General features: G+C 46.3%; 1 protein-coding gene across 1 annotated transcript; it reads left to right on the top strand.

The window, feature by feature from the left end:
• Positions 1 to 62,637: 62,637 nt before the first annotated feature.
• LOC143934389 (indolethylamine N-methyltransferase-like) lies at positions 62,638 to 130,954 on the top strand. The gene is made up of 3 exons (XM_077457957.1): positions 62,638 to 62,788; positions 74,177 to 74,384; positions 130,531 to 130,954. Exons 1-3 carry the CDS (start codon positions 62,638 to 62,640, stop codon positions 130,952 to 130,954), a joined length of 783 nt encoding a protein of 260 aa, XP_077314083.1.
• Positions 130,955 to 144,179: the final 13,225 nt, after the last annotated feature.

The raw sequence follows: 144,179 nt of genomic DNA, 5'->3' as shown, positions 1-144,179 counted from the left end.
ATTGTCAGAAAATCCGATTGTGTGTGGGCTCTATCAGACTTTTTCCATTGGAAATTCTGACGGAAAAAATTTGAAAGCAGGATCTAAAATTTTCCACCCAAAAAAATCCAATCAGGGGGGCGTGGCCTGACACGAGTTCCGGATGGACGCATAATCCCGGAGCTCCGGTGACAGGGGACTGTAGTGGCCGAAAGCAGCCTCATCCGTGCCAGCCACTAGCAGCGTTCTGCAGCGGAAAGCCTCCACATCCTCCGGGACCATGCCCGGTAAACGGCGGGGAGCAGAGAAACCGCAGCGACTCACGGATTTCTACTCCAGGATACTGGACAGGGAGTCCCAAGATGGCGCCCGGGCCTACTCACCGCAGAGAGCCTCACCGCACACGAGGGGCGCTGAGCCAGGTAAACTGCAGAAAAATACAGCCTCCACTACAAGCCGCCACTCCTACCCCCCCTCCCCATCGACCAGCAGCCCAGCCAAGTCGAAACCCAGGCTGGATGAGTGGATTGAGTGGGAAGGGCAGTCCAGCTACGGACTCAGGGGATGACACCGGGAGTTACCAGAGCCCATCGAGTCGTTTCCCACTCAAAATCAGCCGGTTTTAGATACAGTGCTGAAAGACATGTTGTTATCGCTCCGCAGCACCATCCAGTCGGATTTGGCTGCTTGTATGCACAGCTTCAATAAGGATCTCAATGCCATAGGTGACAGAGTGGATCATATTGAAACAAAGATGGGGGAATACGCTGGGACTATAAATGACCTGGTAGACGCCAATGAGGAAAAAGAAGGGGAGGTGGAGAGGCTCAAAGAGAAACTGGCGGACCTGGAGGACAGATCACGAAGAAACAATATTAAAGTTAGGGGGATACCCGAAACTGTCCTACAGGCCGACCTAAATGCACACATGGTGACTGTATTTATCCTCCCGGCGTTATCTGACCTTGATATGACGATTGACAGGATCCATTGTCTCCCCAAGCCGACGCACTTATCTGATCAGATCCCGAGGGATGTGTTGCTCCGGCTGCACTTTTTCCATGTGAAAGAGGACCTTATGGCAGCTATGCGACAAAAAGAACGCATCCCGCCACAACATCAACATTTGCAGTTTTTCACAGACCTTTCACAACACACTCTCCAGAAAAGGAGAAACCTGAATACTATTACCAAAGCCTTGAGGAACCATAAAATTGTTTATAGGTGGGCATACCCCACAAAACTGTCTGTGACCAAGGACAACCGTACATACATAATCACCTCTTTGGAGAAAGGCATTGCATTGCTACGGGAGTGGGGCATGCTCTCGGAGCAGGAAATAGACAAAGCTTTGTCTAGTGCCCTGAAGCTGACTGATCGTGAGTGTAAAACTGTTACAACGCGGAACGCCAAGTCACATACATAAAGCTGGATGGATGTACTTGTCTTATTATGAGGTCCCACTGTCACTGTTCTTAGGGAACCTCAGGCTGAACTTTCCCCCCAGTTAAATTTGAAGCGTATGCTGCCCACTGTTCTCATTGGTTGACGCTCTAATTTAATGGGAGCGAATGCTAATGCAAGGTTTACCACCTGTTGTGTTTTACTTTTCTCTTCTTTTTCTTCTCTTTTTTGTTTGGATGCTGAAACATACTGGAAATGCAGACCGCATAACACATGATGATCAGCAGCGACTACTCATCGCTTCTATTGTTCCACAGCGAGGGTCGGTGAGACTGCATGGGGCCAAAACCGGGTATATCATTCACGCAAGAGTGAGTACTGCTTTGCACACAGTTTCTGGGGTAACCTCTGAGTTATGGGGGGACCACCATAGATGAGGATGGTCCTCTCCAGATGGGCCGGATATCACGCTCCTCTGCACTGACCCCACATAATATTTCTATGGCTTTGAATATCTTATCAATCAATGCTAAGGGGCTCAACCACCCCATGAAGCATCACTCGCTCTGGAGAGAAGCGGACATACACAAATGTGACATTGTTTGCACCCAGGAGACCCTATTTATGACTGCCAAGGCACCTAAGTGCTCGCACAAAAGTTTCTCGCATATATTCACAGCCAATGCGGACACCAAAAGGAAAGGAGTTCTAACGGCCATAAAAGATTCAGTGGCATTCCATCTTCACGAGTCTATAAGTGATCCCCATGGTAGATTCCTCATATTAATATGCGATCTGAACTTGACTACTTATACAATTGTGAATGTGTACTCCACCAACACCCACCAAGTAAGATTTTTTTAATGGACTGATGCGGAGAGTGAGAAAAATCCAAAAGGGTTTGCTGATAGTGTGTGGAGATTTCAATCTAACTCCAGACCCTATCCTGGACTCTACATCACGATCCAATAGGCTACGCTCAGCCTTACTGCCCACCATTCATCAGCAAAACCTCTATGATGCATGGAGATGTTTGCACGCCAACGAGAGGGACTTTACATATTTTTCACCTCCGCACCAGGTTTATACTAGAATTGATCTGTTTTTGGTGGATCAACAGACCCTGCTGAGGACATCTTCTGTGTCCATTAATCCGATCACATGGTCTGATCACGCGTCGGTGATGCTCTCCGTAGCGGGCTCGACGTCAGTGGACGCGAGGCCGGTATGGAGGGTCAACACCTATGTATTACAGCGGGGGGGAGAGCAGGAAGGTTTTTCAGGAACTATTAACTGAATTTTTCGCTACTAATGTTGATTCTGTTAAGGACCCCTTTGTGTTATGGAATGCGCATAAGGCGTATATGCGTGGTATATGCATTCAGATGGGTGCGCGGTTAAAGAGGCAGAGGCAAAGTAAACTAACAGACTTGGTGACGGCTATTGAGGATTTGGAGCTGATCAACAAGTCTAATCCGACAGAACATATATCCCAAAAACTTGCCCAGCATAGACACGACTTACGCTTACTGTTAATTGAAAATTTTGAGAAATATAGTAAAAGAAGAAAAATTACGTTTTATGCTTATGGCAATAAGGCGGGTAAGCTTCTGGCCCACACGATCAAAGGTCACAGATACAAAACCAAAATTCCTTATATCGGGCGTGGCTTGCCGCTAGAGAAGATGGCAGCATAACTCCTGAGCTCCATCACACCCTAACCTCTATTTAGCAATATCTGAGGAGACGGATAAGCTTTCATACATCGGATGATGGGGACGGCATCCAGAGGAACTTCACACTCTAGATCGCGATCCCCCAGAGAAAATCCTAATCGAGGAACACAGAATATCCCCGATCTCTTCAGAGCACAGAGGGCCAACATGGTGGCCTCTTCCACAGCCTCCTCACAAGACGGGATAATTTTGCTACCGACCCCCTCGCCTCCCGCACTGACAGATCCCCCACCAGCAGCTCTTCAACAACCGAGCCTATTGGACCTACGCACCATTGCGGCTGACATTAAGGATACCCTCTTCGCCGCCATCACGGACCTCAGGAACGAGATCCACGCTATAGCGGGAAGAGTCCATGATGTGGAGAAAAAGACCGCCATTCAGCAAACTACAATCTCACGGATGCATCGCTCCATTGACACACAAAATGCCCAACTAAGAGACATCCAGAGACATGTCGAGGATTTGGACAATAGGGGCAGAAGACACAACCTTCGGGTGAGAGGACTCCCCGAAAGCGTGGATACCGACCAATTGCTCCCAGTGATATCATCACTCTTCAACGAACTGCTCAACAAGCCCAGCCAATCTACCATATCAATGGAGAGAATACACAGAGCGCTCAGACCCCGCGGTCGGGACACAGACCCACCGCGAGATGTAGTGTGCTGTCTGTGCGACTATCAACTTAAGGAAGCCATTCTCAAACAAGCCAGAATGCAGAGACGACTAGAATTCAACGGGCACCACATCACCATCTACCAGGATCTCTCAGCTATCACGCTAAGGAACAGACGGGCCCTCCGCCCTTTGTTGGAGACACTGAAAAACAAAGGGATCCCTTACCGTTGGAGGTTTCCGTTCGGTCTTTCAGCCTCTAACAAGGGAAGAATGGCGCTCCTTAGGGTTCCTGAGGATCTAGATGCTTTCTGCTACACCTTGGACATTCCTCTAGTGTCCCTTCCCGATTGGTATGCAGAATTTGTCATCCTGAATCCCCGCTTCAATCAACACATTGAGGATCAGATGGAGACCCAACAGTCCCACTTCAGACGACAACACCAACAGGCACACTTGCGCAGCCCCATGGCCGCCCTGACCTCCCGCAGAGCTCGCCGTGACCGTTAACAGAGGATTACGCAATACAGTAGATAAGTAACAGCCACACTTTTTTTTCATTTAGTCATGTTTAACTGTTACTGTTACCCTGGTTTTAGTTAGCATATCTGTTATGGCGACAGACTGCATCAACGAGCTTCTGCGTAAGCCCTTCAATCTCATCTGCCATCTATTTGAGATATCCTTTCCTCTCCGTCTGTCGAAACACCTGTTATATTGCAATCACCCTGCTACAAGTGAAAACGGTCTCTCTGCCTCCTACCCGCTGACCTGCTAGCCATAAGTCCCTCAGCTGCACCTGTAACAACCTGTCTCAGAACTTACCAGTCGTAAGCTCTCAGTCATTGGCAGATAAAACGTGTGCTGCGACAAGCCCCCGCCGAATACGAGTGACAGTCTATTTCGTCTCTAGCCTGTACCAAAACTGCCTTACACACAACAGCGCAGGTTTCCCACTCGGGCTTGCATTCCGCTTCATCAAAATGTACCGTAATCGTGCAGAATATAGTTACACACCTCAAGACAGGTTGCGATGGTCAAGAAGCTATCACAAGCGGGAGACAGATTCCACCATACCCCACATTGTCAGTTCTATGGCTGCATCGGAAGAGACACTAAATTATATCTGATTTAAGAAAAGACAAAGGATACTCTAAGCAATGACTATAGTTTCCGACCCGGTACCTGTTTCCACATACAGGCTTTACGTTCAATGCCTATGATGGACTATCAGAAGATTTCCCAGTCAAGTGGTTAGTTTTATGATACCATATGCGCCAGGGCCCTAAAAGCTAAAGCATGATCCATTGATAAGCCTAAATGTTATTGATCGCTTAATGGTGGCGGGACGTACTGGCATGTCGGTCGAGTCCTATCACCCACATCGAGATTGCCTCATACGGATTTATATTAACCTTACCCAAGGGGTTTTATTACCTAGGCTTACTTAGTGACCTTCGATTTCACGTTTGATCGGACCCCTCACTAATTTACTACCCCCCAAAAGGACTCAAATGATTTGCCAGAATAGACTGCCTCCAGTATGCCGAATGTTATGATTGTTCCTATCTTGCTAATTGTTCCTGACTAATACATATAAGCATTTGGAGTTATACAGATCACTAGCCTGCCCCCCGCTTCTATATATATACACCACAACCTAGATCTCGGTTGTTTTTCCAGGGCTGTGTTGCTTGATTTTTAATGATGTAGACAAGAACACTTAGTCTATGCCCAGACATTCCACAAATCCGGTTAGGGAATACAATAAATGGTTCCTCTATCCTTTGGTATTGCACAGATCATCCTGGACACACACTCTTATTAACAATTGTCCCTCGTCCAAACCACATCCCTCAAAACAGGCTATGGGTGTGAGGGACTCACCCCTACGTTTTCGTACTCCTAGGCAATCACCTCCCACTCAGTGGCTTGGAGATCTACTCTGTATCTCAACGTACGGAGCTTGGTCTACAGGTCCCTACCTACTCCCGGCTTCCTCGTACCTTAAGTGAACAGGTGAGTAGGTACTCACCTGTTGCCGGATAACCTTCTCCTCACCCAACCTAACCCCTATCCTCTTACAAGTAAGTGCCCCAACACTTGCTTCCCCCTCCCTTTATTTGTACTCCATCCCCCCTCCCCCCCTTTTTTTTTCTCCTTTTTTTTTATCTATTTTTCTGAACCACCAGGTACCACAAATAATAAAACCAACATGACTAATAATGCAAATGTAACTAACCTTGACCATCTCAAGCTCATTTCCCTGAACGCAAAGGGGCTTAACATCCCAGAAAAGAGATCGCAACTCCTCCTTTCCATGCACAAACACAAAGCAGACATTATTTTTCTCCAAGAAACCCATTTCCGCACCACATCGATTCCGAAATTATATAGCAGTTTTTATCCCACCGCTTACTACTCTACAACGCCTAACGCGAAGACAAAAGGTGTCTCCATTCTTCTCGCGAAACACTTTCCCTTCCTGCTCACTGACACTCTGGTCGATGACAATGGCAGATTCTTATTTCTTAAAGGCACATACCAAAACAAGACCATAACGCTTGCAAACATATCTGCGCCAAACACCCATCAAGTAGCATTCATCAGAGACATAGTCCACAAACTGACCGTCTTCCAGGAAGGAATACTTTTGCTAGGGGGTGATTTTAATGTTCACCTAGACCCTCTACTCGATACGTCCTCTGGCACCTCATCACTCACGTACGCTGCCCTGAAAGCAATAAAATCTCAACTACAAACCCTCCTTTTACATGATTCTTGGCGTACCCTTCACCCAGATACGAAAGATTACACCTTCTATTCGACTCCACATAACAAATACTCTAGAATTGATTTTCTTTTTTTATCACAGCATGCTCTGCCCTCACTTAAAAAAGCGTCCATTGACCCAATGTTTATCTCGGACCACAACCCAATATCGATCACGCTCTCCTTCCCATCAAATCAATCAAGATCACACTCGTGGAAATTAGACCCTTCCCTTCTAACAGATCCTGCTGTAGCAACAGAAATTGAACGCAGTATCTCACATTTCTTTTTGGACAATAATGCCACAGACACTTCTCCTTTTATTAATTGGGAAGCACACAAATGTGTGGTACGGGGTCTTCTCATTGCAGCGGCCGCTAGAAAGAAAAAGGAATCCAAACAACAGTTCCTCGAATTAGCCTCCAAAATTAAACAATTAGAAAATACACATAAACTCACCAGAGCAACAACACTTCCCGCCACCCTAACCCAGGCCAGAAAAGACATGCTAGACTTGCTAGGGAGACAAACGGGACGCAAATACATTCTCACCCAAAAAACCTATTACGAATATGGCAATAAATCGAGTAAAATGCTAGCGAGAACACTCCAAAGAAAGCGCATAATTCGATCCATTACATTAATGACCCTTCGGGACGAAAATTACACTCAACACTTGACATAGCCGCTCAGTTTGTAAATTACTACTCCAAACTGTACAACCTATCTCACCCACCCGCTAATAACACGTCTTCGGAACGGAATAGGGAAAAGATTATCTCTGACTTCCTAGGCCATTTCAGTCCATCCCCAATTTCCGAAGAGTCTTTCCAACAGCTTGATGTTCCCTTATCTACTGAAGAAGCTAGGGTAGCACTTAAATCTATGCAGACAGGTAAGAGCTTGGGCCCGGACGGCTTCACGGTTGGATATTATAAAACTTACGAACACTTGTTGCTCCCACATTTTCTCTCTTCTTTCAACACTTGTGCATCCCGCATCGACCCCCCCGTGACCTATTGACGGCCCATATAGCCGTCATTCCCAAACCAGGTAAAGACACTACAATAGTAAATAACTAGAGACCTATAATCGCTCTTAAATGTCGACATTAAATGGTATGAAAAAATCCTAGCTAATAGACTTCTTCCCCTGATCCCGAATCTCGTCCACCCCGACCAGGTGGGTTTCATACCTGGGAGGAAGGCGAGAGATAACACCCTTAAGGCTCTCAATATACATCATTGGCTCACGTCCCAACAACAAAAAGGATTCTTTCTATCTTTAGACGCGGAGAAGACATTCGATAGGGTGGCATGGGACTACATGAACGCCATGTTAAAAGCTATTGGCTTGCCGGACAGAATGCTAAACTTCATTCGTGTGCTCTATTCTGGTCCCACAGCTAGGGTGCGTGTCAATGGCCACCTATCGGATGCCTTCTCCATCACAAACAGCACTCACCAGGGATGCCCACTTTCCCCGTTAATCTTTTCTACTCTCACTTGAACCACTTCTAAGGCAAATAAGAGCCAACCCAGACATAAAAGGGATAGATGTCAGAGGCCGTGCCTTCAAGATTGCTGCCTTTGCGGACGATATCCTTCTGTTCCTAACAGAACCTCTGACATCTATTCCTAACCTGTTGAAAACACTAGACTATTTCAAATCTTTATCTAACCTCCAAATTAATTTTTCGAAGTCGATGGCACTAAACATATCACTACCTGAAGAGCGACGCACCCAGTGCATATCTAATTTCCCTTTTCGATGGAGTTCTAAGAGCTTGACGTATCTAGGGATACAACTACCAAAATCACTGACTGGCCTATACTCACTCAACTTTTTAACACTCCTACAAACCTTGACAACTGATATAACGAAATGGTCAAAGGGAATCTTCTCCTGGTTTGGCAGAGCAGCCATCATTAAAATGAACGTACTGCCTAGAATTTTATATTTACTACAGACACTCCCGATTAAACTCCCAAAGGCCTTTTTCACTTCCATCCGTAAACTATTCACAAGTTTTATTTGGAACTCACTACGACCTAGGTTAAGTCTTGAGCGTCTCACAGCCCCGAAAATGCATGGAGGTATAGGCTTACCCGACATACACAAATACTTCCTAGCCAGCCACTTAACTAGGATCATTGATTGGAATGTCCACCACCATACAAAAGACTGGGTCCAACTTGAGACGTCTCTGGATCTGATCCCTCTAGCCCAAACCCCTTGGTTGCACCCTAAATTTGTCCCTCTAGTCTACTCCTCCCACCCGATAATTGCTCCAACACTTGCAGCGTTTCATCATGCGTGCACTCAATACAGTATCTCTACGCCTTTAGGACCTATGACACCAGTTAAATTTAATCCTGATTTCCCCCCTGGCATGAACTCTTCGTTTTTAACCAGATTCTGGCCTCATTCTTTAGTCCTGACCAAACACTTTTATGAAAATAACCAACTCCTGTCCTACCGAGATCTTACAAAAAAACGAAAAACTGACCACCTATCCTTGTGGACATACAACCAAATCAGACATTTCCTCATGACCACAGCCCACAAAGTAGAAGGGTCTAGAAATCTGACTCCATATGAAGATATATGTACTCGTAATGAACCACAAAGACACTTAGTCTCATTTTCATACAACCTGCTTTTCCCTCACCATTCCAAATTCGACCACTGGACCAATAAGAAGTGGCAAAAAAACATACACGCTGACTTAACGGACGAAGACTGGGAAAAAGTCTATACTATAGCTCACAAGGGCTCATTAAATGTGAGTGCCCAAGAAAACATGTACAAGTTAATATCTAGATGGTACAAAACACCATCCATATTACACCGTACATTCCCGTCCACCTCTCCTTTATGCTGGAGATGCAAAACCGACCTAGGTACTCTTGAACACATCTGGTGGTCTTGCCCCACTCTTCAACTCTTCTGGAAGGAGGTGCATCGCCTTACTGAAGTGATTACCACCTTACCACTAGACTTTACCCCTGTGCAACTATTGCTACACGCCTCAACACGATCCAAACGATCCTACTTGGGATCTTTAACCATGCATCTACTCATGGCAGCCAACTTATGCATACCTGCCAAATGGAAATTTTCAGATCCACCGACGCTACGAGACTGGTTCCGTAGAATAAATAAAACAGCAGAAATGGAGGAACTAATCCACCAATCGAAAGATACCCCCTCTAAATACACTAACACTTGGTCATGTTGGTTACACTTCCGCAACTCTACTGAATATCGGTCAGTGATCCCTTAAATCGACAAGCTGGGATACCGTTCTATCCCCTATATTTACCCCCCCCCCTTTTTTTTTTCAATTGTATATATACTAGTCATACCTTATACTTCTTACAACCTAACCACCATGGTTGGATACTACCCCTCTTACTGGAGGCCCTTCAATACTATTTAAACATAATCTGCTGAATCAATACTCACACTATGGCCTTACGAGCTATTCAGCCATAAGATTTCATTCCATCATTAACAATGCTCATTATTTGTGCAAATATTATTGCTTTCCTGATAACTTGTGGAAACAGAGAGTTTTTCTGTGAACTGTTTACCCCTATGATTCCTATTTTGCTCAATAGGTAAATAGTTGCTCTAAGTGTGCTGTTAATCATCTCTGTATTACATGCAGCGGTTGCATCCGCTCTTCTTGTCCTATTTTTTCTTACATTTTCTGTATTGTTATGTTTTGTTTTTGAGAAATACTCAATAAAAATTACTTAAAATAAACAAAATTCCTTATATCATTCATCCGGTCACTAAGCTGAAGGAATCCCACCCTAAGAAGATTGCTGACGCTTTTAGCTCCTACTATAGTTCGCTATATAACCTCAAAGACGACCTCACGACTCACCAACCTACTATGGAACAAATTGTTGACTTCCTTTCTCGACTATCAATTCCACAACTGACTCAGGAGCAATTGGATTCTCTAAATGCTCCATTCACTGAGGTTGAAGTCCAGAAAACAATAGATTCCTTACCATCTAACAAATCTCCAGGACTGGACGGTTTTAGTGGCAAATATTATAAGTCGTTTAAGACCACTCTGGGGCGTGGCTTGGTGCTGGGACGAGATGGCCGCACTCTAGAACAGCTCCATCCACGGGAGTCCTCAAGCTTTGCTTTTTAGAGCCTACCTACAGCAGAACATGGGGAAATCCAGGGGACAAGGCTCCCAGTCCCGCTCTCGATCCCCGAGAGGATCTGACGCTCCGATCGGCCGCGGTATCCCGGAGCTATTCCGGCCCCGCTCACGCGAGGCCGAGGCCTCACTTCAGGCCTATGCAGAGGAGCCTTCTCCCAGCAGGAGCCCACCGTGCGCTCCCACACAGCGGATAGCCCACCGGGAAGGAACACTCTCACCATGGCTGACCTTAGGGATGTGGCGGCGGATATTAAAAATTCACTGACAGCGGTGATCACGGATCTCAGAAGGGACATCCATGCCATGCATGCACGAGTGTCGGAAGTGGAGGAAACAGCGGCCCGCCATGACACCGCCATCCTGCAGCTCCAGCAATCCTCCCTGTCATACAACACGCAGTTGAGGGATGTCAACCGGTATATGGAGGATCTGGACAACAGAGGACGCCGCCACAACATCAGGGTAAGAGGCATCCCTGAATCCGTTGAGCAGGCACAACTGGCTCAGGTCACCATTAGTGATGGACGAACTTCCGACGGGACGTTTCGAGAACGCAGACCGCAAAAGCGGCTGATAGTTCGCGAACCGGAACGTTCGCGGCGGGCCCCATTGACTTCAATGGGAGGCGAACTTCGCAAACCTATAGGTCAAATTTGCAGCCACAAAATAATTATTAGCTGTGCAAACATAGTCCCACCACATGGCCAATGACATAACACATGTATGAGGTGAATCTGGGATCGACAACTACAAGCATTCTTTTTTTATATGGGAAATTGTTGTGACAATTCAGGACTGTGGAGCGCATGAAGGCAATGGAGGAGAGGGAAGGTCAGGGACCAGGGTAGGCAAAGAAGAGGGTGCAGGAGATGATCACCAGCAGCATGACATACAGCAATGACACCTGCACCGTTATAGAGTCATCTGACAGCAGCACCGTGATACAGAGCACTGACATCAGCAGCGTGACATAAAGCAATGACACCTGCACCGTGATAGAGTCATCTGACAACAGCACCGTGATAGAGAGCACTGACATCAGCAGCGTGACATAAAGCACTCACACCAGCACCGTGATATACAGCACTGACAGCAGCACCGTGATAGAGAGCACTGACATTAGCAGCGTGACATAAAGCACTCACACCAGCACCGTGATATACAGCACTGACAGCAGCACCGTTATAGAGAGCACTGACATCAGCACCGTGACATAAAGCACTCACACCAGCACCGTGATATACAGCACTGACAGCAGCACCGTGATAGAGAGTACTGACATCAGCACTGTGATATACATCACTGACACCTGCACCGTAAGCAGCCCCAGGAGGAAGTCAGCATAGCACAGGGATGGTGGGAGCCCCTCATAATGAGCCTAGCACAGGGATGGTGTGAGCCCCTCATAATAAGCAGCCCCAGGAAGATGTCAGCATAGCACAGGGATGGTGTGAGCCCCTCATAATAAGCAGCCCCAGGAGGATGTCAGCATAGCACAGGGATGGTGTGAGCCCCTCATAATAAGCAGCCCCAGGAGGACGTCAGCATAGCACAGGGATGGTGTGAGCCCCTCATAATAAGCAGGCCCAGGAGGAAGTCAGCACAGCACAGGGATGGTGTGAGCCCCTCATAATAAGTAGTCCCAGTAGAAATATGACTCACCCCTGTATACCACCCCTGCGGAAGGGCCTGCCTCTTCCTCTGCCTGTCATTTTTTAAATGACCCTGTGACAAAGCTCTCAGTCCCTATACCGATGAAAGACTGCTGCAGTATAGGGCAGCGGTCAGCAGTAGTGCACCTCAACCCTATGTATTGTGGACCGATACCAGTCCTTACAGAATAGCAGACTGTACCTCACTCAACCCTATGTACTGTAGCACCCTATATACCTTACCAGTCCTTATAAGGACCTTTGTGGACCAAGTAGGTTGTGTGTGACTGATTAGCAGACTGTACGTCAGTCCCTATACTGATGAAGGACTGCTGCAGTATAGGGCAGCGGTCAGCAGTAGTGCACCTCAACCCTATGTATTGTGGACCGATACCAGTCCTTACAGAATAGCAGACTGTACCTCACTCAACCCTATGTACTGTAGCACCCTACACCAAGTTACCAGTCCTTATAAGGACCTTTGTGGACCAAGTAGGTTGTGTGTGACTGATTAGCAGACTGTACGTCAGTCCCTATACCGATGAAGGACTGCTGCAGTATAGGGCAGCGGTCAGCAGTAGTGCACCTCAACCCTATGTATTGTGGACCGATACCAGTCCTTACAGAATAGCAGACTGTACCTCACTCAACCCTATGTACTGTAGCACCCTACACCAAGTTACCAGTCCTTATAAGGACCTTTGTGGACCAAGTAGGTTGTGTGTGACTGATTAGCAGACTGTACGTCAGTCCCTATACTGATGAAGGACTGCTGCAGTATAGGGCAGCGGTCAGCGGTAGTGCACCTCAACCCAATGTATTGTGGACCGATACCAGTCCTTATAGAATAGCAGACTGTACCTCACTCAACCCTATGCACTGTAGCACCCTAGACAGACCAAGTTACCAGTCCTGATAAAGAGCTTTGTGGAACAAGTGAGTTGTGACTGATTAGCAGACTGCAGCAGAAGGACAGCAGTCAAATATAATATTCTTTCTATATTTGGAAGAAAGAATATTATACGTGTACAAGCCTATTACCATACCACTGATACCAGTCCTGAAAAGAACCTTTGTGGAACTAATAGTAACAGCTACTGTTTAAACTGACCCTCACTGCCTGACACACTGCTTCCTGCCTGTCCCTATATAAAATGGCAAAACAGAGGCTACTAGAACAATAACTGGTTACTGGGATAGCACTTTTGTGGACCTGATAGTAACAGCTAATGATGATGATGACTAATCTGGCTGTCCCTACAACAGCAGCACACAGCGCCCTGTCTCTTTCTCTAAACTGACAAAAGACACTCAGGCTGCTGCAACAATCAGTAGCACAGCAAACGTATATACACCTAACACCTATACCAGTCCTGAAAAGAACTTTTGTGTACCAAATAGCTAGCGATTTATCTCTCCCTACTCCACACAGCAACCTCTCCCTATAGTGACAGAAGAAAGAATGTAAAATGGCCGCCGGATCGGGTGTATTTATAAGTTAGGGGGAATGTCCAAGTGTCCATGTGCTGTAATGTCTCCATTGGCTGTCCTGTACCCCATGATGAATGTGTCATCAGGTCAAAGTTCTTTTACACAGTAAAAACACTGAAGTCCGCCGGGCGAACGGCGCCAATAGTCCGCCGAACGGGCGGACCGCGAACAGCCGAAATTCTCCGCGAAACGACCACCGGGCGAACTGTTTGGCCATCACTAGTCACCATACAAATATTCAATGATCTGCTAGGCAGACCTTTAGAGTCACCCCTAGAGTATGAGAGACTGCACAGGGCCTTGAGACCTAGAGGCAGGGACACTGATCCTCCCAGAGATGTTGTATGTTGCCTTGTAAACTACAAAGTCAAGGAAGACATTCTGAAGAAAGCCAGAGACAGACGTCACCTACTATACCAGGGATCTGAAATAAACATTTTTCAGGACTTATCACCCGTAACCCTCCAGAACAGAAGGGACCTACGCCCCCTGCTTGAAATCCTTCGCCGTAGGGGTATCCAATATAAATGGAGGTTTCCGTTTGGCTTATCTGCTACAGCGGCGGGTCGCACCGCAATCCTGAGGGTCCCAGAGGAGCTGGCAAGGTTCTGCGACACGCTTCAGATTCCTCTTGTTGAACTTCCAGACTGGTACAAGGCTTTCCGTCCTACCCAGCTTCAGAGAGCCTCCTCAATGGATACCATTCCGGAAAGAGAGGACTTTCACATCAGGAGACACAGATCTTCATCACCAAGGCCACCACCGCAAAGGAACCGAGGTGACAGATCGTATGCCAGCCCCACTGCCTCTCCTGCCCATAGGCGAGCTAGACCAGACTGTCCTTAAAGTGGAGGGCCACCCTGAAAACAAAAAAATGTTAAAAATTACAAAAAAATCTAAAAAAAAAAAAATGAAAAAATTATTTTTTTTTACTTACCAGAAATGCCTGTTGCTAGGCACTTTATCCTAATCTTCCTCTTCCTCCTCCGCGGAGATCTTCTGTCTTCTCTCTTCGTCGCGGCGTCTTCTGGGTAATGGGTCGCGCTGTGTTCTGGGAACTGTGTGTTCCAGAACACAGCGCGTCCCATTCAGAAAGCGCTGTGGGACTCGCGCATGCGCAGTAGCTGCGGGACTCGCGCATGCGCAGTAGGAAACGGGCAGTGAAGCCATAAGGCTCCACTGCCTGTTTCCCTTAGAGGGAATGGCGGCGCCGGGACCCGAGAGCCGAGGGACGGGTCGGCCTCGGGCGGCCGACATCGCGGGCACCCTGGACAGGTAAGTGTGTTTATTAAGTCAGCAGCTGCAGTGTTTGCAGCTGCTGACTTTTTTTTTTTTTTTTTAAACGGCCCTCCTCTTTAATTAGTCTCATTTGACTTTAATTTTTCTCAATAGTCCATACAAGAGCTTATACCTGTTCGGTTCCTGCTCCCCCCCCCCCCCTTCTTTATTTTTTATTTTTTTTTGCCTCTCCTGGCCCCCTCACCTATTTTTGTCCCCTCCCCCACCGCATCCCTCTGAACTTTTGCCCACGCAGACGTACTCATCTGCCTTTGGTGGAGGACGGTTGAGAAACTTACAAACTTACATACCCTAGCGGTCTTCTGAACTCTAAACTCCCATGCTCAGTTGATTGAGACTGTATTCATATATGGCTGCCCTACATATATCAGCTAAGTGGGGTCGTATCTTTACTTTTCAGTTCTGACCTGTTCTGCCCCCTCCCCCCCCCCTTTTTTTTTGTGTCGTAACCTACTCGGCCTCTTGAGTTCTGAACGGCCGGCCCCTACTGACTAACGCCAGCCCAGGCCCATGTTTTTGCTCGTAAAACGCAGGGAGCGGCTCAAGCTGCTGACTCTGCCGGAGAAGCCTTCCCCTCTTCCTACTACTTCTTCTTAGGGCTGTTTAGTTTTCTGTGTTTGAATAACCTTTTGAAGTAGAAAAATTTTGTATGGTCTTATAAGAAGGGTGGGCTTAAGGGTCAGGTTGTCTTAATGATAAGATAGGCAAGATTATTATTATGGGGACTCCCCCTGATAGACGTTTGCTGTATACCACTATACTTCTATCTCACATGTTATGTCTAATGATGGTTAATCACCTTGACCTGTTTTTGTTTTTGCATTTGGGTTATCCTTCCCCTTTGCCTTTCTTTCTTTGCCTCATGTTAATTGCATACGCTGTGTTTCTCTTGTGCCTAACTCTTTTTGTTCCCATTGTCCTACTTATTTTAGCAGGCTCCCACGTGCCTCCTTGAATATATTTGAGGACTCCCGTTGGACTGACCCCTGCTAGGACTTGACCCGGACTACCCTCTACACCCCCGCACAACAGAAGGTATCCCCGACCGTTGACCACATCCGGAACTCCCGACTCAAGTTAGGGTAAGGTAGCTGGCTACCCACCCCTCCGGTATTTACTGTTCCCTATCTTCCCCACCCCCTCCTTCCTTGCCTTCCCACCTTCCCTGACCTCCCCCCTCCCCTTCCCCATAGGCCTCTCCCACCTACTGCATATTTCCCATTCCCTTAACTTTGTTCTCTCCGGTCTTCTCCACACCACACATAGGCTCATAAGCCTATACCCCCGCTCTCTTGTCAGCTATTTACCTTGTTCCCTTACGGTGACGGTATAACTGAGGTTGGGGATCCAACTCTGACCACTCCGTGCTACGTTACCTACCATCCCTTTTAGCACCATGCACACTTTGACCACAGATAATCGCCCTGCTACCCTGAAAATAATATCCCAAAACGCGAAAGGCCTTAATGTGCCTGAAAAGCGCAGCCAAATCTTGAGCCTGATGTCACAGCAAAAGGCAGATATTATCTTTCTCCAAGAAACCCACTTTTGCACTAAACATATACCCAACCTTGTAAGTCGCAAATATCCCACGGTCTACCACTCTACCAACCCCTTGGCAAAAACTAAGGGTGTCTCTATCCTTCTAGCGAAACATATCCCTTGGCAACTGGAGGACTCCCTAATCGACCCAGAAGGGCGATATATACTCCTGAAAGGGCGTCTTCATAACCTCCCTGTCACCTTGGCAAATATCTATAGCCCCAACACAGCTCAACTAAGCTTTTTTCGCTCAATTACAGACCTTCTAACAAACTTTGGGAAGGGGCTGATCATCCTTGGTGGGGACTTCAATATAACGCTACAACCCCTTCTAGATTCCTCGTCAGGTACTTCATCCCTCCCCTACCGAAACTTGCGGCAAATTAGAACCCTCTTACAAAACCTCACCCTGCACGATTCCTGGCGTACCTTGCACCCCAATGCCAAAGATTACACCTTCTTCTCACCTCCACACAACAGGTATTCCCGCTTAGATTACTTATTTGTTTCCCAAAGGGACCTTCCCCTTCTCAAAGCCGCCACGATTGAACCCCTTGTTCTAGCTGACCATCACCCTATTTCAATACTCCTTACACTCCCGCACCAGAGACAGGCCACCATGATCTGGCGTCTAGACGCCTCTCTACTCTCCTCGGAATCTGACATTACCCTCATTAATTCTAGTTTGACCCATTTTTTCCGAGAAAATGTAGACCCCTCGATCTCGCCGATAACAACCTGGGAAGCCCACAAGTGCACAATACGGGGGAAATTTCTAGAACTTGCTGCAATCAGGAAAAGGGCAAACCAAGCTAAAACTTTGGAGTTGATACAGAAAATCCAAAGACTCAAACGGTCCCACAAACATTCGTTAGCACAGGATACCCTTCAAGATTTGATCGATGCGAGAAAACTTCTTTTGGAGACGTTGAACTATAAAACCCGGCGTAAATTAGTCTTGAGTCAGAAGCTGTTCTATGAACAGAGTAACAAGTGCGGTAGACTTCTAGCCCGTGCCTTACGCACAAGACATGCCACCATGAATGTACACACTATAAACGACCCGTCGGGTAGAGCGCATACTTCGTCAGAGGACATAGCTGCCCAGTTCGAAAACTACTACAAAGACCTGTATAATTTACCCTGCCCTACTGCTTCTAGCTCCACCCAGCAACAAAGGGAGACCCTTATCACCCAGTTTCTTGATCAGTTTAGTCCTGATAAGTTATCCAGAGACCAGGCCTCTGAACTTGACAAATCCATCTCAGAATTGGAATTAAGACAGGCTATCAAACAATTGAAGCCGGGTAAGAGTCCAGGCCCAGATGGCCTCTCCGCCCCATACTACAAAACCTTCACTGACGCCCTAGTGACCCCCTTCCTTAGTGCCTTTAATTCCCTAAATAATACGCCCACTCCATTCCATAGGCTTTTGGAAGCTCATATAACGGTTATTCCCAAGCAAGGTAAAGATGCCTCCTCGGTCACCAGTTATAGGCCCATCTCGCTACTCAATTCGGACATAAAACTCTTCGCAAAGATTTTGGCTAATCGCTTACTCCCGCTCCTCCCTTCCCTTATAGGAAATTACCAAGTGGGCTTTGTCCCTGGTAGAGAAGCCAGGGACAATACTACCAAGGCCATCAATTTGCACCATTGGCTTACGTCCCGAAAACAGAAAGGCTTCTTCCTGTCTCTGGATGCAGAGAAGGCATTTGACAGGCTTGCCTGGGACTACCTGGAGGCAGTGCTCCGCCACCTGGGGTTACCCGATAAAATGCTTAATCTCATCATGTCTCTTTATTCGGTCCCGACTGCTAGCATAAGGGTAAACGGCCTCCTGTCAAATGCCTTCCCCATCCGAAACGGAACGAGACAGGGCTGCCCGCTGTCCCCCATCTTATTCATTTTGACGCTAGAACCACTGCTCAGACGTATTCAAACAAATGAAAATATTAGAGGAATTCAAGTGGCTGGGCGTATCCATAAATTAGCAGCATTCGCAGATGACATTCTGCTATTTCTCAGTGATCCATTAGTAACGATCCCAAACCTACTCAAAGATTTCGAAACTTTTGGCCGTATCTCTAATCTCAAAATACATTTCTCAAAATCGCCCTGAATGTCTCCTTACCTGGAGATTTGGTCTCCCAATGCCAAAGCTCATTCCCGTTCTCCTGGCAACGGGAAGCTATAACGTACTTAGGAATCCAACTCCCCACACGCCTTAGCGATCTATTCTCTAGAAATGTTCTCCCCCTCTCGCGTACCATAGCCGAAGACTTACGGAAATGGGACAAATCCCATTTCTCATGGTTTGGTCGTGCAGCCATTCTCAAAATGAATGTTCTCCCAAGAATTCTCTATCTTCTACAAACAATTCCCATTCAACTACCGCCCTCCTTCTTTCGACTTGTTAAACGCTTATCCACCCAATTTCTGTGGAAACACAGATGCCCTAGGATTAGTTACAATCAACTCACACTCCCCAAAAGCGCAGGTGGAATCGGCCTCCCAGACCTCAAAAATTATTACCTGTCCTGCCATATGGTCAGAATAGTGGACTGGTCCACCCGCAAAGGAGATAAGGACTGGATCCACATAGACAACTCGCTCTCTGCCATACCCATTAAAAACGTTCCGTCGATCCACTCCGCCAATGTTGCCAAAACACTTAAAGATCACCCCCTTGTAAACGCTAGTCTAAATAATTTCAGGGAAGCTTGCTGTAAATTCAAGCTCTCCTCTACCCCAGGACCCCTCACACCCATCCGATTTAACACAGCTTTCCCCCCGGGAATGTCTAATAATTTTCTCAAAGATTCCTGGGTACACCAGGAGGTCCAAGCCCACCACTTCTACAGCAATGAGGGACTTTTGGAATGTAGTGCTCTCCCTACCAAGGATGACAGCCCCCCCTGCCCCAAGTGGACATACTTTCAAATTCGCCACTTCCTCAGAGCGGAAAACATAGATGGCAAGCTTTCCAGACGGCTAACATCGTTTGAAAATCTCTGCTCCCAAAGCACTCCTCAACGACATTTAATTTCTATAATTTATTCCCTATTCTTTCAGTCCACCTCCCTGAAGGATTGGAAAGCATGTCGGGCTTGGAAGAGAGATTTACATATAAACCTCTCTGAGGAAGATTGGGAAAGAATTTTAATAATCACACACAAAGGCTCACTGAATGTTCACACCCAGGAGAACAATTTCAAACTTCTATCTAGATGGTATCGGTCGCCTGAGCTGCTACATAAGTATAAACTCGATGCCCCTAACAAATGTTGGAGATGCTTAAATGATGGGGGATCGCTCTAACACATTTGGTGGACTTGCCCCAAAATCCAAACCTTTTGGATACAGGCTCACAGAATATCTAGCACTATCACCAACAGCACGATAGAATATACACCAGTTCGCATGCTTCTCCACCATACCTCTGTCCCCACGCGCCTTTACCTGAATTCATTGACCCTACATCTCCTTAACGCCGCCAAGCTCTGTATCCCAATCCACTGGGGCTCCCCCACTATTCCCTCCATTAATGAATGGCTAAATAAGGTAGCGATAGTAGCGGAAATGGAGGAGCTCATTCACATTGCCCGAGACTCCCCACAGAATTATGCGCGGACCTGGGATAAGTGGACACATTTCCGAGATTATGGCTGCCTTTTCTCCTCCAACAGCTCCCATAATTAAGTACTCATCTAGTAAACCCCCGTCTGTTTTGATATACGACCTGGTATTGGCCCCGGCGGTGCAATTTATTTTTTCCCTTTTTTTTTCAAAGGAACTCGATCTCTGGTGGGGGAGCCCGGAGAGACGACACCCCTCCTCTTCCATGCCCCTACCCTATCCCCTACCCCTCCCATACCTGCCCCATCCACACCTCCTCCATCTCCTAGTGCCCCGCTGACCTCCCCCTTGTGGGGAGTTGATCCAGACACGGACAACCTAGATTTCAGCTCGGCTGACTGGCTCCGGTTAGCCGTTTACCCACTTGTTCTGCCCCATATACCATACTCTCACCCGACATTCTTCCCGTGCTTTAACTCAACTTAACAATCCCTAAGGGATTAGATAACGCCCACAACCAATGACATACTCCGGCAACTTCAATTTTGGATTGTGTACAATACACTTTCCGACTACCTGCAATGGGAACCTATCGGGCAATCTTCGCGATCCTTCCACTTACAGTCAATATTGTTTTAGGTTTAGACTGCATTGTAAAACAAGATGGGTTCATGACCACCTCTAAGTTTACACTGTTATCTGTGATCACAACATGTACTATGCCTTTCCTTTTTTTTTTAGTACATTCTGTACCGCTTGTTATTGTATTGTTTAAAACTTCAATAAATTCTTTATGGAAAAAAAAAAAAAAGACCACTCTTTCCCCGTACCTTACTAAGATCTTTAACAATGCTGCTGCCTCTGCCTCTTTCCCGCCGGAGATGTTGGAAGCGCTGATCATAACCCTACCTAAGCCAGGGAAGGATCCAGTCTCCCCGCCCAACTTTAGGCCGATTTCTCTGCTAAACAGTAATTTAAAAATATATGCCAAATTAATAACGGCTCGCATGGTGGACATCCTTCCTACAATTATACATCCCGATCAAACGGGTTTTACTAAGAATAGACAAGCCTCGGACGCGACCCGTAGATTAATTAATATAATTCACTTGGCTAAGGTGCAGGAGAGGCCTTCTCTGCTTCTAACATTGGACACAGAGAAGGCCTTCAACCGTATCCATTGGCAGTACCTAAGAGAAGTGCTAGGGGCCTTTGGGTTTGAGGGAGGCATTGTGTCAGCAATTATGGCGTTATACTCTGGCCGAGGGTTTGGAATATATCTGTCAGGGGTATTGTCCTTCCCGTTCCATATCACGAATGGTACGCGCCAGGGCTGTCCTCTATCTCCCTTGATTTTTAATTTATTGATGGAACCTCTGGCCATTCACATTAGATCACACCCACGAATCACAGGATTCACGATGGGGAAGACGAGTCATAGTGTCAGCCTATTTGCTGATGATGTGATCTTGATGTTGTCCAACGTGGAGACTTCCCTGGCTGAGGCACATGAGACCCTATCGCTGTTCAATCATGTTTCATATTATAAGGTGAATGAAGGAAAATCCCAGATATTGGGGTTGGGGATAGATACTGAAACGAAAACAAGGTTGCAAGGTATCTTTCCTTATGTTTAGAGCTCTGGGGATATTAAGTATTTGGGTATAGTGTTGTCAGATAAAACTGGTAAACTATTCAACGACAATTATTTGCCATTCCTAGATGGACTAGACTCCAAACTGCTATCTATTTCTAAAACAGAAATGACTTGGGCAGGAAGATTAGCTGCTTTTAAGATGATGGTTTTACCCCAATTCCTCTATCTATTTAGGACCCTTCCTATTTAAATCCCGAATAGCTTTTTCTCCAAAGCGCAATCCATAATTAATAAGTACTTATGGCAGGGGAGGAAGGCCAGATGCACATTCAAAAAGCTGATACAGACGAAAAGAGCGGGAGGGGTGGGACATGTTCTCTTGAGGGACTACTACTTGGCCGCTATCCTGGCCCAGGCAAAACAATGGTTTGCGCTGGGCCAGGGGCCTAGGTGGTTAGAACTAGAAAGAGCCCAATGTACTCTGCACAATACTGGAGATTTACTGCTGACCTACACACTGCACCCGCTGGAGGTAGGTACTCTATCTCCCCCCATGAAGGTTACGATAGCAGCTTGGAGGACACTTCTGAGATTTGTTCGCCCGAACCAGCCTACCAAGCCAATCCCATTGACCTTGTCGAGTCTGAGGCTCCTAATTCCTCATCTAAACATTAAAAACTGGATGGCGAATGGAATTTCCTCAGTGCAGGATATTAAGATAGGCCCATCCATTAAAACATTCAGGGCATTGCAGTTGGAGTTTGGGCTGGAGTTAAGGGACCAGTATACATATAATCAGATCTCACACCTTATAAATACAATTCCTATAACCCAGATACCACTTCCGGTCAGAGTATATTTGTATTATCAGAATAACAACACAACAATTAAAGGTATATCACTATTTTATAATTTCTTGAATCACAAGTCCGAGTTTCTGGGGTCTCCGTCTATAAGATCTTGGGAACTCGAGCTGGGGATTTCCTATTCTGTGGACCAGTGGCAGGAACCCGTAAAGATCGTTTATATAGCAACTAAGTCTGTAAACTTGTGGGAACTTTCTACTAAGATTCTCCTCAGGTGGTATTTAACTCCGGTGAGACTGGCTGGCTTTCATCCCCAGACATCACCGCTCTGCTGGAGACTTTGCGGGAATAGGGGGTCAATTGAACATATACTTTGGGCTTGCCCAAAGCTGGATAATCTTTGGTGTCGGGTCTTCAACTTGATTGACCGAATTGCTAGTTCAAACACGAGTAACGACCCGGGCCTGGCAATTCTGTCGCTGGGGATAGACAGATTCCCCAAACGATATAGACTGGTAATTTTTCATATTTTAGTGAGTACTAGATTAGCGATTATAAAAAGGTGGAGAACGGCAGAAATACCTAAGTTGACAGAGATAATAAGAATGGTGGACCTACACATAAACTATGAACTAATGTTCACTGCTTCACAAGGTACTTTAGCGCCCAAACGAGCTTTGTGGCAGCCATGGCTGGACTGGTATAGTTCTGCTCAGAATAAATGAACCCAAATGAATGTGCGTGAAGGTATTATACTGCAATCCTTGAATTTATGTTTTTCTTTTTTTATCTTTTCCCTGGCTTGCATTTATAAGAGTATTGTCTGAATAATCAGGATCGGATGTTAGAGCATACACATTAGAACTATACATGTCAATTTATAGTTTTTGCATCCAGTTATTTTATTTTTGCTGTACTTGTAATAACAGCTATGACTTGTACTGATACCATACATTGTGTATTGACAACTTCTAGAGCTGTTTTTCTAACTGTTAACGTGTATATGTTTGTGATATTTAATAAAAAACTATTGATACTAAAAAAAATCCAATCAGACTCATTTATAGTGAATTCCATTCGGATAAAGTGCCACACACGCTCAGCTCAAATTACGAGACCAAAGCTATTGGCTACTAGCCTCTACGTAGTCCTGCCGTATGCAACGAACGTCACCTCGTTCCGAACGATTGGATTTTTGGACAACTTTGTCTGACCGTGTGTATGCAACACCATTTCAATTCTTGAGACCCTAAAATGCCAGAAAAGTACAAATACCCCCAAAATGACCCCTTTTTGGAAAGAAGACATTCCAAAGTATTTAGTAAGAGGCATGATGAGTTTTTTGAAGTTGTAATTTTTTCCCACAATTCTTTGCAAAATCAAGATTTTTTTTACTTTTTTTTTTCACAAAATTGTCATATTATCAGTTTATTTCTCACACACAGCATATGCATACCACAAATCACACCCCAAAACACATTCTGCTATTACTCCCAAGTACGGTGATACCACATGTGTGAGACTTTTACACAGTGTGGCCACATACAGAGGCCCAACATGCAGGGAGCGCCATCAGGCGTTCTGGAGCACCCAGGAAAATTCTGACATTTCTCTCCTACATGTAAAAATCATCATTTATTTGCTAGAAAATTACATAGAATCCCAAAACATTATATATATGTTTTTTTTAGCAAACACCCTGGAGAATACAATGGTGGTCGTTGCAATTTTTTATCTCGCACGGTATTTGCGCAGCAATTTTTCGAATGCTTTTTTTTGGAAAAAAAAAAGTTTTGTGCTTAAAAAAAAAAAAAAACACAGTAAAGTTAGCCCAATTTTTGCATAATATGAAAGATGAAGTTACGCTGAGTAAATAGATACCTAACATCTCACTCTTCAAAATTGCACATGCTCGTGGAATGGCGCCAAACGTCGCTACTTAAAAATCCCCAAATTTTTTTTTTACTGGTTATATGTTTTGAGTTACAGAGGAGGTCTAGGGCTAGAATTATTGCTCTCGCTCTAACGTTCGCAGCGATACCTCACATGTGTGGTTTGAACACAGTTTTCATATGTGGGCGGGACTTACGTATGCGTTCGCTTCTGCATGCGAGCACATGGGGACAGGGGCGATTTAAAAAAAATTATTTTTTTTTATTGTTCATTTTACTTTATTTATTTTAGTTTGACATTTTTTTCCCCAAAAATAAATTTTTTGATCACTTTTATTCCTATTACAAGGAATGTAAACATCCCTTGTAATAGGAATATGGCATGACAGGTCCTCTTTACAGTGAGATATGGGGTCAATGAGACCCCGCATCTCACCTCTAAGCTGGGAAGCCTGAAAAAAAAAAAAAAAAAGATTCTGGCTTTGATCGTATTGGCGAGTCGGTAGAAGCACCGGATGGCGGCGGGGGGGGGGGGGGGGGATGTCTATGGCTGGGTATTGCAGGGTATCACCGACTATGGCTGGGTATGGCTGGGTATCTCCGAGTATGGCTGGGTATCTCCGAGTATGGCTGGGTATCTCAGAGTATGGCGTTGCAGAGTATTGCATTGCAGAGCATTGCAGGATATTAGCGGGTGTTGCAGAGCATTGTAGAGTGTTGCAGGGTATTGGTGGGTGTTGCAGGGTATTGGCGGGTGTTGCAGAGCATTGCAGAGTGTTGCAGGGTATTGGCGGGTGTTGCAGAGCATTGCAGAGTGTTGCAGGGTATTGGCGGGTGTTGCAGAGCATTGCAGAGTGTTGCAGGGTATTGGCAGGTGTTGCAGAGCATTGCAGAGTGTTGCAGGGTATTGGCGGGTGTTGCAGAGTGTTGCAGGGTATTGGCGGGTGTTGCAGAGCATTGCAGAGTGTTGCAGGGTATTGGCGGGTATTGCAGAGCATTGCAGAGTGTTGCAGGGTATTGGCGGGTGTTGCAGAGCATTGCAGTGTTGCAGGGTATTGGCGGTGTTGCAGAGTGTTGCAGGGTATTGGCGGGTGTTGCAGAGCATTGCAGAGGGTTGCAGGGTATTGCACAGTGTTGCAGGGTATTGCAGAGGGTTGCAGAGTGTTGCAGGGTATTGCAGAGTGTTGCAGAGTATTGCAGAGTAATGCAGAGTATTGCAGAGTAATGCAGAGTAATGCAGAGTATTGCAGAGTATTGCAGAGTAATGCAGAGTAATGCAGAGTATTGCAGAGTAATGGCAGGGAATTGAGGGGTTAAATTTCGTTGAGCAGCGATGTGGGCACTGCAGATGCAGCCCACAGCGCTGCTGACACCGATCTCTTCCCCCTCCGCTGTACCGATCGGTACAGAGAGGGGGAGGAGGAACCGGCGTCATAACATGACGCCGGTTTGTTTGCAAGTGATCACTCCGTCATTCGACGGAGCGATCACGTGGTAAACGACCGCGATGAGTGGCCGTTTACCGTGATCCGTGATGCGCCAGGTCCTGTGGACCGGGTGGTCACGGATGCTCTCGAGTGCGCGCCCCAGGGGGCGCGCGAGAGCGGAATTCTGGGAGGACGTCATATGACGGCCTCCCAGAGTTAAACAACCGCCCTGTAGCCGTCATTCGGCTATGGGCCGGTTGTTAAGTGGTTAAACATGGGGAAAAAAATTAGGCCTTGGGTGGTGGTGCCCTAAACCAAACATATTGTTTGAAGCTAGCATCATCACGATTGAGGAGGAATAGCATAGTCAGCATAGGCAATCTTCAAGGGATCCCACATCCATAGCAAATGCAATCAGTTACATCAGCATCAGGTGCCTGATAGCTGCTGATCCAAGACTGATTCATTTTTATGAATGTAAGCCTATCATCGGAGTCTGTGAACAGGTGCACTCTTTGATCCATTACAAACTCTGCAGCAGCACTGAATGTGCATTCAGAAAGCATGCTGGATGCAGGACAGGCCAGTAGCTCAATTGCATATTGAACAAGTTCTGGCCAGTGATCCATCCGTAAGACCCAGCACCCAGTGGATGCTCTGTTGGAAAGGTCTCCAAGTCTGCTCTTGCCCCTAGATATTCCTGCACCATGTAATGCAGATGCTAGCAATGGTTGCTTGAACCTTGGCTCTGAGGACTTCAAATTTGTTTACAGGCATCAGTCAGCCGGCCACCTTTCCACCACTCTTCCTCTGACTAAACGAAACCTCAGCAACAAAGCCTCCTGAAGATGTTTCATCCTCTGCTCCCTCTGCGAAGGCAAGATGAGTTCTGCAGCCTTACCCTTGTAACGTGGATCAAGAAGGGTTGCCAGTCAGTGATGATCCTTCTCCTTGATATCACGAATCCTAGGGTCCTTTCACTGGCTTTGCAGAATCAGAGAGGCCATGCAGCGTAAGTTTGCAGAGGCATTTGATTCTGAGTTCTCTGGGTCACTAAGGATCACATGATCCATAACTACCTCCTCCCGGCCACATACAACTCCTTGGGTTTCTGGGGACTGAAAACCATCCCTTAAAGACTGCTGCTGAGTGTTATCCTCTACATCCATGCTGATACAATCTTCCTCTTCCTCTTCTTCCTGTATGTTTGGCAGGCCCGTAGGAATGCTATCTGGATAAAGGGGGTCTTAAGAGGAAAGGAAGCCCTCCTCTTCCTCTCGCTTTTTGCCTCAAGTGCCCTGTCCATGATTCCATGAAGTGTATGCTCCAGCAGGAAGACTAGAGGGACAGTGTCACTGATGCATGCATTGTCACTGCTCATCATCCTTGTGGCCTCCTCCAGTAGTGACAGTGCATGCATCCTTGATCAGTAGCCATTGGCATGGCGAAAAGAAGCCAAGCTTCCCTGACCCTGTCCTGGTGCCATACCCGCACGCAGGGCCGCTGATAGAAATCATGGGGCCCCGTACAGCCTACCTGACGGGGCCCCCTTCAGCTCCACCCTGGCCCCTCCTTCAGCCCCGCCCTGCCACTGGCCCCTCCGCAGACCCTGCCTTGAAACAAAGTGCAGGTTTGTCTACAAGTGATAGGCATGGGTGGCACTGTCTGCAGCACATTATGGCATTGGCGGCATGGGTGGCACTGTCTGCAGCACATTACGGCATTGGCGGCACTGTCTGTAGCACATTATGGCATTGGCAGCACTGTCTGACACTGTCTGTAGCACATTACGGCATTGGCGGCAAGGGTGGCACTGTCTCTGCAGGCAGCACATGCGTTTTGGGCCATAATGCATGTGCTACCGGCAGACAATGCCGTAACGTGCTGCAAACAGTGCCAGCCATGACACTAATGGCATAACGCATGTGCTACTTGCTGACAGCGCCACCCATGCCACCAATGCCACCTATGCCATATTGTGCTGCAGACAGTGCCACCCATGCTGCCAATGGCATAATGCCATTGGCAGCATGGGTGGCACTGTCTCTGCAGGCATCACATGCGTTATGACATTAGCGTCATGGGTGGCACTGTCTACAGCACAATATGGCATTGGCGGCATGGGTGGCACTGTCTGCAGGCAGCACATGTCTTATGTGCCATAACGCATGTGCTACCTGCAGACAGTGCCACCATGCCACCAATGCCATATTCTGCTGCAGACAGTGCCACCCATGAAGAGGCATTCTTTTGCACCCAAAATAGAGGAAATGGTCCCTCCCCTGCCGCCACCTATTCTGCGGATAGCTATCTGCACCAAAAAAAAACAAAACTTAAAAATAACCGGGGGTGGTGGGGGCTATTTGGTTGGTAGTTGATTCTGACGGACCCTGATCGGCCATGGCTGGAGGATTTTTTTTTATATGAATTATTTATCTGCTCAGCTTGCCCGGGCCCCCCTGCTGGCCGGGCCCGGTACAACAGGGCCAGTTGTACTGGCCTATCAGCGGCCCTGCCCGCACGGGTACTCATTGATGGCTCTCTGCTGTATGTGCAGCCGCAGAAGCATTGCCAACATTGAGTTTCATCTTGTGGGCATGTCACAAATTAAGCGGTTGACGGGCAGGCTGCATTCTATTAATTCATTATATGACAGGTGGAAATGACCACAGACTTTTCTGGCCTGCCTCAGGAGATCTTATAAGACTGGGTACCTGCTCAAAAAATGCTGAACCACCAAATTCAGGACATGTGCCAAACATGGAACATGGGTCAAATGTCCTTGTCTGAGGGTGGAAAGAAGGTTGGTACCATTGTTGCATACAACCATTCCTGGCTGAAGCTGGTGTGGCGCCAACCACCTCTGAGCCTGCCCCTGCAGAGCTGACAAAATCTCTGGCCCAATGTGGTACCTGTCCCCTAGGCAGACCAACTCAAGCACCCCATGGCATTTTTTAGCCTGAATGCTTGCGAAGCCCTTGAGCGCTTAGGGAGCACTGCTGGTTCAGAGGACAAATCTACAGAAAAGGTCATAGAGGAAGAAGAAGAGGAGGTGGTGAAGGAGAGAGCTGTGGCAGAATCACCACTAGCATTTTGGAGGCGGGGTGATGGATCAAGCTCCAACAACACTGAATCCTGTCCTGCATCCTTCCCAGCTGCCAGCAGAGTCCATGCCTGCTGGACCATGAGTCAGCGGTAATCTGAACCTTACACTTGACTGCCCTGTTCAAGGAGGCCAAAACATTGCCTTCCACATGCTGGAAAAGAGCTGGAATGGCCTTCCATAAAAAGAAATGGTGTTTTGGAACCTGTCACTGAGGTACAGCACATTCTGCAAATTCATAAAACGGGCCAGAGTCTACCAGCTGAAAAGGCAGCAGTGGCAGTGCTAGCAATTTGGCCAAGCTAGCATTTAGACGCTGAGCATGTGGATGGCTGGGACCAAATTTCTTTTTATGGTTCAGCAACTGGGGTAGGAAAATTTGCCAGCTAAAATCAGATGGTGGTGTACTACTAGTAGATTGGCTGCAAGTACTTGGGACACCTATTGCTATACCTTCATTCCTCTCGGTGCAGTTTTTTGAGAGGACTCTAGGTATAGTAGGGTTGGAGATCCCAGATGAGGAGCAAGGAGAAGTCTGCCTTTTTCTTTGATGTGGGTCTTTTAAGTGCTGTTGCCAATGGACTGCATGGCAGGTTGTTATATGTCTACTCAAGCATGTGGTGCCCAAACGGCTGCTGTTCTTGCCACGATTGATCCGCTTCAAACATAGGTTGGAAACACCAACAGTGCAATCTGCTGCACAAGCCTCAAAAAAGGCCATCACCAGGGAACTATTAAAAGTCAGTGGGGATTCGGCAGCGCCCTGCACCTACGGAGCTCTGCAGTGTGATGCAATAGGGTGGCTGCCCTTAAGCTGCCCCCTAGAGGATATCTTGCCTCATTGGGGTTGTGCCTCCGGCTCTCTTCTCTCAGGCACCCAAGTACAGTCAGTGACCTCATCATCCCGTCCCTCCTTGTCACTGGAGCAAACTTGGCAGTATGCTGCAGGGAACATGACTGACAGTTTCTTGTCCTTCTGTGGCACCCTCTCTCTCTAGGATCACGTTACTCCCTTCCTCAACCCGGGAACCATCATTGGAGCCTTCAAATCGCTGTGCATCCTCCAACAGCATGTACCCGACACAGTGGTTGAATAATTCTGGGTACCCCTCCATGCATGATGGTGGGGCTACAGAAGGAGTGTCTGTAGACAAGGAGGCGTGGAATAGGCCACTTTGGCAGCTTTGTTGCAAGGCAAACTACCCTGAGCCTGGGTGACAGAAGATGAAGAGGATGAGGACAGCTTTGTTATCCACTCCACCAAATCTTCTGCATGTTGTGGCTCAAAAACATGGCCTGCAGCAGAAACAAAGGACAAGCTTGCCCCACGGCCACCTGAAGAGGATGCACCACTGTTGACTGTAGACTAGGGATGAGCTTTGAGTTCGACTCAAACTCATGTTCGACTCAAACATTGCCTGTTTGCCTGTTCGGCAAACAGTGAACAATTTGGGGTGTTCGTGGCAAATTAGAAAAGCCGCGGAACACCCTGTACAAGTCTATGGGAGAAATCTAAATTGCTTGTTTTAAAGGCTAATATGCAAGTTATTGTCCTAAAAAGTGTTTGGGGACCTGGGTCCTGCCCCAGGGGACATGTATCAATGCAAAAAAAAAGTTTTAAAAATGGCAGTTTTTTCGGGAACAGTGATTTTAATAATGCTTAAAGTGAAACAATAAAAGTGTAATATTCCTTTAAATTACCTGGGGGGTGTCTATGGTATGCCTGTGAAGGGGCGCATGTCTCCTGTGCTTAGAACTGTCACTGCACAAAGTGTCATTTCTGCAGGAAAAAAGTCATTTAAAATTACTTGTGGCTATAATGAATTTTCGGCTCCCCGTAATACAGAGAACAGTCATTGAAAGTCATTGATAAAAAATTAAAAAAAAGCGTGGGGTTCCCCCAAATTCAATTACCAGACTCTTCAGGTCTGGTATGGATATTAAGGGGAAGCCTACGTCAAATTAAAAAAAAAAATGACGTGGGGTTCCCCCAAATATCCATACCAGACCCTTTAGCCAAGCACGCAAACTGGCAGGCTGCAGGAAGAGGGGGCGACGAGAGAGCGCCCCCCCCCCTGAACCGTACCAGGCCACATGCCCTCAACATTGGGAGGATGCTTTGGGGGTCTGTGAAACCTGCGTTACATCAGAGGGGGGTGGGGTCACCCACACGTCATTGGGGAAGCCAGGCTTTCCCACTTGCGTCAGAGGGGGCGGGGTAAGGTGACAGGCGGCCCCGCCCTCCTCATATAAGAAATATAAGGCTGCTGGGATCCCCGCAGTGTCTCCACCAGTGGAGACAGAGGATAGATGTGCTGTGCTGGAGAGAGAGATATCCCGTCGCTGGATCAGATCAGCCATCGATGGACCCCAGAGAGATGATCATCTGTCGCTGGATAGCACCGCTGGGATACCACCGCTGGAATCTTTTTTTTCATTTTTAATAAAGGACTTTTGCAACGGTGTGTGTGTCTTTTTTAACATTCTTTTACACTTTCTTTGTGAAATGGTAGGGGTTCTTTTGTACCCCTTACCATTTCAAACAGGGGGGGGCAGAATCTAGGGGTCCCCTTGTTAAATGGGGCTTCCAGATTCTGATAAGCCCCCCGCCCACAGACCTGGGGATGAGGCCCTTGTCCTCATCAACATGGGGACAAGGTGCTTTGAGGGGTCTGGTATGGATTTTAGGGGGAACTCCACGTCATAAAAAAAAAATTGTTCCCCTTAAAATCCATACCAGACCTGAAGGGTCTGGTAATTGAATTTGGGGGAACCCCACACTTTTTTTTTTTTATCAATTACTTTCAATGACTGTTCTCTAGCCGACAAATCATTATAGCCTCGAGTGATTTTAAATGACTTTTTTTCCTGCAGAAATGACACTTTGTGCAGGGACAGTTCTAAGCATGGGAAACATGCGCCCCTTCACAGGCATACTATAGACACCCCCAGGTACGAAATTGAAAGGAATATTACACTTTTATTGTTTCACTTTAACCACTTTCAGACCGGACCATTTTGCTGGTCAATGACCAGAGGTCTTTTTACAATTTGGCACTGCGCTGCTTTAACTGGTAATTGCGCGGTCATGCAATGTTGTACCCAAACAAAATTTGCGTCCTTTTTTTCCCACAAATAGAGCTTTCTTTTAAAGGTATTTGGCTGACTCTGCGATTTTTATTTTTTGCGATATAAACGTAAAAAGACCGCAATTTTTTTTAAAAAAATGATATTTTCTACTTTTTGTTATTAGAAAAATCCAATAAACTCAATTTTAATCATACATTTAGGCCAAAATGTATTCAGCCACATGTCTTTGGTAAAAAAAAAGTGAATAACTGTATATTTATTGGTTTGTGCAAAAGTTGTCACATCTACAAACTAAGGTACGTTTTCTGGAATTTACGCAGCTTTTAGTTTATGACTGCCTATCTCATTTCTTGAGGTGCTAAAATGGCAGGGCAGTACAAAACCCCCCCAAATGACCCCATTTTGGAAAGTAGACACTCTAAGGAAATTGATAAGAGGCATGTTGAGCCCATTGAATATTTTATTTTTTTGCCTCAAGCGATTGAATAATGACAAAAAAATATATATATTTTTTTTTTACACAAAGTTGTCACTAAATGATATATTGCTCACACATGCCATGATTATATGTGGAATTGTACCCCAAAATACATTCTGCTGCTTCTCCTGAGTACGGGGATACCACATGTGGTCGACTTTTTGGAAGCCTATCCGCGTACGGGGCCCCCGAAAACCAAGCACCGCCTTCAGGATTTCTAAGGGCATACATTTGTAATTTCACTCCTCACTACCTATCACAGTTTTGAACGCCATTAAATGCCAAGATGGCACAAAACACCCACAAATGACCCCATTTTAAAAAGTAGACACCCCAAGCTATTTGCTGAGAGGCATGTTGAGTCCATGGAATATTTTATATTTTGCCACAAGTTGCGGGAAAATTACAAACTTTTATTTATTTTTTTTTTTTTTTCACAAAGTTGTCACTAAATGATATATTGCTCACACATGCTATGGGCATATGTGAAATGACACCCCAAAATAAATTCTGCTGCTTCTCCTGAGTACGGGGATACCACATATGTGGGACTTTTTGGGAGCCTAGCCGCGTACGGTGCCCCGAAAACCATGCACCGCCTTCAGGCTTTCTAAGGGCGTACATTTTTTACTTCACTCCTCACTACCTATTACAGTTTTGAAGGCTATAAAATGCCAAGATGGCACAAAACCCCCACAAATGACCCCATTTTAGAAAGTAGACACCCCAAGCTATTTGCTGAGAGGCATGTTGAGTCCATGGAATATTTTATATTTTGCCACAAGTTGCGGGAAAATTACTAACTTTTATTTTTATTTTATTTTTTCACAAAGTTGTCACTAAATGATATATTGCTCACACATGCTATGGGCATATGTGAAATGACACCCCAAAATAAATTGTGCTGCTTCCCCTGAGTACGGGGATACCACATGTGTGGGATTTTTTGGGAGCCTAGCCGTGTACGAGGCCCCAAAAGCCAAGAACCGGCTTCAGGCTTTCTAAGGGCGTACATTTTTGACTTCACTCCTCACTACCTATTACAGTTTTGAAGGCCATAAAATGCCAAGATGGCACAAAACCCCCACAAATGACCCCATTTTAGAAAGTAGACACCCCAAGCTATTTGCTGAGAGGCATGTTGAGTCCATGGAATATTTTATATTTTGCCACAAGTTGCGGGAATATTACAAACTTTTTTTTTTTTTTCACATAGTTGTCACTAAATGATATATTGCTCACACATGCCATGGGCATATGTGAAATGACGCCCCAAAATAAATTCTGCTGCTTCTCCTGAGTACGAGGATACCACATGTGTGGGATTTTTTGGGAGCCTAGCCACGTACGGGGCCCCGAAAACCAAGCACTGCCTTCAGGATTTCTAAGGGTGTAAATTTTTGATTTTACTCCTCACTACCTATCACAGTTTTGAAGGCCATAAAATGCCAAGATGGCACAAACCCCCCCCCAAATGACCCCATTTTGGAAAGTAGACACCCCTAAATTTAGGGGTACACTAGTGAGACTCACAGGTAAAAAAGCACCTAGGCTGTCAGCGACTGTATCAAAATGCTACAAAAAAACTGTTAGCGATCACAGGGATCAGGCCTGACTCTGCGAACGCTGCAGTTATGTGTGTTGTGTTTTGTAAGTGACAGTGATCGATCGATACTGCACTTGGGTGGGCTGGTCTGGGCTTGGCGGAGGGGCTAAACGCAGGTGCTAGCAGATATCTGGGCTGATCCCGCTAACAATGCGTTTTGGGAAACCTAAACTGCTGGCGACGCTAATATAGATCTGATCAGATACTATATTACTAAGGGAGGTGTATGCTTTGTGCGTTGGTGTTAGCGGTACTGGCACTAACCTGGCGCTGCCTGGGGCGACGCAGACCTTATCTGACTCTCAAACTTATATCACCCGCCGGGTGATCAGGGGGTTAAACCTTTATTAGGTAATAAATGGCGGGTGCCCTGAAACTATAAAAAAATAACTAACCAACCAGCGTCACCTGTAACAGTTATATGGTGATCACTGGTGAAAGGGTTAACTAGGGGGCAATCAGGGGGCTTTATGCGGTTGTATATGGGGGTCCCTGGCGCTATAAAAAGCTGCGGCGAACCTAAATACCTACCTGCCTAACTAGCGTCACCTGTGACACTAATACAGCGATCAGAAAAACGATCGCTTATTAGGCTGGGTTCACACTGCAGCGATGACACGAATCCGCGGCGGGTTCCCGCATCACACTGCCCTATGCGAACTGCTGGGAGTGTCAGTGAAATGTTAATGACACCCCCAGATCAGTTCGCATATCGCAGTGCGATCTGCAAACTCGGACAGGAATCAGATCGCATGGTGTAAACACCCATGCGATCCGATTCTGCTGCGGACCAAAAAAAGGGTCCCGTGCGAGTTTGCGGCGGGTGCGACGCAAATTCAGCCATACTATCTGTATGGCTGAACTTAAATCGCACAGAGATCGGATGTGATTTGCACTGCAGTGCGGTGCGAATCACATCCGTTCTCATAAACCGCTGCAATGTGAACCCAGCCTTAGTGACACTGGCGACGGGGGGTGATCACGGGGTTAAACCTTTATTGGGGGGTTAGGGGGGTACCTTAGAACTAAAGGGGGCTAACCCTAACTGTCCTAACAGTTATTACAGTCACAAATGACACCAATGCAAAAAAAAAAAAAAAAAATGCAATTGGTGTCACTGTGACTGGGGGTGATTGGGGGGGTGATCGGGGGGTGAAGGGGGGTGAGAGTGTGCCTGGCATGTTCTACTGTGTAGTGTAGTGTTGGTGCAACTCACCGATCCTCTCTTCTCGGTGCCGGAACGAAAAATACCGACACGGAGGAGAGATTACATCACTTCCTCTCCCTGTGTTTACATTACAGGAGAGGAAGTGATGTCATGCTGCACTTCCATTCGTCAGGAGCGATCGCAAGGGGGTGGCCATGAATGAATGGCTGCCCCCTCATCCCGGATCGCTCCTGAACGGATTCCGACCGCCGCTGGCACCGGGGGGGGCCTGATCGGGCCCCCCACCCGTGGGAAGGCAGGGACGTACATGTACGCCCATATGCCTGCCCGTGCCATTCTGTCAACGTACATCGTCGTGCGGCGGTCGGCAACTGGTTAAGCATTATTTTATCCCAAAGAATGACAAAGCAGTGGTAGTTGGAACAATCATTAATTCACGACTGGACTACGCAAATTCGCTTTACATAGGATTACCACAATATCAACTTGCGCGATTACAACTGATCCAAAACACGACGGCAAGGCTGATAACAGGAAAAAAACCCTGGGAATCCATCTCTCCTTCGCTGGGGAGCTTACATTGGCTAACCGTAAAAAATCGGATCACGTTCAAGACCGTTTGTCTCACCCACAAATGCGTGCATAGAGAAGCTCCGCAATACCTAATGGAGAAAATAAATCATTACACACCAAACCGCAGTCTTCGATCAGCCAACAAAAACCTCCTCCTTGTGCCCAAAGCCTGGTATAAATCCAAGGGGGATCGGAGATTCGCTGTCCAAGGGCCTCGGCTATGGAATGCTCTACCAATCAACATCCGCCTGGAAGAAAATCACCTGGCTTTTAGGAAAAAACTCAAGACCTTCCTCTTTTAGCAGATGATCAAAGCTCGCCACAGCGCCTAGAGGCAATTCAGTTCGCATTGTGCGCTATACAAGTATTTCATTCATTCATTCATTCATTATTAAAATCACTGCTCCCGAAAAAACGTCAATTTTTAAAACTTTTTTTTGCATTGATACATGTCCCCTGGGGCAGGACCCAGGTCCCCAAACACTTTTTAGGACAATAACTTGCATATTAGCCTTTAAAATTAGCACTTTAGATTTTGAACGTTCGAGTCCCATAGACTTTAATAGGGTTCTAAAGTTCACGCTAAGTTTAGGTCTGTTTGCAGGTTCTGGTGCGAACCGAACCGGGGGTGTTCGGCTCATCTTTACTATAGACCCAGAGGCTTCTTGCCCTCTTTTAGTGGCCTGTGAGCGTCTGCCTCTCCTTGGTGGCCTTCTGGCCTACACTGTATTTGCTACTGTGTACACTGCCTGAAGTGTAGTAGAAACTGTACACACTACATTAGATACTGTGTACACCGCTGCACTGTATTCAAAACTGTACTATGGCTGCACTGTATTGTGTACTGTTTACCCCACCAGAAGTGTAGTGGAAACTGTACACACTGTTAGATACTGTGTACACTGCCTGCACTGTATTAGAAACTGTACTACAGCTGCACTGCATTGTGTACTGTGTACACCACCAAAAGTGTAGTAGAAACTGCACACACTGTATGTCACGTACCTAATGGAAGAGCCTGACCTGCAGGGAGAGACCTCTCTTGCGGTTCTGACTCGAGGGCCCTGGTAGAGTATACAGGAAGCACAGGAGTCCGGAGTGGCACGAGTGACTGGCAGGATCAACAGCAGCGGAGGGGTCTGGAACCCAGGAAATACTGTGTAGCGGAACCTCCAGCAGGATCAGGAGACAGGCTGGGACCGGGAAGGAGCTGGGTCAGCAGGCAGGTGCAGCAGGCTGGAACAGAACAGCAGGTAGGCAACTGGAACCAGGACTCAGAAGCAGGAACTCAGGCTGAAGCTGGACTGCAGGTAGGAGCTGGACAAACAACTGGAGGCAGGACAGCAGACAGGCACCAGGAACCAGGATTCTGGAAGCGGGGAAGTCAGACAGGCCGGGTCGGAGGTCAGATGGTCAGCGGAGGTACCAAGGAGCAAGCAGCAGGATGGTCGGACAAGCTGGGTCGGTAATCAGGCAGACAGCAGAGGTACCAGAGGATTAAGCAGAAGGGTAGTCAGGCAGGCCGGAATCAGGTACAGGCGGACAGCAGGGATGGTAGGTAGACAAGCCGGGTCAAAGGTCACAGAAGGCAGGTTCTCAGGGTCAGGATACTCGCACGCTTTAGATCAGACAGCAAGATCTCAATGTGACAGACAAAGTTAAATAGCCCGTCTGGCACCAACAGGCGCACGCATGTGCACACAGGCGCGCACACGTGCGTGCAACCGGGCGTGCAACCGGGCGCATACGCGTGCGCAACCGGGCACACCCGCGCCGCGCACCCACGCACAGGCGCGCACACGCGAACGCGCGACAGAAGGCCCAGACTGTCTTTCACTGGCAAGATCTTCCTGACACTGTATTAGATACTGTGTACATCGCTTGCACTCTATTAGAAACTTTACAATGGCTGCAATGTATTGTGTACTGTGTACACCACCAGAAGTGTAGTAGAAATTGTACACACTGTATTAGATAATCACATTTTCTGTGAACGTCCCATAATGTTTGTTGTTCAGCGAATGGGCGATAACCCAATGTTCGAGTCAAACTTATGTTCGACCCGAACATCAAGCTCATCCCTATTCCTAGCCTGTAATGGGCTGTTGCTGAACTAACTAAAGACTGTTAGTTCCCCCAGGAGTGAACCAGCAGGAGCTGTACAAGGGAACCAAGTTTGTGCAGGTAGAAGGTAGAAGAGAAATCTGTAAATAGGGAGGAAGCTATCCCTGGTTTTAATTGTTGGACATTTTCAAGTTGGGTATCTCATAATCCCTTACCCAGGACCATCTTAATGCAAGGGCACTGCCCATTCCCTGGTGCGGGCTTTCATCCCGCCAGTCAAACCTCCGCCAGTAAGACCGCCAGTCAAACCTCCGGTATGCCCATGGGATCTGAATTTGGTTCTCTCGGCTTTGCAGGGGCAACCATTTGAACCTTTGCATCTGGCTTCATTAGTTCTCCTGACTAAAAAATTGTTTTTCTTAGTAGCCATATCCACGGCTAGAAGAGTATCAGAGCTAGCAGCTCTTTCCAGCAAGGAGCCGTATATAATTATTCACAAGGACCGGGTGGTCATGCGCCCCAACAGGTCCTTTCTACCTAAGGTGGTTTCGGGATTCCATTTGAATCAAGACGTAATCCTACCATCCTTTTTTCCGGACCCACAGTCCACAGAAGAAGAATCTTTGCACACTTTGGATGTGGTTAGGGCAATCAGTATATATCTTCAAGCAACTGCTCGGATAAGGAAAACTGATTGCTTGTTTATTTTGCCGGAAGGCCCTAGGAAGGGCCAGGCAGTGTCAAAATCCACTCTCTCAAGGTGGATTAGACAGGTTATTTCTCAGGCCTTTAGTGTAAAGGGGAAGATTCCTCCTTTTCAAGTGAAGGCGCACTCTACTAGGGCTGTAAGTGCTTCTTGGGCAGTGCATCACCAGGCCTCCCTGGCTCATATCTGTAAGGCTGCAACTTGGTCATCAGTCCATACATTCACCAGATTCTATCAGGTGGATGTCAGAGGGCAAGAGGATATCGCCTTCGGGCGCAGTGTACTGCAGGCTGCGTTTAGGTCCTCCGGTCCCTGGCGGTCTATAATTATGATCTGTGTCTCCCTCCCCTAAATCTGAGCATTGCTTTGGGACATCCCACTATGTAATGAGCTCCTGTGTCCCGTGATGTATGATCAAGAAAATAGGATTTTTATATACAGCTTACCTGTAAAATCCTTTACATCACGGGACACAGGGCTCCCGCCCCTCTTGGGTTTCACGTGGTTTCTTATTGCTTTGCTACAAAACTGAGTAGCCTCCCATATGGGAGGGGTTATATAGGGGAGGAATTCTCCTTAATTGGGGGTTAACCAGTGTCCAATCACCAGAGGTGCCTATATAACCCACTATGTAATGCGCTCCTGTGTCCCGTGATGTACTCTCAAGAAAAGGATTTTACAGGTAAGCTGTATATAAAAATCCCATTATTTCCTTTAATGCCCATATTATGTTTTTTGTCTTTCAGAGATCAACTTCAGGAGAAAGAAATGCGCCTAAGGTCTTCCATCAAGCAGATTTTGAAATGTGATTTTGAGCAGGAAAACATAACTTCCCCGGTGCTACTACCACTTGCTGATTGTATTATCAGTATGGTAATACTGGAAATTATCAGTAAAAATGAAGATGAATACATGAAGAATCTGGAGAAGTCAATAAAGCTGCTAAAACCCGGAGGCCAACTGTTACTTATTTCGCTAGTAGATGCAACTTACTTTGTTGCTGGAGCAGAACGGTTCCATTGTTTTAAATGTGGAGTTTGTGAAAAACACCTTTGGTAAGGTGGGTTTAATCATTAATTACTATGCAGTGAAGAGGAGACGCAATGTCAGTGATCTCACTGATTTTAAAGCTATTCTATTCATTGTAGGACGCAAAGGGGAATAGATGATTGGAGCCAAATAGAATTATGTAATGACCTACTAATGGCAGTCAGAAATCACAGCAGTTGCGCTAAAGTCAGAAATGTTATTTTGCATTAATCTGTGTTAAATTGTGTTAACAAATATCGCTATCTTAATAAAGATCATTCGGAATATAAATGTGTGTTGACTTGTCTTGGAGCAATATTTTAAAACTTTTATGTATACAATATATCTTTCTATCTATTTATTGATAACCAACGCATTTCAGGACATTTACTGTGTGCCTTTCATCAGAATATGGATACAGATTATATAAAAATACATTATCAGATGCAGTGTATGGACAATATACATAGTTTGTTATAGAATATGGCAAATGTAATTTTTCTCCTTTACTGATGGACATTATTAGGTTGCACAGATGGGGACTGATGAGGCGGCACTGATGGGAACTGATAGATGGCACTGATAGGTGGCACTGATGGGCACTAATAGGTAGCTGTCACGTACCTGATGGTTGAGTCCACGGATGCAGGGAGTGGCTTCTCGTATTCCTCTGGGTCAAGAACTTCTGGTAGAGTAGACAGATGTTCAGGAGCACAGAAGGGGCACAAGTGCCTGGCAGTAGGGATGGCCTGAATGGTTCGCCCAGCGGTCGTTTCGCGGCGAATTTCGACTGTTCGCCATCCGCCCGATCGGCGGACTATTGCCGCCGTTCGCCCGGCGGACTTCCGTGTTTACTGTGTAAAAGAACTTTGACCTATGATCACACATCCATCATGGGGTACAGGACTAGTGATGGATGAACTTCCGACGGGACGTTTCGCGAACGCGGACCGCGAACGCGGCCGATAGTTTGCGAACCGTAACGTTCGCGGCGGGCCCCATTGACTTCAATGGGAGGCGAACTTTGCAAACCTACAGGTCAAATTTGCAGCCACAAAATAATTACTAGCTGTGCAAACATAGTCCCACCACATGGCCAATGACATAACACATGTATGAGGTGAATCTGGGATCGACAACTACAAGCATTCTTTTTTTATATGTGAAATTGTTGTGACAATTCAGGACTGTGGAGCGCATGAAGGCAATGGAGGAGAGGGAAGGTCAGGGTAGGCAAAGAAGAGGGTGCAGGAGATGATCACCAGCAGCGTGACATACAGCAATGACACCTGCACCGTTATAGAGTCATCTGACACCAGCACCGTGATAGAGAGCACTGACATCAGCAGCGTGACATACAGCAATGACACCTGCACCGTGATAGAGTGATCTGACACCAGCACCGTGATAGAGAGCACTGACATCAGCAGCGTGACATAAAGCACTAACACCAGCACCATGATATACAGCACTGACAGTAGCACAGTGATAGAGAGCACTGACATCAGCAGCGTGACATACAGCAATGACACCTGCACCGTGATTGAGTGATCTGACACCAGCACCATGATAGAGAGCACTGACATCAGCAGCGTGACATAAAGCACTAACACCAGCACCGTGATATACAGCACTGACAGCGGCACCGTGATAGAGAGCACTGACATCAGCAGCGTGACATACAGCAATGACACCTGCACCGTGATAGAGTGATCTGACACCAGCACTGTGATAGAGAGCACTGACATCAGCAGCGTGACATAAAGCACTAACACCAGCACCGTGATATACAGCACTGACAGCAGCACCGTGATAGAGAGCACTGACATCAGCAGCGTGACATACAGCAATGACACCTGCACCGTGATAGAGTGATCTGACACCAGCACCGTGATAGAGAGCACTGACATCAGCAGCGTGACATAAAGCACTGACACCAGCACCGTGATATACAGCACTGACACCAGCACCGTGATAGAGAGCACTGACATCAGCAGCGTGACATAAAGCACTCACACCAGCACCGTGATATACAGCACTGACACCAGCACCGTGACATACAGCACTGACACCTGCACCGTAAGCAGCCCCAGGAGGAAGTCAGCATAGCACAGGGATGGTGGGAGCCCCTCATAATGAGCATAGCACAGGGATGGTGGGAGCCCCTCATAATATGCACAGCAGAGGTACAGCCCCAGGAGGAAGTCAGCACAGCACAGGGATGGTGGGAACCCCTTATAATAAGCAGCCCCAGGAGGAAGTCAGCACAGCACAGGGATGGTGGGAGCCCCTCATAATAAGCAGCCCCAGTAGAAATATGACACCGCTCAACCTCTTCAAACAGGAGGGTACGGGCATATAGTGCGGTGTGCTTTTTTTGGACAAGGAAGTCAGCCAAATGAAGAAAGAAGGTCTGTGTGCTCGATTAAAAAAATTGTTTATAGACATATACATGGTCTACTGGTCACATGTGTTGAATTCCTCCGAGATCCATGCCTCATTCATTTTTAGAAATGTGAGGTAGTTAACACTGTCGTGAGCAAGGCGAGTACACTTATCGGTCACGATCCCCCCTGCTGCGCTGAACGTCCTTTCGGACAGGACACTGGACGAGGGGCAAGCCAACAGTTCGATTGCAAATTGGGCAAGCTCTGGCCAGAGGTCAAGCCTGCCCACCCAGTAGTCCAGGGTTTCATCACTCCTCAGAGCGTCCACATCGGCCGTTAACCCGATGTAGTCGGACACCTGACGTTCTAGGCGTTCCCTGATGCTGGATCCGGATGACACCTGTCGATGGGTCAGCTGAAAGAATGACCTCATATCCGAAGTCACCAACACATCTTCAAACCGGCCTCTTCTTGCAGGCGCTGTTGGATTGGTACCCGCAACTCCTTCTCTGGGAGTGGGAATTGCTCCTCTGCCAGCGCACGCAAAAGCAGAATGCAGCATTTCTCGAAGCAAGGCCTGGAAGTGCTCCATTCTGACAGCCCTCTGTGACGGCGGTAACATTTCCACCATTTTGTGTTTGTACCGGGGGTCTAAGTACGTTGCCACCCAGTACTGGTCCTTGACCCTTATGCTTTCTATATGGGGGTCCCTATTAAAACACTGGAGCAGGAAGGCACCCATTTGCACTAAACTGGAAGCGGTGTGGTGGCCTGGCTCCTGCTCATCATCCAGGATAATGTCGTCCTCTTCATTCTCCTCTCCCCATCCACACACAACAGGGATCCCAGAAAGGTTTAAAGCATGCTCTTCTTGCTCCTCCTCATCCGCCCCGGCACCATCCTCCTCTGACTCCTCTTCAGACTCCTGTTGTTGACTTGTCTCAGATAGAGTAGCCCCCCCCCCTGGTAATTCATCCAGCATTGCGACTTCCTCATCTTCCCGCTCCTGCTCCTCCACAGCTTGATCAATGACACGACGCAATGCACGCTCCATAAAGAAGGCATAAGGTACCATGTAACTAATGGCGCCATGGCTGCGACTGACCAGTTTGGTGATCTCCTCAAATGGCCGCAGAAGTCTGCATGCGTCGCGCATGAGCAGCCACTGGCGCAGTGAAAAAAACCCCAGCTCCCCAGAACCTGTTCTGCCGCAGAGTTCATACAGGTAGATGTTAACTGCACGTTTCTGCTGGAGCAGCCTATCAAGCATATAGAAGGTTGAGTTCCATCGCGTCGGGCAATCGCAAATAAGACGTCTGACCGGCAGATTGTGTCGCAGCTGAATGTCAGCAAGGCGAGCCATGGCCGTGTAAGATCTTCTGAAATGGGCCGAGATTTTCCTTGCCTGCCCAAGATGTCCTGGACCCCAGGGTATTTGACAACGAATCGCTGCACGACCAAGTTTAAGACGTGTGCCATGCATGGCACGTGCGTAATTTTTCCCTGTTTCAATGCGCTAAGCAGATTGGCACCATTGTCACACACCACTTTACCAACTGTCAAATTGAGCGGTGTTAGCCACTGATCTGCCTGTGAACGCAAAGCTGAAAGGAGTGCCGGGCCAGTGTGGCTCTTGGCTTCCAGGCACAACAGATGCACCACGGCATGGCAATGTCTCACCTGGCATGTCAAATAGGTTCTGGGGAGCTTGGGCGGCGCAGCGGAAGAGACGCTAGCAGCGGAAAAGGAGGAGTCAGCCGAGGAGGAGAGGGAGGAGGATGGAGTAGGAGGAGGAGGAGAAGAAGAGCCAGGCCTGCATGCAATCCGTGGCGGTAAAACCAAATCTACACGGGTGCCACAGGTTACATGCTTGACGGCCGTCAGAAGGTTCACCCAGTGGGCAGTAAAAGTGATATACCTTCCCTGCCCGTGTTTGCTAGACCACGTGTCTGTGGTCAGATGTATCTTGGCACCGACACTGTGTGCCAGAGATACATTCACTTGCCGCTGAACATGGCCATATAGCTCTGGGATGCCCTTCTGTGAGAAATACTTCCTTCCTGGGACCTTCCATTGTGGTATTCCAATGGCCACAAATTTTCGAAAGGCCTCCGAGTCCACCAGTTTATATGGCAGTAGTTGGCGGGCTATGAGTTCTGACAAGCCAGCCGTCAACTGTTGGGCAAGAGGGTTATCCAGCGTCATCATTTTTTTACGCTCGAACATTAGGCCCACGGAAGCCTGCCTTTTTGCAGAAAAACGTGAGCTTGGCGTGATGGAAGGTGGAGTGGAGGACAATTATGAGGAGAGGAGAAGGAGAAGTAGAAGACAAGGCTGGACGGTGAGAGCCTGGAGTGTGGCTTTGTGTGTTCCGTTGCTCCCACTGGGCTCGGTGATGGCTGCTCATGTGCCTTCTTAAGGCGGTCGTCCCTAGGTGAGTGTTGGGCTTACCACGACTAATGCGTTGACTGCAAAGATTGCAGATGGCAACGCTATTGTCAGCAGCGGACACGTTAAAAAAAGCCCACACTGCAGAGACATGTGCCGGTGTCCTGGGAGCGCCAGATGTGACCGTACATGGTCATGACTCGCTCCTGATACATTTGCAGTCTGCTTTTTCCCTCCTGTGCAATGTAAGTTATTCCTGCTTCTCCTCCCTATCTGCTGTCCATATCTCCCTCTGAACTCCCCTCCTCTTCCTCTCTTGTGGGCACCCACGTGACATCACTAGACACGTCACCATCAACGTCACCTTCCCCATCGCTATAAGTAGAGATCTCGGAGTAGGCAGCAACAGTGGGGACCAACCTCATCCTTGGGCTGATCTGGGTACGGACGTCAGACTGCTGAGTGGCGGTTGTTGCTACCTCCTCTTCCTGATCCAATACCAAGAGTGGCTGCGCATCAGAAATGTCTTGATATGGATCGGAAAATAATTCCTGTGACTCAAGCGGAAGGTATGTGGTGGTGGTAGTGGTAGTGTTGTTGGTGGTAGTGTCTTTGGGGGTGCACATAGCAGAGAGTGAAGAAGAGGGTGCAGATCGAGAGGATGAGGAGGGTGCAGAAGAGTAAGGCTGAGTGAGCCACTCAACCAAGTCTGGTGCGTCCTTTAAAGTAATTGAACGCACCATCTGCAACTTCCCACTTTGGCTCAAGCCTGTTGCTCCTGCCCTACCCCTACCACCCCTGTGGAAGGGCCTGCCTCTTCCTCTGCCTGTCATTTTTTTAAATGACCCTGTGACAAAACTCTCAGTCCCTATACTGATAAAGGACTGCTGCAGTATAGAGCAGCAGTCAGCAGTAGTGCACCTCAACCCTATATATTGTGGACCTATACCAGTCCTTAAGGAATAGCAGACTGTACCTCACTCAACCCTATGTACTGTAGTACCCTAGACCTTACCAGTCCTTATAAGGACCTTTGTGGAACTAGTAGGTTGTGAATGATTAGCAGACTGTACTTCAGTCCCTATACTGATAAAGGACTGCTGCAGTATAGGGCAGCAGCAATGCACCTCAACCCTATATATTGTGGACCTATACCAGTCCTTAAGGAATAGCAGACTGTACCTCACTCAACCCTATGTACTGTAGTACCCTAGACCTTACCAGTCCGTATAAGGACCTTTGTGGAACTAGTAGGTTGTGAATGATTAGCAGACTGTACCTCAGTCCCTATACTGATAAAGGACTGCTGCAATATAGGGCAGCAGTCAGCAGTAGTGCACCTCAACCCTATATATTGTGGACCTATACCAGTCCTTAAGGAATAAAAGACTGTACCTCACTCAACCCTATGTACTGTAGTACCCTAGACCTTACCAGTCCTTATAAGGACCTTTGTGGAACTAGTAGGTTGTGAATGATTAGCAGACTGTACTTCAGTCCCTATACTGATAAAGGACTGCTGCAGTATAGGTCAGCAGTCAAGTATAATATTCTTTCTATATTTGGAAGAAAGAATATTATACGTGTACAAGTCTATTACCAAACCAGTCCTGAAAAGAACCTTTGTGGACCTAATAGTAACAGCTAATGATTAAACTGAGTGTCCCTGCTGCACACAGCATCCTGTCCCTTTATCTAAACTGACAAAAGACACTCAGGCTGCTGCAACAATCACTAGCACAGCAGTGCCTCAAACCTATATCCTGAACTACACCTAACACCTATACCATGATACCAGTCCTTAAAAGAACTTTTGTGGACCTAATAGCTAGCGAGTTGGGTCACTGAAGTCTCTCCCTGCTCCACACAGCAACCTCTCCCTATAGTGACAGTAGAAAGAATGTAAAATGGCCGCCGGATCGAGGCCAATTTATAAGTTAGGGGGAATGTTCAAGTGTCCATGTGATGTAATGTCTCAATTGGCTGTCCTGTACCCCATGATGGATGTGTCATCATAGGTCAAAGTTCTTTTACACAGTAAACACGGAAGTCCGCCGGGCGAACGGTGGCAATAGTCCGCCGATCGGGCGGACGGCGAACAGCCGAAATTCGCCGCGAAACGACCGCTGGGCGAACCGTTCGGCCATCCCTAGTACCAAGGCAGCAGGCAAAACAATAGTCAAGAAAAGCCGGGGTCGGTGGCAGGCAGCAAACAGAGGGTAGTCAGAGGCAAGCCAGGTAACAGGTATCAGGTAACAAGTAAGGTATAGCAGGGGGGGGTCTCTCAGGAATGCTGTAGACCGGACAGCAGGGAGGCAAGGTGACAGGTCCCTTTAAATAGCCCCTTTGGCGCCAAGATCTGTCATACTGCGCGTCCGTGCACACCCGTGCACGGCTTGTGCGCATACTTGTGCGCGTTCGCACGCTTATATTATCATTACCGTGCACCCGCGTGCGCTCATTAGTGCCCTCGCGCACCCGCATGTGCCCATCAGCATTAGCGCACACCCGCGTGTGCCCGACAGCATCAGCACGCACCCGTGTGCGCCCGACAGTGCTAGCACGCACCTGCATGCACCTATATGTGCCCTCGCGCACCTGCGTCAGCCCACCTGCGTTAACGTACACCAGTGTGCGCCAGTTGGCTCTTCTGCTGGGGGTTGTGCAGGTAAGATTTCTGGGAACAGCCGGGTCATCAGAATGTCCTTCTTGACAGAAGGGGAACAGAGGTCACAATCTGAGGATGTGGAGGAAGGAGAGGTGGTCGAGATTGAGACCACAACAGGTGAGTGTCTGACACCACAGATTCAGGTAATAAGAGATGTATGCCTGCATATTTAATACATGGTGTGTTTATTTATTTTTAGGTTATGTGCAGGTTGTGGAAGAACAATCTCATCATTTCACCAGTGACAGTGCCCAAAGGCTAATCCAGGACATCATGTGGTGTAGTCAGGATTTAGACTTTACAAAACAAAAAACTCTGGAGATTGAACAAAAACTTAAGAACATGATTGATGTCCTCGGAAGAATATAATTTCCCAAAAAACTGGCACCATTTTTTCACATTTTGTAAACATTTTATAAAGTCTAATTTTGAAGATGCGCAGAGGATGTCAAAATGCGCTATCTGCCATCAGGGGATATCAATGTATGCGTTTTGTGCCTGCAACCCCTTCCTCAAAACTCAAGTAGGCGAGAGAAAGGGGTTGCACCCCCAAAACACATCAATTGATCCTCAATGATGGGAGATAGCACATGTTGATATTAGGCATGGGATCAGTATGTAAATCCCCAGTTTGACTCCCAATTTGTGTGCATCTTCAAAATTAGGCTTTTACAGGGGTGACTTCACTCCATCTGTTGAAGGCAAGATCCACACATTTTGGACAATATAATGTGTGATCTTGCCTTTTAAGTTTTTGAACTTTGTAAGTTCCAGAGTTGTGTTCTGTTTTGAAACATGGCTGTTTATGTAACCTCAAATTTTTTTTTACATAACTCCAAATTTGTAAGTTTAAAAAAAAAAGGTTTTACAACGCACATGTAAATGTGTATGGAGTAAAAGGTTTTATACTCAACAATGTGTGGCTTCTTCTTTTAATGATCAATACCAGTTTTTGTGTTGAAATTGGTGCTTACAGTGACAATGGTTGTTATTTAATAATGTAAAAACCACTTGGCACTACAAGTGCACTAGAAGACAGCAAAAAGAAACACAAGCAGTAAATCTAAATCAAGATTTTAGCAGATTAAATATAAAATGTATTCAAAATGTGCTGGCAAAGCAATGGCCCCCTTCCCCGAAAAATATTCCAAATAATTTTGACGCACTTCACGGGCATTTTGGGCTGGCAAACCAGGACGGGCCGCTTCCAGGGCCGTCATTGATTCCTGAAGTCCAGCCTCAGGCCCAACTGAGACCACATAATTTGGGTTATTTAATTTCAAAAAGTTGTGCAGGATGCAACAAGATAACACAATAGTAGTAAGTTTGTATTCTGCCATATTAATGGCCTTTTGAAACAGGCGAAACCGGCTGGCCAGGATCCCAAACGCGTTCTCAACAACTCTTCTGTCTCTGGCCACCCAATAATTAAAAACTCTCTTCTCCGGGGTGAGGGTCCTCTGGGGGAATGGCCTCATGACATGGTTACCCAGACTAAATGCCTCATCTGCGACAAAGACAAATGCCAGTCCATTGTTGTTTTCCTCCGGGGGTGGCAATCCCAAGCCCCCACTCTCAAGATGTCGGTAGAACTCGGTCTGGGCAAATACTCCTCCATACTCCGGCCATTCCTCCCCACATCCACATACAGAAACTCATATGTTGCCGACACCACCACCATTAACACGATACTAAGGCCGCGTACACACGGGCGGACTGTATGGCCTACTTAGTCCGTCGAAACACATTTCAGCGGACAGTCCGCTCGTGTGTGGGCTTCAGCGGACTTTTTCAGCGTGCAGTCTGGCGTACTAAGTATTTCGGATTTTTCGAAATTCTGTCCGTCATGCTTTGGTTTCAGCGGACAATCCGCTCGTCAGTATGCTAGTCGGACGGACTAAGATTTTTCAAAATTCTGTCCGTCATACTTTGGTTTCAGCGGACAATCCGCTCGTCAGTATGCTAGTCGGACGGACTAAGAATGACGCATGCCCAGAAAGGATTTACAGGGCAGAAGCGCTCGGTCTTGTAAAACTAGTGTTCGTATTGAAGATAGCATATTCGTCATGCTGCTAATTTTTTATAGCCCATTCTTTTCTTCTTCATAATGCAAGAAAAGTGAAGTAGCTTTGCTGCTTATATTCACACAGAGTTATCACAAATGTTTTTATTCATCCTCATCCTATGATTAATATTCCAATTTGAGAATATATATATATATATATATATATATATATATAATTTTATAATTTATCTATTACTGTATATTTTTGGAACTACTATTGTTAGTTTAAAATTATTTATTTATTTTGCTTTTTTTTTTGTGGGGGGGGGGGGTTAAACAAGATGGACTTGCGTTTTTTTGGCCAAGCAGACTATGTAAGTAGAGATAGATAGATAGATAGATAGATAGATAGATAGATAGATAGATAGATACCCAAACCAGCATTTTAGCTTACACATGATTGAATGTTCAAAATCAGCAGAGCTTCCCCTCATTTAAAAAAAAAATAAAAAATTACAATATTTTTGGAAATAATAAATATTTATTTTTAGTCTGTACAAAACAAAATCAAGAGGGAGGCAACACTGGAGACAATTTTGAAGTTTGTGAAGCCTTTTGTCCCCCAGGCACACATCAAGTCAGTGGCCACCAAAATTCAGATCCTATATAATATAATAGGGAGCACAACATGGTCCTAGAATCCCACAGACCAGGAACAGCAGCAGATGACATCTATGTCCCCAGACTGTGGTACTACAACAGCCTGCGTCTTCTGTCAGAGCAGACTGAAGCCAGGCAGTCACTTCCGACTCTTCCGTCTAGTCTTCCCTCCACGCTTCGCTGGAGGCTGTGCCTCTGGTGGTGGACTTGTGGTAGGAGGAGGAGGAGGTGGAGGAGGAGGAGCAGTAGGGTCTGTGTTGTACAGTCTGGTGGTTGGTGTTAGCTCACCCTTCAGACCCCGCTGGATAGTGTAAAAAAAAATCGCTTCGCACAAGTTGCGCTGTCCCTTCTCCATTTCAAGCAACTTGCTTGCCAAATATGTAGCGTAGGCCTCCTCAGGATTGAGGGGTTTACTCAGCACTTGGCTGGCTTGGCGTATAAGCGCCAATGACTCCTCCTCTGTCTGCGTCATCCTCCTGGGCCTTTTGCTGGCTAGGCGGAGGGGAGGGACCTGACTTTCGGTTTGACTCCTGCTAGGCCCAGCTATCTCCTGCGTGTGGCTGGTCCCGGCCTCCTCCTCCATACCACTGGTCCCGGCCTCCTCCTGGGTGAGCTCATCCTGTGTAAAAAATAAAGAAATAAATAAATAAAATATGTCTATATTTTGAAATCATCAATCACTGACAATTTTACAGTTCTGACTTGCAAATACATTTGTCTTGAAATACAAAAGGCTATCATTTTGACACCATCATTTTTCCATCAGTTCACCAAGATTTGAGCCACATTTGTGGAAACTACTGTATCCTTATATCTAATTTAATTTGTGATGAAATCCTAGATTTGGAAGCAATTCAAACATTGAACTTTACATCATTAATATTTGAGCAATCCTAACTTTAGAAACTAATAAAATATACCTGGCTCCAGCTGGGCGCATCAACTTCGTCCAGCAAGGAAGGGTCTGGATCTTCCTGGGGTGGCTCACCTGAGGTGGAGGGAAGGGTGGAGGGAAGGGTAGACGGAAGAGTGGAAAATGACTGCCTGGCTTCTGACGTGTCATCCAGAAAACGCAGCCTGTCGTAATACCACAGCTTAGGTACATATATCTGATCTGCTGCTGCTCCTGATGTTTGGGACTCTAGGATCTTGTTGCGCTCCCGCCTATACATGTTACGCAGGCTCTGAATTTTGGAGCTCACAAAGTTAAGGTCTGCCTGGGGGAGTCGGGTTTTCACAAACGTCAAAATTGTCCCCAGTGTCTTCCTCCGGCCAGGACGGCTTGAATATAGTGGGTGCTTGGAATCCCACAGGCTCCTGTGCATCTCAAACATATCTATAAATGTTGAGAGGAATGCCTCCTCCTTAAAGGGGTCCGGAGTGTACTTTTGCATTTTGATTTCTGAAAAAAAACAAAAAAAAAAACATAAATACTAATGTCAGACCAAATGCACACTATTTATATTGTGACAATGTAGGCGAGACACACACTACACCCACACTACCCCCACACACACACTACCACACACACTACCCCCCACACACACACTACCCCCCCCCCCACACACACACTACCCCCCCATACACCCACCCCCACACACACTACCACACACACTACCCCCCCACACACCCACCCCCACACACACTACCACACACACTACCCCCCCCCCACACACACTACCCCCCCACACACACACTACCCCCCCATACACCCACCCCCACCCCCACACTACCACACAAAACACCAACCCCACTCAACCACCAACCCATATTAAAATCAACTAACAATCCACAAGGTGAAATCCCACTATATACATTCCTAACGCAGGCCTAAAATCCTAGAAATAAAAAGATAACCATCTTACCGTCGCGTGTATCACTCGCTGCTTCCGTTCGGACAAACGTACGGCCTCGCGGTAACGCTTTATATACAGCGCATGCGTTCAAGCTCCGCCTGCGTCGCCCACGTTGCCCGCCCCTGACGTTCCATGTGACCGTATTTCCCCGCCCCTTTTACCCTCGTTCCACTGTGGGAGATTGAATAGATGAAAATGGCGGACGGATTTTCAGTGAGCAGCGCGGAGGAAAGCCCTGAACCCCATGCTTCCGGAGCAAGGAAGAGGTATAAGGCCACAAACATGGCCTTTGAAGAGATGGTGGAGATGGTGGATATACTGAGAAGGGAGGATTACGATGGGGAAAATGGCCCGTATCCCAAACCCAATATCAGAAAAAATGGCATCATGACGATAGTTGTGAGCACTTTGGAAAGCAAATTTGGGGTCCGAAGAGCCAAAGATCAGCTCCGGAAACGATGGTCCGACATCAAATCCAGGGAGCCGGACCAATACAGGAGAATCAAAAAGGCCCTGAAAAAAAGTGAGTACTCTGCGCTTATCGTGACGGTCGGACATAATCGTTCGTATAGGTGTATACGATATATTTGTAAATCTGGCGAATTTGATCGTTCGTGTGGTTAATAGTTCATGTAATGAGCGAATATGCTCGTTTGTATATGTGGACGTAAATCGCATGAATTTGTATATGGTGTAAATTTATCTGGTGTTGGATTAGATTTTAATTAGTTAATAATTTTTTTTGTATTGTTCATGATAAACTGAATTGTCACACTCAGTTTAGGATATCTTTGTGTACATGTCTTTATAGCTGCAGCTGTTTCATAAATTTATTCAGTGTAATGTAGTCTAAATAAAAAAAAGAGATAGATAGATAGATAGATATATAGATAGATAGATAGATAGATAGATAGATAGATAGATAGATAGATAGATAAAATGCTGGTTCAACATCTGGACTGGGAATCATTTAGTGTAGTTTGGGACATCATAGAACATTTTTTGACATAATCACACACAGGTACTCCAGGGGATGATTCGAGTGTGTCCGTCTGTGAAACTTGGACAAAAGATATAAAGTATCGCAGTTTGGTTAAAGGCTAGGTTCACATTGCTGCAATGTACGAGATCGAATGTGATTTGCACCACACTGCAGTGCAAATCACATGTGATCTCTGTGTGATGCGATTTCAGCCATACATATAGTATGGCTGAATTCGCATCGCATCCGGCCCAAACTTGTACATGGCCCTTTTTTTAGTCCACAGCAGAATCGGATCACATGGGTGTTCACACCATGTGGTCCGATTCCTGTCCGAGTTTAAAGATTGCACTGTGATATGAGAAATAATTTGGAGGTGACAATAAAACTTTACACTGACACTCCCAGCAGGTCACATAGGGCAGTGTGAACTGCCTCCGGGAGGCATGCGATGCGTGAAACCACAGTAGATTTGCAGCGTTCGCACATCGCAGCAGTCTGAACACAGCCTAACTAAAAAAATGTAATTTTAATGATGTATTAAACTAGGATCTTGTAATAACCAGCTAATAATTGTACACCACTTCAAACCAATGTTTCATATTCCAATTTCTGAACTCAAATATCACTATGCTTAAAAGTATACCTTTTTTTTTGTTTTTTCATTCTCATAGGGGAACAAAGACTCAGACAAGAGGTGGAGCAGCCCAGGACCCCCCGACCTCACCAGCCTGATTGGGCAGTTAGCCCAAGCCCAGTGTCCGAGCTGGAGCAGCCCAGCCCAGTGTCAGAGCTGGAGCAGCCCAGCCCAGTGTCAGAGCTGGAGCAGCCCAGCCCAGAGCTAGATGTGGAGGAGGAAGAGGTGGTGGAGATACGCACCCCACAAAGTGAGTGTCTGACAACCCAGCTTAAGGTAAACAATTAATGGCTGTATATTTTAACAAATTTTTTTATCTACACATGTTTTTAGGTGATGATCTGGTTGTGGAAGGACAAGCCGCGGAGCCATTTTCCTCTGACAGTGCCCAGAGACTGATTAGTCAGATCATGGCCTGGAATGGCAAGATTGATCAAATGCAGAACAAGATGCAAAACATGCAACGAGAACTGGACACTATGAGGCAGGAAATGAAGAACATGATCGATGTTTTAGGGAGAATCTAAGCCCCTTTTCCCTAAAACGAAAGATCATGTTCTTCACTTCCTTGTAAAAAAGTTTTTAATGTTTTTATAACATTGTTTTTAGACGCCAAATTTTGAAGATGCACACGGTGTGTCAACATGTGCTATGTGCCATCAGAGGATCGCAATGTACGCATTTTGTGTTTGCAAACCCTTCCTCATTCTAGTATGTGAGAGGAAGGGATTGCACCCACCAAACACGTCCATTGATCACTCATGATGGTAAATAGCACATGTTGACATTACCAATTTTTGGTGTGCATCTTCAAAATTTGGCTTTACCCCTTGTTTTCTGTAAATAGTTAAAAATTCGATTTTATGTATTTTTATTTTATTTTATTATATATATCTATATATATATAGATATATATATATATTTATATGTTTACAAAAAAAAATGTTTACAAAAACAAAACAAAACAAAAAGAAAAATATCTAAAAAAGAGGCACTGGTTGGAATGTGCACTATTAAAAATTAAAAAAAAAGATGTGTGTGTGTGTGTGTGTCTACTTCTTTCAATACTCAATACCAGTTTGGGAAGTCATTTTGTGTTTTCTGTCACAAAGGGCCTTATTTACTATTGGCAAAAACCACTTTGCAATACAAATGCACTAGGACAGGAATATGCAATTAGTGGAAATCCAGCTGTTGCAGAACTACAAGTCCTATGAAGCATAGCAAGACTGACAGCCACAAGCATGAGACCCAGAGGCATGATTGACTTGTAGTTTTGCACCAGCTGGAGGTCGGCCAATTGCATATCCCTGAATTAGGAGAATGTAGGAGACAAGCACCTTGAAAAGCAAACAAGAACCAAACTTAAAAATTTGATCAGACAATACATATTTAAACAAAAAGAAATTTTTATTGGTCAGCTGGCATTGGAATAGCCCCCCTACCATTAAAATAGGTGACATACCGGTCACGCACCTCACGTGCTGTTTGGGGGGCTAAGCCAGGATGGGCATGATCCAGCCCTGTGAGTTCAGGTAATATTAGTCCGGCCTCAGGCCCAATTGGTTGCAGGTACTGGTTTCCAGAAAGTTTTCTTAAAAAGTTGTGCAAAATGCAGCAGCAAAGAATGACATAGTTCAGTTTGTACTCTGCCAAGTTTTTTGCTGTCAAAAACAGACGGAACCGGCTGGCCATAATACCAAAGGCATTCTCCACAACCCTTCTTGCTCTGGCCAGCCGGTAATTAAAAACACTCCTCTCCGGGGTGAGGGTCCTTTGGGGGAAGGGCTTCATCAAATGGTCACTCAGACCGAACGCTTCATCAGCAAGAAAAACAAAAGGTAGACCCTCCACATTATCAGCATCTGGTGGCAAGTCCAGGCCACCAGTGATGAGACGGTGGCAGAACTCGGTCTGCCTAAACACTCCTCCGTCAGACATCCGGCCGTTCTTCCCCACATCCACATACAGAAAGTCACATTGTGCTGACACCACCGCCATTAACACCACACTATGGAACCCCTTATAATTCCAATAGTAGGACCCCGAATGGGGTGGGGGCACAATCCTCACATGTTTCCCGTCGATCGCCCCTCCACAGTTGGGAAAGTCCCAACGGGCAGCGAATTGGGAAGCCACAGTCTGCCATTCCTGTGGCGTGGAAGGAAACTGGGGAGTCAAACACAGGAAAAAAAAAAAAAAAATTAGTCATTAAATCAAAACAATTCATAACAAATAAAACTCAAAAACATTTTGGAACAACAGTTAAACAGAAATATTGAAAATGTTTTTCTGCAAAAAAAAAAAAAAATAGACGGCCCAATTCACAAATTACTCAGCCCTCTGATGGACCAGGGGACATAAGTTAGGTGGGTGAGTGGGGTGGGGGCCTAATTAATGAGTATACAATCCCTGCAACCAATTTGAGTGGGGTGGGGGCCTAATTAATGAGTATACAATCCCTGCAACCAATTTGAGTGGGGTGGGGGCCTAATTAATGAGTATACAATCCCTGCAACCAATTTGAGTGGGGTGGGGGCCTAATTAATGAGTATACAATCCCTATATATATATATCTATCTATCTATATATCTATCTATCTATATATATATATATATATATATATATATACACAAATGGTGTATACAAAGAGTATACAAAGGGTGGGGGGCAGTAAAACAGTACAATGGAGCTGACAATATGAATTTGAGAAAAACAGTCTCGGCTTTGGGTGTATAGGGGCCCAGGATTGCATGCTGGGGACGTTAGTGAAAGCAAATATGCACGTGGGACACAAAAAGGTAAAAACTATAAAAAAAATTACACAAAAAAAAAAAATACATAAAAAAAAAAAAAATTGCATGCATTCATATAAAGGGGACATTCACAGCATATTCCTGTCATGGATATTAAAAGTCATGATGAAATTAATACAAACATACAATGCATATAATGCAATATTAAAAGAACAAACTTACCTTCATATATTCCTTCTGCAGGACCCGAATAATGGCAGAACAGGTCTCTGGAATAATGATCCCCAGAGCCTGGGGGGAGATGCCTGTAGAGAACTTGAGGTCCCGAAGGCTTCTCCCTGTCGCCAAGTAGCGCAACGTGGCGATGAGCCTCTGCTCCGGAGTGATGGCTTGCCGCATGCAGGTATCCTGCCTGCTGATATAAGGGGTCAGCAAAGCCAGCAGACGGTGAAAAACGGGGTCCGTCATCCTGAGATAATTCCTGAAATCATCAGGATTATTCTCACGGATCTCACGGAGTAAAGGCATATGCGAGAATTGGTCACGCTGGCGCAACCAATTCTTTGTCCATGAACTCCTCCTCACCCTGTTCACAGACTGGGCTCGGGTCAAAGTATTAACCCCAACACCAAGCCCCAATATAGCACGAACTCGTTCCCGAGTACGTCCACTCTCCATGGCTTTGAAACGGTTGGCTGGACAAACAAGCTTAACTGAACGCACTGAAGAACAGCCAGACCTATGAAGAACGACCTGAAACCCAGAAACTAGCAGACCAGAAGCGCCTAACAACAGGTACCAACTGATCCACGCGTACCGAAAGACAGATACAAACCTCACAGGTAGACTGCGCAGCAGAAAACTGACAAATTAAGCTGAAGTCTGAAAAGCGCAAATCGTCTCTAACCAAACTTCTACTAACGCAAAGTCAGCAGAAGGAGCCCAAAGGATGCTTTGCTGTGTCTTGGACTTCCTATTTCTAGTCCCGTCGTACGTGCTGTACGTCATCGCGCAAGCTTTCGTCGGACTGTTTGGCTATCCATGTGTGGTCAAGTCCATTCAGTGGAAAGTATGACGGACTGTCCGTCGGATTGTATGACGGACTAAGTAGGCCATACAGTCCGCTCGTGTGTACGCGGCCTAAGAAACCCCTTACTTATAGTTAAAATAGTATGACCCCGAATGGGGTGGTGGGACGATGTGGACGTGCTTCCCATTGATTGCCCCTCCACAGTTAGGAAAATCCCACCGCTGGGCAAACTGGGAGGCCACAGTCTGCCATTCCTGTGGTGTTGAAGGAAACTGGAGTCAAGCAAGAAAAATAAAATTTGTAATTTTGCACAGAAACACTGTTGGCCAACATCAGTATAACATTTCTTGTAAAGAGTATTTAAAGGCTAAAATATAAGGTCCACTTATCAGATTGCTCACCCCCTCTGATAGCCCCTTGGAAATATTTTAGGAGGGGAGGTATGTTTTGGACAGGTAACCATCTCCGCTATCATGACCCTACAGTAATACTTTCATGCCCTGTCTGTCTCTTACCTGGTCTGTGTATCAGCCATGAGGCTTGTACTCTCACACCTGCATGCTTAAGTAATCTTCCCTCAGTGTGGCTCCACCCTAGCCTCAACAGGAACCACTATTTAACACCGTATTCTCCAAGCCTGCCTTACCGTGCAATATTGTGTGTTTGGCTTCCTGTTTGTCGCTTGCCATGTGCTCCACGTTTGTCTCTGTTACCGATCTTGGCATGTTCCCGACTATCCCTGTCTGCTTGTGACCCTGACCTTTGGCGTGTTCTCGACTATCCCTGTTTGCCTGTGACCCTGACCTTTGGTGTGTTCCCTGTTATTCTTGTCTGCTAGTCGCCCTGACATTTGGCTACCTCCTTACTATTCCTTGCTGTCCTGTGCTGCTGTTTCCTCTCCATCTTCCTGTAGCCTACCGTGAGCGTGAGCTGGGAGACCCCTCATCACTAGAGGCTCTGGTGAACACCTGCTGGCTCTTAGACTCCACGCCCTGGGGAATCTATGCTCTAGCTCCATGTGGGATCCGTGTAGGTGCTCCAGGGGACCTGCCTTCCTGAACCACCCTGAGTTCCATCCACAGCAGTCAGCCTTAGGGTCCACTACCTTAGCGGTGCACTCCTGATCCCAACGGGGTGCATCTGTCACCTGGTCTCAGGTGACCTGACATCCACTAAGTAATGGAGTAACAAAGTAATGTGTGTTACTTTGGCCAGCCCCTCCTTAATTACACTATTGGCAGCCCACTGGACAGGTAATAAGATGTGGCATAAAAAATTGGGAACACATTTTTAGATTCTGCAATTACCTATCAAGATAATAGGAGAAGTAAAATGTAAACAGTACCATTTGAAAGTAGTGAGGAAGGCCCTTGCACTACATGCTTTGGTGAATTCATACATAAATCTGACCACAAAAGGGGTAGGTATAGTGCGTATGGGTTTGGCAAAGTCAACAGATAGAGGATTGGTATCAGCTGACTTAGCGGTTGGGGGGAGGGAGGGTTCCAAATGATTTTGGGCCCCCCCAAGAAAATACCTCTGGCACTCTGCATGAATTTAAGGACAACAATAACATTTGCAAACATTTTAGGGGGTCTTTAGGGTAAAGCACTACAATGGAGCTAACAAAATACATTGTTAAGTGTCTAGACTAGGAGTATATGGGCCCAGGAGAGCATGCTGGGGAGGTTAGTGAAGGCAAATATGCATGAATGACAAAAAAGGAGCATTGAAAAATCCAACATGCATGAGGACAAAGAGGAAATTCACAGCATATTCCAATCATGGTAATTAGGGAACGATGAAAGAAATACAATACATTAGCAAACATTAAATACATAGAATATAATGTTAAAGGAGAAAACTTACCCTAATATAGTCCTTCTGCAGGACCCGGATGATGGCAGAACAGGTCTCTGGAATAATGATCCCCAGAGCCTGGGGGGAGTTGCCTGTCGTGAACTTGAGGTCCTGCAGGCTTCTCCCTGTCGCCAAGTACCGCAACGTGGCAACTAGCCTCTGCTCCGGAGTGATGGCTTGCCTCAGGCAGGTATCCTGCCTGCTGATATAAGGGGTCAGCAAAGTCAACAGACGGTGAAAAATGGGGTCCGTCATCCTGAGATAATTCTTGAAATCGTCAGGATTATTCTCTCGGATTTCACGCAGCAAAGGGATATGAGAGAACTGGTCACACTGGAGCAACCAATTCTTGGTCCATGAACTCCTCCTCATCCTGTTCATGGACTGGGCTTGTGTCAAAGTAAGAACCCCAACACCAAGCCCCTGCACAGCACAAACTCTATGATGAGTACATACAGGCAACATGGCTTCAAAAAGGTCGTCTGGTCAGAACGGACTAACAGAAAGCACTGATAAACGGCAAGGCCCGAAAGAACAAACAGCAAATCAGCAACGAGCAGACAATAAGGACTGAAAATCAAAGAGTAATATATAAAATAGCACGCAATGACAAACAAATGTGAACTGACTACACACACTGATAAGCAGATACGCACCGACAAGCACAAACTGTAGAGCAGGAACGATCTGAAGCACAAGTCTGAAAAGCGCGAATCGTCCTTTACTCAATCTTCTACGCTCACGCAATAAACACGAGATCAGCAGAAGGAGCCCAAAGGGTGCCGCAGGTGGTGCTGAACTTCCCTTTTATAGTCCCGTCGTACGTGGTGTACGTAACCGCGTTTTTGGCGGTCGGAATTTGGTGTGACTGTGTGTAGGCAAGACAGTTTGAGCGGAATTCCGTCAGAATTCCTATGGGAAAACCATCAGAGCTTTTTCTGACGAGAATTCCAATACTGTGTATGCGGCATAACAGTTTTTTTTGCAGGCTGAACATAAAAATGAAGCGCTCGGGAGGAGCCACTTTCCTGACTATCTGATGTTAATGATCTACCCCGCTGAGCTATTGTGTTCTGACAGGGACCCCTGCCAGAACACACTGGTCAGCGTTCTCAGCCAATGGCTGAGAACGCTGATGGGGGGGGGGGGGGTGATTAGCAGACCCTTTTCAGTCATACCCCTTCAGAGGGGCCGAATGTCAGCCAATTTCTATTGAATTGGTCTATGCCACCTGCCATGCAGCCCGTGTGTGCAGCCCTTAAAGATGTTGTAAAGTCCAAAGGTTTTTTTTATCTTTATGCTTTCTATGCATTACAAAAGCCTTCTGTGTTCAGTAGCTGCCCCAGCACCCCTAATACTTACCTGAGCCCCACCTCTGACAATCAATGTCCATGAGTGCCTCAGCAGTCTGAGACTCTCCCTCCTGATTGGCTGAGACTCAGCAGCGGTACCCACTGCTGTCAATCTAAGTTAGTCAGCCAATCAGGAGAGAGGGGGGTGAGGCTGGGCCGCAGTTCCATGTCTGAATGGACACAGGGAGCTGTGACTTGGCTCGGGTGCCCCCATAGCAAGACTGTTTAGAGGAGACTATAGGATAAAACCAGAGCCACCAAGCTGGAGCGGACTGACAGCCCTGCACGGTGCACCTGAGACGAAATTAGTGACAGTGTCGTCGGGCCACTCTGAGTGGGGGCACTGGTGTAAGGGGGAGTGAATGCAATAATGTAAGGGGGCTCTGATATAAAGGTTCCACCACATATCAGTAAACCCCCCACGTTAGTTCACTATGCAGAAGGTGGTGTCAAGAAAGACGTCCTGGTAAACCAGCAGATTGTGAAAGATCTTTGCGCAGAATTCCCATCAGAAGAGCCAACTGGCACACGCAGGTGCGCGATAGCGCAAACGGGCACATGCGAATGCGCACAGGTGCATACGTGGGTGCGTGCAGACGTGCTGTGTGACAGCACTTGGCGCCAAGAAGCTTATTTAAAGGAGACTGCCACCATGCCTTCTTGCTGTCTGGTCTACAGTGTTCTCTGAGACCCTTGCTACTTGTTACCTACTTACCTCATTCCTGTTTACCCGGCCTGTTCCTGACTACTCCTGTTTGCTGCCAGTCTCCGACCCCGGGTTGTCCCGACTACTCTTCTGCCTCTCCCTTTTGTTTGATCGCTGCCAGCTTGTTACCGACCCGGCCTGCACCCCGACTACTCTCCTGCTTCCGTTTGGTACCTGCTCTGCCCGCCAGTGTTTACCCGGCCTGTCTGACCTTGCCAGTGTTCCTGCTGAACTACAGAACACCTCCTCACTATCTGCTGTTCCTGTGTCCCTGCCAAGCTACAGAGTACCACCTTGCTGCCTGCTGTTCCAGTGTTCTTACTGATCTACAGAACACCTCAGTGCGACCTGTTGCTCCGGCTGTGCTGCTGAACTCTTCCCGCCTGTTTGCTGTGTTCCAGTCCGCTGTTCCTGTCAGTCTCTCTTCAGCCACTTCAGAGGTCCAGACTAACCCCCGTACCTGCCACCTGTCAAGCACTTGTGCTCCTTTGCACTCTTGAGTCCCTGTCTCCTCTACCAGGGGCTCTCGAGCCAGAGAGACCGCTCCCTGCATTCTGGGATCCATCACCAGGTGCGTGACAGATGGACTCTGGTCTCCAGAGTGCCCCCCACATCAGAGTTCCAGGTGTTCCCCTTTCCATCAGTCTGCAGGGGGAATTCTGCAAAACTTGAAGTAAAGGGGAACTCTGATGTAAAAGGTAATGCTGCAGACCCTAATGTAAGTGGGAACTCTGATGTAAAGAAGAATGCAGTGGACTCTGATAAAAGATTTTACATCAGAGTTCCCCCTTAGATCATGATCTGCAGAATTCCCCTTTTTTACGTCAGAATTCCCTTGATGTAGAGAGGAACTCTGTGTTTTTGACTTTTGTTTAATGTAAAGACATTACTAACAGCACTAGCTACATGTTTATATTGTAAATACTGATGTTTTGCACTGTTTAGTACTGAAAACTGGCATGCTAGGTACTTTTGCAGTGGCAACACTGAATCCTGGCAACCAACTACAAGAAACGTCTTACCTCTGTGCTTGCCAACAAGTTTTTCTCCACCAAGTCGTATTTTGCATGGGGATCAAATACTTATTTTACTCACTGAACTGCAACTTTATTTTATGTGTTTTTTTCTGGATTTTTTGGTAGATATTCTGTCTCTATCATTACAAAAATACACCTATGATAAAATATTATAGACTTTTCATTTCTTTGTAAGTGTGCAAACTTACAAAATCTACAGGGGATCAAATAATTATTTTCTCCACTATATAATATTTTGGGTGTTCTAAGTAATTTTCTAGCAAAAAATACAGATTTTTACTTGAAAACAACAAATGTAAAATAAGCCAATCTTAAAGTGGTTAAACCTTTGCAAACTCAGATGGCAATCACACCTCAGTCAGCACTATCCACATGACTGCTTTATAAATATATTTATGATTATATTACAATAAAATTTAACCACTTTATATAAAAGGAATATAAATAGAACTCAAACATTAAAGCTTAGTTGAAAGCAGAAATCAAAGAGGTGAAGTTGATCATTGCAGGACGATGGATTCCACAACACATAAACTCTATCATGTACATGGAATGCATTCCAGAAGTCATCTGGATTTATATTTCTCTAATAAGGAAGACATGGTCTTTGCAGAGGATTCTTTAAAATTTCCAATGGCGATGATTCACTATAAGCTCAGCACCGGTATGTACAGCAAAGATTGATGTTTTTAACAAAACGGACTAATGTTGTTAATAAACATACACTAACATACATGGGAGTCCCCATAGCACTGACCTCACATTTTTCTTACTAAAATCAAGCTGTTTATATAAAAAAAAAAAATATTTACCTCACTATGGGCTCTTCCACATTTTGTTGTGTTACAACCTGCAATTGAAATTGATTTGATTGATATTTTATAACACTGAGGTACTTGAATTTAAATTGACTTTGTAAATAAATAACAAAGATCAACACAAAAAAAGGGTTTCCTCTGGAGCAACCAACCGCCCTCTGATTTAGTATAATTGGTTGAATGAAGTCTACATTTGGGTAATTAATGTTCCTGGAGTAAACAAGTCCAGGATAAGGGTTTAGACCAGTATCAATCAATGTTGGGTTCTGGAAATTATTTTTAGAAACTTCTCCAGTGGGTGTTAAAAAACATTTTATTGTGAAAAGCTGTGTTGGGTGCCACTTCAATGGGAGGCAAACAACAACTTCAAGATTAAGCCTCTGTCCAGTTACTCCATCCAATGGCACAATAAAGGGATGGAGATATCCAACTTGAGGTGAAGAGGTCAACAGTGGCATTCTGATCCAAAGAAGATTATTGTAAAAACAGAATCATAAACTGGTACAAGATTATGATGAGACGATAACAAATAATGATCATTTATTTCTTATGACTGTTTTATTTGGTGAATATGTCACTCTTAGCCATTATATTATCACTTTTTATGTATTTGCTTGCAAAAGGTCAATTCACAAACATAATACTTTTCTATCTTTAAGGCCCAGTTTACACTTATATGATTTGTCATGCAACTTTGTACCCTAAAGTCACATGACAAGTTGCACCTCATGTTTTCCCATGAGTACTATTCATATTTGTGCAACTTAACCGGTTCCCGACCAGCGTACGCCGATGTACGTCGGCAGAATGGCACGGGCAGGCATATTGGCGTACAGGTACGTCGAATCTTCAATGCCGCCCTGCCATTACGAGCGCGCCACCGGCAGCACGCTCGCGTGCCGGTCGGGACCCCCGTGAGTCCGGCCGCGGGTCCCGCGGACTCAATCGCCGCGAGCATACCCTCGATCGTCTCACGGGACGGCTGAATGGAGGAAATGCCGTGTAAACAGCATTTCTCCATTCTGCCTAGCAACTAGTGACGCTGATCTCTGCTCCATGTGATTGGAACAGAGATCAGTGTTCACTAAATGAAAGCCCAACCCCCCCACAGTTAGTAACACACCCCTAGGACCACTTAACCCCTACACTGCCACCCACTGGTTAACCCCTTCACTGCCAGTGCCATTTACACAGGAATCACTGCATTTGTATAGCAGTGATTACTGTATAAATGACAATGGTCCCAAAAATGTGTCAAAAATGTCCGATGTGTCCGCCACAATGTTGCAGTCACAATAAAAATTGCTGATCGCCGCCATTACTAGTAAAAAAAAAATACTAAAAAATTATTAATAAAAATGCCATAAAACTATCCCTATTTTGTAAACGCTATAACTTTTGCGCAAACCAATCAATAATCGCTTATTGCGTTTTTTTTTACCAAAAATATGTAGAAGAATACGTATCGGCCTAAACTGAGGGAAAAAAATGTTTTTTTATATATTTTTGGGGGATATTTATTATAACAAAAAGTAAAAAATAATGCGTTTTTTTCAAAATTGTTGCTCTATTTTTGTTTACGTTTTCAAGCTGCAAAAAACCCCAGGGTCAGAGCGTTCTTAATCAACAGAATTACAGCTGTAAAAATGTCTGATGCCGCTAAATCCATGTTAATGCTGTATACAGTGTTAAGCTGCATCAAGCATTTTTAACCACTTCGTACCCCACCCATAGTCATATGATGTCCGCTGGAGGGATCTCCCATCCTGGGCGGGAGTCATATGACGTCCTCGGCTTCCCAGCCATCTAGGGGGGGCACGCACGTTGCTCGGGACCCGGTGCGTTTGCCTGGCAGCTGCGATGTCACGATTGCCCGTGAACACAGCAGGACCGTGGATCTGTGTGTGTAAACACACAGATCCACGTCCTGTCAGGTGAGAGGAGGCCGATGGTTTGTTCTCAGTACAGAAGAACACCGATCGGCCTCCTCCCCTTATGAGTCCCTGCTCCAATGTGGGACAGGGACTCAAAAGTGTCCGATATGTCCGTCACAACGTCCCAGTCACAGAAAAAAAAAAAAACGCAGATCGCTGCCATTACTAGTAAAAAAAAAAAAATGTTGTAAATCTATCCCGTATTTTGTAGACACTATAAATTTTGCGCAAACCAATCAATATATGCTTATTGCTAATTTCTTTTTTTTACCAAAAACATGTAGAAGAATACATATCGGCCTAAACTGAGGGAAAAAAAGTAAAACAAAAAAAAAATTGGGATATTTATTATAGCGAAAAGTAAAAAATATTGTGTTTTTCAAAATTGTCACTCTTCTTTTGTTTATAGCGCAAAAAATAAAAAACGCATAGGTGATCAAATACCACCAAAAGAAAGCTCTATTTGTGGGGAAAAAAACATAAAAATTAATTTGTCATTCAAAGTGCGCAGAAAACTTGCTCTGGGCAGGAAGGGGGTGAAAATGCCTTGTATTAAAGTGGTTAAACTGTAGTAATTGGATTTGGGAGAGAAAAATAGAAGAGGGCAGAGAAACACTGCTAAACGCTAATGCAGCTAAACGCGGCTAAACACAACTATGTAAAAACGCATTTTTCCTGGGGTCAGGACTGGCTTTGCAGCTTGTTTTTTTAACGCACTGTATGCATGAGACCTTAAAGTCACAGTGACTTTAAAGTAGTTCCTGTACTACTAATATGAAGGCCACAGACTTCAATGTAAACCCTCAAAAGTGGCATAAAAGTCACACCTGAATCATTTACATGTGTGTGCGATTTTGTAGATCACACGCAGTCACATGGTCAAAGCCAAAGTCACACTGTAAAGTCGCAGTGGAAATCACACAATTTTGAAGTTACACAAGTGTAAATGGAGCCTAAATAACCAGAATAGATGTAGAGCAAAGTGACTGTTTCTCTACAAATGGCCCTCTGACCCTTTATACTCTCCTTACTCTCTCTCTCTCTCTCTCTCTCTCTCTCTCTCAGCTCCTTGCTCATCTGGTGCTTTCATATATGGAGGATAATGTGACATGTAAAAGTGGCTGGCCTAGCAGGAAATCCTACAGCCATATTATATGTTGGTTGGGAACAATTTTTTAAAGCTAATTTCACCTAGCAATGTCATTAAATGCCAAATGTTATGAAAATGTGAAATCTCTTTTTTGGCAGTGAAATTAGTTTCGGGTAAGATAACTAGTGATGGACGAACTTCCGACGGGACGTTTCGCGAACGCGAAACGCGAACGGGCACAAACGTTCGCGAAAACGACCGTTCGCCGCGGGCTCCATTGACTTCAATGGGAGGCGAATTTCGCAAACCTTTAGGTCGAATTTGCGGCCACGGGGTAATTATTAGGGGGTAGCACGTAGTCCCACCACCTGGACAATAGCATAATACATGTATGAGGTGAATTTGGGATCGATAACTACAAGCATTTTTTTTTTATTTGGGAAATTGTTCTGACAATTCAGGACTATGGAGCTAATGAAGGCAATGGAGGAGAGGGAAGGTCAGGGACCAGGGTAGGCAAACAAGAGGGTGCAGGAGATACAGAGCACTGACAGCAGCACCGTAATACAGAGCACTGACATCAGCACCGTGACATACAGCGCTGACAGCAGCTCCGTGACATACAGCGCTGACAGCAGCTCCGTGACATACAGCGCTGACAGCAGCTCCGTGACATACAGCGCTGACAGCAGCTCCGTGACATACAGCGCTGACAGCAGCTCCGTGACATACAGCGCTGACAGCAGCACCGTGACATACAGCGCTGACAGCAGCTCCGTGACATACAGCGCTGACAGCAGCTCCGTGACATACAGCGCTGACAGCAGCTCCGTGACATACAGCACTGACAGCAGCTCCGTGACATACAGCGCTGACAGCAGCTCCGTGACATACAGCGCTGACAGCAGCACCGTGACATACAGCGCTGACAGCAGCTCCGTGACATACAGCGCTGACAGCAGCTCCGTGACATACAGCGCTGACAGCAGCTCCGTGACATACAGCACTGACAGCAGCTCCGTGACATACAGCGCTGACAGCAGCTCCGTGACATACAGCGCTGACAGCAGCACCGTGACATACAGCGCTGACAGCAGCTCCGTGACATACAGCGCTGACAGCAGCTCCGTGACATACAGCGCTGACAGCAGCTCCGTGACATACAGCGCTGACAGCAGCTCCGTGACATACAGCGCTGACAGCAGCTCCGTGACATACAGCGCTGACAGCAGCTCCGTGACATACAGCGCTGACAGCAGCTCCGTGACATACAGCGCTGACAGCAGCACCGTAAGCAGCCCCAGGAGGAAGTCAGCACAGCACAGGGATGGTGTGATCCCCTCATAATAAGAACCCCCAGGAGGAAGTCAGCACAGCACAGGGATGGTGGGAGCCCCTCATAATAAGAACACCCAGGAGGAAGTCAGCACAGCACAGGGATGGTGGGAACCCCTCATAATAAGCAGCCCCAGTAGAAATATGACACCGCTCAACCTCTTCAAAGAGGAGGGTAGGGGCATATAGTACGGTGTGCTTTTTTGGGTCAGGGAAGTGAGCCAAATGAATTAAGAAGGTCTGTGTGCTTGATTCCAAAAATTGTTTATAGACATATACATGGTCTACTGATCACATGTGTTGAATTCCTCCGAGATCCATGCCTCATTCATTTTTAGAAATGTGAGGTAGTTAACACTGTGGTGAGCTAGGCGAGTACGCTTATCGGTCACAATCCCCCCTGCTGCGCTGAACGTCCTTTCGGACAGGACACTGGATGAGGGGCAAGCCAACAGTTCGATTGCAAATTGGGCAAGCTCTGGCCAGAGGTCAAGCCTGCCCACCCAGTAGTCTAGGGGTTCATCACTCCTCAGAGCGTCCACATCGGCCGTTAACCCAATGTAGTCGGACACCTGACGGTCTAGGCGTTCCCTGATGCTGGATCCGGATGACACCTGTCGATGGGTCGGCTGAAAGAATGACCTCATATCCGAAGTCACCAACACATCTTCAAACCGGCCTCTTCTTGCAGGCGCTGTTGGATTGGTACCCGCAAATCCTTCTCTGGGAGTGGGAATTGCTCCTCTGCCAGCGCACGCAAAAGCAGAATGCAGCATTTCTCGAAGCAAGGCCTGGAAGTGCTGCATTCTGACAGCCCTCTGCGACGGCGGTAACATTTCCGCCATTTTGTGTTTGTACCGGGGGTCTAAGTACGTTGCCACCCAGTACTGGTCCTTGACCCTCATGCTTTTTATACGGGGGTCCCTATTAAAACACTGGAGCATGAAGGCCCCCATTTGCACTAAAGTGGAAGCGGTGTGGTGGCCTGGCTCCTGCTCATCATCCAGGATAATGTCGTCCTCTTCATTCTCCTCTCCCCATCCTCGCACAACAGGGATCCCAGAAAGGTTTAAAGCATGCTCTTCTTGCTCCTGCTCATCCGCCCCGGCACCATCCTCCTCTGACTCCTCATCAGACTCCTGTTGTTGACTTGTCTCAGATAGAGTAGCCCCCCCTGGGAATTCATCCAGCATTGCGACTTCCTCATCTTCCCGCTCCTGCTCCTCCACAGCCTGATCAATGACACGACGCAATGCACGCTCCAGAAAGAAGGCATAAGGTACCATGTCACTGATGGCGCCATGGCTGCGACTGACCAGTTTGGTGATCTCCTCAAATGGCCGCAGAAGTCTGCATGTGTCGCGCATGAGCAGCCACTGGCGCGGTGAAAAAAAACCCAGCTCCCCAGAACCGTTTCTTTCGCAGAGTTCATACAGGTAGACGTTAACTGCACGTTTCTGCTGGAGCAGCCTATCAAGCATATAGAAGGTTGAGTTCCATCGCGTCGGGCAATCGCAAATAAGACGTCTGACCGGCAGATGGTGTCGCCGCTGAATGTCAGCAAGGCGAGCCATGGCCGTGTAAGATCTTCTGAAATGGGCCGAGATTTTCCTTGCCTGCCGCAAGATGTCCTGGACCCCAGGGTATTTGACAAGGAATCGCTGCACGACCAAGTTTAAGACGTGTGCCATGCACGGCACGTGCGTGATTTTGCCCTGTTTCAATGCGCTAAGCAGATTGGCACCGTTGTCACACACCACTTTACCAACTGTCAAATTGAGCGGTGTTAGCCACTCATCTGCCTGTGAACGCAAAGCTGAAAGGAGTGCCGGGCCAGTGTGGCTCTTTGCTTCCAGGCACAACAGACGCAGCACGGCATGGCAACGTCTCACCTGGCATGTGGAATAGGTTCTGGGGAGCTTGGGCGGTGCAGTGGAAGAGACGCTAGCAGCGGAAAAGGAGGAGGCAGCTGAGGAGGAGAGGGAGGAGGATGGAGTAGGAGGAGGAGAAGAAGAGTCAGGCCTGCATGCAATCCGTGGCGGTAAAACCAAATCTACACGGGTGCCACGGGTTACATGCTTGACGGCCGTCAGAAGGTTCACCCAGTGGGCAGTAAAACTGATATACCTTCCCTGCCCGTGTTTGCTAGACCACGTGTCTGTGGTCAGATGTATCTTGGCACCGACACTGTGTGCCAGAGATACATTCACTTGCCGCTGAACATGGCCATATAGCTCTGGGATGCCCTTCTCTGAGAAATACTTCCTTCCTGGGACCTTCCATTGTGGTGTTCCAATGGCCACAAATTTGCGAAAGGCCTCCGAGTCCACCAGTTTATATGGCAGTAGTTGGCGGGCTATGAGTTCTGACAAGCCAGCCGCCAACCGTTGGGCAAGAGGGTTATCCGGCGTCATCATTTTTTTACGCTCAAACATTAGGCCCACGGAAGCCTGCCTTTTTGCAGAAAAATGTGAGCTTGGCGTGATGGAAGGTGGAGTGGAGGACAATTGTGAGGAGAGAGGAGAAGGAGAAGTAGAAGACGAGGCTGGACGGTGAGAGCCTGCAGTGTGGCTTTGTGTGTTCCGTTGCTCCCACTGGGCTCGGTGATGGCTGCTCATGTGCCTTCTTAAGGCGGTCGTCCCTAGGTGAGTATTGGGCTTACCGCGACTAACGCGTTGACTGCAAAGATTGCAGATGGCAACGCTATTGTCAGCAGCGGACACGTTAAAAAAAGCCCACACTGCGGAGCCATGTGCCGGTGTCCTGGGAGCGCCAGATGTGACCGTACATGGTCGATGACTCGCTCCTGATACATTTGCAGTCTGCTTTGTCCCTGCTGTGCAATGTAAGTCATTGCTGCTTCTCCTCCCTATCTGCTGGTCCATATCTCCCTCTGAACTCCCCTCCTCTTCCTCTCTTGTGGGCACCCACGTGACATCACTAGACACGTCATCATCAACGTCACCTTCCCCACCGCTATAAGTAGAGATCTCGGAGTAGGCAGCAACACCGGGGACCAACCTCCTCCTTGGGCTGATCTGGGTACTGGCGTCAGACTGCTGAGTAGCGCTTGTTGCTACCTCCTCTTCCTGATCCAATACCAAGAGTGGCTGCGCATCAGAAATGTCCTCTTGATATGGATCGGAAAATAATTCCAGTGACTCAAGCGGAAGGTATGTGGTGGTGGTGGTGGTGGTCGTGTTGTTGGTGGTAGTGTCTTTGGGGGTGCACATAGCAGAGAGTGAAGAAGAGGGTGCAGATCGAGAGGATGAGGAGGGTGCAGAAGAGTAAGGCTGAGCGAGCCACTCAACCAAGTCTGGTGCATCCTTTAAAGTAATTGAACGCACCTTCTGCAACTTCCCACTTTGGCTCAAGCCTGTTGCTCCTGCCCTACCCCTACCACCCCTGCGGAAGGGCCTGCCTCTTCCTCTGCATGTCATTTTTTAAATGACCCTGTGACAAAACTCTTAGTCCCTATACCGCTGAAGGACTGCTGCAGTATAGGTGAGCGGTCAGCAGTGGTGCACGTCAACCCTATCTATTGTGGACCTATAGCGGTCCTTACAGAACAGCAGACTGTACCGCACTCAAGCCTATGTACCGTAGCACCCTATACCAAGTTACCAGTCCTTATAAGAACTTTTGTGGACCAAGCAGGTTGTGTATTAGTGTTTAGCAGACTGTACGTCAGTCCCTATACCGCTGAAGGACTGCTGCAGTATAGGGCAGCGGTCAGCAGTGGTGCACGTCAACCCTATCTATTGTGGACCGATAGCGGTCCTTACAGAACAGCAGACTGTACCGCACTCAAGCCTATGTACCGTAGCACCCTATACCAAGTTACCAGTCCTTATAAGAACTTTTGTGGAACAAGCAGGTTGTGTGTTAGTGATTAGCAGACTGTACGTCAGTCCCTATACCAATGAAGGACTGCTGCAGTATAGGGCAGCGGTCAGCAGTAGTGCACGGCAACCCTATGTATTGTGGACCGATAGCGGTCCTTACAGAACAGCAGACTGTAACGCACTCAGGCCTATGTACCGTAGCACCCTATACCAAGTTACCAGTCCTTATAAGAACTTTTGTGGACCAAGCAGGTTGTGTGTTAGTGATTAGCAGACTGTACGTCAGTCCCTATACCAATGAAGGACTGCTGCAGTATAGGGCAGCGGTCAGCAGTAGTGCACGGCAACCCTATGTATTGTGGACCGATAGCGGTCCTTACAGAACAGCAGACTGTAACGCACTCAGGCCTATGTACCGTAGCACCCTATACCAAGTTACCAGTCCTTATAAGAACTTTTGTGGACCAAGCAGGTTGTGTGTTAGTGATTAGCAGACTGTACGTCAGTCCCTATACCAATGAAGGACTGCTGCAGTATAGGGCAGCGGTCAGCAGTAGTGCACGGCAACCCTATGTATTGTGGACCGATAGCGGTCCTTACAGAACAGCAGACTGTAACGCACTCAGGCCTATGTACCGTAGCACCCTATACCAAGTTACCAGTCCTTATAAGAACTTTTGTGGACCAAGCAGGTTGTGTGTTAGTGATTAGCAGACTGTACGTCAGTCCCTATACCAATGAAGGACTGCTGCAGTATAGGGCAGCGGTCAGCAGTAGTGCACGGCAACCCTATGTATTGTGGACCGATAGCGGTCCTTACAGAACAGCAGACTGTACTGCACTCAGGCCTATGTACCGTAGCACCCTATACCAAGTTACCAGTCCTTATAAAAACTTTTGTGGACCAAGCAGGTTGTGTGTTAGTGATTAGCAGACTGTACGTCAGTCCCTATACCAATGAAGGACTGCTGCAGTATAGGGCAGCGGTCAGCAGTAGTGCACGGCAACCCTATGTATTGTGGACCGATAGCGGTCCTTACAGAACAGCAGACTGTACTGCACTCAGGCCTATGTACCGTAGCACCCTATACCAAGTTACCAGTCCTTATAAGAACTTTTGTGGACCAAGCAGGTTGTGTGTTAGTGATTAGCAGACTGTACGTCAGTCCCTATACCAATGAAGGACTGCTGCAGTATAGGGCAGCGGTCAGCAGTAGTGCACGTCAACCCTATGTATTGTGGACCGATAGCGGTCCTTACAGAACAGCAGACTGTACTGCACTCAGGCCTATGTACCGTAGCACCCTATACCAAGTTACCAGTCCTTATAAGAACTTTTGTGGACCAAGCAGGTTGTGTGTTAGTGATTAGCAGACTGTACGTCAGTCCCTATACCAATGAAGGACTGCTGCAGTATAGGGCAGCGGTCAGCAGTAGTGCACGTCAACCCTATGTATTGTGGACCGATAGCGGTCCTTACAGAACAGCAGACTGTACTGCACTCAGGCCTATGTACCGTAGCACCCTATACCAAGTTACCAGTCCTTATAAGAACTTTTGTGGACCAAGCAGGTTGTGTGTTAGTGTTTAGCAGACTGTGCGTCAGTCCCTATACCGCTGAAGGACTGCTGCAGTATAGGGCAGCGGTCAGCAGTAGTGCACGGCAACCCTATGTATTGTGGACCGATAGCGGTCCTTACAGAACAGCAGACTGTACTGCACTCAGGCCTATGTACCGTAGCACCCTATACCAAGTTACCAGTCCTTATAAGAACTTTTGTGGACCAAGCAGGTTGTGTGTTAGTGTTTAGCAGACTGTGCGTCAGTCCCTATACCGCTGAAGGACTGCTGCAGTATAGGGCAGCGGTCAGCAGTAGTGCACGTCAACCCTATGTATTGTGGACCGATAGCGGTCCTTACAGAACAGCAGACTGTAACGCACTCAGGCCTATGTACCGTAGCACCCTATACCAAGTTACCAGTCCTTATAAGAACTTTTGTGGACCAAGCAGGTTGTGTATTAGTGTTTAGCAGACTGTGCGTCAGTCCCTATACCGCTGAAGGACTGCTGCAGTATAGGGCAGCGGTCAGCAGTAGTGCACGGCAACCCTATCTATTGTGGACCGATAGCGGTCCTTACAGAACAGCAGACTGTACCGCACCCAAGCCTATGTACCGTAGCACCCTAGACAGACCAAGTTACCAGTCCTTATAAGAACTTTTGTGGAACAAGTGAGTTGTGAATGATTAGCAGACTGCAGCAGAAGGGCAGCAGTCAAGTATAATATTCTTTCTATATTTGGAAGAAAGAATATTATACGTGTACAAGCCTATTACCGTACCACTGATACCAGTCCTGAAAAGAACCTTTGTGGAACTAATAGTAACAGCAAGTCTTTAAAATTATCCTCACTGCCTGACACACTGCTTCCTGCCTGTCCCTATACAAATTGGCAAAAAAGAGTAGGCTGGAACGATTAGCTGGAACAGCTCTTTTGTGGACCTGATAGTAACAGCTAATGATGATGATGATGATGATGATGAAGAAAGACTAATCTGGCTGAGCTGTCCCTAAAATAGCAGCATACAGCGCTCTGTCCCTTTATCTAAACTGACAAAAGAAACTCAGGCTGCTGACCTAACACCTATACCAGTCCTGAAAAGAACTTTTGTGTACCAAATAGCTAGCGTTTTCTCTGTCCCTACTCCACACAGGATCCTTTCCCTACAGTGACAGAAGAAAGAATGTAAAATGGCCACCGGATCGGGTGTATTTATAGGTTAGGGGGAATGTCCAAGTGTCCATGAGCTGTCATGTCTCAATTGGTTGTCCTGTAACACATGATAAACGTGTCACGAAAGGTTAAAGTTCTTGTATACATTAAACACGTAAGTCCGCCGGGGCGAACGACGGAAAAAGGCGTTCGAACCCGCGGACGGCGAAAGTCGGAAATTCGCCGCGAAACGACCGCCGGGCGAACCGTTCGGCCATCACTAAAGATAACATCTGAATCTCTAATATTCCTCCAGGTCAAATTGAGGGTACATTTTTGGTTGACATCAGCATTAGTTCCTTCATTCACCATCTTTATTCCGCCTCTAAGTTTTTCAAAAAAATAGTCCTATTAAGATTCCAAGAGAAATGTATTATGGAACTGAACAGGTGGCTACATGACCGTACCGGAGCATATGATTGGTCGCATACATCATCAGCCGCAGCTGAGTTAGAAGGAACAAGGTGATTGTCCCCTTTCTGATTTTTGCATTTTAGGTTGCAGAAGATTGTTTTTTAAAGGCAGCTTCTATTACTTTTGAGTATATTTAGTTTATTAAGTTATTTAAAATACAAACTTTTTTTCATGTTTTTAGTCGGGTAACTTTAAAATATTGTATTTCAAAAGTTCAAATCTATGTTTTCATCCAGCAGATGGAGCTCTCAGCTCTTTATAATGTTTTTAATCAGGCTCTCCTTATCTACTGTGCTGAAAAAGCCTATACACATTGTTTAAAGTAGAAGTCCAGTCAAATCTAAACTTAACCCTGCTCTCAACCCCATTCTAAGCCCTATACTAACTACCTTGTAAAGGAATGATGTCTATGCTTACCTATTCTGAGGGCCCTCCAGTCCGAACCGACTATGGATGCCCCATAGTAAGCCTGTGGGTGAAGATTAATCACCGCTCAAGGTCAGTCTCCACCTGTACCACCTCCACTGCACACTACCAGGTGCTGGCCCCGTCCATTACAGGCTTCACAGTAGAGAAAAAGGGTCTGGTCGGTCGCACATCTGATAAAATCACTTTTATTAAGAAGACATACCGTATATACTCGAGTATAGGCCGACCCGAATATAAGCCGAGGCCCCCAATTTACCCCCAAAAAAACTGGCAAACTTATTGACTCGTGTATAAGCCGAGGGTGAGACATGCCTGTCCATCCCTGTGTGTGTGTCCGTCCATCCCTGTGTGTCCGTCCATCCCTGTGTGTCCGTCCATCCCTGTGTGTCCGTCCATCCATCCCTGTGTGTGTGTGTGTCCATCCATCCATCCATCCCTGTGTGTGTGTGTCTCCATCCATCCATCCATCCATCCCTGTGTGTGTGTGTCTCCATCCATCCATCCCTGTGTGTGTGTGTCTCCATCCATCCGTGTGTGTGTGTGTGTGTGTGTGTGTGTGTGTGTGTGTGTGTGTCCAGCCTACTTGTGTCCCGAGCCTTTGTCCCGAGCCTCCGTCCCGTGCCTTGCCTCCTTGCCTCCGTCCCGTGCCGTGCCTTGCCGCCGTGCCGCCGTGCCTTGCCTCCGTCCCGTGTCGTGCCTTGCCTCCGTCCCGTGCCGTGCCTTGCCTTGCCTCCGTCCCGTGCCCTCTTCGTCGGCGCCTCGGCGGCCATTGTAAAATTCAAAAGCCTCCGCCTTCGCCTGTGATAGGCGGAACACTGAATTTCCCAGCAGCCTGTGTTCCGCCTATCACGGACATCGTATCATCCTCGTCCGTAGTACGAGGATGATACGATGTCCGTGATAGGCGGAACACAGGCTGCTGGGAAATTCAGTGTTCCGCCTATCACAGGCGAAGGCGGAGCCGGAGGCGCGGCTTTTGAATGATAGAATGGCCGCTGTCTGTCTGCTCGACACGCTGATCGAGCGGGCAGACAGCGATGACTCGAGTATAAGCCGAGGGGGGCACTTTCAGCCTCAAAAAAGAGGCTGAAAATCTCGGCTTATACTCGAGTATATACGGTATTTCAAATAGACACTCCACAATCTAAAATTGAGGGAAAATAGCACTAACTGGTGTACAATTTTCCCTCAATTGTACATTGTGGAGTGTCTATTCGGAATATGTCTAAATTAAGGTGATTTTATCAGATGTGTGGCCGACCAGACCCTTTTCCTCTACTGTGAAGCCCATAACGAACAGGGCCAGCACCTGGTAGTATGCAGTAGAGATGGTACAGGTGGAGACAACCTTGAGCGGTAATCATGCGTAACCTATAGGCTTACTATGGGGCATGCTTAGTCGATTGTCCCTCCAATACACTGAAGCCATCTCTGGGAGCCGATTATCTGACCAACCAGACCATTTTACTCTGCTGTGAAGCCTATGGGTGATGTCACCAACCAGGCACTGCAGTCATTGTTGGCAATCTCTCCTCTCCAAGGAAGCCAGCTGCCAAGAAGATCATGTGACCAGACTAGAGCATCTGCAGAATAGGTACTCTGGTATAGGGATGTGCCAAACATCCCCCCGGTTCGGTTTGCATCAGAAAATTCGAACGGACTGAAAGTTTGTTCAAACTTTCGAACCCCGTTAAAGTCTATGGGACTCGAACGTGAGAAATCAAAGTGCGAATTTTAAAGGCTAATATGCAATTTATTGTCCTTAATAGGGTTTGGGGACCTGGGTCCTGCCCCAGGGTACATGTATCAATACAAAAAAAAGTTTTAAAAACGTTTTTTCGGTAGCAGTGATTTTAATGATGCATGAAGTGAAAAAATTAAATTGAAATATTCCTTTAAATATCGTGCCTGGGGGGTGTCTATAATATGCCTGTAAAGTGGTGTGTGTTTCCCGTGTTTAGAACAGTCCCTGCTCAAAATGACATTTCTAAAGGAAAAAAAGTCATTTAAATAAGCTTGCGGCTTTAATGTCATGTCTGGTCCTGGCAATATGGATGAAAATAATTGAGAACCCCCACCCCAGCCCATTACCAGCCCTTTTGGGTCTTGTATGGATATTAAGGGGAACCCCGCAACCCAAATAAAAAAAAGGAAAGGCGTGGGGCCCCCAGGCCCTATATACTCTGAACAGCAGTATACAGGTGGTGCAAACAAGACAGGGACTGTAGGTTTGTTCTTTAGTAGAATCTGTTTGTAATTTTGAACTGGTAAATTTTTTACATGTAGCTCCAGCCAAAAAATCTATTTTTAAGCTTTTTGGAAAACATAGGGAAGGATTATCACCCCTGTAACATTTGTTTTGCTGTCTGTGCACCTGTTCAGAAGATTTCATCTCACTTTCTGTCACAATGACAATTGGATTTTGAAAATGTGGGGGTTTTAGTGAAACAAGGAACTCTTACAGGAGGAAATTTCTCTTCCTAGGGGTAGATTTCCTCTCACTTCCTGTTGTCTCCTTCCGTTTGCAAGTAGGAGTTGTTTGTAAGTTGAATGTTTAAAAGTAGGGGCCTGTCCTATATACTCTGCAGAAATTTGGGCCGTAGGTGTTGGTGTTGCCAAAACATTGTAAGCCCCCTTGGTGGGTGCAGGAACAGGCCCTGCTGTGAAATATTAGATCAAGAATAGTAATTACATGCCCCTGTTGACCAGGGTCAGAAAAATTGGGCCTTTGGTGGTGGATGGTAGGGATGAGCCGAACACCCCCCGGTTCGGTTCGCACCAGAACTTTCGAACGGACCCCAAATTCGAACGAACGTTAGAACCCCATTGAAGTCTATGGGACTCGAACGTTCGAAATGAAAAGTGCTAATTTTAACGGCTAATATGCAAGATACTGTCCTAAAAAAGGTTTGGGGACCTGGCTCCTGCCCCAGGGGACATGGGTCAATGCCTAAAATGTTTTTAAAAATGGCCGTTTTGGCGGGAACACTGATTTTAATGACGATTAAAGTGAAAAAAAAAGTGAAATATTCCTTTAAATATGGTGCCTGGGGGGTGTCTGTAGTATGCCTGTGAAGTGCCACGTGTTTCCCGTGTTTAGAACAGTCCCTGCACAAAATGACATTAAACGGAAATAACACCATTTAAAACTGCTTGCGGTTTTAATGTTATATCTGGTTCCTGCAATATGGTTGAAAATCATTGAGAAAAATGGCATGGGTAGCCCTCCCTGCCCATTACCAGCCCCTTTAGGTCTTGTACGCATATTAAGGGGAACCCCGTACCCATATTAAAAAAAGGAAATGCGTGTGGCCCCCAGGCCCTATATACTCAGAACAGCAGTATACAGGCGGTGCAAACAAGACAGGGACTGTGTAGGTTTGTTGTGTTAAGTTGAATCTGTTTGGAATTTTCAACTGGTACATTTTTAAAGTGTAGCTCCAGTCAAAAAAACTATTTTTAAGCTTTTTGGAAAACATAGGGAAGGGTTATCACCCCTGTATAATTTGTTTTGTCGTCCATCTTTTTTCATCTCACTTGCTGTTGTCTCCTTCCGTTTGCAAGTAGGAGATGTTTGTAAATTGGATGTTTGAAAGTAGGGGCCTGCCCTATATGCTCTGCAGAAATGGCGGAACAAGGTGTTGGTTTTGCCACAACATTGTAAGCCCTCAAAGTGACTCTTGGTGGGCGCTGGAGCGCCCTGCTGTGAACGATTATATCAAGAATTGTAATTACATGCCATTGTTGAACAGTGGTAGAAAAATTGACCTTTGATGGTTGTGGTGCTGGTGCCACAACACTATAAGTCCTCACCGTTACTCTGGGTGGGCACAGGAAGGGGCCCTCCTGTGAAATATTATATCAAGAATTGTAATTACATGTCCCTGTTAAACAGGGGCAGAAAAATTGGGCCTTAGGCACTGCTGCTGGTGCCACCACACTGCAACCTCTTCCATATACTCTAGTTTTATTGCAGGAATTAGCCCTGCTGCAAAGCATTGCATCAAAAATTGTACTTAAACGCCCCTGTTAAACAGGGGCAGAAAAATTGGGCCTTAGGCACTGGTGCTGGTGCCACCACACTGCAACCTCTGCCATATACTCTAGTTTTATTGCAGGAATTAGCCCTGCTGCAAAGCATTGCATCAAAAATTGTACTTAAACGCCCCTGTTAAACAGGGGCAGAAAAATTGGGCCTTAGGCACTGGTGCTGGTGCCACCACACTGCAACCTCTCCCATATACTCTTGTTTGATTGCAGGAATTAGCCCTGCTGCAAAGCATTGCATCAAAAATTGTACTTAAACGCCCCTGTTAAACACATTTTTTACTCTCTATTTGACATTACCGACATTACCGACATTACCGATCTAACATCTATCCTTAGTATGTCAGCCTTAGTGTGCAGTCTGGGGGTTTTTTTCTTTCCCCCTTTTTTTTTGTGGCATCCCTTTCTCCATGACGACGGTTCCCATGCATTGAGGACGGGTTGCCATGGTTTCGACGTGGATTGATGCGCACCGTGATGCGACGTGGTCGCGTCACACGTTTTGTTCGTTCCGGTTGTAATGTTGACATCGTACGTCACGACGCGACGCGATTGCGTCGTAAGTTCCGATCGCCTCGTGGTGCGAGACGTGCATAACGCGGCAAAACGGCGCGAAGCCTGCACGCTCCTCCTCCATGGCTTTACATGGGAGATACATTATGTGACGTTCAAACGTACACGCCTCAGCCCCGTGGTCAGAGGGACGTACGTCTCCTCTAACACCTCCCTTACATGGTGATGCAATGCGCACACCAGGGATTGGTAGAGCCGTTACGTTCGTGCCATACGTCGGGACGTAATTCCGCCATGAGACCGGTATCTTATCAAAATAGATAGCACGTATCAACAATTGTTATGGTAACGCACATACAATTTTTAGCTGTATACTGTCAGCAAGTTATCAAGATCCATCCAAACCCACACAACGATAGACCATCATCAGACATTGCCACCTTGACATGCACAGATCCACCTTGATACAATACAATTGTGAGTAAACTTTCCCAGGTGATGGATTTGTAACACAGTATATATGGCGGAAATATTTCATGTTTTGATAACTATGTTTATGTGCTTGATTCAATTTCGCACGTGTACCACTTTACCATCGGTCCCCCCCTGACCTACAAGTTTGGGGTGGCTCCGACCAATGCATGAGATTTGTTTATTATTATCGCTATCTTTTGACTTATTTTTCTTTCTGTTATCAAATCCAACTTGAGTATTGTATGAGAAGGTACTACCACATACGGATGACAGATTGATATCTACATTTGTTTATCATGTTTGAATATGTTTACCTTGGTTTGACATGATTGTTTACTTTACCTGTAAGGGGTTGTCCCAGACTGAAGTCTCCGCCCCTTTTGTAGGCGGAACTGTCTCAGACACTCCATAAATTTGCTAGCAATGTGGTGGGCTCCAACATGCCCCTGTCGAAGACATATATGTCGAAACGCGTCGGGATAGCTGTTGGCACCCTACATTGCTTTTATTCTCATTTTTACCTAATCTTTTTGTGATCACTAAGTCATAAAATATTTTATATAATTTTTTGACTTTTAAATAAATTTGCAGTTTTATACCGTCTGACCCGCACCATGTGGAGCTCTCTTTTTCCTTTCTCTTTTTTTGGCCTAAAAAACCTCTAACATCTTTCACCCTATTTTGGGGTGATCGGAGTATCGGTGTTGATCGTGCTACGTCCGAGTTGGATAAGAAACCATCCTGATGTTCCATCCGTGAAATACATCGCCTGGCACACAGTTGGTTGGAGTTCTCTCACCAGTTTGACGGACCCTCATCGATCCACCCCCTGGCCCTAGATTGGGACCCCAAGCTTTACTGACTCAACTGTCATATGACCGTGTGAGTCCAACACAGCTGGTAAGAGTATTCATCTACTTCCTTAATGTCTACAGACAAGCTGTTTTACATGGGTATATCTGTTTAGCAAGATCCCTCTCTTTCCTTGTAATGGCCTAACCATCCTTGCACCAGTTACATCACGGAAGTTCATACCTATTCCATTGGACTTTGTTTTATGTATATGGACTGTCGCATGGGACCATTTATTTGGAATTTTGTGTGTATGTGTTGATCACATTCACTATTACCGAAGCGCTACACTATTTTTTACTTTTTGACTGTGGAACTTTGTTTGTTTTAAGTGTTGGCAGCTGCTTTTTTGTTTTATATTCAGTTATAGCGCAGTGTTTTCCCCCATTTCTCCTGGACTTGTACCCAAGTGGAACGAAGACCACGGAGATGCTCCTCTAATGCAGGAATACTCTGTGGAACAAATGAGTCAGGCAACATGGAAGGTGGGAAACCATAATTCACCATAAATGGAGACAATCGGGAGGCAGAATTCAAGGCACTGTTGTGAGAAAACTCTGCCCAAGGTAATAGGTCAGACCAGTTGTTATAATGGTCAGAAATATAGCAACGTAGGAATTGCTCCAAGGACTGATTGGCTCGTTCAGCGGCCCCATTAGACTGCGGGTGATACGCAGAAGAGAACGCAAGCTGGATTCCCAACTGTGCACAAAAGGCTCGCCAGAACCGGGAGACAAACTGACTGCCCCTGTCCGAGACAATCACCTTGGGTAGCCCATGTAAGCGAAAGATCTCCCGAGCAAAAAAGGAAGCCAGTTCCTTAGAGGTGGGCAACTTCTTAAGAGGAATACAATGACACATCTTTGAGAACCGGTCAACCACCATAAGGATAACAGTGATGCCTTGGGAGTTGGGCAATTTCACAATGAAATCCATAGACAGGTGAGTCCAGGGCCTCTCTCCATGGGGTATGGGTTGTAGGAGGCCCACTGAAAGGTGTCGTGGAGTCTTACTCTGAGCACACATGGGACAGGCAGCTACGAAGGCAGTAACATTAGCCCGTAGACTAGGCCACCAGAATTGTTGGGAGATGGCCCAAATGAGTTGATTCTTCCTAGGATGGCAAGCTGCCTTGGGAGAATGGTAAGTCTGGAGCACTGCAGTACGGAGACTCTCTGGGACAAAGCAGCGGTCACAAGGTTTACCAGGAGGAGCATGGACCCGAGCAGCAAGAATTTTGTCACCCAAGGGAGAAGTAAGACTGGTGCGAACCGTAGCCAAGATACGATCAGGAGGAATCATAGGAACCGGAACCGACTCCGACTTGGAAGTGGAGGAAAATTGTCATGACAAGGCATCAGCCCTTACATTCTTAGTACGGGTAAGAATGAGACAATGTAATTAAAGCTCGACAAGAAAAGAGCCCATCACGCCCTTCTGGGAGAGAGTCGCTTAGCCTCAGACAAGAATGTAAGATTCTTATGGTCAGTAAGAATAAGAACGGGCACAGTGGTACCTTCAAGGAGATGTCTCCATTCTTTCAGGGATAAAATGATCGCCAACAGCTCTCTGTCACCAATCTCATAATTGCACTCAGCAGGTGACAACTTCTTGGAAAAGTAGCCACACGGATGCATAGCGCTCTCAGAGTTAGGACGTTGAGACAGAAGGGCGCCAACTCCAGTCTCAGAAGCATCAACTTCTAGGATAAAAGGCAATGTAGGATCAGCATGTGCCAACACAGGAGCACAAACAAAGGCAGCCTTGAGAGTCCCAAAGGCCTTAATGTACTCCGGAGACCAACTCTGTGGGTTACCGTCCTTTCTGGTCATATCAGTCAGAGGCTTGACCAGAGACGAGAAGTTACGAATAAACTTCCGATAGTAGTTGGCAAAGCCCAGGAAACGCTGCAGCGAACGTAAACCCAAGGGTCGAGGTCACTGTAAGACTGCCGACAGTTTCTCTGGGTCCATTGAAAAACCAGCAGTGGAAATGACATAGCCCACGATGGAACTCGCACTTCTCCAGTTTACAATAGAGATTGTTCTCTCTTAGTTTCTGAAGTACATGACAGACATCTGTGTGGTGCTCTCCAGGGACTTGGAAAATATGAGGATATCATCGAAATAAACCACCACACACAATTGCAACAAATCTCGGAGGACATCGTTAATAAATTCCTGGAAAACTGCCGGGGCGTTACAAAGGCCAAAAGGCATTACCAGGTATTCATAATGGCCTGTTCTGGTATTAAACACAGTTTTCCACTTGTCGCCCTCCTTAATGCACACGAGATTGTATGCCCCTTGAGGCGGTCAAATAACTCCGTAATCAATGGAATCGGGTAGGCATTCTTAATCGTGACGCAATCGAGATTGCAAGAGGGACAGTGTCACTGATGCATGCACATGGGTCAGTTGTCCCTGTCCAAGAGGAGGTAGGTGCCATTGTCGCAAACCACCATTCCTGGCTTAAGCTGGCATGGCGTCAACCACCTCTGAGCCTGCCCCTGCAGAGCTTACAGAATCTCTGCCCCAGTGAGGCTCCTGTCCCCCAAGCATACAAACGCAAGCACTGCATGGCATCTTTTTTAGGCAAGCTTGCATTCACCTGCTGGGCATGTGGATGGCTGGGAGCAAACTTCTTTCGCCAGTGGAGCAACTGGGGTAGTGTCAGAAACCATGAAACAAACTGAGACAGAAGTACAATCAAATCACACTTGTTTATTAATAAAAATAAAAAGGTAAATAGAAAAAAGCGTAGTCAAGCATAGCCAGAGTCCTGTAGCCAGATCGGGTAGTCAGCCAGGCCGGAAGTCAGGGATCCGAGGAGAGCAACTGCAAGCAGGATAAGAAGCCAGGTGGGATGTCAGCAAGCCAGTCTTGAAACAAACAGCAGGAGATGGTTCCCTGTGATGTGACCAACGCGAAGGCAAATGAAAAAGTGAGCAGGAAGACTTTAAATAGGCAGGTCAGACGAGCATCATCGGGAACAGCTGGTAACTGTGGAAAGAGAAGAGAGCTGGCAATTAGCTGACAGCTGAGTGGCCAGCCCAGAGGAGGAAGGGCTAAGCCAGCCCTGACAGGTAGGGAAATCTGCCTGTTAGAATCGGACATTGGTGTACTGATAGCAGATTGCCCGCAAGTACTTACTTGGCAGTGGCACACCTAATTCTACACCTTCCATTCCTCTCAGTGCAGGTTTCTGAGAGGACTGAAGGTATAGTGGGGTTGTAGATCCCAGCTGATGAGGAGGAGCATGAAGAGGTCCGCCTTGTTCTTTGGTCTGGGTATTTTATGTAGTTTTGCCAATGGGCTGCATGGGAGCTTGACATATGTCTGATTAAGCCTGTGGTGCTTGCTGTCTATTCCGCGCTTGATACGCTTCAGACATATGTTGCAAATAGCAACAGTGCGATCTGCTGCACACGTCTCAAAAACGGCCCACACTAAAGAACTTTTGGAATAACATGCAGCGTAACCAGCGTCCTGCACTTGCGGAGCTCTGCGGTGTGATGCAGTTGCTTGGCTGCCCTTAAGCTGGCCCCTGGATTGCATTCTGCCTCTCTGGAGATGTGCCTCCTCCGCCTCCTCCTCCTCTCTCCTATCAGGCACCCACGTAGAGTCAGTGAGCTCATCATCCCCTCCCTCCTCATCACTGGAGCAAACCTGGCAGTATGCTGCAGCTGGGGGAACATGACTGCCAGTTTGTTGTCCTTCTTGGGCAACCCCTCACTCTGGGTTCACGTTACTGCCTTCCTCAAGCTGGGTAACATCATCAGAGCCTTCAAAATGCTGTGCATCCTCCTGCAGCATGTACCCGACACTGTGGTTGAACAGTTCGGGGGACTCCTCCGTTGGGGCTAGGGAAGGAGTAACTGATGATCAACTTGAATGCAAGGAATAGGATGCTTTGGCACCTGCATTTGCAGCCAAGGTAGCCTGGGTGACAGAGGATGAGGATGGCTTGATCATCCACTCTACTAACTCTTTGGCATGTTGTGGCTCAACAGGGCCAACTGCAGAGAAAAAGGACAAGCGTGCCCCATGGCCACGTGCAGATGAGGATGCACTGTGTCCACAACCAGCACTGTTGTCTCTAGACACAGAGCCTGCTTGCCCTTTTTTATTGGCCTGTGACTGTCTGCCTCTCCTTGTTGGCTTTGCGGACATACTGTCTTTGATGTATTGGAATAGGTACACAAGGTATGGCCTGCAGGGAGACGTAGCTGCACAAAGCTGGGATGTATATATATATATATATATATATATATATATATATATATATATATATATACTGATTATACTGCAGCTAGCTGAATCGCCTGCCTGCCTGTAGTATTATTAGGAAGAAAACAGCAGGAATTGTCTGCAGTGAGCTTTAGCTGCACACTGTGCCCAGGATACAGTACTCTAATATACTGCAGCTAGCTGAATCAACTGCCTGCCTGTGGTATTATTAGGAAGACAACACCAGCAATTGTCTGCAATTAGCTTTAGTTGCACACTGTGCACAGGATACAGTACACTGACTGAAAATACTGCAGCTGCCTGCCTGAGGTACTATTAGAAAGAGAACACTAGCAATTGTCTGCAGTTAGCTTTAGTTGCACACTGTGCACAGGATACGGTACACTGACTGAAAATACTGCAGCTGCCTGTCTGAGGTATTATTAGGAAGAGAACGCCAGCATTTGTCTTCAGTTAGCTTTAGATGCACACTGTGCACAGGATACAGTACACTGACTGAAAATACTGCAGCTGCCTACCTGTGGTATTATTAGGAAGAGAACACCAGCATTTGTCTGCAGTTAGCTTTAGTTGCACACTGTGCACAGGATACAGTGCACTGATTGAAAATACCGCAGCTGCCTGCCTGTGGTATTATTAGGAAGAGAACACCAGCAATTGTCTGCAGTTAACTTTAGTTGCACACTGTGCCCAGGATACAGTACACTGACTGAAAATACTGCAGCTGTCTGTCGAAGAGAATAACAGGAACGGATCTAGCTAAACTGAATACAGTGTATATATATATATATATATATATATATATATATATACACACATCACCTGGGATGCATACATATACTAAATACACTGACTGCAGCTAACTGACTCGCCTGCCTTCTCTATCTAACTCAAATGAAATGACACTGGCTCTCTCTATTTCTTAGCATGCCGGAACACACTACACAAGGCCAACTTCCAGACGGCCTTATATAGTGTGGGGCGTGTACTGAATCCCATGAGGCATAATTGGCCAAAGTCACCCTGCCTTTGGCCAATTATGACTCACTGTTCTTACCGCGCTGTGATTGGCCAAAGCATGCGTGCTTGGCCAATCATCAGCCAGCAATGCCGCAGTGAATTATGGGCCGTGACGTGCCACTCAAATTTGGCACGAACGGCCCATAATGTTCGTAATTCCATGAACGGTTGAACGGCCGATGTTCTTACGTTCGACTCGAACTCGAAGCTCATCCCTACTCTGGTACCTATTTCCTTTACAAAGTAGTTAATATAGGGCTTAGAATAAAGGTGGGAGCAGGTTGAAGTTTAGAGAGTATTTGGTTCAGAGGCGGCTCTAGGCTTTGTCAGGCCTTAGGCAAATCTGAGACATGAGGCCCCATTCACATCCATAATGGGAAAAAAATTCAAGCGAAAAAAATTAACTGTATAAATTGCATATATTGAACTATGAATTCACAGTTTATAGAATTTTCTCTAACCAATTCTCCTTTAATCAAAGATATATTACATATATATATATATATATATATATATATATATATATATATATAATATATTACACGCATATTTCTCCATTTACATGAAGGTCGGGTTAATATAACCCAGCCAGCACAGAGTTCACCCATATATCAGAGTCTCTGGTGACCAAAGATTACTTTTATAGTAGAGTCCACTGCATTCCCCTTTACATCACAGAATTCCAACTTGTATTTAAAATGGAAACTCTAATGTGGAGGGGGCTCTGGAGCACCTTCCACAGAGTGAGAGAGTTGCAGACATGATACAGGAGATGGTCAGAGACTGAAGACATGATAAGGTAGATGATCAGAGACTACAGACATGGTACAAGAGATGGCCAGAGACTGCAGTCATGATACAGGCGATGGTTAGAGACTGCAGTCATGACACAGGAGATGGTCAGAGACTGCAGACATGATATAAGAGATGGTCAGACTGCAGACATGATACAAGAGATGGTCAGAGACTGCAGACACGATACAGGAGATGGTGAGAGACTGTAGACATGGTACAAGAGATGATCCGAGACTGCAGACATGATACAAGAGATGATCAGAGACTGCAGACATAGTACAAAAGATGAACAGAGACTGCAGACATAGTACAGGAGATGATCAGAGACTTTAGACGTGATACAGGAGAGGGTCAGAGACTGTGCAGACATGATACAGGAGATGGTCAGAGTCAGAGACTGCAGAGATGATACAAGATATGGTCAGAGGCTGCAGACATAAGATACAAGAGATCAGTGGCAGCTGGAGCTCACAATTCTTTTGGGGGGCTGCAAACAAACTGAAAAATTCTGAAAGAAAAAAATAAACATCAATTGCAGCCACTGTGGCCATCAAATGAATCCACTGTGCCCATCAAATGCAGCCACTGTGCCCATCAAATATAGCCACTGTGCCCATCAAACGCAGCCACTGTTCCATCAAGTGCAGCCACTGTTCCATTAAATGCAGCCACTGTTCCCACCAAATGGATGCCACCCCCTTTGTAGCAGACAGCATCTGTTTGATTGGGGGTGGATATGTGCTAAGGGGGGCTTTGGAAGGGGAGAAGGTTGTGCTAGGGGGTGGATTTCATATCCAAGCCCCCCTGTAGCACAAGTCCTAAAGTGCACCCTAGCACACAATGGTTGGTGTCACCTGGTGCGGTAGAACATGATGTCACCCCTCTGCACTTAGCAGGCTAGTGCATTGGTGTGGCTCTCCCCCTTAACCTGCCACAATGGATGGAGCAGGGATGGGATTGAGGGGGGAATAGAGCTGCAATGGGATTGGGGATGGATAAAGCTGGGATGGGATCAGGTTGGTGGATGGAGCTGGAATGGGATCAGGGGATGGAGGGAGCCAGGATGAGATCAGGGGGATGGAGGGAGCCAGGATGGAATTGGGGCGGGGTGAATGCAGCCGGGATGGAATGGGGAATAGATGGAGATGGGATTGGATCGGGGGGATGGATGGTGCTGGGGTGGTATGGGGATGGATGGAGCTGGGATGGGACTGGGGTGGGGTGGATGGAGCCGGGATGGTATGGGGGATGGATGGAGCTGGGATGGGATTGGGGTGGGGTGGATGGAGCCAGGATGGGTTTGGGGGTGAGGTGGATGGAGCCGGGATTATAGGGGGGATGAATGGAGCCATGATGGGATTGGGGTCGGGTGGATGGAGCCAGGATATGATTGGAGTGGGGTGGATGGAGCCGGGATGGTATGGGGGATGGATGGACCCGGGATGGGATTGGGGTGGGGTGGATGGAGTCGGGATGGTATGGGATGGCATTGGGGTGGATGGAGCCGGGATGGTATGGGGGGATGGATGGAGCTGGGATTGTATCGGGGAATGGATGGAGCTGGGATGGGATTGGGGTGGATGGAGCCAGGATGGGATTGGGGTGGGGGGGATGGAGCCGGGATTATAGGGGGGATGGATAGAGCCGGGATGGGATTTGGGTGGGGTGGATGGAGCCGGGAATGTATGGGGGATGGATGGAGCCGGGATGGTATGGGGGATTGATGGAGCTGGGATGGGATTGGGGTGGGGTGGATGGAACAGGGATGGTATGGGGGTGGATGGAGCCTGAATGGGATTGCAGTGGGGTGAATGGAGCAGGGATGGTATGGGAGTGGATGGAGCCTGGATAGGATTGGGGTGGGGTGGATGGAGCCGGGATTGGTATGGGGGGTGTATGGAGCTAGAATTGGAACGGGGGGATGGATGGAGCCGGGATAGGAGTGGGGTGGGGTGGATGGAGCCAGGATGGGATTGGCGCGAATGGAGCATGGATGGTATGGGGGGCTGGATGGAGGTGTGATTGGATGGAGGGGATGGATGGAGCTGGGATGGGATTGGGGTGGGGTGGATGGAGCCAGGATGGGATTGGGGTGGGGTGGATGGAGCTGGGATGGTATGGGGGGATGTATGGATCAGCATTGGTTCCTTCATTCACCATCTTTATTCCCCTCTAAGTTTAAAAAAAAAAAGTCCTATTAAGAATCCAAGAAATGTATTATGGAACTGAACAGATGGCTACATGACTGTACCGGAGCATATGATTTTTCACATACATTATCAGCTGCAGCTGAGTTAGAAGGAACGAGATGACTTGTCCCCTTTCTGATTTTTGCATTTTAGGTTGCAGAAGATTGTTTTTTAAAGGCAACTTCTATTGTTTTTGAGTATATTTCATTTATTAAATTATTTAAAATACAAACTTTTTTTATGTTTTTAGTCAGGTAACTTTAAAATATTGTATTTGAAAAGTTCAAATCTATGTTTTCATCCAGCAGATGGAGCTCTCAGCTCTTTATAATGTTTTTAATCAGGCTCTCCTTATCTACTGTGCTAAAAAAGCACATCACATTCACATTGTTTAAAGTAGAAGTCCAGTGAAATCTAAACTTAACCCTGCTCTACCCCCATTCTAAGCCCTATACTAACTACCCTGTAAAGAAATGATGTCTATGCTTACCTATTCTGAGGACCGTCCGGTCCAAACCGACTATGGATGCCCCATAGTAAGCCTATGGGTGAAGAGTAATCACCGCTCAAGGCCGGTTTCCACCTGTACCACCTCCACTGCACACTACCAGGTGCCAGCCCTGTCCATTACAGGCTTCACTGTAGAGGAAAAGGGTCTGGTCGGCCGCACATCCGATAAAATCACTTTTATTAAGAAGATATATTCCAAATAGACACTCCACAATGTACAATTGTGGGAAAATAGCACTAGCTGGTGTGCCATTTTCCCTTGATTGTCCATTGTGGATTGGATCAGGGGAATGGAGGGAGCCAGGATGGGATCGGGTATGAAGGGAGCGGGATGGGATTGGGGTGGGGTGGATGGAGCCGGTATGGTATGTGGGGATGGGTGGAGCTGGGATTGGATTGGGGGATTAATGGAGCCGGGATGAGATTGGGGTGGGGTGGATGGAGCCAGGATGGGATTGGGGTGGAGTGGATGGAGCTGGCATGGTATGGGGGCTGGATGGAGCCGGGATGGGATTGTGGTGGGGTGGATTGAGCCGGGATAGTATGGGGAGTAGATGGAGCTGGGATGGGATTGGGGCGGGGTGAATGGAGCCGGGATGGTATGGGGCAAAGGATGGAGCTGGGATGGGATTGGGGTGGGGTGGATGGAGCCGGCATGGTATGGGGGATGGACTCGGATAGGATCGGGGGAGGGATGGAGCCGGGATGGGATTGGGGTGGGGTGGATGGATCCAGGATGGGATTGGGGTGGGGTGGATGGAGCTGGGATGGTATGGGGGATGGATGGAGCCGGGATGGTATGGGGGATGGATGGAGCTGGGATGGGATTGGGGTGGGGTGGATGGAGCCGGGATGGTATAGGGAGGTGGATGGAGCCTGGATGGGATTGGGGTGCGGGGGATTGAGGTGGGATGGCATGGGGGTGGATGGAGCCTGGATGGGATTGGGGTGAGGTGGATGGAGCCAGGATGGTATGGGGGGATGGATGGATCCGGGATGGGATTGGGGTGAGGTGGATGGATCCAGGATGGGATTGGGGTGGGGTGGATGGAGCCAGGATGGTATGGGGGTGGATGGAGCCTGGATGGGATTGGGGTGGGGTGGATGGAGCCAGGATGGTATGGGGGGATGGATGGAGCTAGGATTGGATCGGGGATGGATGGAGCCAGGATGGGATTGGGGCAGGGTTAATGGAGCCAGGATGGGATGGGGTGCGGTGGATGGAGGTGGAATGGCATGGGGGTGGATGGAGCCTGAATGGGATTGGGGTGGATGGAGCCGGGATGGTATGGTGGGTATGTATGGAGCTAGAATTGGATCGGGGGATGGATGGATCCGGGATGGGATTGGGGTGAGGTGGATGGAGCCAGGATGGGATTGGGGTGGGGTGGGGTGGATGGAGCCTGGATGGGATTGGGGTGGGGTGGATGGAGCTGGGATGGTATGGGGGATGGTTGGAGCTCTGATTGGATCGGGGAATGGATGGAGCTGGGATGGGATTGGGGTGGGGTGGATGGAGCCAGGATGGGATTGGGGTGGGGTGGATGGAGCCAGGATGGGTTTGGGGTGGGGTGGATGCAGCCAAGATAGTATGGGGGATGGATGGAGCCGGGATGGTATTGGGTTGGGGTGGATGGAGCCAGGATGGTATGGGAGGATGGATATCCTCTCCCCCAAATCACTCCAAGTAAACTCTTTGCTTGTCCCCCCTCCCTCGTCCTCTTCTTCATGCCCCCCTCCCACTCACTTTTAGATTGCACAGACCTGAGACCAGCTCGCTCTCGGGACAGGTGGTTTGACTCCTTCCCTCCTCCTCTGTGCACAGGAAAACATCACAGCACAGGAGGAGAAGGAGGGGTGGGTTCAGTACGCTCCGCAGTGCACTGTGTGTGTCAGGCAGCTGGGGAGAGATGCTGCCCGGCTCGGCTGCAATGCACAGTGGAGGGGAGCTTGCGGCATGCGGGAACAGAGACACCCCACACAAGCCGCAGGCATTGAGGGACTCTGATTCACCAGGACTCTGGGTCGAGAATGCAGGGCGGTCCCGGCGAATAATTGAGGTTGCGGTATGGGCAAATTAGGCGACTGACTAATTTGCCTAATTAGAGATTTGCCTCTGGCAATCTGTAACTTATATAAAGAACTACAATTCTTTGGATTTGAGCAGTTCCAGCTCTCTCTAGTTTTTCTGATAGACATCAATTTGGGTGTCCCCAATGCAGACACAAGATTTCAGCTGTGTTGAAGTCAATAGGGGTACATTTTTTTCATGGTCACTTTTGTCCCTTTGATAAGGGAGGTGCATTAAAAAATCCCAGCAGGCTTATGTTTCATAAGCAGCTGGTATTGGTCCATTAACATGTAGAAGATAAAAATACAGAGATCTTGCACTTTATGTAACTGCTCATTAAAGAGGAAGTAAACCCTGATGAGTTTACTTCCTCTTTCATTCCCTGCAAAGGTAAAGCATAATGGACTACTATGCATTGCATAGTAGTCCATTATGTGTCACTTACCTGACACAGGAGCCAGCGAAGTCACCGCTGTCCTCTGTAGTCCGGCGCATCCATCTTCTCGGTGGGTCTCCTGCTCCGCCGCTGTTATTCTGCGAAGCCGCGATGACGTCACTCCCGCGCATGCGCACGGGAGCCGCCACTCGCGGCATATCGCATGCGCCATAGACAGCGGTGCCTGTCTTTCGGAAAATATCTCCTAAACCGTGTAGGTTTAGGAGATATTTCTTGGACCTACAGGTAAGCCTTATGCCGCGTACACACGAGCGGACTTTTGAACATCCAAAGTCCGACGGAATGATTCCGTCAGACTATTCGATCGTGTGTGGGCTGCAACGGACTTTTGATTTGCCAAAGTCTGACGGACTTTAGAATATGGAACATGCTTCAAATTTTTCCGACGGAACTCCGCCGGACCCGGTCCCTCCGAAAAATTCGCTCGTGTGTATGCTATTCCGACGGACTAAAACCGACGCTAGGGCAGCTATTGGCTACTGGCTATGAACTTCCTTATTCGAGTCCAGTCGTACGTCATCACGTTCGAATCCGTCGGAGTTTAGTGTGATTGTGTGTGGCCAAGTCCGCTCAGTCGAAAAGTCCGTCAGAACTCTGTCGGAACTCCGGCAGAACTCCGGCAGAACTCCTTCGGAAGTCTGTCGGACATAAGTCCTCTCGTGTGTATGGGGCTTTAATCTAGGCTTACCTGTAGGTCAAAGTGTGTTGTAAGGGTTTACAACCACTTTAACCATTTGCTTACTGAGCACTTAAACCCCCTTCTTGCCCAGGCCATTTTTCAGCTTTCAGCGCTGTTGCACTTTCTATGACAATTGCGTGGTCATGCAACACTGTACCTATATGACATTTTTTATCTTTTTTTTTACAAAAAAAGAGCTTTCTTTTGGTGGTATTTAATCACTACTGGGGTTTTAATTGTTTGCTAAACAAATAAAAAAGACAGAAAAAAAAAGAAAACTTTCATAGTTTGTTAACATTTTTGGCAAACAGGTAATTTTTCTCCTTTATTCAGGTGCACTGATTAGGCTGCACTGATGGGCACTGATAGATGGCACTGATGAGGCGGCACTGGTGGGCACTGATCAGGAGGCACTGATCAGGCTGCACTGATGGGCACTGATAGGTGGTCAAAAAAGCTTATTACTTGCTTCTGTTTACATCACGTGATCAGCTGTCATTGGCTGACAGCTGATCACGTTGTAAGCGATCTGTGATCAGCCAAGTCTCATTGACTGGATGAATAAGGTGAATATTTATGCATATAAAAAGAGAAAAGTACATTGATGGGCACTGATAGGCTGCACTGATAGGTGGCACTGGTGGGCTCTGATCAGGAGGCACTGATGAGGCTGCACTGATGGGCACTAATAGGTGGCACTGAAGGGCACTGATACACGGCACTAATAAGTGGCACTAATAGGTGGCACCAGGCATGTACTGGCCATCGGGACTACCGGGAGATTCCCGGTGGGCCGATGGCTCAGTGGGCCTGTTTCAGTGACAGCCTAGCCAAATGAATGGCTGCGCTACTCGCACAGCCATTCATTTGAGCACCGCTGTACTTCCGAGCGCAGCGCGGCGCACTTCGGCTCTTTCCGCCCCCACTCGGCGCTCTCATAACACTAGTATTGCACACATCTTCGGTCACCTCCGGCCCACAGTCGTCCTTTTCCGCCACCGCTCGGCTTCCCCCGCCCTGCTCCTCTCCGACAGTGCTTCAGCGAATAAAACTCGGCTATCTCCGGCGGCCCCCGCGGTACCGGACGCTGTGAGTTTAAATGAGCCGGGGGCCGCCGTGAGAGCAGCCGACAGGCAGAGAAGTCCCCGGAGCAGACGAGGGAGCCTGGAGGATGGGGGTGCTGCAGGAACCCATCCAGGTAACCGGCCGGCCCATTGAATACTGTATATAGCACATGGCTGTATATATATATATATATATATATATATACTGTGTATGTATATATATATATATATATATATATATAGCTGTATATAGAATATGGCTGTGTGTGTGTGTGTGTGTGTGTGTGTATATATGTGTATATATATATATATATATATATATATATATATATATATATATATATATATATAGCAAAGGATGTGGTGCTAAATAAAATAACATAAAAAATCCATTTGGTGAAAATAATGGTTAAAATAATATGCAAAATCCAACATAGCTAAAAGTTCACCAAAACTGTCAATTAACCACTTCCCGACCAGCGCACGACGATGTACGTCGACAGAATGGCACGGGCAGGCATATTGGCGTACATGTACGTCCAATATTCGTTGCCGCCGTGCCATCGGGAGCGCGCCGCCGGCGGCGCGCTCCCGCGCTGGTCGGGACCCCCGTGAGTCCGGTCGCGGGACCCGCGGACTCGATCGCCGCGGGCATCCCCGCGATCGTCTCACGGAGCGGCCGAATGGAGGAAATGCTGTATAAACAACATTTTTCCATTCTGCCTAGCAACTAGTGACACTGATCTCTGCTCCATGTGATTGGAGCAGAGATCAGTGTACACTAAATGAAAGCCCAACCCCCCCACAGTTAGTAACACACCCCTAGGAACACTTAACCCCTACACTGCCACCCACTGGTTAACCCTTTCACTGCCAGTGTCATTTACACAGGAATCACTGCATTTATATAGCAGTGATTACTGTATAAATGACAATGGTCCCAAAAATGTGTCAAAAATGTCCGATGGGTCCCCCACAATGTCGCAGTCACAATAAAAATCGCAGATCGCCGCCATTACTAGTAAAAAAAAAAATAATAAAAAAATATTAATAAAAATGCTATAAAACTATCCCTATTTTGTAAACGCTATAACTTTTGCGCAAACCAATCAATAATCGCTTATTGCGATTTTTTTTACCAAAAATATGTAGAAGAATACGTATCGGCCTAAACTGAGGGAAAAAAATGTTTTTTTATATATTTTTGGGGGATATTTATTATTACAAAAAGTAAAAAATTATGCGTTTTTTTCAAAATTATCGCTCTATTTTTGTTTATAACGCAAAAAATAAAAACCGCAGGGGTGATCAAATACCACCAAAAGAAAGCTCTATTTGTGGGAAAAAAAGGACGTTAATTTTGTTTGGGAGCCACGTCGCACGACCGCGCAATTGTCAGTTAAAGCGACGCAGTGCCGAATCGCAAAAAGTGGTCTGGTCATTGACCAGCAAATTGGTCCGGTCTGAAAGTGGTTAATATTAAAATGTGCATAAAAATATTTTCAGCAAAAAATCATATATAAAAAATGCTTATAATTAAAAAACCCCCCTTTTTTTTTGCACTCTTTTTGCACTTTAATACCAAGGACATAGTTTGGATAAAATGGTTTTAATTATAAGCATGGTTTATATATGAATTTTTTGCTGAAATTTTTTTTTATGCACATTTCAATATTAATTGACACGTTTGATGTACTTTTAGCTATGTTGGATTTTTTGTATTATTTGAATCATTATTTGCACCAAATGGATTTTTTTTATGTTATTTTGGTTAGCATCACATCCTTTGCTATATATTCAATTTATCTGTGGGTTTGTGTTAGGCCCCTTTCACACATGCGGATGATATGTCCGTATTTCATCCATCCGTTTGCGGATGAAATACGGGCATACATTCATCCCTATGGGATAGCGGGTGTCTGCGGATGAACATCCGCAGACACCCGATTTCCTCCGCCTCCGCAACAGTCCAATTCTGCAGACGGAGGAAAATCCTATTTTTCTATCTGTCTGCAGAGCGGATCGGATGAACACGGACAGACGGTCCGTGCTCATCCGATCCCCATAGAGGAGAGCAGAGATCTGACAGGGCGGTCCCCGCACAGTGTGCGGAGACCGCCCTGTCTGCAGCCGGCTCAGCGGGGACAACGGAGCAATCCCCGCTGAGCGAGCGGATCATCACGGGGCGGATCATTACTGATCCGTCCCGTGTGAAAGGGGCCTAAACCTGTTTGATGTTGGCAGCTTCTCATTACTGCGGTTGATCAAAAATAGGTGTGTGCATTAGTTGTTTATTTTAAAATATATAATGCAGAGCCAGACTTCGGGCAGGTGACAGGGGGACACCAGGGGGTGGGGTGGGGGGCTGGAAAATAAAAGATCACCAGCAGTGTGCTGTCGGCTTCTGAGTTTGCATACTCCTGCTATGTGTCTAGCCGGGCCGTGATGACGTCACTCTCGTGCAAGTGCGCAGCATACTGTTTTTGTGCGTGTTTGCAAAATTGGAGTGGGCCGGTCTGGATGAAGTCCAGGGCCAAATTTTTGTCCCAGTCCAGCCCTGGGTGGCACTGGGGGGCGTGGCCTGGAGCCATTCTAAGATGGACGTGTGAGAACAGAGCTCCCATTCCACGAGGTCCAGCACCACTAGCTCGCTACAGGACGAACACCCCAGGCATGGTGAGAACTGTCCGAAGCACCTCCGCCACTCATTCCAGATCTCCGCTGGGTCCAGAAACACAGTGCGGCCGCCGCATTCCTGCGATCTTTAGCTCGCGGCCTAGAGACACTGCACAGGCCTCACAGACAGCCTCCCCACAGAGCGCGTGCCACCAGTTACAGCCCATGCAGCTCCGGCGCCCGGAGATCTCTAGAGGCAGAGATGGAACTGCAACACCCCCCTGCAGTTAGTCTGGATGACCTCTGCAGCGTAGCGGCGGACATAAAAAACACTCTGATGGCAGCTATATCGGACATGAGAGCAGATGTGCAGGCTAAAGCCCTCAGAGTGGAGGAGGTGGAACTCACACAAGCCCGCCATGACACCGCGATATGTCAGGTGCAGCAGCTCACCGAATCCCACGGATACATCTAAGAGAGATCAAGCATCATATGGAAGATCTTGACAATCGGGGGAGACGTTGGAAACCTCAGGGTAAGAGGTATCCCTGAAACAATAGATCCCAGTCAGCTCTCCCTAGCGGCCATTAATATTTTCAATGATCTCCTGGAAAGGCCCCTGGATACTCCAATAGCATTTGAACGTATCCACAGAGCCCTGCGTCCAAGAGGCAGAGAGTCAGATCCACCCAAAGACACGGTATGTTGTCTCCTGGACTTCCCCCTCAAAGAGGAAATACTTCGAAAAGCCAGAAGCCACAATCAACTGACTTTCCAAGGGGCCACAATAAAGATCTACCAAGATCTCTCCAGCATCACTTTGCAATGCAGGAGAGAACTGAGACCCCTCTTAGAAGTCCTAGAAGCCAAATCCATTGTTTACCGATGGAAATTTCCATTCTGTTTATCAGTAACACATCAAGTCCTTACTGCAAACCTTAAAGTACCAGAAGACATAGATCACTTCTGTGATGCCGTGGGCATACAACCAGTCGACTTGCCAGACTGGTACAGCGACTTCCGCCTCCCAGCACCCAGGAGAGCCACGTCCATGGATGGCATTAATGAGGCGGGCAACTCCAGCAGCAGTCGTTGACGCTCCCACCCACCTCTACCCCACGCGCCGCCGAAAGAACTCTAAGCCCCGAGGAATGGCAGCCCTTTTGCATCACCAGCGCATCGTAGAGCACGCCTCCACTGATCAGTTATAACCTGATTACCTTTTTTCCCTTTTTTCTTTTCTCGTTCTGTTTTTCTTCTTTTGGGGGACAAAAAAAAAAAAAAAGATTTTGCCTGACATGGAGGCATACCCACCACTCCCTGCTCCTTGATCCCCGGCGAGCCCCATGGAGCCCAACTACACAGGAGCGAACTCTCACCCTCCTCTGCTGAGACATTAGACACACCAGGATTCCAAGGACTTCACCCTATAGTCTACATATACATTACACTCGAGAAATAAGGAGAACCTTTTCCACTGCATGCCTCCACCGAGATGCTATACAAGGAGACCATTGTCTCCTAACCTTCCTTAACCAACCTGCCTTTTTGAGGTTCCAGCTCCTATTCATAATCAAACAACATCTGACCCTCTACACCTCATTAAAGAAGTGCACACATCATGAAACTCATTCTGCTACTCTATCCGCCATGATATCTTTACTGTAACTGACCCCCTACAGAAAAAGCTGGAGCCACGTTGGAGATACCACCTCCCTGGTAACCTCCCGCAAAGCTAAAAGATCCCCCCAAAACGAGACATATCCACTTGATGCCCTGGAGCACCATCTAGCCCTGTCGCACGGAGAACTTGAGGGACACGATGTCTATAGCTCCACGCACTGGACTGAGCGCGTTTGCCTCCCCACTCTCTCCCCCTCTCTCTTCTTGTTTGCCCCCGCCTCCTCTCGCTCTGCTCTGCTCCCCACCTACTACAACCCTTCATCTTTCCCCCTTTTATTTTCCCCTTCCTTCCCTCTTAACCCCCTACTGGCAAAGGACTTAACAGGGTAAGCTACATTTAGAATGTTAAAGTTTTTTGCCCTTGCCCTTACTTGAGCCATCTGAAGTAGAGGCAACGAACTTCCTAGGACTCCGCTTGAGTTTACAATGTTGCTGGACTGGGGGAGGGGGAGGGTAACGTAAGCTCTCGCAATATCAATTTTTGGCCTTACATACCGCTCTCCACACAGAGAGCTCACCCATACCCTTCATCCTAAGGGATACACCCTCTCCTGTCCTCCCCACATAGAAGCGACACGCTTTACACTGTTCGCGGAGCTAGGTCTGGGCTTACCTACCCTGTAGATAAATGATCAACCACCATTGATGTTACAGATGCATTTAAGTGCTAACTTTTCATGTATATGTTCATGTTAAAGTTTACTCATGTGGTTTCTCAAGTTATTGAAAACGTTTGTTGTACTGTTAAGACCTAAGTTCACATTCGCTACTTAGAGTCGGGATCCACCCACGTCAGAAATTTACCCATCCCAGATACAATCATCCAGGACTCAATGTACCCAGGCTCCACTCCAACACACAATCCAAGCCCGAATACTATGTTGTATCAAATAACATAGCCCCCCACCTGGAGCTCACACACTTCACATACCTCTAGACTCCCACATGCTGATTGCCCTGTGTTAGTCCGAAAAGGCCAACCTGACCCTATAACCTCTCGCCATGCCTGCGTAATATCAGATTGTCTATAGGTGAACTGACTGGTGAACTAGATTCCCGGGTTGGTCCCTAACTGAGCTAGCATTTCCACCCACAATATAAACTCTTTTGACCTCTTAGGAACATGGAACTCACCCACCTTGTAGAACGTAACCTACCACTCTCCCCCAAAGCAGATTCTGGTAGATACCGCTAACCTACACCCTTGGTATTATTATATAATTATTATTATTTATCCCTTGCATTCCCCCCTCTGGGAACGCCACATGTCCCTAATCTCCTTCCCTTACCCCCCTATTCCCACCTGAAGCCCAATACAACCACGCCCCCCTTACTGCCCACCCCCTTCACCCTCGGGTTTCACCCTATGCTATCTTATTGTCTCTGGCTCCCTTTAATCTGCTCATACACACCAACATTTGCACTCCTCAACCAAACATGACCTCGCAAAAACCGAAAACCCTAAACCACTCACTGAAAATAATTTCCCTTAACACCAAGGGGCTAAATACCCCTGAGAAACATTCCCAACTTTTGTCCCTTATGTGCAGCAAGAAAGCAGACGTAATTTTCTTGCAGGAGACCCACTTCTGTTCAAAGAAAATACCTAACATCACCAATAGCCTCTATCCACATGGCTACCACGCAACCTCCCCTGTATCTAAGTCTAAAGGGGTGTCCATTCTCCTTTCTAAAATAATTCCTGTTTAAATATCAGATATGCTGATTGATGAACTGGGAAGATTTATCTTTCTCAAGGGTACCTTCGGAAATAAAGTGATCACATTAGCAAACATATACAGTCCAAATTCAGGGCAAGTCCCCTTCTTCCGATCCATCACGAGACAACTAATGGCCTTTCAGGAGGGAATCCTGATCCTGGGAGGAGACCTAAATGTCCCTCTAGACCCCCTCCTGGACACATCTTCTGGTAAATCACACCTACCCTATAGGGCCCTCAAACAAATCAGAAAATGTCTCCGGGACCTATTGCTTCACGACACCTGGCGAAACTCTCCACCCAGCTGATAAAGACTTTACATTTTTCTCCACACCACACAACAAGTATTCGCGACTTGACTATCTATTCATCACGCAACAAGACTTATCGACCCTAACAATGGCTACCATGGAACCAGTGACTTTTTCAGATCACCACCCAATCACAATGACGCTCACCTTTGCTGACAAACAAGAACACACACGTATCTGGCGACTAGATCCAACCATCCTAGCTGACCCCTCTCCTACGAACAACAGATTAGTGAATGCCTCACAAATTATTTCAGAGAGAATGACACTCCCGATACCTCAAAACTAACACAGCAGGAAGCCCATACATGTGTAATACGTGGTAAACTGATCTCCCTAACAGCGGCACTCAAAAAGGAGAAGAAAGCCAGACTCACCGCCTTATTTGCGCAACTAGGGAAACTAGAAACATTACACAAGCGCACTCTAGCCCAACAAACCCATTTAGATTTAATAGAAACTCGCAAACATATACTGGAAGAACTAGGCCGATCTCTTAAGAAAAAATAGCCATGAACATGGAATCCATGATCACAGTAAAGGAATGGAGAGACTCACTGAAATAACTAAAAGCGGGCAAGAGCCCTGGCCCAGATGGCCTCCCCGCAGCATATTACAAAACATTTACAGACACCCTACAAGCACCATTCCTGCATGTCTTCAGTTCCCTCTCCCACTCAAATCCCTTAACACGAGGAATGCTAGAAGCCCATATAGCAGTTATTCCCAAAGAAGATAGAGACCCAACACGACCATGCAATTATAGACCAATCTCACTACTGAATGTAGATATCAAAATATTTTCAAAGATATTGGCCAATAGACTGTTACCATACCTCCCATCTATAATGTAACAAGATCAAGTAGGCTTTATCCCTGGTTGCGAGGCCAGGGATAATACCATCAAAGCCATTAACCTCCATCATTTATTTACGCAAACAAAACAAAAAAGCTTTTTCCTGTCACTCGATGCAGAGAATGCATTCGACAAGGTAGCATGGGACTATATGGCAGCAGTACTTTGAGCGATAGGCTTGGGTCCACACATGTCAGAATTAATACTCTCGCTGTACACTAACCCAACAGCCAAAGTTAGAGTCAACCACACCCTGTCGAATGCCTTCTCCATTAGGAATGGAACAAGACAAGGATGCTCCCTTTCTCCTATTCTTTTTGTTCTCACGCTTGAACCTTTCCTTTGAAAGTTAACAGCCAATCCCGATATCCAGGGTATTAAAACACCCAAAAAAGAATATAAGCATGCCGCCTTTGCAGACTTGCATTTCAGTGGAAACACGACTCGATAACATATCTGGGAATTCAACTCCCCTCACAACTCTCAGAACTATACATTAAAAACCACCTCCCACTACTCTTCAAGCTAGAGACGGATCTCAAATCATGGAACAAGCCAACATTCTCTTGGTTCGGCAGGGCAGCAGTCCTTAAAATGAACACCTTACCTAGATTATTATACATACTACAAACAATCCCTATACGGATCCCGTCAACTTTCTTCTGAACATACAAAAGCATATGCTCTAAGTTCCTTTGGGGTGGACACAAACCCAGGATAAACCACACAACGTTTACTTGCCCGAAACACCTGGGTGGAATCGGCCTCTCACACCTCTCTAACTACAACACTGCTGTACACCTCACCAGAATAGTAGATTGGAATATCCAAGATTGGGTTTCTCTGGAAGCGTCCTTCATGGACCTGCAACTGAATACCCTCCCCTGGATCTCCCCAAACCACACTCTGCAAGAAATCCGCCTTCACCCCCTGATTGGACCAACCCTAGACTACTTCTGTCAGACATGTTAAACCCCGATTTCCCCCCGGGAATGTATGAACGCTACCTGTCCAAGAATTGGCTAGGTGAACATATCAGAACACACCAACTCTATCACCAAGGTAAGCTCCTCACAGCACACCAACAATCACTTAGGATGGAATGGCCACCGATACCCCCATGGAAATACCTGCTCCTCGCACACTATCTAAAATCTATAGATAAAGGCTCACAGTGTTCAAGACAACTAACGCCCTTTGAAAGACTATGCATGCAACAGACACCCCAATCCCACCTTAGCTCCCTAACGCACAATCTTATTTTTGCTAACGTTAAAGCCGGTGACAGCCTAGCTTGCAAAAAATGGAAGAAGGATCTCTCTGTCCCAATCTTGGAAGAGAATTGGGAACAAATCTTTTTACCCAGGAAAATGGATACAAAATACAATCCAGATGGTACCGCACACCGGCTCTTCTAAAAAAATGTAACTCAAATGTCCCGATGACTGCTGGAGAGGCCATGAGGCAAAAGGCACCCTGCTCCATGTCTGGTGGGCCTGTACTTCCCTACAAACATTTTGGAAATAAGTTCATCGCATCACCTCCAGAGTCACCTCCCTAGACATGCCATTCTCCCCAGCTCAGTTCCTCCTTCAACACTCGCCACTACCACACAAAGCATATCATAAGTCATTAGCAATGCATATGATTAATGCAGCTAAACAGTATATCCCACTTCACTGGAAATCATCGCAAACACCCTCACTTAAAGAATGGTTCGCCAAAATCCAGAAAATTGCTGATATGGAAAAACTCATACACGCGGCGCATGACACCCCAACAAAATTCAGTAAAAAATGGGCAGGCTGGACGTACTACCAAACAACGCTTGAATACAACACAATAATAAATTCTTCCACCTAAACTAATAAAGGAGACTAAGAGGGGGAGGGGGGGAAGAGGAAAAAATAGTGTAAACAATAACAACAGCCCAATCTAACTGCTGAAGCCCTCCTCTCCCGTTGAAGTGTTAAAATGCCATAACTTCTGAGTCTTAATTCTGCATCACACTCAACCTACCAGCTGGACCCATGGTACACCTGCTCAAGCGTTGACAAATGGGAGCCAGAGACAATACCCCCTCCCACTCCTTCCATATCCCCCACTTCACCTTCTCCATCCTGACCTCGGTTCCCCCATACCCCAATCCCTCAACTGCCCAAAAGATTAGCATCAGTTTCATTATTCTATCCTACATATGGCCACACAAACATCGCCCCAAGTACAGGTTACTGAATATGAGACAATAGATTAGCTATCTCCACATAACTCTTACTGTTAATCTACACCAAATGTGTATTTGATGTGTATACTGCACTACCCCCACCACACAAACTCTCCATTCTGGATCTCAATCCCTACCTAAGACCAACCTCGTCAGTCAGTGGAGATGTAACTGTAGAACAGCCGTGGAAGACTAAGCACACCTGCAATGTTTATTTGCTGTTCATGATTCCTGTACTTGTATCGGTTTTGTATTTTCTGTTTTTCAAATAAAAAAAATTTTGTGAAAAAGTATAGGTGGCCCTGATAGGCACTGGAAGGTAACTCTGATAGGCAGCACTGATAGGTAGCACTGATGATGCAAAACTGGTGGGCACTGATTGGCAGCACTGGTGGGCACTGATGTGGCAGCAGTGCCTCTCTGTGTGAGTGACCTATGTCCCATTTACAGAAGCCGGTGATCTGCTTTTTTTTTCCTCCTCACGCTGTCAGCGCAAGGAAAAAAAAGCTTATTACTTGCATCTGTTTACATCACATGATTAGCTATCATTGGCTGACAGCTGATCACATGGTAAGGGATCTGTGATCAGCCAAGACTCATAGACAGGATGAATAAGGTGAATATTTATGCATATAAAAAGAGAAAAGTAATAATAATTTTCTAAAATGAGATGTATTGTATATGTATATATTAAAACTGAATTCTAGGGAGATATAAAAGACTCAGATTCCCGGAGCTCTGTAATTATTTCAAATGCAAACACTGTAAGTTCCTGAATGCAACCTGTTATCTGCCTCTTGCAGTCTCTGTACTACAGGACTGGAGTGTGAGAGAAAAAGCAGCACATGTTCATGTGGTGATAGAAGGAAGGAGCAGAGTGACAGAGAGACAAGACCATCACTGGGCTGCTTCTTATATCACTGTCCAGTCACAGAGTGGGGAGGGTCCAGGACAACCTGGGCTAAGAGGAAGTGGGTTCAATGATCCCGGCCATCAGACCGAGGACATCAAGTGGCAGAAAAATGGTACTATGGGGGATATCTCTGGACTGAAGGTGAATATTGTAGAAAAATCTGGTTACATTATTTTATCTTTTAACATGCTATTCATCTTGTTATTTGTATCTTGAGTTCTGTTTTTAAAAAAAATCTGAAAATTGATAGATATAGTATAGAGTAGATATAAAATAAAATCCTGTTTATTTGATCAGAAATTAGTGGATGTGTCTTCCAGTGTAGCACCCTGATGTCTAGGCAGGGTTGCTTCTAAATTTACCTGTCTGGAATTGCTGCACTTCTCTTTTCTGGGATTTGATGGCCGGGTATCTGGTGACAATAGAGAAGACAAGGACATTGCAAGGACGGATTAGGAATGGATGAGGTGCCTCAGCCAATGGGCAAGGATCTTCTTGGGTCTCTTGGCCTGCTGGGAGAGCCTATTTGTTTGGGTGTAGTCAGGTGATCAGGGTTTCCGTGTCACCTGGACGACATTCTGGGTGGACGTGTGTTGTGCTGCCCGGGCTGCTAGGCTGGAGTTTGGGCCTATCCCTGACAAATCTGGCTTCTAGGCTGTCTGAAGGCCTATCCAGAAGCAAGAGAGCAGTGTAGGGTTGGGATTGTGGCTTGCAGTCCAACCAGAAGTGACGGTTCTGCTGGCCGGAGAACAGGGAACCACAGTGAGTAACTGAAGCAAGTGCTGGAACAGTATTCTCACCAACCGGGGATGGTGAAGAATCAGTTAACTTCAGCAGGTGCCAAACTAGGGACCCAGCCAGTGGGGTGATGATTGAGGAGTATCTGGAGTGCCAAGCCAGGGACCCAGCAGGGAAGCGGGGGGAGGGCGCTTGAGGAAGATACTAAAGTAAGAAGATTAGAAGGGCTCACAGGATTCAGTGGCAGTGAATCAGCAAGTCTAGTGAGAGAGATTGAGAGCACAGTGGGCTGAGAATCTTCAAGAAGTGATTATATAAAAGTAAAGGAGTTTGTTATAATTTGTGTTAGGAACTGCTCCAAGACTGTTGCCATAGACAGCGCTCCTACACATGCAGAGGTGGTGTCTTGCTGGATGCCTTTCCCTGCATGGCTGTCTACCTGTAGAAGTCTCGGAGTCTGCCAATTTAAATTGAAAATACCTAAGGGTGTCCTGACTCTAAACTCTCTCGCCCACCATTCTGTTCAAGAAAAAAAGAAATCTCTTTGCATTGAAGAAGTGTCTGGCGCCCATAAATCCACCTTACATTACACCCACTATGCCTTGCAACCCACTCTATACAGAAGAATGTCAGCTGTCCCTTGTTCTGGAGGTTCTCAGACTAAAGGAGGCCAGGGACCTTGCTACAACAGATATGTTGGAGCAGCTAGTGAATATTAGAGTGGTGTATTAGGCTGCCCATAGATGAGCGGGCTGAATGAAAAAAAAACGAATTAGATCCCCCTATCCACACATTCAAGGTGGATGAATGAATCCTCCCTGCTGTGTCATTGTCTTCCTGAAGCACTGATCGAGCGTAAAGAATTCAGCAGGGTGGTTGTACAGAAGTCAATCAGTAGATCGACTTCTGTACAACTACAGTGCCCACACATAAATCAAAATTCAGCTAGTCCCTGCTGAACCAGTCTAATTTCGATTCATGTATGGCCAGCTTTAGATAGTAGATACTGAAATATAAAATAGTGAAAGACACATACAAATCAGAAAACTGTATACTTACCTGTGCTCATTTTCCTTTATTAACACGTACAATATGTATGGCATCATACTGATAGTATATAACAATATAAAAACAGGGTGAAAATTACCTATAAAGTTTAAAGGAGAAGTCCAACCAAAGCTTGTTTGGCTGGGCTTCTCCTATGGATCACAGGAGTGCAATTTGTTTTGCACTCCTGTGACCCATTTTCAGTAGAGAGTGGACTGAAGTCCACTCTCTGCTGTCATCATGGATATCATTCCAGGCACTGCATCATCCCGACAATGGGAGTTGGGATCTGCCAGGTGCCCGCAAGGTGCCTGGACTGACACCCATCTCAGACTCTCAGCGGGCTGCCCCTCCACAGCTAAGTGCTCCAATGAGCGCTGAGGGAGATGAGCAAAGAGCTATGACTGAAAGTCTACAGCTCTCTGCTCACGGAGCTGTTTTCAGTACAGAGGTGGCGGGAGACAGATGCAGCCACTGAGGTAAGTATAAATCTGCAAAAAAAACCTTACTTCTCTTGTAATTATTAATATTGGAAGTAGAAGAGAAAACTACAGATCTTCCAAAGTCCTCCATGGTAAGGGCAATAGGATTGACCCTGTCATGTGTCAAGGAGGTAGCATAAGATGACCATATTGCTGCCTTAAAAATCTCCAATGGAGTGAAATCTTCTGCATGTTGCTATAGACCAGGGATCTCCAAACTACAGCCCTCCAGCTTTTGCGGAACTACACATCCCATAAGGCATTGAAAAACTGACATTCACAGACAGGACTAGGCATGATGGGAATTCTAGTTACTGAACAACTGAAGGGTCATAGTTAAGAGACCCCTGCTATAGTCCAATGGTCTCCAAACTTTCTAAAATAAGGGCCAATTTATTGTCCTTCAGAATTTAGGAGGGCAGGACTGTGGACATTGGGAGTAGAGGAGGTCCTGACATCAGTAGGAAAAAACAATGCCCTTATCATTGGTGTCAGTGGGAGAAATCGCGCCCCATCATTGGTGTCATTGGGAGCAATTGTTCCCCTTCATTGGTGTCAGTTGGAGAAATGATGCCCTATTTTTTGTAACAGTGGATGAAAGAGTGCCGAAGGGCCAGATAACAGCAGGCAAAGGGCTGCATCTGCCCCTCAGGCCATAGTTTGGAGATCACTGCTCAGAGGCGTAGCTTGAAGCTTGTGGGCCCTGATGCAAACATTAACATGGCCCCCAACTACCACCCACCACTTCCACCGTGTGTGCAGATACACCCATCGCACACCAAGATACTCAAAGTGGCTTAAGAGTTTAGAGTTCCCAGAGTTCCTCTTTACATTAGAGAACAAGGGTCACCCCTGAAGAATCAGAGGGCAGGGATCACTACTGGAGAATCAGAGGGCAGGGACCTCTGACAGGTAATTTGGCAGAGCTCCTTTCCCATTCCAGCACTGTAAACAGCTCCTCTCACCTCACAATACACAGGGCTGAAATCACATTCCTTTACACACAGTCTATCAGCCTCCACAGGGTGTATCTGGCTTTTATGTTGCCATTCTGACCTGTGACATTCCCTGGTCAGAACAGCAGTGTAGTTGCAGTAGGCAGATACACCCTATGCAGATCATGGCTGACTGGCTGTGTTGTAAAGGAATGTGATTTCAGCCTTGCGGAGGAAGAGCAGTATAGAGTGCTGTACTGGGAAAGAAGCTCAGCAGCAGGCATATAATCCAGGGCATAGGGGGTGATCAGGGGACATTTGTGGGCTCAACTTAGATCTGGAGGGGCAAAGCCATGTGACACAGACTTTGGAGCCTGCAGCCCCTCAGGGACCTCTCAGGAGGTGTTAAGGGATTTGTTTTAGCAATTTCTGAAGGTTTCTCTGTCAGTGATGGCAGGTGTTGGGGGAAGGTCACCTCCCGGAGGTGTGTGTCTTTTCCCCAGTTGTCAGGGAAGTGGGGTAAGTGGACATCCCCGAGTGGGGGGTACAGAGAATCCTAGCTAGTGACTAGAAAACACTGAGCAGTGTCTTACCTCACCAGTGACATCAGTCCCAGTGTGGCTACAGGACGGCACTCTCCTCCTCTTAACTTGCTGAGCTCAGTTACCATTCCATGTTGCCAGCATACAGCACATTTCCCTATCCTGGGCTGTTCTCCCCCCATGCTCCTCTCCATTCAGGAAATTGCTCACAGCTCCTCCCCAGCCAATGAGAACAGAGGGATGTGGACTGTGGAAGGCAAAGGGGAAGCCCAGCACTGGAGTGTGGCTGTGGGGCCCTAGGGTAGATTAGAGCTGAACTTTGTGGAGTATATGATAATATGACAGGGAGGCTGCAGGGGCCCCCTGGAGCTAGGGGTGTGGTTTCTATTGTGACCCTTGCAACCCCTTATGTTACACCCATGTCACTGCTATATACAAAGATAAAGCTCTTATGAATATTCTGTAATACCAATTGGAACTTCCATGCCCTGGACAGAGGATGCCTTTTTGATTATTTTTTTCTAGCCATGTGGCAAATGGTTCTGGAAGTCAGTGGCTGTCTTTTGCATGGTCTTCATGGTAGCACAAATACATTTTCTGTGGCACCATATTCTTCTCTTTTACAGGTAAATTTGGATGGTAAGAGCATGAAGTTGGTCTATGATAAGCTTGGGAAAACTGGCAAGACTATTTCTTGATGTAACTTCCTTCCTGGGACAATTCTGACACTTCTCACATACATGTAAAAATCTACATTTGTTTTTGCTAGAAAATAATTTAGAACTCCAACACATTGCATATACTGTATATATATTTTTAGCAGAGGCCCTATAGCAGGGATATGCAATTAGCGGACCTCCAGCTTTTGCAAAACTACAAGTGCCATCATGCCTCTGCCTCTGGGTTTCATGCTTGTGGCTGTCAGAGTCTTGCTATGCCTCATGGCATTTGTAGTTGTGCAACAGCTGGAGGTCCGCTAATTGCATATCTCTGCCCTGTAGAATAAAATAATGGGTATTTGTGCAGAGGATTTTCAAACACTTTTTTTTTTTGGAAGAAATACATTTTAATGAATTTAGTTGCACACAAACACAATATAATACCACATTTTTGGTAAAATATATAAGATGATGTTACACTGAGTAAATAGATAGCTAACATGTCACACTTTAAAATTGCGCACACCCGTGGTATGGTGCCTAACTACGGTACTTAAAATTATCCATAGGCGATGCTTTAAACACTTTTACAGGTTACCAGTTTAGCGTTAAACAGAGTTACCTTTTACCGGCTAACCACTTGGGTCACGTGGCGACTGGACTATCTCTTTCTACTTCTGCAGTATGTTTTGGGTTTCGGCGGACCATTACTCAGCCTGCATCCTCACTAGTCAGCAGCATCCAAATCATGGGACCTTGACAACATGAGCAGGTACCCTTAAGCATTTATCATGGGTCACAGTGAGTACATCCGGGTTCCCTGGTCTCCGCTTCGGTCCATTGTGTACTTATATATACAGGATCTTGCTGCTTGGTCCATTTATATTTATATTTATTCTCATCTTCATTGCTTATGATGTATGCTTTACCTGAAGGCACTATTCTGGTAAATGAGCTTGGGCACATCCCAGCATGTACACAGGTCTAAACAATCTCAACAATGAGGCTAAGTTCTGGTCTCTGACTGGATCATATGGACTGCTGTGAACAGTTGGACAAATTACCTTTTTTGAGACTTTTTGATGGTTTATCTGCAAGTATAATGGCTCCTTGGATGTCTCAATCTGCCACTTTGCTAAATGTGTGAGCCATGGCTGATATTATTAAGTTACACAGCTGGAGCACTTTAGAGGGTCTTTGTGGTGAAGTACTTTTCTCACATTCCAAGGAGTCAGGAGAAGTGGCAGCTTTGGTCACCCCCGCTGGAAGAGAGAGACAGAATGAGTGAAGTGGAGGCTTTGGTGGGCTAGGTCAGTGCTGCAGCAGAGTATCGAGGCCTGCAGGGGCTGCAGCAGCAGCTATCAGACATGCTGGGGGGTCAGGAGCGGCTCCCTCATCTGCTACTTCCCCATCTGCTCGGAAACGGGCTAGGATGGTTCCCCCTCCTGAGTGCCTGAGTCCTTCACCTGTCCCCCAGGTCTAGCATCCATGTAGGAGCCCCTGTCTCAGAGACCCTCCAGGGCCTGCTGCTGGGCTTTCTTCTCCAAGTCCCAATGGGGGTCCCAGGAGGAATCCTCATCGCCGGTGGGACCTGCGGGCGGGGGGCATCCTGCTCTTACCCCCTTCTCCCCCTCTCTTCAGATGCCAAAGCTTGCAGCTGGCCCCTGCTGAGGTGCCAAATGAGGGTGGGGCGGCTCAGCGTGGGAGACGATCAAGAACACGCAGTGGGGGGTGTCACGGCCCCTCAGCTGCTCCCAGTGGGAGATCATCTGCCCTGGATGCTGGAGGAGATCACACCGATGGGCATCTGCTTTACACCCCTGCCTGCCACCACCACAGGGATTCAGAGCCTTTGGCTCTCTCTGTGGCTTCAGTGCAGAGAGAATCTCAGCCAGCAATTAGATCAGCTATGGGTGGCAGGAGGGCTTGGGCTCCCTCTGCTGGACCTCAAGCGCTGCTACAGGTAATGCCAGTGGAAGGAGGCTGGAGACTTGAGCTGGGGGATCCCCCTTAAAGAGACAGCATGTCCCTGCTGGTGCTGAGGGTTTTAAGGTACCCCGCAGCTCATCATCCTTGCAAGATACAGCTGGGGCAGATGATGATGCTTCTGGGATCCCTGAGCCAGAGTCACCAGAATGCAGGGTTACACACTTTGGAATCTATTGCAACACGGTTTGGGATTCCTCTAGCGCCTGAAACCACGGAGGCTTCTGCCACGGTCATCCAATTCTGGGGTATTGTCATTGACACGCGAATTATGGAATTTTGCTTGCCAATTGACAATTTGGAAGATCTGTATCAGATGGTTGACGAGGTCTAAACAGCAGTCCCGATTGGGTATGCTTAATTTTGCCTGCCGCATTATGCCTCTGGCTCTAAGTTTCGGGATCATCAAATTTGTTATCTTTGCGACAACATGGAGGTGGTGGAAGTTGTGTCCAGCCTGTCTGCCTCACCACCGCCGATGCTTACTGCGTCACCCTGTCTTGTGGTGTTCAAATTGTTTTGTGCAAGCTGTTCATGTCCCAGGTGTTTTAAATTCCATTGCCGATTCATTGTCTCATTTCCAGTGGGATAGGTTCTGAAGGCTGGCAGTGGCAGCAGAACAGCAGGGAGTTCCTTGTCCCGAGCAGCTGTGGAGACTGGCGGAGTAGCAGGGGAGCTGTTACGTCAATTTGTGAGGGAAAGTACGTGGGCTGGATATTCGTTGGTTTGGGGTGAGTGGTACGCTTTGATAAGTTTGGTCGGTGGTTGTTTTTTCCACTCCGGATCAATTGTCTTTGCTTTTGGATTTTTTTTGTTATAATGGAATTTGCCAGGGGCACATCAGTTTCGTAACTGAACAGGAGCTTGGCCGCTTTAGCTTTCCTCTTCCGGATGCATGGCTTGAGTGATGTTACCAAAGACTTTATAGTGAGACAGACCATGAAGGGTTGCACGGTACCAAGGTTGCAAGATACCAGTCCCAGTCTTGTTTGATTTGCGTCAGAAATTAGTGGAGGAGTTGCCCGGGGTCTACACCTCTGCTTATGAGGTGCAGTTGTTCACTGTAACTTTTGCACGGGCCTTTTTTGGGGCATTCCAGATTGGGTAACTGGTTAGCAAGAACAGGAGTTGCGTGGGTGGGCTGCAAGCCTCGTATATGACAGTGGTTGACAACTGCGTCTGGATTTATACTGGGAAATCTAAAACTGATTAGTTGGGAAAGGGGGTTACTGTGTCCTTGTTTTGGGTGCTGCCAGCCTCGGTTTGCCTAGTCTCTTCTGTTTAGTGGTTTGTCGAGGCGAGGGGGTCGGCACTTGGCAAAAGAGAAGATGCCTTTTTTTGCTGCGCGAGGATGGATTGTCCTTGTTGCAATTTCAGTTTTTGGCAGTTTTTTGCTGTTGTTTGGCTGGGGCCTGCAGCTGGATTTTTCCCAGTTCAATACTCATTCCTTTCGTGTGTGTGTGGGGGGGGGGGGGGCTGCGGAGGCAGCCAGGTGGGGTTTTGACCCTCAGGTTGTGAGATGCATAGGGAGGTGGGAGTCCGATTGTTTTAAGATTCATGTTTTCCCTCATTTGCTCTGAAGTTGTCAGCTGTCAGCTGTTCTTTACATTGTGTTTTTTCGTGTGGCTCTGTTTTCTTTTGTTTTCTTTCAGATCTTCCTCCTGGGTTTGTCTGGATCTTGGGAGATTCCTGTTTTTGGAGGGCTGTGAGGGCTGGTGTTCATCCTGAGAGGAGGCAACTTGGCAGTCTACTGAGTGAGGCTATTTTGAAATGGCTGGGGAGTCGGGGCATGATATGGGGCCGGGTTCTTACTGCATTTCATTACTATTCTAAGGTCGACAGGCCCCCGGATGTTTTAGTGCTGTTGCTGTGGGTTGGTGGTACTGAGTTGGGGGTTTTCGGCCACCAGGGCCTCGATGAGGGATGTCAAATTTGACATTTGCGCATGATGCGCTATTTTCACAGATGGATCATTTTATGGTCAGATATTGTGGCTAAAAAGGTTTGGCGTTTTGCTCACTCCATTGGTCGTCTGAACAAGGTGAGAATTAAGTTAAACAGGGAGGTAGGCGGGTTTGTGGCTAAGCTTGGGGGCATGGTGGTTCGCCACCGGGAGCTGGAGGATCAGTCTCTCTGCTATTGGAGGGATGATGGTGTTCGCCTGAATGCAGTAGGGACAGATATTTGGTCTTTGGGGCTACAGGAGGGGGGTCTGAGGGCGCTGAAGGTGTGGAGGGATTTGCTTGAATGAGGTGTCACTCAAGCTAATGTGGTGGGTCAAGGGGTCTTTGGGAGGTCAGTAATTACATGGCTACATAATTGTGGGGCCCATCTAAGGTATATCACTTCCACTTGGTTAGTGGTGGTTCTCCCAGGAGCGAGGTCTCCTGGGGGAGGGGAATATGGAATAATGTGTGATGTCAAACGTCTTCAAGCTGGTTGGGGCACAGTGAGGACATGGACAATTCAATTTAAAATTGTACCTTAAATGCCTTGGGCATTACATTGTTGAATTTGCACTTATTGGTATGTTTTAATATTATGTTATTTTATTCTTTGGTTAATAAAATTGGCTGCTGGGGCCGTATAAAACCCGTGTCACTCAGTCTGTGTCTTTATTCTAAATTTGTAAGGACCTAGGTTGACAAATGCTTTAGTCATGTCTTACACATTGTTTTGGTAGAGGCTTCAGTACTTTGGTATGCCCCTACAGGGATTATCATATTATATTTTATATACCAAACATTGCTTCCACTTAGACTTTTCTCAGTGGACATTCTGATGGATATGCATGGCTTATTATGCTTTTTTTGCAGTGCCGTCACAAAGTAATCTAGAGTGATGCTGAGATATATGCGCATTACGTGTCAGCAAAATCCCCCCCCCCCCCAAATTGAGCTCTAATCCTCATGCTCACCCCCAAGTATAAATCTACCCACTGCTGAAATCCCCCTCCAAGTACAAATCTTTGCCCCATCCCCTAAATCCCCCCCAACACAAATATCCCTCCCAAAAAAAGGTCATGCCTCCTTTTTTGGATTATAGTCTATTCCACTATCAGGGAGAGTATCACCATCCTTTCATACGCATGTAATCAGATCGGGATTGAAAACATTTCTACCATGAGGGCTCCTTCACACCATACGTGCATGAAAACTGAAAAGATTTCACTTGCAGAGACATACGTTTCACATCAGTTTTCATATGTGTCAGTTATGTTCCCTGTTCACACCAATGTTGATGCCATGTCAGTTTTTTTCTAATCCAGAAAACTGCATACATGTTGCAGATTCCTGCGCAGAAAAAAAGCTGCATGTTGAGGTGTGAACAGGGCACGAGGCTATAGCCCCTGGATCACACCATGGTATAGAGACTCCAGTTTTTCTGCATGCGTTCTGCAAGGGCACAAAGAATAATGGTTCTCTATGTGCCCTGTTCACACCACAACACTGATATCACGTGTAGATTTTTTCTGTGCAGAAATCTAAAATGTGTATGCAGTTTTCCACACTGAATAAACCTGACATGACATCAACATGGGTGTAAACAGGGCACAGAACTGACGTGAATGAAAATTGATGTAAACTGATGTGAAACTGATCCCATCATTTTTCATGCAGGTATGGTGTGAACGAGCCCTTAATCTTGTCTCAAGGTTACTTTTTTCTATGGGCTACATCACAGTCTTGTGATATTTAACCACACATATTTACCTCCGAGTTCAGCACTTAATTTACTCCTGTGAATTACATTTTTTACATTTGCATATTCATCATCTTTGGTGGATTCCATAATATCTCATGAACCTACACAGACTATTCATATTATTGCCTTTTTTTTTCTCAGTTGGAGAGATCATCTATTCACTCAAGTGAATCTTGTAAATAGACTCATCCTACCTACGACATGCTTCAGGATCAGAACTTACCTCGGGCACATTTTATCATCTGCTATGGGTCTGTCATATTATTCAGGAGTTCTGGGCACAGGTGGTGACATTTTTGCATGACACCATGGGCTCACCACTGACCCTGGACCTCGAGTTGTGTTTGCTTTATCCTAATCCCGATATGGATACATTCACTAAAATTACTAAATATGAAACCCTATTCCTAGCTAGAAAACTAATTGCAAGAAGTTGGATGAACGCTGACCTCCCTACACTCAACTCCTGGATTTGTGAAACTAATAATAAATTGCCTTATAAGAAGTTTTTCTATGTCCATAGAGGCTGCCTGTGGACATCTATCCCTAAATGTGAGATAGATGGTTGCAGTCATAACCAACATGTGGGTGACTTCGGAATATGTGTTTCTATGCCACATGAAGAATAATAGACCAACTTGTGTACTGCTTTGCCCCACATTATGGTTACCCAATAAAAGGGTCCTTTATTAATGGGCCACGTGGCTTCTATTGGTAAAATTCTATTGACCTTATCACACCTATGCTCCACTTCTACTAACTGTTATTTGTACTCGGTTGACATGGATACCTTGTTTAGGAGTCAACCTCTTTGTTAGTGATTGCAATAATGTACTACACTGTCCATTGTACTGTATAGTGTTGTACTATTGGCAGATTCTTCCTTCACATGTACTTGTATTTGCCATCTTGTAAACAGTGTTATTCTATATAATCTCCCATGTGTGATGATTTAATAAAGATCAAAAAAACATAGGTAAAGCTCTTTATGGCCTAGCGCCTGTGCTTCAGAAACTCTAATGCCGTGTGCACAGGATCGGAATTATGGTCAGAAAAAGGTCTGATGGTTTTCACAACGGAATTCCGCTCAAGCTGTCTTGCATACACACGGTCACACCAAATCCCGACAGCCACTAGACAGGACTAGATGGGACTAGAAAAAGGAAGTTCAATACCTAGTAGCCAATAGGTTCCATATCGTAGTTGAATCTGAGCATGCGTGAGTTTTTGCACGTCGGAATTGCATACACACGATTGGAATTTCCATCAGGAAAATTGAGAGCATGCGCTCAAATTTTTGCTGGCAGAATTCGGCCAGCTAAATTCCGATGGAGCATACACACGGTCACATTTTCCGATGAAAAGCTCTCATCGGTCTTTTGCTGGCCAAAATTCCAATCGTGTGTATGCGGCATTAGACTAGATGTTATAGCCATGAAAGATGCTGTTTTTATGGTTAACTTCCAAATATTGTGTAGCTCAGGCCCCAAACCAGTCTCGCTGTTTGTCCCAGGTTATATTCCTTACTGGATGCATAGCAGCCAGGCACACAGCAGTTTTCAGTCTTACCATGTAATAACTAGGCAGAAAGTATCTTTTTAGGATTTATTGCCTGAATAACTTAAATAGGGTATAGGATGAGCCTTGGGATACTCCAAATCTAGTGTACACTTTAACAGATGACACCCTCTAGTAGTAAGTAACTTCTTCAAGGTGGATCTATAGTCTACATCTGACCAGGGATTGGTTGAGGCTGCATGAATATTGAGCCCAGTGAGGATCTACCTCTTCCAACCTACTATGTTCCTGAACTTTCCAGAATACAGGGGGAAGTAGTTGAGCCTGCAACCAGCAGAACCCAGAACAACCAAAATCCAATCCTGCTCCACTCTACAGAGAAGCCAAAAACTCAATTTACCTAACCCTATTAGCAACCTAACTAGGAGGGTGCTATAGTTGGTTTCTTAGAACAACATTCAAATTCCACAATATTTCAAAGCTGTCCTATTAAGGTCTACTCATCATAAAGGAATAAGACTTACAATTGGATGAAGAGCCTATCTGGTTGCTGAGAATTAGGGAAACATGAGTTCGATTTGAACATTGGCTGTTCGCCGAATAGCGAACATTAGCAAATTCCAAAGCAGCAGAACACCCTTTAAAAGTCTATGGGAGAAATCAAAAGTGCTAAATTTAAAGGCTTATATGCAAGTTATTGTCATAAAAAGTGTGTGGGGACCTGGGTACTGCCCCAGGGGACATGTATCAATGCAAAAAAAGTTTTAAAAACAGCTGTTTTTTCGGGAGCAGTGATTTTAATAATGGTTAAAGGGAAACAATAAAAGTGTAATATTCCTTTAAATTTCATACCAGGGGGGTGTCTATAGTATGCCTATAAAGGGGCGCATGTTTCCCATGTTTAGAACAGTCTGACAGCAAAATTACATTTCTAAAAGAAAAAATTAATTTAAAACTACTCACGGCTATAATGAATTGTCGGTCCGACAATACACATAAAAGTTCATTCCCACAGGGGAACCCCGGACCAAATTTTTTTTTTAAAAATGCATGGGGGTCCCCTTATATTCCATACCAGGCCCTTCAGGTCTGGTATGGATTTTAAGGGGAACCCCGCACCAAAATTTTAAAAAAAAATGGCATGGGGTAGTTACGTAAACGGGGTGACTCAGCCCCCTCTGACAACATGGGGAAAACCATAGGGAAGTCCCCGTGCGTCAGAGGGGACGGGGTCACCGGGTGGCACTGCCCTCCGTTATATGAGAAGTGTCAGAAGAACTGAAGCGCCACGCAGCCGAAGACTCCCGCTGAGGCGGATCGTGCGGAGCGGAGAAGAAGCCGGAGGAAAATGTGGGACGAGAAGAGCAGAGGAAGATGAAGAAGAAGAAGATGGAGGAAGAAGAAGAACACCGAAGGAAGACCAGAAGAAAGAAGATGGGAGAAGAAGCGGAAAGAAGAAGAAATTAATAAAGGACTTGTCAAAAACTGTCTATTGTGTTTTTTAACCTTTTTTGACACTTTTTTTGTGAAATGGTGTGAAATGGTAGGGGTACATTTGTACCCCATTACCAATTCACACGGGGGGGGGGCGGGATCTGGGGGTCCCCTTGTTAAAGAGGGCTTCTGGATTCCGATAAGCCCCCCACCCGCAGACCCCCACAACCACTGAGCAAGGGTTGTGGGGATGAGGCCCTTCTCCCCATCAAAATGGGGACAAGGTGCTTTGGGGGGCTACCCCCAAAGCACCCTCCCAATGTTAAGGGTATGTGGCCTGGTATGGTTCAGGATGGGGGGCGCCCCCCCTCTTTTCTTTCGGGCTGCCAGGTTGCGTGCTTGGATAAGGGTCTGGTATGGATTTTTGGGGGACCCCACGCCATTTTTTGTTTAATTTTGGCATGGGGTTCCCCTTAATATCCATACCAGACCTGAAGGGCCTGATATGGAATTTAGGGGGACCCCCACGCATTTTTTTTAAAATTTTGGTTCGGAGTTCCCCTGTGGGGAAATCCCATGCCTTTTTTATCAATGAACTGTTATATGTATTGTCGGACCGACAATTCATTATAACCGCGAGTAGTTTTAAATTACTTTTTGTGCTTTAGAAATTTAATTTTGCTGTCAGACTGTTCTAAACACGGGAAACATGCGCCCCTTTACAGGCATACTATAGACACCCCCCAGGTACAAAATTTAAAGGAATATTACACGTTTATTGTTTCACTAGAAGCATTATTAAAATCACTGCTCCCGAAAAAACAGTAGTTTTTAAAACTTTTTCTTGCATTGATACATGTCCCCAAACACTTTTTATGACAATAATTTGAATATAAGCCTTTAAAATTAGCACTTTTGATTATTCATGTTCGTGTCCCATAGACTTTAACGGTGTTCGAACAAATTTTTTGCCTGTTCGCATGTTCTGGATGCGAACCGAACCGGGGTGTGTTCGGCTCATCAATACTGAGAATGCTGACATGGCCAAAATATTGACTCTCAAAGTATTGTCCCCTATATGGTCTATAAACGTGTCCCAGACTTTGGAATAAATGCTTATCAATATAGTTGTGCCCTAGTAGAGATATCCCCTGAAGAACAATTCAATTTACAAATATATATTTCAAAAATATACAAATCTTTATTCACATTTCTCTTAACACAAATTAGATGACAAACACTTAAAACCATTTAAAAAAGATGTGTTGGATATGAAAGATCATGATTTGGCAGCAGTCTTCGTGGGTATGTTGAGACAGATCACAGTATTTAACCACATGTATTGCAGTTTTCTATAATTGTACACACCCATTAGCCATCCATACATGCCCTGGGGGACATGAATCCTTAATTAATGTTTTAAAAAAAACTATTGTTTTTTTCAGGAGCAGTGATTTTATTTATGCTCAACGTGCAACAATAAAAATGAAAAAAATCCTTTAAATATAGTGCCTGTGGTATCTGGTATGGATTTGGAGGGGAAAGCCACACCAAAAAAAAAAAAAAACAGCTTGGGTTTCCCCCAGAATCCATACCAGACCCTTATCTGGGCATGCAGCCTGGCAGGTCAGGAAAAGGGGGGAGGAATGAGTGAGTGGCCCCCCTCCTGAAACACACCAGGCCACATGCCCTCAACATGGGGGGTGGGTGCTTTGGGCAGGGGGGCTCTGCCCCACCCTAAAGCGCCTTGTCCCCATGTTGATGGGGACAAGGGCCTCATCCCCAAAACTGTGGCTGGTGGTTATGGGGGTCTGCAGGCAGGGGGCTTATCAGAATCTGGAAGCTCCCAGATCCTGCTCCCCATGTGAAAACCTAAAAATTGTGTCCCTCAATGTAAATCTATTGTCAATAACTCCGCCCGCCAACCCTAAAAAATAAATAAATAATATAACACTCCCGCCTCCTGGGATGGCCTCCCACTGAATGCCTGCTCTGCGCTTTGACATTTCTTATATAGGCAAGGGGCAGAGCCACCTGGCTATGTCACCCGTGTCACCGCCCTCACATGACTTCATGGAATGGTGCATGCTTGGCCTGTGATGTCACAAGAATTGTCAAAGTGCGGAGCAGGCATTTGGCGGGAGTCCGTCCCAGGAGGCATAGCGATTTCAATTTATTTTTATTTTTTGGGGTCGGCGGTGCAGCGGGTGGTGTGCTTGACAATGGATTTACATCAAGGAACACCATTTTTTTTTATTTTTTAATAAGGGATTTGTCAAAAACGTTTTTATTACATTTTGATACTTTTTTTGGTGAATGGGTAGTGTTACCCGAAACAATTTATATGCTGGGATCTGGGGGCCCCTTGTGAAAGGGGGCTTGAAAGAATCTGGAAGCCCCCTTTCACAAGGGGCCCCCAGTAACACTACCCTGTCTGCAGACCCCATGAACCAACAGCCACAGTTGTTGGGATGAGGCCCTTGTCCCCATCAACATGGGGGCACGGTGCTTTGGGGTGGCCCCAAGGCACCCACCCTCCATTTGAGGGCATGTGGCCTGGTATGGTTGGGGGGTGCTCGCTTGCCCCCCCTTTCCTGACTTGCCAGGCTGCATGCTGGGATAAGTGTGTGGTATGGATTTTGGGGGACCCCACACCATGTTTTCTTATTAATTTAGCTTGGGGTTCCCCTCCAACCCCATGCCAGACCACACCGTTTTTTATTTTTTTTTGTTGATTTCAAAATGCTTTATTGTTGAATAAAGAGTAACATTGAGACAAAGTGTCACCCACGCAGGGGTGTAGTAGGGTATAAAACAGAGAGATAATAATTTTCACACGTTTTCACAATGGGAACAAAGAATGGGCTGTCATCTTCATGTTTGATATGTTAAGAAGAGAACTTAATGATTGGAACAGATACATGAGATACACTGCAAATCATAAAATTTCAGCTGTAAATCGTCCAAACGCCCAGGCACCCCCAGTGGGAACAATCTGTGCCATAGGCCACCAGGCAAACCTCACCCTGGTTACTGAAAGTACCAGTGTATACTCACAGAGAAGAGATAATTGTGACTTAAAACTTATCACTACCAAAACCTGGAGACATTTTTAATGAGTGACAAAAGAGCAAGAAGCCCACACTGTAGAACGTGAATTATAAAATCGCTTTGTGAGTAGACAATAGCATATTTAAGTGTAAATTAGAAGAATGTTACAGTCATAGCCCATATTCCCATCAGCTAGAGCCAGGAAACTTGGTCTTTGTTGGTCTTTCTGTTGGAAAGAATTTTTGTCATGATCTTTAGATCATTGTTGATTAATGAAATTGGTCTGTAGTTGCTTACTTGGCTGGGCTCTTTACTGAGTTTGGGGATGACAGAGATGTAAGCAAGGTTTGCTGCTGAGTCTATTAATGAACCCTTTCAAAGAATCGGGTCAAATAAGGAGAAAGGACATCTATAAAGGTCTTATAATATTGTGTTGAAAAGCAGTCCGGGCCAGGGGCTGATCCCTTTTTCAGTTCTTTGATGACCTCCCTGACTTTGCCTTCTGTGATAGGGGAGTCCATGATGGAGCAATGAGAATCAGATATTTTGGGGAGAGGGATATTGTCTAGAAAGGAATTTAGTTTAGGAGGGGAGCTGGGGTTTGTAACTGCATAGAGTTTAGAGTAGTACGAATGAAAGGTATCTAGAATCTGTGTAGGATTTTGGGTTAACATGCCCAATAGCGATTTAATTTTGGGTAGGGAGTGAACCCTTTATTTAAGGGAAAGCTTCACTGTGAGTTGGGGACCAAATTTTGTCAGAGAGGAGGTAAAAACTGGCACTCACCCATTTCAGGTGCTTTTCTGCACTAGAGGTAAGGGCTGTATTCAGGGCTATTCTAACTACGTCAAGTTTAGACAGAGAGGCGGGTGTAGGTTTGCTCTTGTGTGTTTTGCACAGGGATTGAAAGTCCTTCTCTAGTTTAAGTATGTCTAATCATTTATTTTTTGTTTTAGGCGTGATGCTAGTTGGGTGAGTTTTCCCCTCATGACCGCTTTATGAGCCCCCCATAAAGAGCTTGGAGAGATGCCTGTAGTTTCATGGAAGTGGAAGAATTCCTGTAGCTCCTTCTCTAGTATAGTACAGTGTATTGGGTTGATAAGAAGAGTCTCATTGAGGCATCACTGGGGTGGGCCTGTCTGAGGTAGGGATCCTGTAATTTTGAGGGTGACTATAGAATGATCTAACCAGGGGACCTCACATATGGAGGATTGGGACGCTAAGTGTATCTCTGAAGTATGTATGAAGATATGGTCGATTTGGGAATATGTTCCACGAGGTGCAGAGAAGTGTGTATAATCCTTTGCTTAAGGATTCAATTCCCTCCAGGTGTCTATCATCCCTAGGGAGTGAAGTAGTCGGGCAATGTGGAGGCTCTGTTTGAGGTGTCTTTTTGAGATGGGGATGCCTTTTGCTGATTTGTCTAGATATCTATATTTGAGTCACCATCTAATATCACCTTGCCTTCAAAGTGTGGGGTTAGGGTAGCTAACATGTAAGAGAAGAAGGATGCTTGCCCCTTGTTAGGGGCATAGTAAGATACCAGGGTGCCATTGATGTGACCTTTGACAAGGATGTAACGGCCTTCACTGTCTCTGACGGTCCGGGAGTGAGTGAATGAGATGTGTTTAGAGAGAAGTTCCACCACCCCTCTCATCCGCATTGGTCAGAAAAAATGTTGGGTAGCGATGGTGTAGGAAAGTGGGAGAGAAGCTTTTGGGAAGTGGGTTTCCTGGAGTAGGAGAAGTTCTAAGCCTCTGGAATGGTAGATGTGGAAAGCCTTACGCCTTTGGATCGGGGAGTTCAGTCCTTGTGTGTTATGGGAGGCTATCTTGAGTTTTGCTGTTTGTGGAGTAGGGTCAGCCGTCGATGTGACCCTACATGTACATGTGGATGGTTCCTACCTGGTTCCTTGGTGAGGGTGTTCTTGTCTGGGAGCAACTGTTTGAGCCTAGCCTGGGTAGCTTTTCCTGAAGGCACCTGGGGGGAGAGAAGAAGGCATAGAGGGTAAAGGATAGCCAGAAGCAAAAAAAAAGGAAGAAGGTGAGAAACCTCAGGGCTAGGGTAGAGGATGTCCCTAGATCCTGAGGGGCAGGGTTGGCATGCCGGAGGATAACGCCTCTAGGTCTCAGCAGGTGGAGTGGAAAGTGGTCTTGCCCTGGCCGCAGGACCCCCAGTAAAAATTGGTGGACCCTGAGGCAAGTAACCAGCATTAAAAAAAAATATTTAAACAACAATGTACAATAATAAAACATGTCTCCCATAAAGGGAGAGCAGTCTTGTTGTTCCTCTGATGGAGAACAGTAGCGGGGGATAGGGGGTGAGGAGAATGGAGGATGGGGTGGGTGGGGGGGGTTAAGGGAGGGGTGGTTGGGGGATAAGTGTTAGGCAGGTTAGGAGGGAAAGGGGAAGGTAATCGTGGGCAAAACAATACCAGTCCATTGGGTCCAGAACCCTAGATTGCGGTTCGCCAGTTTTTTTGGAATAGTCCATCAGTCAGGGTGGAGGACCTTGGTTAAAAGTAAAACAGAGAAAATAACATATTAAAGTACAACATAACAAGTGTATATGACCTAGTTGAGAAAAGTAAACTAGCCCGGCCACAACAATGGAGGCCTAGGTGGGTGTAGGAGTATCCAGTGTATCCGAATGTCCTGGGGAAGTAGGGCAAATCCATGAAGGATGATCGGGTCACTGGATCATCTCGGCGAGACAGATTCTCGGTGTCTCTTTAATTGTTGTTTGACCCACAGAGGGGTGAGGGGACTGTTCGGTGGGGGTCTCTTGGAGGAGTTAGGGCGGCTCTCTGTCTGGCGAGGGGAGATTTATTAGGATATAAACCCGAGTTGCAGCAGTAGACATTCACCATTTTGGGAGTTGCTAAAGCTGTATGACTTATCTATATATTGGAATTGAAGATGGAAAGGGAAGGACCATTGGTGCTTCATTGATTTTTGGGTGAGAGCATTCAGGAGAGGTTTAAGGGATCTCTGCTTCTGAATTGTGGTGAGAGTGATGTCTGTGAATATTTGTATTTTGTTACCTTGTATGGCTAGATTGTCTAGTTTGTGAGATTTCCTCATGATTTCTTCTTTCACCACATAAAAATGGGATTTAACCACTATATCTCGTGGGAGGCCATCTTGGCGAGGGGGTTGTAACACTCTGTGGGCCCTATCCAATTCAAGCCTGTGATTCTGGTTATCGGGGATGATAACTTTTATGAAAGATTTGACGGTGTCTTGTATATCAACAATCGATTTCGGGACACCACTGATGCGAAAATTGTAATTTCTGCTCCTGTTCTCTAAGTTGTCTATCTTGGAAAGAGCTGTTTCAAGTTGTTCTTGCAATATCTGGATGCAAGTAGTGTTCTGATTAGTACATGCTGCAGAGTCATCTACCGCTTGTTCAATGGTGTCCATGCGGGCTCCTAGGCTCTGCAAGTCAGATTTGATGGAAGATGTGATCTGCAAGGCATTTTGTGCGAGTCCTGCAGCTAGTATGTCAGAAAAGCTGCTTAGAAGCTGAGCTATTTCATGAGGGGGAATTTGGAACAGAGCTGAGGCTTGCAGGGAGTCAGCAAGGCTGTTAGGAGTGTTTAGCATGGGTGTGTGAGACATGCCTGCCAGGGATCTGCCCAAGAGAGACTCTGTGAAGGCTGGGGAAACAAGTAGATCATGCCTGGTGCTCACAGGGGTAGAAGCTGGGAAGGGAGGAGGTGGTGGGTCTGCTATGGAGTCCTCTGCTCCTGTGTCTGTGCCTGGAGGGGTCACGGCCACCATCTTGGAGGGCTCAGGGTTTGCTAGGCTGAACTTTAATTTCCTGTGTACCTCTCTCTTTTTTTTGGCTTACGACATGTGGGCGGGTGCTCAGTGTTGTCTGTCGGTTGGGGGTATCACTGAGGGCTCCTGCTTGTTTTAGCTGGTGTGGAGTGGTGCTCCGGACTATCGTGCCATTCTGGAAGTCCCACACATGCGCACTCTTTCTTTATGTTTTAACTGGCACTTTTCTTTTTTGCTCAGCTGTCAGTGGGGGGAAACCCCTTGACAGCTGATGACTCAACGGTTGTTAAGGATGCTGTGGCCGGCTTTTCGACCCTTTTTCTTAACAACCAGCTTACACTGTGCCCTGATTGGGCAAAGCTTTGCCCAATCAGGGTGCAGAATGCACTGTGCAGTGCTCATTGGCTTGGTATTGCATTTCATTCTCCCTAGCTTCGGAAGATAGGACACTTCCATCTTGTTGTTTATTTGAGTTAGAGTTTCCTTCCCCTTGATTAGAAAAACCAAGAAGTACAATGTTTGTCATGCTGCTCAAAGTTCCAGAATATTATTATTTCTGACCTTGGCGATTTTCCCTAGACTAGAATATCCTGAAATTAGTTCTGCAGCCTTGAGTGCTGACATTTGACATATTGTGATCCCATAAGTTCCCATGTCTAGCCGCTTTTGCAGATTCAATACCTAGAGCCAATTTGGCTTATCTGAAGTATTGATCTCGATATGCACTGGCATAGTTGCCAACTGTCCCGAATTTCCCGGGACATTCTCGGGATTAGGACATTCGGATTAGGACATTAGGAAATGCCCCGGGAAATTCGGTTTGTCCCGGGAAATTACATTTCCAGTTTTTTTGCCGCCGGCCACTAGAGGTCCGCAGCCGGCGGAGACAATGTCTCCGCCGGCCGCCATTTTTAAGAAGACCAGAAGTTGGTCTACAATAGAGTACCTGTGGCGCCGCCCACCCCCGCTGCCAGTGTGTGTGTGTGTGTGTAAAGTGCAGTGGGCAGCGCCACAGTTAAATGTCTCTGCGCGGCAACCGCGGCATGTTGGGGGCCAGTCTGTCACTGTGGATGTTGGGGCAGGGGCCAGTCATGGTATGATAATGTCGGGGGCCAGTCTGTCACTGTGTTGATGTCGGGGGCCAGTCTGTGAATGTGGGGGCCAGTGGTATGTCGGGGGCCAGTCTGTGGATGTCGGGGGCCAGTCTGTGAATGTGGGGGCCAGTGGTATGTCGGGGGCCAGTCTGTGGATGTGGGGGCCAGTCTGTGGATGTGGGGGGCCAGTCTGTGGATGTCGGGGGCCAGTCTGTGGATGTCGGGGGCCAGTGGTATGTCAGGGGCCAGTCTGTGGATGTCGGGGCCAGTCTGTGGATGTGGGGACAAGTCTGTGGATGTGGGGACAAGTCTGTGGATGTGGGGGCCAGTGGTATGTCGGTGGCCAGTGGTATGTCGGGGGTCCAGTCTGTGGATGTGGGGGCTGTGACGAACGCGGGTGTCAGATCCCTGCCCTCCTCGCTAACTGGCGACAAAGGACCGGCCAACCTCACACCCCGCTGTCACTTACGTAACAATGCCACACTCAGCTGCACCCAGCACAAAGATTTTCCATCTTGTGGGACCACAATCTAGGTGCGTTCAGCCTGAGAGCGATTGTCACTGGGCTAATTACACAATTAACCCTTTAACTGCCACCACCCCCATTTAAAAGACAGATCCGGGGGGACTCGTAATTTTAGCAATACCAATTATAAGTTTAGAATAAGCGCCTGCAACACACACTGCCACCACAGACAGGTCTGCTCAGTGCCTTACTTTACCACAGTAGCGCCCTTTTAAGAGACATGTTCGTTTATAGTTTGCATCAAGAGCTTTAAAGACAAGGTTAACACTTTTCAACATAAGGATTTATTATGAAAAGGTCAAGGTTGGTGCGAATAAACATTTACAGAAAAAGGATGTTTCAAAAAATAAAGACAATATACAGCCACAAAGAAATAAGGTAGGAAAAATACTTGCAATTAATGTCCGAGGGTTGATCAGAGTTCGATCAATGAGCGAAGGTAATCGGTTCTCAAACTTGGCAGATGTTCCTGCTTGGATGGTAAAAGGAGAACTGACCATTGCCTTGGCCTCTCCTCTTTTCTGTCAAATCAAAGGGGGTGTTGACAGCGACCAGTGACCAATCGTCTGGTCATCTTGTTTAGGGGTTGGTTGCTGGGAGGAGTCTACACTCATGACCCTGTCCCAGGTACACTTTATGATACATATTCATATCTCTGCCTCTCTATTGTTTATAAACTGCAGATATCCATTTTAGTGATCAGCATGATATTTGCTTCAAAACAAGTCCACACATGACAGGTTTCCCATTTCAGGGTTACCTAGGAGGAGTAAGGGGTCCCAGCGGCTTCCCATATGACCTGACATAGGGGTGTTTGGACTTGAAATGTTAGAAATTATCTGAGGAAACTAAATATATCCAGATTATGGCTGTGCTATGATGGCTTTGATAGTTATAAAAAATGTTGAAGTTTCAAAACTTTACTAATCTTTCTGCAGTCTGTGGTTGGAAGTATTTACGACGGGTATCTGTTGGTTCTCTGCATGGAGAGGGTGACAGTTTTACGACAGGCCGGAATATCTTGCCAGGCAACTTGAGCCTTGTTTATTGACCTAGCCTGGTTCTGTTTTCTCTGCTGAGATAACCTTTCTTTCCTTTTGAAGATTTTTAAAGGCTTTGGATTCCTAAGACAAGGGAGGGGGGATTTAAGATTATTCTAAGGTCAGCCAAACTGTCATGGCTGCGTTCCAAACAAAATGGCAACTAGTTACAATATATCCTGGCTCAGACGTGATATCGTTACAGGGGCCAGTCTGTGGATGGGGGGGGCCAGTGGTATGTCGGGGGCCAGTCCGTGGATGTCGGGGGCCAGTCTGTGGATGTCGGGGGCCAGTCTCTGGATGTTGGAGCCAGTCTGTGGATGTCGGGGGCCAGTGGTATGTCGGGGGCCAGTCTGTGGATGTTGGGGGCCAGTGGTATGTCGGGGGCCAGTCTGTGGATGTTGGGGGCCAGTCTGGAGATGTGGGGGCTGGTCTGTGGAGTATGTGGGGGCAGGTCTGTGCAGGATGAGGTGGGGGGGCGTTCTGTGGATGTCAGAGTGGCACCAGATGTAAGGAGGGGCTCCGCTGATGGACACAGATGTGAGGAAGGTACCTCTGATGGGGCACCTGATGTAAGGACAGACTCCGCTTGGGACACCTGATGGCATCTGGTGGCAGGCAACGTGGCTAGTGATGCGCTCAGGGCTCCCACTGATTCTGCATTATGGTGAGTTTAATCATTTCATTTCATATTACAATGTAATAATAGAAATAATGCGCTTTAATCATCCTGACACCATAACAATCATGGCGCCGGAATGATTGAAGCGCCAACATCAGGTATTTGGAGTATCTTTATCTGCTGATTGTCAAACTCTTGAAAACACATATTGCTATTGTGGTGTAGGATCGGGGGGCTGCTGTCCCTCCTTTCCCTCTCCCCCCTCCTTTGCCTCCCCCTTCCTTTCCCTCTCCCCCCCTCCTTTCCCTCTCCATCCCCCTCCTTTCCCTCTCCATCCCGCATTCATCTCAGACTCTAACCACACCCCTTTGAGCCACGCCCCATGTAAGCCACACCCACTATTTTACGCTTCGCGTGCACATGTGTCCCCACCAAATCACAATGACACCCAGCTTTTCAGTCTAGAAGTCAATACAGGCTTAGAACGATATCCAGAAAATGACACAGGATGGCAGGTTCACTGATGAGAGGATAGACGATCCTTCAATTTAAATACTCAGCCATAAAAAACGGGTACCCAGAAAGGAAGAAAAAAGGGGGACCAATAGTGAATTATGCTAAGAAAGCAAATGCATTGCGCTAAAAGGGTATACTTACAAACGTAAGCTAAAAACAGGCTTTGAAATTGTAAGAAAATGCAGCAAACACCATTAGGAGCGTTCCTATGAGACCGGAAGTGATGTCCGTGCCAAAAGTGAGTCACGTCAACGCATTTCACCCTCCCACAGGGAGTCATCAAAAGACCTAATTTCCGATTGGAACTGACTGCCTTAAATCACAAAAGAGAGAAGTACACACCCCTTCTTCCACCAATCAGTTAGGCACAGCGCCCATTTTGTTGGTTAGGAAAACATGTCGTCCCAATGGATAGAGCACACTCCACTCCACCTAAACCGCCATGACATTGGTTGGATAAACCTCAACATAATTGAACATCAGTTCCGTTGTCGTGGGAACAAATAAAAAACATAAACATTCCAATGCATTAATATACAAATAAAAACCATAGAAGAAAAAGGATTAAATTAAAAATAAGAATAAAAAGTAATAAGAAAAAATAATAAGAAAAAGAAAATGTTTAAATATTTATATATTTTCTACTTATTATTTTTTTATTATTATTTTTTATTTTTATTTTTTATTTAGTTTTATTTTTATCTTCATTTTTTTTTTATTTATATTTATTTTTATTGTTTCTTTTTTCTTCTGTGGTTTTTATTTGTATATTAATGTATTGAAATGTTTATGTTTTTTATTTGTTCCCATGACACCGGAACGGATGTTCAATTATGTTGAGGTTTATCCTACCAATGTCATGGCGGTTTAGTCCCTCATATGGAGTGTGCTCTCTCCATTGGGGCGATATGTTTTCCTAACCAACAAAATGGTCGCTCTGCCTATCTGATTGGTGGAAGAAGGGGTGTGTTCTTCTCTCTTTTGTGATTTAAGGCAGTCAGTTCCAATTGGAAGTTAGGTCCTTTGATGACGCCCTGTGGGAGGGTGAAATGCGTTGACGTGACTCACTTCCGGCACTAACATCACTTCCGGTCTCATAGGAACGCTCCTAATGGTGCTGCATCTTCTTACAATTTCAATGCCTGTTTTTAACGTACTTTTAGAAGTATACCCTTTAAGCGCAATACATTTGCTTTCTTAGCATACTTCACTATTGGCCCCCCTTTTTTCTTCCTTACTGGATACCTGTTTTGTATTTATTTACGTTGAAGGATCGTCTATCATCTCATCAGTGAACCTGCCATCCTTTGTCATTTTCTGGATATCGTTCTAAGCCTGTATTGACTCCCAGACTGAAAAGCTGGGTGTCGTTGTGATTTGGTGAGTGGGGACACATGTGGGGGTGTCTTGGTACGCCTGAAAAAAATGTCTGCAACATTTTTTCTCTGCCCTTTTTGCACACCAGATGTGAAGGTGAAGGTCTGTTGACTTCCATCCTCTAATAACATGCAAGTAATTTTTTTTTTCATTTATTTGTGCTTTATTGGGTATTCTTTGCAAAGTGAAATATCACCTCATTCACTAAGCTGTGGGGAAATTGCCCTTGCAAAGTGCAACTTCACTTTCAAAGTCAACAGTCTTTTTGTCTTTAGTAAACCAACCAACCCCATTGTCTTACCAGTTCAAGGAACAACAAGCAAACACAAACATATCATTTCAGTGAAAACAGCTTGTAAAGCAGCCCTCCAGAGGACCCAATTTAAACATAAAATATGACCTCATATTGACTGCAATGTAATTCAATTTCAAAATCCTAATGTAGCACCCTCCAGTGTGTGCTGCTAGAAGGGTGATTAGGCAAATTATAGTCTAGCCCAGGGATAAACCCGAGTCACTGGATCTAGGGCAGGGCTGGATGACTCAGCAGCCCTCTGATGCCTCAACCCTGTTTCTAGAATGTTGGAGAACATTCTGGAAGATAGTGGGCGAAAGCTAGGAGGGTTTGCCTTGACTATTTAGGGGTCTTTAGTCAACTCTCCAGGTTGGGGGCCTGGCAGGGAAATAATGAGCCATGCCAGCAGAGGAATTAAGTGGCAGAAGGACAAGCAGTGTTGAAGAAAGTCTATTGAGGCCTTTGAGGGACCCCTGCCAGGAGGGGTTTTACCTTGGGCTGGAGCTCAGGAGGCTGACCTGGTAGGATCCCATTACAGGAGTAGGAAGAGAAAGCAGCCAGGTGGGCTGGTAGTAGCCAGGTAGGCTAGCATTTCTGTAAGCAGTAGAAATGGAACACATGTCTATGAAGAGGCAAAAGGTTGTGTGAGATGCTGTTCAATCCACATTGCAAGTTTACCAAGGGACTGTTACTAGCCTGTAATGGGCTATTGCTGAACTAACTAGGGACTGTTAGTTTCCACAGGAGTGAACCAGCAGGAGCTGTACAATGGAACCAAGTTGGTGCAGGTGGAAGGAAGAATAGGAATCTGTAAAAAGGATGAAGCTGTCCCCAGTTTTAATTGTTGGGCATTTTTAAGTTGGGTATCCCATAATGCCTTACCCCATCCAAGTTATAACCCTCTAATAAAACAACAAAAAACAAGCCAAAGGTCTGATCACTGTGTCTGGATACAAGAAGGAAATGCTGTGTGACTGGCTGTGCAGCAGTGGGGAACCCTGCCATTAGCAACTCCTACGGGAGTAGTGCTACACTAGTATGACAATTTTATTTTAACTTGTCAAAATTAGTCTAACTGGATTTTGTCAGAATTGCTTAGCACACCATATCACTATATATTGAAATATTTCCTATAATGTCCATATTATGTTTTTTTTTTTTTTTTTTACAGAGATGAACTTCAGGAGAAAGAAATGCGCCTAAGATCGTCCATCGTGCAGATTTTGAAATGTGATTTTGAACAGGAAAACATAACTTCCCCGGTGCTACTACCACTTGCTGATTGTATTATCAGTGCATGGTTACTGGAAATGATCAGTAAAAATGAAGATGAATACATGAAGAATCTGGAGAAGATCATAAAGCTGCTAAAACCCGGAGGCCAACTGTTACTTATTGGGGCATTAGATACAACTTACTGGTTTGCTGGAGGAGAACGGTTCCATTGTTTTAAATATAATGAGGAGTTTGTGAAAAATGCCTTTGGTAAGCTGGGTTTAGTCATTGACTACTATGCAGTGCAGAGGAGACGCAATGTCAGCAATCTCACTGATTATAAAGCTATTCTATTCATTATAGGACACAAAGGGGAGTAGATGATTGAAGCCAATAACATTCATCTGGTGCCAAATAGAGCCAAATAAAATTATGTAACGACCTACTAACGAGAGTCAGAAATCACAGCAGTTGCGCTAAAGTCAGCAATGTTATTTTGCATTAATCTGTGTTAAATTGTGTTAACAAATATCACTATCTTAATAAAGATCATTCAGAATATAAATGTGTGTTGACTTGTCTTGGAACAATATTGTAATCCTTTTATGTATACAATATATCTTTTTATCTATTTATTGATAACCAACGCATTTCAGGACTTTTACTGTGTGCCTTTCTTCAGAATATGGATAAAGATTATATAAAAATACAATATCAGATACAGTGTATGGATAACATATTAGAAAACAAAAAAAAAATAACATTATCAGGTTCAATACCTAAACATTATTAAAAGTTTGAGAGGAGAAAAAATATAGAAGAGATTAATTCCCCTGTACACACGGTCGGACTTTCCAACAGAAAATGTGCGATTGGATCATGTTGTCAGAAAATCCGATTGTGTGTGGGCTCCAACTGACTTTTTCTGTATGAATTTTCGACACACAAAGTTTGAGAGTTGGATCTCAAATTTTCCGACAACAGAATACGATTGCGTAAATTCCGATCGTGTGTGGACACAAAGTGCCACACATGCTCAGAATAAATTACGAGACGGAAGCGCTCGGTCTGGTAAAACTAGCTTTCGTAATGGATATAGCACATTCAGCAAGCTCCAATGTTAAAAATTGTTTAATGCAGTGCATTCTCTTTTTCTTTATAATGCTAGAAGAATGAAGTTGTTTTGCTGCTCATATTCACACAGACTTCGCACAAACTTCTTTCTCTATTATTCTTCATGATTTCATGAATATAATATTTTTCTTCGCCAGATCTCCCGAATAATTATTTTAGTTTTATGTTTTAATATTTTTAAGTATTTTGTGGTTGTTTTTTTATTCAAGACCTCCATTTTTTTGGGGGTTATCTCCATAATTTTTTTGTGGGTTTTGTGTGTCAAGTTTCCACAACACTATTATTATCTTGTATTTTGAAACCTTGAGGTAGTTGGTTGGTGTCCCTTGATAATTTCACATTGTATTTAGGAAATGTACCTGCCTACTCACAAATAAACGGTGCTTTTTGAAGTAATAAAACACATAGGCAAGTATTTCCGAAAAATAAACTTTATTAGGGGGTCAAAAGAAAATAAAGAGGAATAGAGATGGCCTTGCGGTTCGCCCAGGAGTCGGTTCGTGGTGAATTTTGCTCGTTCGCAATTCGCCAAACCGGCAGACTTCTGGCACTGTTTGCGGCGGCCATATTTGTTTACATTGTGAAGAACTTTGACTCATGACGCATCCATCATGGGGTACAGGACAGCCAATTGAGACATTTCAGCACATGGACAATTGGACATACCCCCTACCTTATAAATAGACCTGATCTGGCGGCCATTTTACATTCTGTCTTTTCTCAGTGTAGGGAAAGGATGCTGTGTGTAGCAGGGACAGTCATTTTAATCACTAGCGTAGCTATTACTATTAGGTCCACAAAAGTCCTTTTAAGGACTGGTATAGGTGTACAGTATATAGGGTTGTAATACACCTATAATATACTTTCTTACAAATATAGAAAGTATATTATGGTGCACGGCTGACCTCTGTGCTGTTGACCGATTCTGCAGCTGTCTTTTATCAGTGTAGGGAGGGACAGTTTGGTGTTTGGAGCAGGGACAGTCTGCAAATCACTAGCTACTAGGTCCACAAAGGTCCTTTTAGAGACTGGTATAGGTGTAGAGTATATAGGGTTGTACACGTATAATATACTTTCTTTCAAGTATAGAAAGCATATTATACTTGACTGCTGTGCTGCTAAGCTGAGTGCTGACCGATTCTGCAGCTGTCTTTTATCAGTATAGGGACTGAGGGACAGTTTGGTGTTTGGAGCAGGGACAGTCTGCAAATCACTAGCTACTAGGTTCACAAAGGTCCTTTTAAGGACTGGTATAGGTGTACAGTATATAGGGTTGTACACGTATAATATACTTTCTTTCAAATGTAGAAAGCTTATTATACTTGACTGCTGTGCTGCTGAGCTGAGTGCTGACCGATTCTGCAGCTGTCTTTTATCAGTGTAGGGACTGAGGGACAGTTTGGTGTTCAGAGCAGGGACAGTCTGCAAATCACTAGCTACTAGGTCCACAAATGTCCTTTTATAGGTCTACAGTATATAGGATTGTACACGTATAATATACTTTCTTTCAAATATAGAAAGCCTATTATAGTGCACTGCATGCAGTGTTGCTGACCGATTCTGCAGCTGTCGTTTCTCAGTGTAGGGAGGGACAGTTTGCTTTTTGGAGCAGGGACATTCTGCAATTCACTAGCTGCTAGCTAGCTACTATTAGGTCCACAAAGGTCCTTTTAAGGACTAGTATAGGTGAACTATTTGGTGTGCAGTATATAGGTGTGTAATACACGTATAAAATACTTGCACATATAGAAAGCATAGTATAGTGCATTTCCACTGTGCAGTATTGTGACTGCTGAGCGGTTCTGCAGCGATACTACAAAGAGTGACAAACGCAATTAGAAAAAAGTATTATAACTGGTGTGATAGACCAGTGGCCCCCCAAAACGACAGGCAGAGGAAGACGCAGGCCCTTCCGCAGGGGTGGTAGGGGTAGGACAGGAGCAACAGGCTTGAGCCAAAGTGGCAAATTGCAGAAGGTGCGTTCAATTACATCAAAGGATGCACCAGACTTGGTTGAGTGGCCCACTCAGCCTTACTCTTCTGCACCCTCCTCATCCTCTCGATCTGCACCCTTTTCTTCACTCTCTGCTGTGTGCACCCCCAAAGATACTACCACCACCACCACCATATACCCTCCGCTTGAGTCACAGGAATTATTTTCCGATCCATCACAAGACATTGCGCAAGCGCAGCCACTCCTGGCATTGGATCAGTAAAAGGAGGTAGCAACAACGGCCACTCAGCAGTCTGCCGACAGTACCCAGATCAGCCCAAGGAGGAGGTTGGTCCTCGTTGTTGCTGCCTACTCCGAGATCTCTAATTATAGCGGTGGGGAAGGTGATGTCGATGATGACATGTCTAGTGATGTCACGTGGGTGCCCACAAGAGAGGAAGAGGAGGGGAGTTCAGAGGGAGATATGGACCAGCAGATAGGGAGGAGAAGCAGGCGGAACTTAGATTGCACAGGAGGCACAAAGCAGACTGCTAATGTATCAGGAGAGAAGTATCAACCATGTACGGTCACATCTGGCTCTCCCAGGATGCTGGAACATGGCTCCGCAGTGTGGGCTTTTTTTAACGTGTCCGCTGCTGACAATAGTGTTGCCATCTGCAGCCCTTGCAGTCAACGCATAAGTCGCAGTAAGCCCAACACTCACCTAGGGACGACCGCCTTAAGAAGGCACATGAGCTGCCATCACCGAGCCCAGTGGGAGCAACGGAACTCACAAAGCCACACTCCAGGCTCTCACCATCCAGCCTCGTCTTCTACTTCTCCTTCTCCTCTCTCCTCACAATTGTCCTTCACTCTACCTTCCATCATGCCATCCTCACGTTTCTCTGGAAAAAGGCAGGCTTCTGTGGGCCAAATGTTCGAGCGTAAAAAAATTATGACTCCGGATAACCCTCTTGCCCAACGGTTGACGGCTGGCTTGTCAGAACTGATAGCCCGCCAACTACTGCCATATAAACTGGTGGACTCGGAGGCCTTTCGAAAAATTGTGGCCATTGGAACACCACAATGGAAGGTCCCAGGAAGGAAGTATTTCTCACAGAAGGGCATCCCAGAGCTATATGGCCATGTTCAGCGGCAAGTGAATGTATCTCTGGCACACAGTGTCGGTGCCAAGATACATCTGACCACAGACACATGGTCTAGCAAACAGGGGCAGGGAAGGTATATAACTTTTACTGCCCACTGGGTGAACCTTCTGACAGCCATCATGCATGTAACCCGTGGCACCCGTGTAGATTTGGTTTTACCGCCATGGATTGCATGCAGGCCTGGCTCTTCTTCTCCTCCTCCTACTCCATCCTCCCTCTCCTCCTTGGCTGACTCCTCCTTTTCCACTGCTAGCGTCTCTTCCGCTGCGCCGCCCAAGATCCCCAGAACCTATTCGACATGCCAGGTGAGACGTTGCCATGCTGTGCTGCATCTGTTGTGCCTGGAAGCCAAGAGCCACACTGGCCCTGCACTCCTTTCAGCTTTGCGTTCACAGGCAGATCAGTGGCTAACACCGCTCAATTTGACAGTTGGTAAAGTGGTGTGTGACAAAAGTGCCAATCTGCTTAGCGATTGGAACAGGGCAAAATTACACAAGTGCCATGCATGGCACACGTCTTAAACTTGGTCGTGCAGCGATTCGTTGTCAAATACCCTGGGGTCCAGGACATATTGTGGCAGGCAAGGAAAATCTCGGCCCATTTCAGAAGATCTTACACGGCCATGGCTCGCCTTGCTGACATTCAGCGGCGACACAATCTGCCGGTCAGATGTCTTATTTGCGATTGCCCGACGCGATGGAACTCAACCTTCTATATGCTTGATAGGCTGCTCCAGCAGAAACGTGCAGTTAACTACTACCTGTACGAACTCAGCGGCAGAACAGATTCTGGGGAGCTTGTTTTTTTTTCACCGCACCAGTGGCTGCTCATGTGCGACGCATGCAGACTTCTGCGGCCATTTGATGAGATCACCAAACTGGTCAGTTGCAGCCAATAGCGTCATCAGTGACATCATACCTTATGCCTTCTTTATGGAGCGTGCATTGCATTGTGTCATTGATCAAGCCGTGGAGGAGCAGGAAGATGAGGAAGTCGCAATGCTGGATGAATTCCCTGGGGGGGCTACTCTATCTGAGACAAGTCAACAAAAGGAGTCTGAAGAGGAGTCAGAGGAGAATGGTGCCAGGGCGGATGAGGAGGAGCAAGAAGAGCATGCTTTAAACCTTTCTGGGATCCCTGTTGTTGTCCGTGGATGGGGAGAGGAGAACAAGGAGGACGACATTATCCTGGATGATGAGCAGGAGCCAGGCCACCACACCGCTTCCAGTTTAGTGAAAATGGGGGCCTTCATGCTCCAGTGTTTTAACAGGGACCCCCCGATAAAAAGCATAAAGGTCAAAGACCAGTACTGGGTGGCAACGTACTTAGACCTCCGGTACAAACACAAAATGGTGGAAATGTTACCACCATCACAGAGGGCTGCCAGAATGGAGCACTTACAGGCCTTGCTTTGTGAAATGCTGCATTCTGCTTTTGCGTGCGCTGGCAGAGGAATTCCCACTCCCAGAGAAAGAGTTGCGGGTACCAATCCAACAGCGCCTGCAAGAAGAGGGCGGTTTGAAGATGTGTTGGTGACTTCTGATATGAGATCATTCTTTCAGCCGACCCATCGACAGGTCTCATACGGATCCAGCATCAGGGAACGCCTAGACAGACAGGTGTCAGACTACATTGGGTTAATGGCCGATGTGGACGCTCTGAGAAGTGATGAACCCCTGGACTACTGGGTGGGCAGGCTTGACCTCTGGCCAGAGCTTGCCCAATTTGCAATAGAACTGTTGGCTTGCCCCTCGTCCAGTGTCCTGTCCTAAAGGACGTTCAGCGCAGCAGGGAGGATTGTGACCGATAAGCGCACTCGCCTAGCTCACGACAGTGTTGACTACCTCACATTTCAAAAAATGAATGAGGCATGGATCTCGGAGGAATTCAACACATGTGACCAGTAGACCATGTGTATCTCTATAAAAAATTTATTTAATCGAGCACACAGACCTTTTTTCTACATTTGGCTCACTTCCTTGTACAAAAAAAGCACACCGTACTATATGCCCCTACCCTCCTGTTTGAAGAGGTTGAGCGGTGTCATATTTTTGGGGCCCAGCAGCAAGTTGCTGGTATCAGTGCTGCTGTTAGTGCTCTCTATCTCGGTGCTGGTGTCAGTGCTCTATATCACGGTGCTGGTGTCAGTGCTCTTTATCACGGTGCTGGTGTCAGTGCTCTATATCACGGTGCTGGTGTCAGTGCTCTATATCACGATGCTGGTGTCAGTGCTCTATATCACGGTGCTGGTGTCAGTGCACTCCTGATACATTCACAGTCCTCTTTGTCTCTCCTGTGCAATGTAAGTTCTTCCTGCTTCTCCTCCCTATCTACTGGTCCATATCTCCCTCTGAACTCCCCTCCTCTTCCTCTCTTGTGGTCACCCACGTGGCATCACTAGACACGTCATCATCGATGTCACCTTCCCCACCGCTATAATTAGAGATCTCGGAGTAGGCAGCAACAGCGGGGACCAACCTCCTCCTTGGGCTGATCTGGGTACTGTCGTCAGACTGCTGAGTGGCGGTTGTTGCTACCTCCTCTTCCTGATCCAATGCCAAGAGTGGCTGCTCATCGGAAATGTCTTGATATGGATCGGAAAATAATTCCTGTGACTAAAGCGGAAGGTATATGGTGGTGGTGGTGTTGGTGGTAGTGTCTTTGGGGGTGCACATAGCAGAGAGTGAAGACGAGGGTGCAGATCGAGAGGATGAGGAGGGTGGGATGAGGAGGGTGCAGAAGAGTAAGGCTGAGTGAGCCACTCAACCAAGTCTGGTGCGTCCTTTGAAGTAATCGCACGCACCTTCTGCAATTTGCCACTTTGGCTCAAGTCTGTTGCTCCTGCCCTACCCCTACCAACCCTGTGGAAGGGCCTGCCTCTTCCTCTGCCTGTCATTTTTTAAATGACCCTGTGACAGAAGTGCAGTATATGTGGAAGAAGGTATATAACACCTCACTTCAATCTATTGTTTTTGGGGGCCATTGGTCTATCACACCAGTTATAATACTTTTTTTTATTGCGTTTGTCTCTCTTTGTAGTATCGCTGCAGAACCGCTCAGCAGTCACAATGCTGCACAGTGGAAATGCACTATACTATGCTTTCTATATGTGCAAGTATTTTATACGTGTATTACACACCTATATGCTGCACACCAAATAGTACACCTATACCAGTCCTTACAAGGACCTTTGTGGACCTAGTAGCTAGTGATTTGCAGACTGTACCTCAGTCCCTACACTGATAAAGGACTGCTGCAGAATAGGGCAGCAGTCAGCAGCAATGCACCACAACCCTATATATTGTACACCTATACCAGTCCTTACAAGGACCTTTGTGGACCTAGTAGCTAGTGATTTGCAGACTGTACCTCAGTCCCTACACTGATAAAGGACTGCTGCAGAATAGGGCAGCAGTCAGCCACAGTGCACCACAACCCTATATATTGTACACCTATACCAGTCCTTACAAGGACCTTTGTGGACCTAGTAGCTAGTGATTTTCAGACTGTACCTCAGTCCCCACACTGATAAAAGACTGCTGCAGTATAGGGCAGCAGTCAGCAGCAGTGCAGCACAACCCTATATATTGTATACCTATACCAGTCCTTACAAGGACCTTTGTGGACCTAGTAGCTAGTGATTTGCAGACTGTACCTCAGTCCCTACACTGATAAAGGACTGCTGCAGAATAGGGCAGCAGTCAGCAGCAGTGCACCACAACCCTATATATTGTACACCTATACCAGTCCTTACAAGGACCTTTGTGGACCTAGTAGCTAGTGATTTGCAGACTGTACCTCAGTCCCTACACTGATAAAGGACTGCTGCAGAATAGGGCAGCAGTCAGCAGCAGTGCACCACAACCCTATATATTGTAAACCTATACCAGTCCTTACAAGGACCTTTGTGGACCTAGTAGCTAGTGATTTGCAGATTGTACCTCAGTCCCTACACTGATAAAGGGCTGCTGCAGCATAGGGCAGCAGTCAGCCGCAGTGCACCACGACCCTATATATTGTACACCTATACCAGTCCTTACAAGGACCTTTGTGGACCTAGTAGCTAGTGATTTGCAGACTGTACCTCAGTCCCCACACTGATAAAAGATTGCTGCAGTATAGGGCAGCAGTCAGCAGCAGTGCAGCACAACCCTATATATTGTATACCTATACCAGTCCTTACAAGGACCTTTGTGGACCTAGTAGCTAGTGATTTGCAGACTGTACCTCAGTCCCTACACTGATAAAGGACTGCTGCAGAATAGGGCAGCAGTCAGCAGCAGTGCACCACAACCCTATATATTGTACACCTATACCAGTCCTTACAAGGACCTTTGTGGACCTAGTAGCTAGTGATTTGCAGATTGTACCTCAGTCCCTACACTAATAAAGGGCTGCTGCAGAATAGGGCAGCAGTCAGCCGCAGTGCACCACGACCCTATATATTGTAAACCTATACCAGTCCTTACAAGGACCTTTGTGGACCTAGTAGCTAGTGATTTGCAGATTGTACCTCAGTCCCTACACTGATACAGGGCTGCTGCAGAATAGGGCAGCAGTCAGCCGCAGTCCACCACGACCCTATATATTGTACACCTATACCAGTCCTTACAAGAACCTTTGTGGACCTAGTAGCTAGTGATTTGCAGACTGTACCTCAGTCCCCACACTGATAAAAGACTGCTGCAGTATAGGGCAGCAGTCAGCAGCAGTGCACTACAACCCTATATATTGTATACCTATACCAGTCCTGACAAGGACCTTTGTGGACCTAGTAGCTAGTGATTTGCAGACTGTACCTCAGTCTCTACACTGATAAAGGACTACTGCAGAATAGGGCAGCAGTCAATTCTATTTCTTGCTATATTTGGAAGAAAGTATATTATACGTGTACAACCCTATATACTGTACACCTATACCAGTCCTTAAAAGGGCCTTTGTGGACCTAATAGTAATAGCTAGTGATTAAACTGACTGTACCTGCTGCACACAGCGTCCTATCCCTCCCTGCACTGACAAAAGACAGGCTGCTGCAATCACCAGCACAGCAGTGCACTGAACCCTATATACTGTACACCTATACCAGTCCTTAAAAGGACCTTTGTGGACTTAATAGTAATAGCTAGTGATTAAACTGACTGTCCCTGCTGCACACAGCGTCCTGTCCCTCCCTGCACTGACAAAAGACAGGCTGCTGCAATCACCAGCACAGCAGTGCACTGAACACTATATACTGTACTACACCTATACCATACCAGTCCTTAAAAGGACTTTTGTGGACCTAATAGCTAGCGATTTGTGTCACTACAGTCTCTCCCTGCTCCACATAGCAACCTCTCCCTATAATTACATAAGACAAAATGTAAAATGGCTGCCAGATCAGGTCTATTTATAAGGTAGGGGGAATGTCCAATTGTCCATGTGCTGAAATGTCTCAATTGGCTGTCCTGTACCCCATGATGGATGTGTCATCATGAGTCAAAGTTCTTTCACACTGTAAACACATATGTCCGCCGGGCGGACAGCGACAATAGTCCGCTGATCTGGCGAATTGCAAACACGCAAAATTCACTGCGAAACGACCACCGAGCAAACAGTTCAGCCATCCCTAGTGACTTTTACACAGATTTTTGCATTTTAGGTTGCAGAAGATTGTTTCTTTAAAGGGAACTTCTATTGTTTTTGAGTATATTTCATTTATTAAGTTGTTTAATATATGAACTGTTTTCATGTTTTTAGTCAGGTAACTTTGAAATATTGTATTTCAAAAGTTCAAATCTATGTTTTCATCCAGCAGATGGAGCTCTCATCTTTTTATACTGTTTTTAATCAGGCTCGCCTTATCTACTATGGTGAAAAAGCCTATACACATTGTTTTCAGTAGAAGTCCAGTCAAATCTAAACTTAACCCTGCTCTCTCCCCCATTCTAAGCCCTATACTAACTACCCTGTAAAGGAATGATGTCTATGCTTACCTTTTCTGAGTGCCCTCCAGGTCCGAACCGACTATGGATGCCCCATAGTAAGCCTGTGGGTGAAGAGTAATCACCGCTCAAGGTCGGTCTCCACCTGTACCACCTCCACTGCACACTACCAAGTGCTGGCCCTGTCCATTACAGGCTTCACAGTAGAGGAAAAGGGTCTGGTCGGCCGCACACCTGATAAAATCACTTTTATTAAGAAGACATATTCCAAATAGACACTCGACAATGTACAATTGAGGGAAAATAGCACTAGCTGGTGTGCCATTTTCCCTCAATTGCACATTGGGGAGTGTCTATTCGGAATATGTCTACATTAAGGTGATTTTATTGGAGGTGTGGCTACTCTGGTACCTATTTCCTTTACAGGGTAGTTAATATAGGGCTTACAATAAAGGTGGGAGCAGGTTGAAGTTTAGAGAGTATTTGATTGGACTTCTACTTCAATAGCTCAATCTATAACTTAGGCCGCGTACACACGCGGGGACTGTTCGCTCAACTTTGTCCGCTGAACAGTGTTTCAGCGGACAGTCCGCTCGTGTGTGGGCTTTCAGCGGACAGTTTCAGCGAACAGTCTGCTGAACAAAGTTTTTCGGAATTTCCGAAAAACTGTCCGCTGAAACTTTGTTTCAGCGAACAGTCCCCTCGTGTGTAGGCTTGTTCGTCAAACTAAGTTCCGCGCATGCTCAGAAAGGATTTACACGCCGAAGGTTGCATTGCAGTGTATAGGACGTCGTTTTCTAGTCCCGTCGTACGTGCTGTTCACGTCATCGCGCACGGTTTCAGCGGACTGTTCGTTCATCGTGTGTGGGCAAGTCCGTCCATGCTAAGTTTGAGCGGACTGTCCGCTGAAACTGTTTGACAAACAAAGTTGAGCGAACAGTCCCCGCGTGTGTACGCGGCCTTATATATAACTTAGATCAGCAATGCCTTGGTAATGAGGGGAAATTTCTCACGGACTATTGGCCACACAAGGAAGTAGTAGCTAAACATTTCTTCAAAAACGGGAAACTATTACCTTTAAAAGATATCAATAAAGATAAAGATCCAAAACTGATTTCACAGTGGAACTACCTACAAATAAGAAACTTTTTGACCAGAACTGAAATAGCTCACCTTTGGACCAGATCTCTCTCGACTTTAGAAGACCTATGCACAACAAAAATGCCCACAAAGACATAACATATCAACCCTTTATAACTCCCTTTTTATGAACAGTTCTGAGTTCTCCATCCCATCATGCCAAGCCTGGGAACAAGACCTAAATCTATCTCTATCAGATGAAAATTGGGAAACCATCTACACGTACGCACACAAAGGTTCACTAAACATTGCCACTCAAGAATGTGGCTTTAAAATAATATCCAGATGGTACAGAACTCCCAATATACTGCACAAATTCTACCCCCAGGTCTCTGACAGATGCTGGAGATGCAACAAAGAGGAGGGCTCGATGATACACATTTGGTGGTCCTGCCCACTAATCCAACATTTTTGGAAAATGGTTCATGAAGCCACCATATCAGTAACTTCAGAAACCTTAAAATTCGAACCAGCACAATATCTGTTACACTACAACACAATCCCCAAAAAACGGTACTTAAAATCATTAGCTATGTTTATGATAAACGCTGCAAGACACTGTATCGAATACATTACCATCAAAGAAAGAGTGGTTCCGGAGAATCAACTCTATAGAATCCATAGAGGAACTCATAAGTATTTCACAGGAAAAAATAAACTTTACCTCAACATGGTTTAACTGGCTAGAATACAAAGGCACTCAGGCTTATGAAGCTTCCATAGTGTAACAAACTAACTATTTCTTGGTCTTCAACTGCTATGAGAAGGTTCAGAAGGATAAGGAATGAATGTTAGACAAAAATCAACCCTGCGCCCCCACTCCTTTTTTTTCACTCTCTTCTCTCTCCCCCCCCCCCCTCCCCGGTAATCAACTACCTCAGAAAAACATTGTGTCAGTGCAGGGAGGGACAGGACGCTGTGTGCAGCAGGGACAGTCAGTAACCATATGTCTGTTCCATATGAAAATGATTAGATACCAATTGAATATATACCTTACTGTATAAATGTGACTCTGTATACTTCCATTACTATACCAGAATATATTGCATTTTAAAATTTATACAAATACCTTATGTACCGCATATAAGCAACTTTAATACTGTATTACTGTATTTTGATATTTTTGTTGTTCAATCAATAAAAACCTTTGTGAAACAAAAAATAATAATGGTACTCTATGTGCCCTGTTCACACCACAACACTGGTATCACGTGTGCATATTTTCTGTGCAGAAATCTTAAATGTGTATGCAGTTTTCCACACTGAAAAAAACCTGACATGACATCAACATCGGTGTGAACAGGGCACAGAACTGACACGCATGAAAATTTATGGAAACTCATGTGAAACTGATGTTTCTGCAAGTAAAATCTGCATTCCCTTCAGTTCCCATCATTTTTCACACATGTATGGTGTGAACGAGCCCTTAATCTTGTCTCAAGGTTACTTTTTTCCGTGAGCTGCAGCACAGTCTTGTGATATTTAATCACACATATTTACTTTTGAGTTCAACACTTAATTTATTCCTGTGAACTTATTTTTACATTTACATATTCATCATCTTTGCTGGATACCATAATATTTCATGAACCTACACAGACTATTCATATTATTCCCTTTTTTTAATCAGTTGGAGATCATCTATTCACTCAAGTGAATCCTATAAATAGACTCATCCCACTTTATTGTGTCCCTATAGGTTACTTTATCAGCTTGCTTAGATTGTGGTAGTTTTGCCCCTTATCTTACACAATATTTATGTTAAACATGTGTGTATTGTCCCTTTGTCCTTTTATGAATCTTGGACCTTTTCTTGTAATTTTTGATTGAGTTTTACGATTGGGATTTAGTACACAGGTTTATTGGCACAATCTCAACGCCACCTAAGTTTTTCTCCTGTCTTTTAAGACAGGTATTTTTTTTCAGCTTTTTCATACTACAAATTTTAAAGTGAACACCAATAACTAAACAACATCAAAAAATGTAATTCTTAAACTTCTACACTTGTTCAATCATATTTTTGAAGCCTCTACATATAGACAAATTGGATAATCTTAGATTTCATACCCTCCTTTTCTCCACTCAGATGTAGATGTCACCCAGTTCTCTCAGTGTCATTTGGCCTACGGGGTTCCCCACTATCACATGACCGCATTAACCTACTGTACCATTACAAAGGGATAGGGATGGGCCATACAACCCCTTTTCAATTCACACCAGAACGGGAAATGTTCTAACCCGAATGGTGAACCCCATTGAAGTCTATGAGAGCTGTGCAGTTAAAATCAAAAGTGCCCATTTTGAA

This window comes from Lithobates pipiens, unplaced genomic scaffold, assembly GCF_037356315.1.
Source record: "Lithobates pipiens isolate NorthernLeopardFrog02 unplaced genomic scaffold, aLitPip1_a1.2 Scaffold_27, whole genome shotgun sequence".
Taxonomy (NCBI): domain Eukaryota; kingdom Metazoa; phylum Chordata; class Amphibia; order Anura; family Ranidae; genus Lithobates; species Lithobates pipiens.
Note: the sequence above shows the minus strand (reverse complement) of the source record. Positions and strands in the feature narration are given on the sequence as shown.

Coding starts and splice junctions, on each gene's coding strand:
- LOC143934389 (XM_077457957.1), top strand. CDS start 62,638: ATGGATTCCACAACACATAAACTCTATCATGTACATGGAATGCATTCC. Junction 62,789..74,176: donor TCACTATAAGCTCAGCACCG/GTATGTACAGCA, acceptor ATATTCCTCCAG/GTCAAATTGAGGGTACATTT. Junction 74,385..130,530: donor GCTGAGTTAGAAGGAACAAG/GTGATTGTCCCC, acceptor TTTTTTTTACAG/AGATGAACTTCAGGAGAAAG.